Source organism: Oncorhynchus clarkii, chromosome 25 (assembly GCF_045791955.1).
Source record: "Oncorhynchus clarkii lewisi isolate Uvic-CL-2024 chromosome 25, UVic_Ocla_1.0, whole genome shotgun sequence".
Lineage (NCBI taxonomy): Eukaryota > Metazoa > Chordata > Actinopteri > Salmoniformes > Salmonidae > Oncorhynchus > Oncorhynchus clarkii.
Genome location: NC_092171.1, coordinates 34,983,041 through 35,127,219, shown reverse-complemented (window position 1 = coordinate 35,127,219; position 144,179 = coordinate 34,983,041). Strand labels below are relative to the sequence as shown.

The following is a 144,179-nucleotide window of genomic DNA, read 5'->3' as shown; positions in this document are numbered from 1 at the left end:
TATTTATCCCTGTATTTCCTGTCTCTCTGTGCCAGTGTATTTATCCCTGTGTTTCCTGTCTCTCTGTACCAGTGTATTTATCCCTGTGTTTCCTGTCTCTCTGTACAAGTGTATTTATCCCTGTGTTTCCTGTCTCTCTGTACAAGTGTATTTATCCCTGTGTTTCCTGTCTCTCTGTGCCAGTGTATTTATCCCCGTGTTTCCTGTCTCTCTGTACAAGTGTATTTATCCCTGTGTTTCCTGTCTCTCTGTGCCAGTGTATTTATCCCTGTGTTTCCTGTCTCTCTGTGCCAGTGTATTTATCCCTGTTTCCTGTCTCTCTGTACCAGTGTATTTATCCCTGTATTTCCTGTCTCTCTGTGCCAGTGTATTTATCCCTGTGTTTCCTGTCTCTCTGTACCAGTGTATTTATCCCTGTGTTTCCTGTCTCTCTGTGCCAGTGTATTTATCCCTGTGTTTCCTGTCTCTCTGTACCAGTGTATTTATCCCTGTGTTTCCTGTCTCTCTGTGCCAGTGTATTTATCCCTGTGTTTCCTGTCTCTCTGTATCAGTGTATTTATCCCTGTATTTCCTGTCTCTCTGTGCCAGTGTATTTATCCCTGTGTTTCCTGTCTCTCTGTACCAGTGTATTTATCCCTGTGTTTCCTGTCTCTCTGTACAAGTGTATTTATCCCTGTGTTTCCTGTCTCTCTGTGCCAGTGTATTTATCCCTGTTTCCTGTCTCTCTGTGCCAGTGTATTTATCCCTGTGTTTCCTGTCTCTCTGTACCAGTGTATTTATCCCTGTGTTTCCTGTCTCTCTGTGCCAGTTTGTCTTGTATGTCCAAGCCTACCAGTGGTTTCCCCATTTTCCTGCGTTGCCTTTTCTCTTTTTGATAGTCCTCCCGGTTCTGACCCTTGCTTGTTTTCTGGACTCCATGCCTGCCTGCTCTGACCTCGAGCGTGCCTGCCATTCTGCCTGCTCTGACCTCTAGCCTGCCTGCCATTCTGCCTGCTCTGACCTCTAGCCTGCCTGACCATTCTGCCTGCTCTGACCTCGAGCCTGCCTGCCCTTCGGTACCTCCTGAACTCTGAACTGGTTTTGACCTTTTGCCTGTCCACGACCATGCTCTTGCCTATTCCCTTTGGATTTATTAAACATCTTAAACTCCCACCATCTGCCTCCTGTGTCTACATCTGGGTCTCGCCTTGTGTCATGATACCTGCTCCTTTCCATGACACAACAATAGTTTTACCACATTATTTCTAGCCAGGGCATAGTTGTCTTTATTCCCTTTATGTTCACAATTTGTGTCTGCCTTGATTTCAATGTGACGCTCTTGTCCCTTTTGAAGGGATAATGAAATTGTAAACAAATTCAAAATGAGTTCAGTTGTTTCTCATGATCAAATATGACCTCTTCCTCCGCTCCACCTCACACATAATCTAACGTGCCTATACATTTGAGCTTACCTAACCAAAGCCTCGTCGCAAGATGCTCTTACACACACACACACAACTCTCACCACACACACAGGATATTTACCCCATGCAGTAAAGATACAAATTGGCTCCCGAGCACAACAAATCACATTGTGATTACTGCACTGGCCTAAACACTCATCATCTTGATACAGTTAACAGAGGGGATGAGGTAGGGAAAGGGGTGTGTGTGTGTGTATGTGTGTGTGTGTGTGTGTAGGGGTCTGTCTGCATGGTGGGACTGAGAGCTAAATAAAGAGGCTGGATCTTGGCAGGGGCTTACTGTAAAACCTGTGTTCTCCCAGTGTACAGCTCATCCAGAGAAACACACACACACACACACACTCTCACACAGTGCCAAGGGTTCTTTCTTTGGGTCTTTTTTTGTTGTTGACAGTACTTATGTTTATTTATATTTCTTCATTTCCAGTAGAAACACAAGGTTGGTAATTATCTGAACTTTAGATTTTTGCATCAAAATCAGTTGAAAATATAGGCCCTCAACATTTTTGCATCACAAATCAAACAAATTGTTTAGGCAATCACATGCCGTAAACATGCTATTATGCTTCATCTCAATCTGAACAATCACTGATAATGCACAGTTAGTGGTCTATAGTACACTATCACAGATGCCATAGTTCAGCAAGTTCACTGTCAATTTCTAGCTAAATTCCATGGCTTTGCATACCACCCTGCATCCCATTGCTGGCTTGCTTCTGAAGCTAAGCAGGGTCAGTCCTTGGTTTCTAGATGGGAGACCAAATGCTGCTGGAAGTGGTGCTGGAGGGCCAGTAGGAAGCATTATTCTCTCTGGTCTAAGGAGATCCTAATGCCCCATGGCAGTGATGGGGACATTGCCCTGCGAAGGGTACCACTGTCTTTTGGATGGGACGTTAAAATTATGTCCTGACTCTCTGTGGTCATTATCCCATGGGACTTATCGTAAGAGTAGGGGTGTTAACCCTGGTGTCATGGTTAAACTCACAATCTGGCCACCTAATCATCCCCCTCATATATCACACCTCACCTGGATGTGGTGAGTTTCCCCCTTACTATGTAAAGCACATTGAGTACCTCAGTTGATTAAGATCTTGTTATAGAAGAGCATTGTTTGAGCCAGTTTGCAACAGAAGCACGTGCCAGATGATCTAGGTACAGTATGGAATTCACAACTAAATATTTGCCAGTTAGCTATCTTATAACTATTAAGTTGTATTTTTTAATTTTTTAATTTTACCTTTATTTAACTAGGCAAGTCAGTTAAGAACAAATTCTTATTTTCAATGACGGCCTAGGAACAGTGGGTTAACTGCCTGTTCAGGGGCAGAACGACAGAAGTTAATTGTCTATAATGTGCTAAATGCTCTGCAGTTGTGCATTTGGTTTACTGATTTAGTAGCTAGTTAGCTATCTTGGTTAGCTTCTTCCAAAATCATTCATTTTTATTATTTTTTATTTAACCTTTATTTAACTAGGCAAGTCAGTTAAGAACAAATTCCTATTTACAATGACGGCCTACCAAAAGGCAAAATAGGACAAACACACATCACGACAAGAGAGACAACACAGCACTACATAAAGAGAGACCTAAGACAACAACATAGCAAGGTTAGCAACACAACATGACAACAACTCACTTGGTAACAGCAGAGAATCCCCTCCTGGACTAAGAGCCTTGTTGGTTTATATTTGTTCTGTGTGTGCAGAAAACTGTGAGTAGCATTTTGAGTCACTTGTATAGTTTAGGTCAGAAACTGTACAAAATATTCACAATGCACTCGTTAGCATTTAGTTAGCATTCTCTATGGGATTTGACATACATTTGTTAGCATTGCTAACCTTCAGATTGAGAGTATCAGTGGGGTTTAGTTCAGGTATTACCGAATATCCCGGTATGGCAGAAGGTCGGTATGAAGGTAAGATAACCTGGATACCGCCCAAGCCTAGTTGATACATTTTACGTTAGGGCAAATCAAGTTTGAAATTTTAAAGTGGAAATGATCAACTTTAGAAGCCTTTTTAAACCTTGAATACACTACAAGTTTGCATGTCCTGCTGATCAAATTGAGATCCTATATCTATACACAGTAGGTCTGGGAATTGCCAGGGACCTCACAATACAATAAATATTATTACAATGCTTAGGTGCCGATACAATATGTATTGCAATTCTCTTATGTTTATTGCGATTTGATACTTTGATTTTATTGCGATTTGATACTGTGATTTTATTGCGATTTGATACTGTGATTTTATTGCAATTTGATGTTACAAACATATTCCTCGCCATATTTCTGCTGCTACCTATTTAAAAAGAAGATGTAGAACAAGCTATGAAGGAAGAATACTGGAGTTTTGGTGCAGGCCCAGCCAACTAGTGCAAAAATAATAATGCAATATTGTCAAAATGATACGATATAATATATCTTCCAAAATAATATCCCGTTATGTACAGTGCCTTGCCAAAGTATTCACCCCCTTGGCCTTTTTCCTATTTTGTTGCATTACAACCTGTAATATATTTTTTTTTTGGGGGGGGGATTTCATGTAATGGACATACACAAAATAGTCCAAATTGGTGAAGTGAAATGGAAAAAATAACTTGTTTCTAAAAAATTAAATAAAAATGTAAAACTGAAAAGTGGTGGGTGCATATGTATTCACCTCCTTTGCTATGAAGGTCCTAAATAAGATATTGTGCAACCAATTACATTCAGAAGTCACATAATTAGTTAAATAAAGTCCACCTGTGTGCAATCCAAGTGTCACATGATTTGTCACATGATCTCAGTATATATACAGACCTGTTCTGTAAGGCCCCAGAGTCTGCAACACCACTAAGCAAGGGGCACCACCAAGCAAGCGGCACTATGAAGACCAAGGAGCTCTCCAAACAAGTCAGCGGCAAAGTTGTGGAGAAGTACAGATCAGGATTGGGTTATAAAAAATATCAGAAACTTTGAAAATCCCACAGAGCACCATTAAATTCATTATTAAAAAAATAGACAAACAACACACCTGTCAAGAGAGGGCTACCCACCAAACCCAACACCTTTCCTCACCCCGAAAACACCATCCCATCACAGTGAAGCATGGTGGTGGTAGCATCATCCTGTGGGGATGTTTGTTAATCGGCAGGGACTGGGAAACTGGTCAGAATTGAAGGAACGATGGATGGTGTTAAATACAGGGAAATTCTTGAGGGAAACATGTTTCAGTCTTCCAGAGATTTAAGACTGGGGCGGAGGTTCACCTTCCAGCAGGACAATGATCCTAAGCATACTGCTAAAGCAACACTTGAGTGGTTTAAGGGGAAACATTTAAATGTCTTGGAATGGCCTAGTCAATGCCCAGAACTCAATCCAATTGAGAATCTGTGGTATGACTTAAAGATTGCTGTACCAATCCAAATTGAAGGAGCTGGAGCAGTTTTGCCTTGAAGAATGAGCAACAATCCGAGTGGCAAGATGTGCCAAGCTTATAGAGACATACCCCAAGAGACTTGCAGCTGTAAGTGCTGCAAAAGGTGGCTCTACAAAGTATTGACTTTGGGGGGGTGAATAGTTATGCATGCTCAAGTTTTCTGTTTTTTGTCTTATTTCTTGCTTGTTTCACAATACAAAATATTATACATCTTCAAAGTGGTAGGCATGTTATGTAAATCAAATGATACAAACTCCCCAAAAATTCATTTTAATTCCAGGTTGTAAGGCAACCAAATAGAAAAATGCCAACGGGGGTGAATACTTTCACAAGCCATTGTAAGTGTATCAATTCCCCCCCCCCCCCCCCAATCACTACTACACAGGTTTAGTCGTATACACACACGCACACAGGAGCATAAACACTCACAAGCACACACAGACAGACACGGAAACACACACACGGGAGCATAAACACTCACAAGCACACACAGACAGACGCGGAAACACACACACACACACTTTCTACCAGGGTCACTCTCACCTTGCCCCTTGACTACTTAGACTAAGTGCTCAATTAAGCATGGCTTGTTTAACTGATTTCTCTCCCAGGTCTGCTTTGTTTCCGTGTATTCTGTATGTGTTCCTTCACTTTTCTATGACAACGGAATTCACTGAGATGGTCTCACTGTCTTTTCCCATGTACATTACCGGTACAATTTCTTCTGAATGGAATATATTATTTTAAAAAGCCACAAAGATGAACTACTTTCATTGAATAAGAATTTCACCTCTACTTCCCGATAGTCACATCACCCCAGCACTGTATGTCTGCAAATGTTCTAAAATCTGCACAAAGAAAATCAGTGCATTTTCCCACCAGTGGTGTTTCCAGCAAAGGACTTGTTGCAGATGAAAATCAGTGGAATTCCCCACCAGTGGTGTTTCCAGCAAAGGACTTGTTGCAGATGAAAATCAGTGGAATTCCCCACCAGTGGTGTTTCCAGCAAAGGACTTGTTGCAGATGAAAATCAGTGCATTTTCCCACCAGTGGTGTTTCCAGCAAAGGACTTGTTGCAGATGAAAATCAGTGCGTGATGAAAGTAGTTACCATGTACTGAATAAAAATCTAAAGTTCAATGTGTTTTCATCGCAAGCAAGAACAGGTTACACCTGAAGCATGAGGACTTGCAACGAGTGGTGAACTTCATCAACAACTATGCAGAGGATAATGCATTAGTTTTACCAGGACGCCGCCCAGGACACAGACACTCTGGTGGAAAGCTGCTAACATCTCATGTGACAAAAGTAGCAGTGTGGATGACAACAACACTTGATATGTAAAGCATAAACAACACATATTTTGATTATTTCATTTACCATCAACATGATTCGCACTACTTTTATTAATCTTACATTCTTTATAAAGTGTATTTTTACCTAGAGTTTTTCCTTATTTTAGGCTACTACTTTCACCATTTATGCTTGAAACCTTTGGTTGTTTACTACACTACCTTACTCACTCTGATTAGCACATAGACTCACATGAATCCTTAAAGAGATGGGTGGGACTAAGGCTTAAGACGGTGTGAATGATGCTGAATGGGTGTGAACAATGAAGTGTAAAAACTGAACTGAAACTTTTCAAGGGCCATTTCTCAAAAGTGGGGTTACCAGTTTATCAACAGGCAGCAATACTTTCCCATTGTCCCTCCAGTTGCAGTGTATGATATACAATTGTGACGCTCTGAGTCTGATACTGGTAATGTTTTGTACACGCAGTGTATGTTTTGTGTATATTAGTCTACTCAGTCTGTATACACCCTGTAGTACAGACCTGTGTTTTGTTTGCAAACACTTTTCTTGTGTGTGATTTAGCGCAGTGTTTTGCGTCATCCCTCTCTCTCTTATCTCCTCAGATAGGTGGTGCTCCCCAGACCAGTGTTGAGGCAGGGATGGACAATACTGTTCATCTGAGCTTGCCCCTCTCCTCTGCACTCAGTGATGTCCAGCCCCCATATACACTCATTGACTTGGTTAGTTCGGTAAATCATGCATAGAACTTCGAGCGACAAGGATTTGAAGTTGTGATTCAGCCCTTCGACTCCATACTAAATCTAGTTCCATCTTCTGTATTATTCTGTGCTGTCTATAGATTGTGCTGATGTCCCACTGTAAGAACTTGGAGATGTTCACTGGTTCTGAGGGAGGTGACCTGGCCACCAATGGTTCTGAGGGAGGTGACCTGGCCACCAATGGTTCTGAGGGAGGTGACCTGGCCACCAATGGTTCTGAGGGAGGTGACCTGGCCAAGACACGTTCCAGCATGTCTAAGACACGTTCCAGCATTACCGCTGTCTGAGCGTGTAATGCTCAGACAGCCAGAGCGTGGTCAAGAACCCCTCCACAGACATCTGCCACAAGAAACATCCTGTCCTCTCGCAGGAAACATCCTGTCCTCTCGCAGGATACATCCTGTCAGCTTGCAGGAGACATCCTGTCTTCTCGCAGGAGACATCCTGTCCTCTCACAGGAGATATCCTGTCCACTAGCAGGAGACATCCTGTCCTCTCGTAGGAGACATCCTGTCCGCTAGCAGGAGACATCCTGTCCTCTCGTAGGAGACATCCTGTCCGCTCGCAGGAGACATCCTGTCAGCTCGCAGGACCCATCCTTTGCGCTCTCAGGAGACATCCTTGGCGCTCTCGACTAGTCTGTGCTCTAGCGGCACTCATCCTCTGTGCTCTAGCGGCACTCATCCTCTGTGCTCTAGCGGGACCCATCCACCGCTCGCGGGACCCATCCACCGCTCGCGGGACCCATCCACCGCTCGCGGGACCCATCCACCGCTCGCGGGACCCATCCACCGCTCGCGGGACCCATCCACCGCTCGCGGGACCCATCCACCGCTCGCGGGACCCATCCACCGCTCGCGGGACCCATCCACTGCTCGCGGGACCCATCCACTGCTCGCGGGACCCATCCACTGCTCGCGGGACCCATCCACCGCTCGCGGGACCCATCCACTGCTCGCGGGACCCATCCTCTGTGCTCTAGCGGGACCCATCCTCTGTGCTCTAGCGGGACCCATCCACTGCTCGCGGGACCCATCCTCTGTGCTCTAGCGGGACCCATCCACTGCTCGCGGGACCCATCCACCGCTCGCGGGACCCATCCACTGCTCGCGGGACCCATCCACCGCTCGCGGGACCCATCCACCGCTCGCGGGACCCATCCACCGCTCGCGGGACCCATCCACCGCTCGCGGGACCCATCCACTGCTCGCGGGACCCATCCACCGCTCGCGGGACCCATCCACCGCTCGCGGGACCCATCCACCGCTCGCGGGACCCATCCACCGCTCGCGGGACCCATCCACTGCTCGCGGGACCCATCCTCTGTGCTCTCGGCTCAGTGTTTGCTTGCTCAATGATGTTTCATCTTGCTCAATAGAGCCATCTTGTGTGCAATGGACTTTAGAGGCTCATTTGACGCCGTAAACAGATCGCAGATACAAATAAAATGATGATATTGTGGATAATATGTTTATTTGTCAAAGGGCAGTCAAGCATCTCACCAGAATAATACCTTGGATATTTATTGGAAAAGAGCATCAAGCTCATCACCGTGCACTTTCACCACCCTGTGAAGTTCATCATAACTTATTTTAATCTGTACCTAATAAACTGCATGCTTGAATTGTAGTGCGAGGACCACACACCATATTATTGCGTGACTCTAAGTTTACTTCAATATGATCATTATATCAATATCTGCTCATAAAAGTGTTCCCACCGCCATTCCTCGCATAATTAATTTTACAGACACAAAAAACACCACACCATGTCAAACGAACAAATTATCTGTCGGCATTTACAAAATTCTACCGAAACTTCCTGTTTCCGTCACAGCTGTCTCATAAAAACTACGGATGAGAACGATAGAGAGAACATCCAAGTACACATTCACAAAATGACCCAAAACGTTGTCCCAACCACACTGGCTGCATTTCCCTCAACTCATTGTAATAATTGTTCCTTGGTAAATGAGACTAGCGATAGTCCAGGCACAGCCTCCCATGTCGAACAATCATAATTATCCTGCTGATTATGCTCCTAACATAACACCGCAATTATCCTTACTGCTCACAGCAACCTAACATGCATGATTGATGGCCTGTGTGTGCATGTGTTTGTGTCTGTGTGTGTGTCTGTGTGTGTGCGTTTACTGCTATCTTGAACTACTTTAGTGATCACAATAGAGAAGTTTCCTCCTACACACTGCGCGCTCCGCTCCCCCACTCAGTCAGTGACCTAGTTCCATTAATCATGTCATTAAGATAACGTCAGCGGCTGGTCTGAGGGTTGTACATCACAGCACTGACTAAATCTCCACTAGGCCACCCAACCACTCTCTCCTCACACAAACTGCTCATTAACAGGTAGCGTACAGTCCTCATTTATGTGAACATTAGATATCTATCAAATGGCACAATATCTCCTTTGAGACAGATATTAACAACCATTTTACTGCAAAAAATAAATAAATGCTGTAAATCATTTTCCCCCAATCAATAACATCAGTATGTCTCACAACCAAGATGGCATGAGTTGGTATTTCTACTTTAAAACATGAAGCATTTCAGCTTTGCCCATTTTAGCTGGATCTTACCTGTAAGACCACTATCAGATCTATTTCAGGAAGCATGGCTTCCATGTGTCCATGCTACATTTGTTCCCATTACACCTTAAGCCTGGTTGCAGTCAACTTTTTTCCCCATTCTAAAATCTAAATGAGGTAGTTTCTGTCAATTACGCTAGGTTACACACGACCAAATGGCCCCCTATTTGTTTGCGTAGTGTACTACTTTTGACCAGGGCCCATGGGACTCAAAAGTAGTGCGCTATATAGAGCTCCACAGTGGAGGTGTCATAATACCCATAAAACCTAGCGGTCAAACAGGGAAATGGTTCCAATAATTTTTTCCATTGTTCACTTAAAATAAGGGCTGTGTTTCGTGTAGTGTTTCCCTGGAGTGAAGTTTTGATAAATATGTAAATCTCTCTCGGACAAGGTGACTTTAATCATTATATTCGCCTCTATTTACTCTCAGATTCGAAAAATGCTAATTAGCATCAAAGTAGACATCATGCAAGACTAGAAATCCCTGCAAGCTCCTGCTCGTCATCTCTAGCTGACACCTTTGCTAACAGGTACTGTTAGCAAAGGTGTCAGTTCCAGAATTGTCATTTCAAAGACATTTTGTCAATTTATTCATTACAGAATTGAGCTAATATTAGATAGTTAATCCAGAGATTCTACCTTTGCCTCGATTCGCAGTCTTGTCCAGATCAGCTTTGCATTTGTAGTGCTAATAGCCACATTAGCAGCTAATTAGCATTTCATTTTTGGGGGGTAAATACAGGCGAATATATTGATAAAAGTCACCTTGTCCCAGACAGTTACCTGGTTATCAAAACATCACGCCAAGGTGAGCCTACTTGAAAAACAGCCCTTAATTGAAGTGTTTCTAAAATCCCCTATGGGAAAAATGAATGGTGGAAAAACGGAACCATTTCCCTGTTTGACCGCTAGTTTTTATGGGTATTATGACTCACACTGTGGTACTCTATAGGGAATAGGGTGCCATTTGGGATGCACCCAGAGTCAACAGAGTAACATGCTATAGAATGGCTGCTTCATAAAGGAAGAACATCAGAAGAATGAATTTACCCACAGAGAGTTAAATGACATAATTGTTATTCTACTTTGTAGTCTGGACAGCTATTTATCTGTAGATTGCAGTCACACAATGTGCTGTTGGTTAGACAACCCGTCCCAGAACTATGTTGATGGCTTGTCACACGCCGGTCATGCTTCATTTTTACCCAGCCACCCACAACCCTACTGACATCTGTCTGTCAAAGAAATGGTTTCAGAAATGTAAATATCTTCTCTTCCTCCCTGAGCCAAAACAACTCCCACTTGACTGTGTGTGACCATTCTGAAGGATGTACCTCTCCTCTCTGTCTGAGACACATAGTCTAGCAAAGGGAGCTGGGGGGTTCGGAGGGGGTTGATTTAGAGAAAGAGCCAAGCAGCACCCCTTCCATAATCAACATTACTTCAAACATGAGGTCATCTAAACATCTGTCTACAGCATGTCTGCCGGGAGTTCAATCAAAGCACCCGCAAAAACGTGTACAATTGTTTCTGGAAATAAATATTAGGCCTAATTCAGCTCTGATTGTAGCAGCCAATCCAATAGCGGGACGGGTCCCGTCTGGAACTGGAAGGAAAGAGAAGGCTCATTTGTAACGACCATCTCTCTCTCTCTGTCAGTTGAACGATCCTCAGACTTCCACCACTCACTCTGTTTATTATAGTTATTTAATATTTTATTTTTTTACTTCTCTTCTTTATTTAAGCTAAGTGGGATTTATTTGTTCAAATGCCACCTCGTCTTAGGTTTAAAACCAATTAAAATGAACCTTGTTTTAAATGAGGTTCTGACAGTCTACTACACAGACTTCGTCGGGGACGTTTCTAATCATACTTAGGGCGTCTGTCTAGTTTCGACGCACTCCATTTGCTAGGGAAGGATTGGTTTCAACTAACGGAAAAAAACAAAGGTTATGAAGTTCCATTGTCAGGTTGGAAGGAAAAGGAAATACTCAATACTAGAATAACAAAATGGCCGACATATGAGTAGTTATACAATATTCACTTCTGGGGGCACCTTGGGGGCAACATAGCTACTTCTGTTATAACATCAATTTTTGAAATGTAACATCAGTATTTCTCATCATACATTTGCATTACTTCACATCAGACAAAAGTCAATGTAATTTTGCAGTTTGCACATCCACAAAATGATCCCGAACAGTTACACAAACATATAGCTATGCTATAGACATTAACTTGGTGTCAATTTTGCAAGCCAAAGTATCAGCTTGAAGAATGAGCAGAACGTTGTAGTGTATCCTCCTCTCTTGTGAAAAGTGAAAGAGTAGGTTATTACTGCCCCTGTGTGGTGAATTGAAACCATGCCACTTCTAGGTACCAGAACTTTGGCGACAATAAGTATTTTTTAAACCTCCTACTTTGGGTTGGATATGTCAATGTGTAGTTCATACATCTATGAGCAGAATTACCTCATATTAGCCACAAAATCCCTAGTTTGAAACAACTGTTTTTCTGGAAGCTGTGATGCAGGGCTCTCTAACCCTGTTCCTGAAGCTTTCTAACCCTGTTCCTGTAGCTTTCTAACCCTATTCCTGTTGCTCTCTAACCCTGTTCCTGTAGCTCTCTAACCCTGTTCCTGTAGCTCTCTAACCCTGTTCCTGTAGCTTTCTAACCCTGTTCCTGTAGCTTTTCCCTCCAACCCCATTTGTAACTAATCTTATTCAGTTTATCAACCAGTTAATTATTACAATCAGCCGTGCTTATATTAGGGTTGGAGTGAAAACCTACAGGGAGGTAGATCTCCAGGAACAAGGTTGGAGAGAGCTGATCAACAGTATAGGTGAAACACAATAATCAACAGCATAGGTGAAACCCTACACCCCCCCCCCCCCCCCCACCTCTGAAGAAATAAGATTTCAACATATAACATCAATCTTCATCGTTGAACAGAAATTACGGAATAGAACAAAAACTATATTTCATTGTTTTCTTTGGCGTCACTGTACAAGAACGATCACATTCACATAATACAGTGCCTTGCAAAAGTATTCATCCCCCTTGGCATTTTCCTATTTTGTTGCATTACAACCTGTAATTTAAATTACAGGTTGTAATGTAAATTACATTTTTATTGGGATTTCATGTAATAGACATATACAACATAGTCCAAATTGGTGAAGTGAAATTAAAACAATAACTTGTTTCAAAAAATTATAAAAAATAAAAAACGGAAACTACCTTTCAGAAGTCACATAATTAGTTAAATAAAGTCCACCTGTGTGCAATCCAAGTGTCACATGATCTGTCACATGATCTCAGTATATATACACACTGTTCTGAAAGGCCCCAGAGTCTGCAACACCACTAAGCAAGGGGTACATCAAGCAAGCGACACCATGAAGACCAAGGAGTTCTCCAAACAGGTCACAGACAAAGTTGTGGAGAAGTACAGATCAGGGTTGGGTGATAAAAACATATCAGAAACTTTGAACATCCCACGGAGCCCCATTAAATCCATTATTAAAAAATGTAAAGAAAGGGAGGTCCGTGGCGCGACGCACAATTGGCATCTCATCGCACACTAGCAACTCCTGTGACGGGCCGGGCACAGTGCACGCTAACCAGGTCGCCAGGTGCACAGTGTTTCCTCCAACACATTGGTGCGGCTGGCTTCCGGGTTGGATGCGCGCTGTGTTAAGAAGCAGTGCGGCTTGGTTGGTTGTGTTTCGGAGGACGCATGGCTTTCGACCTTCGTCTCTCCCGAGCCCGTACGGGAGTTGTAGCGATGAGACAAGATAGTAACTACTAACAATTGGATACCCGAAATTGGGGAGAAAAGGGGGTAATAAATAAATTGAAAGAATATGGCACCATAACAAACCTGCCAAGAGAGGGCCACCCACCAAAACTCAGAGGCAACAAAGAGACCAAAGATAACTCTGAAGGAGCTGCAAAGCTACACAGTGGAGATTGGAGTATCTGTCCGTAGTACCACTTTAAGCCGCACACTCCACAGAGTTGGGCTTTATGGAAGAGTGGCCTGAAAAAAAGCCATTGCTTAAAGTGTTTGTCAAAAGGCATGTGGGAGACTCCACAAAATATGGAAGACGGTACTCTGGTGAGATGAGACTAAAATTTTGCTTTTGGCCATCAAGATAAAAGCTATGTCTGGCGCAAACCCAACACTTCTCATCACCCCGAGAATACCATGTTTTTCATCGGCAGGGGCTGGGAAACAAGTCAGAATTGAAGGGATGATGGATGGTGCTAAATACAGGGAAATTCTTGAGGGAAACCTGTTTCAGTCTTCCAGAGATTTGAGACTGGGACGGAGGTTCACCTTCCAGCAGGACAATGATCCTAAGCATACTGCTAAAGCAACACTTGAGTGGTTTATGGGGAAACATTTAAATGTCTTGGAATGACCTAGTCAAAGCCCAGACCTCAATCCAATTGAGAATCTGTGGTATGAGATACAGATTGATGTACACCAGCGGAACTCATCTGACTTGAAGAAGCTGGGGAAAAAATTCCAGCGGCAAGATGTGCCAAGCTTATAGAGACATACCCCAAGAGACTTGCAGCTGTAATTGCTGCAAAAGGTGGCTCTACAAAGTATTGACTTTGGGGTGGTGCACGCTCAAGTTCTGTTTTTTTGTCTTATTTCTTGCTTGTTTCTTCAAAGTGGTAGGTAGGCATGTTGTGTAAATCAAATGATACAACCCCCCCCCCCCCCCAAAAAAGGAAAAGGAAAAAATAGGAAAGCAAAATAGGAACAAATGCCAAGGGGGATAAATACTTTCGCAAGCCACTGTACACAGTGAAAACAGCCTACCGCATATAAACACAGAGGACAATGCCACATTCATTCATAACCATCCGGTGCCTTTTATTGCAATTATAAATGCTAATTCACTATTGTCTACTGACATGAGTTTTTAATATATTATTTGATTGATTTTATGAAATACATGTACACACAGTAGCCTACATACAAATGTGTCAGGGATTACACAATAAAGCCAATGATTTATTTCCATTGTGGTCCCTTAAAGTGCATGGTGCAATTGGCGATAGTTTCACTCTATCCTATTTTGAATAGAGGCACAGTTTGGAGAACAACCAATCAGAATAAACCCCAGTGCTGTCAAGCACACAGGAAAACCTGGAGGAATCTAAGTTCTACATGATACAGTGAATCAATGAATGAATAGAAACTAACCACATTAACCATATAATCCTAAAAGGGGCTGATCTCTGTCTGGGCGTTGACCTCAGCCTCCAAAGGTCAATATAACCAAAGCTTGTCCAGACAGAACAGACAGCCAAGAGTACCAAAGTCCAAAGCCAAGGCAGATTTACTTAATGTATAGTATACACCACACACACACACCTCCTCTGGCTCTGTGATCGGGATGGGTCGCACATTAATTAACACCGGTCTCTGCTCCAACCTCGTTAACAGGAAAGTCAGGACGCTAACAACACCCCCAGGATGCACACACACACACCGTGGTCACACACACTAACACACACACCGTGGTCACACACACTAACACAAACACCGTGGTCACACACACTAATAAACACACACTCTGTGGTCACACACACTAATAAACACACACTCTGTGGTCACACACACACACACACACATTGTGGTCACACACACTCTCCGTGGTGGACACACACACACACACACACCGGGGTCACACACACCGTGGTCACACACACTCACCGTGGTCACACATACTCTGTGGTCACACACACACTCAGTGGTCACACACACTCAGTGGTCACACACACCCTGGTCACACATACTCTGTGGTCACACACACACACACACACACACACATGCACACAAACACACTGTGGTCACACATACACACTGCAGTTAGGAAGGCCTAAGGAAGGTGAGAAGGGAAATACCGAGTCATTCTACTCAAGGTGCAACAGTGCATCCTCCTAGAGTCCAGATCCTGGCTCACTAAGTCATCTAGCTACCTGGAAGGAAGGAGGCCAGGCAGGACCGGGTCCCTAAGGCAGCGTTTTCCAAAATCAGACCTGGGGACCCCAAGGGGTGCACATTTCGTTTTTTGCACTAGACAGCTGATTTGAATAATCGACTCATCATCATCAAGCTTTGATTATTTGAATCAGCTGTGTAATGCCAGGGCAACAAAATCAAATGTGTCACCCTTGGGGTCACCAGAACAGAAAACGCTTCCCTAAGGTTGTTTTTTTCCTAATTTTTTTGCAATTCGATCTTAGTCACATTGGAGGGCATAGCAGGATTTCTTATAAGCTTCCGGGTTAGAGTCCCGCTCCTCGAAAGCGGCAGCTCTAGCCTTTAGCTCAGTGTAGATGTTGCCTGTAATCCATGGCTTCTGGTTGGGGTATGTACATACGGTCACTGTGGGGACGACGTCATCGATGCACTTATTGATGAAGCCAATGACTGATGTGGTGTACTCCTCAATGCCATCGGGAGAATTCCGGAACATATTCCAGACTGTGCTAGCAAAACAGTCCTGTAGCTTAGCATCTGCTTCCTCTGACCACTTTTTTATTGACCGAGTCACTGGTCCTTCCTGCTTTAATTTTTGCTTGTAAGCAGGAATCAGGAGGATAGAATTATGGTCAGATTTGCCAAATGGAGGGCGAGGGAGAAATTTTTACGCGTCTCTGTGTGTGGAGTAAAGGTGGTCTACAGTTTTTCTCCCTCTGGTTGCACATTTAACATGCTTAAGTTTCCCTGCATTAAAGTCCCCGGCCACTAGGAGTGCCGCCTCTGGATGAGCGTTTACCTGTTTGCTTATGGCGAAATACAGCTCATTGAGTGCGGTCTTAATGCTAGCATTGGTCTGCGGTGGTATGTAGACAGCTATGAAAAATACAGATGAAAACTAACTAGGTTGGTGGACCAGTAAATAAAACACCCTTCTTGAAATTCTTGCTCTCCTGCGCCTGACTCCACACCCATCTATCCTAGCGAGATATTGACAGAATCACGCACCAAAAAATCATGGAGTCAGCAGGAGCCGACGTGCCCTCCCCGTCCATGGAGGAGCTTGTCCTCCAGCATACCGCCGTTTTACACTGTCTGGGGATGGCTATGGATCAAGTGATGGCGAGAATGGAGAGATGGGAGAGGAGCGGCCTCCCTACCCCGTCTTCAGCCACTCTGCAGCCTGCACCACCACCTTCTCCGGGCAGCATTCAGACCCATCGGGATTCGGCTCCCGCTCCCGAGGGAGTACGATGGGACGGCTGCCGGGTGCAAGGGGTTCCTGCTCCAGCTGGAGCTTTACCTGGCGACCAGTCACCCGACTCCCTCGGGAGGGGAGAGTGTCAACGTCCTCGTCTCCTGCCTTTCAGGCAAAGCCCTGGAGTGGGCCAACGCGGTCTGGGAGGGTCCAGGCTCGGCGAGGGACCATTACCCAGTTCACGGGTGAACGTCTGTTTCATCTGAGGCAGGAGACGAGGAGCGCACAGGACTTCACGCTGGAGTTTCGGACCCTGGCCACCGGCGCGGGGTGGAATGACAGGGCCCTGATGGACCACTATAGGTGCAGCCTACGGGAGGACATCCGCAGGGAGCTAGCTTGTCGAGACACCACCCTCGCTCTGGACCAACTGATAGACATGTCCATCAGGCTGGACAACTTCCGGTGCGTTTGCAGTGGTCGGTGGAGGCGGGCAGAGCTTTTGGTCGTCTGAAGGTTTTGTTTACTGATGCTCCTGTATTGGCTCATCCGGAACCCTCTTTGGCATTCCTAGTGGAGGTGGACGCGTCCGAGGAAGGTGTTGGAGCCGTGCTATCAGTGCTCGGGCACACCACTGAAGCTTCGCCCCTGCGCTTTCTTTTTGAGGAAGTTCAGTCCGGCGGAGCGAAACTATGATGTGGGAGACCTGGAGTTGCTGGTTGTGGTAAAGGCTCTGAAGGTGTGGAGACATTCTCATCTGGACTGACCACCGTAATCTGGAGTACATCCGGGCGGCGAGGAGACTGAATCCTCGCCAGGCAAGGTGGGCGATGTTTTTCACCAGATTTAATTTCACCATCTCATATAGACCAGGTTCCCGTAAAGCTAAGGCCGACGCACTGTCCCGTCTCTATGATACCGAAGAGCGGTCCATCGATCCCACCCCCATACTTCCGGCCTCTTGTCTGGTGGCACCGGTGGTATGGGAGGTGGATGCAGACATCGAGTGGGCGTCACGGTTAGAACCTACTCGACCACAGTGTCCAGCTAGTCAGAGGTACGTCCCGCTTGGTGTTCGCGACAGATTGATCAGGTGGGCCAACACGCTACCCTCCTCTGGTCATCCGGGGATTGATAGGACGGTGCGGGGTCTTAGGGGGAAGTACTGGTGGCCCACCTTGGCCAAGGACGTGAGGGTATATGTCTCCTCCTTTTCGGTGTAAGGCTCCTAGACACCTGCCTAGAGGGAAGTTACAGACCCTCCCCGTTCCACAGTGGCCTTGGTCACACCTGTCGGTGGACTTCCTCACCGACCTTCCTCCATCACAAGGGTACACCACGATCCTGGTAGTTGTGGAGTCCTGCAGACTCCTCCCTTTGCCCGGTCTCCCTAAGGCCCTATAGACTGTGGAGGCCCTGTTTACACACGTCTTCCGGCACTACGGGGTGCCTGAGGACATAGTTTCTGATCGGGGTCCCCAGTTCACGTCCCGGGTTTGGAGGGCATTCATGGAGCATCTGGGGGTCTCGATCAGCCTGTCATCGGGTTTTCACCCCGAGAGTAATGGGCAGGTGGAGAGAGTTAACCAGGATGTGGGTAGTTTTCTGCGGTCGTATTGCCAGGACCGGCCAGGAGAGTGGGCGAGGTTCGTCCCATGGGCCGAGATGGCCCAAATTTCACTCCGCCACGAAACTGTCGCCATTCCAGTGCGTGTTGGGCTATCAGCCGGTCCTGGTACCGTGGCATCAGAGCCAGACCGAGGCTCCTGCGGTGGAGGAATGGGTGCAGCGCTCAAAGGAGACCTGGAGAGCCGTCCAGGAATCTCTGAAACGGGCCGTTGGGCGGCAGAAGGAGAGCGCTGACCGCCACCGCAGTGAGGCCCCCGTGTTCGCACCGGGGAACAGGGTCTGGCTCTCGACCCGAAACCTGCCCCTCCGCCTGCCCTGCCGGAAGCTGGACCCGCGGTTTATGGGGCCATTTAAAGTCCTGAGGAGAATAAATAAGGTGTGTTATAGTTTACAGTTCCCCCTTACTATCGAATTAACCCCTCGTTTCATGTGTCTCTCCTCAGGCCGGTGGTAGCTGGTCCACTGCAGGACGTTGAGGTTTGGGAGGTCCCTCCGCCCCCCCCCCCCCTGGACATCGAGGGGTTCCAGGCGTACACAGTACGTTCCATCCTGAACTCTAGGCGTCGGGAGGGGGGCTTGCAGTACCTCGTGGATTGGGAGGGGTACGGTCCGAGAGGTGTTGAGTTCCACAGCCTCCGGATCGCCCTGCGCCTCGCCCCCTGGGTCGTCCTCGAGGCCGGCATCGGCGTGCTGCGGGAGCCGCGATTCAGGGGGGGGGGGGGGGGGGGGGTACTGTCACGACTTCCACTGAGGGTGGCTCCTCTCCCTGTTCGGGCGGCGCTCGAAGGTCGTCGTCGCCGGCCTACTAGCTGCCACAGATCCCTTTTCTTTTTTGTTTGGTTTTGCCTGTCTTGTGTTCACCTGTGTCTTGTTTAGGCTAATCAGTGGGGTATTTGATCTCGCCCTACCCGCTAGGTATTGTGCGGGATTGTTTGTGTTACTGTCGTTGACTTGGGTTGCGTTTTTCCCTGTTAAGCAGGTTTATTTCACTGAACTTTTATTCCCGCACGTTAGTTTAGTCAGAGAAGTGTGTTCCTCCATTTTCGACTAGACTGTCTTCCTGTTTTCTAGTGGCTGCTTTTGTGGTCAGGTACCTGTTTTTTTTGGTGGGCCAGTAAATAAAACGCTCTTCTTGAAATTCTTGCTCTCCTGCGCCTGACTCCACACCCACCTCTCCTAGGAAGATATTGACACTTCCCTACAGAAAAGACACTAACCTTCACACATCTAGATGGAGGGCAGACATAGCAGGAGTTCAATCTGTAGAACCCAGTTCCTACATTATCTCTTGGACCCTTAAGGATGACTAATCAGAGCAGGATTACTGAATACATTATTTACCTTCAGAGATGAATGTATCAAACCAGTTGCTGTGATAAAAGTTTTGTTGTTGTGCACTCTCCTCAAACGACAGCATGGTATTTTTTCACTGTAATAGCTACTATAAATTGCACATTGCAGTTAGATTAACAAGAATGTAATATTTCTGCCCACATAAGACATGTCTATGTCCTGGGAAATTGTCTTGTTACTTACATTGTCATGCTAATCACATTAGTGAAAGTTAACTCAACTGTCCCGCGGGGGGGGGGGGGGGGGGGGGGGGGGGTCACCGATCCCGTAGAGGATTTATAGTGAGCAAGACAAAGGAGATGAGCGTGGACTACAGGAAAAGGAGGGCCCTCATTCACATCGACGGGGTTGTAGTGGAGCAGGTCGAGGGTTTCAAGTTCCTTGGTGTCCAGATCACCAACAAACTATCATGGTCCAAACACACCAAGAAAGTCATGAAGAGGGCACGACAATGCCTTTTCCCCCTCAGGACACTGAAAAGATTTGGCATGGGTCCCCAGATCCTCAAAAAGTTCTACAGCTGCACCACCGAGAGCATCCTGACTGGTTGCATCACCGCCTGGTATGGCAACTGCTCGACATTCGACCATAAGGCGCTACAGAGGGTAGTGCGTACAGCCCAGTGCTTCACTTGGGCCAAGCTTCCTGCAATCCAGGACCTATATACTACACAATGTCAGAGGAAGGCCCCAAAAATTGTCTAAGACTTCAGTCACCCAAGTCTTGCACTGTTCTCTCGGCTACCGCACAGAAGTGGTACGGGAGCACCAGGTCTAAGTCCAAAGTCTCTGTAACAGCTTCTACCCCCAAGCCATAAGACTGCAGAACAATTGATCAAATTGCCACCTGGAGTATTTACATACCCCCCCTTTACACCGCACATTGACTCGGTATATAGCCTCTTTTTTGTTATTTTATTGTGTAACTTTTTATTTTAAAAATGACTTTAGTTTATTTAGTAAATATTTTCTTAACTCTATTTCTTGAACTGCACTGTTGGTTAAGGGCTTGTAAGTAAGGATTTCACCTGTTGTATTCGGCGCACGTGACAAATAAAATGTGATTTTATTTACCCATATTAGACAATCTTTGATAAACAAAATAATTTTAAAAGTTTGTCTTACCCGCTGATCCTCCGGCAATGAGCTGGTGAGTAATAAACCTTGCTTTTTGGGTGAAGTCATTTTCTTATTTCTCACAAGGCTACCTGAAAAATCAAGCACACATGTAACGTTATCAACATAAGTTTACCGCGAAGTAGGCTACCTTACATATAAACGCGATAAAATATCACCGGAGACAAGCATAACAGCTATGTCTTACGGAGTTGTAGACCTACAGTTGCTGCTCCGGCTGCTTGCGACTCAGCTGACTTTCTGTAAAGGAAATGAAATACCTTTTTGACCGTTTTGACGAAGGTAAGGTTACTACTGCGGTGGTGCGCTCCTTGAGGCAACTCATTATAAAATATTATGAACTCAAGTTTAAGTTATATGGTAAATAAATATGCCATGATATTTGTTAGAATTGGTGTTAAAATGTGGGCCTATTTCAACTGGCGCTAGTAGAGTAGGTTAGGCCTAAAGGCTAGTCATGCTGTCAAATGGATCAAGTTTAGATTATTTATTTATTTCTGATTATGTTTATTAGAGTCCTGCATGTCTATGGGGGCAGATACATACCTGATGTCGCCTCCTCTTGTTTCCATTGTTAGAGTGGTCACTTTTTTTCTACTGTATTATTGACTGTATGTATGTTTATTCCATGTGTAACTCTGTGTTGTATGTGTCAAACTGCTTTGCTTTATCTTGGGCAGGTCACAGTTGTAAATGAGAACTTGTTCTCAACTAGTCTACCTGGTTAAATAAAGGTGAAATAATATTTTTTTTTTAAACAAGCTTGTCAACATAATAGAAAATATGTGGGTCTACTATCCCTAGCTAGCTATATATATAAACAGCGGGCAGCAGGTCCCCCTGTTACATTAAGTTGTTGGCACAAAACCACCCTATGTGTGGCTAAAAAGGACAACAGGGGTAGGTATGTATCAGGAAAGGGAAATATGACAATAAACATTTTGATGAGAATTACAAACTCTTTATCAAAAGTAGCCTAGCCTTCTCCTTCGCAGCTGCAGAAATGATCATTTCTAAACTTTACTGCGCTGCTCTAGGCACTCACGTCTTGACTACAATTTATGTTTTTCCTGATACTGGAATAAATAACTACAATTACTGAAATGCTGGGAAAGTATCATCAACAACATTGCTTTAGCCTAATTAGCTACAATGATAGGCCTATCCTATGTAGACTATGGTCAGATTGTGAATTAAACCCTGCCATCCTGGGGGGTCTCAAATTTTTTTTCGGGGCCCATTAATAAAGATGTTACTTCAACTGTAAAAATGAATTAACTTTTATTGTGTCACGAACAGAACCAGTCATGATATTGTCATCTGATTGTCAAACAAATCACTTCAAACAATAGGCTACATGTTCCTCCACTCCAAAATAATTCCAGCCTCCAAACTGGATGTATACTCCCGCCTAACAACATTCAGCACATGCAATTTACTGGGCCTGCGTTAATGCATGTGTCTGGCTGACAAATTGACCTTGCTACAGACATCTATATTGGTCCACTAATACAGGACTAGTAAAGGACTAGTGCACCACATTTGTAAAAACTGTTTAACTAAATGTATTTCTACGTGAGTGTTTACCAGCATTTGTAACTTGAGTCTGATAATTATCTGTACCAAACAGTTAATACTTGTGGAATACACAAATTGCTGCTTGATAAATGTTTCATTTGATCTTTTAGTAGAAGCTCTTATGCAGAGCAATTTACAGTAGTGAGTGCAGACATTTTCATACCGGTCCCCCGTGGGAATTGAACCCACAGCCATAACGTTTCAGGTGACATGCTCTACCAACTGAGCCACATCATCACATCACACCATTGCAAATCACTTGATGTGTCATTGTACTCAATTTCTGTATTGTGCATAGTTTTATCTCCATGGTGATAGAAAGTCCACAGGTACAAACCTAGATGCCCAGCCTCTGTACAATGCAGTAAGTGGTTTGTAAGGATGGTAAATTAATACTACACAAAAAGTGTTTACCATGTTATTTGTGCAAGAAAAATATTGAATTTGATATGGATGTTTTGGGTCTTTTCCCATAAACGTACACCTTTTGATGTAAATGTTTGAGGACAGGGTTAGTTCTTTCTGGATTCCATTTCAGTGACATCATATAGAAAGACACAGGTCAACAACTCCTACAATTCCAACTACTGAATCCTGTAAGACACTGTTCTTAATTATACAACTCAATGTTTTGCCAAAGTGGAGATGTTGACATTTTTTTACATATCCTGCCTGCAGATGTTTATATAGGACCAGAAAAGACCCAGTGCACTAATTTTGGGCAAACATCTATTATTATTATTTTTATTTAATTATTATTTTTCAGGGGGTGCTGCAGCACCTTTACTTCCCGAGGTTATTGTTCTCATGGGCACACAAATCCAGAATAGTGTAGGTCTATGCCATTGCTAAATCAATCTAATGCTTCTAACCAAATTGGATGCGCATTGGTGTCTAGCTGTAGGCTAGTTGTCTAGTGATATTGTCAACCATCATCAGCTGATTCAGGAAAGAAAACAAATATTGATAGAAAATAATCAAGCTATATAAATGGTTCTACCACTTCTGGTCACTGAGAACACCAGTACCCACGGTGCACCTGAAAAACAACTCAATGAGCGCTCTAAACAGCTGACTGACTTAAGCAAACAATGATAAATCTAATGCATTGGAATAAAGGCAATTTTTTAAATCAAGGATACATGGCAAACAAACGGTGAAACACATGGCAAACACATGGACAACTACAAAGGAGAATCTGTGTACAGGAGCTCAGCTGAGACCGAAGTTCAACGGTTCCACATAGAAATAAATGTTTAAACCATGACAGAGGTGGGGGTGTTCGTTTCATTTGTAAGCTTTTATTTTCATATTTACCACTGTAAAACATATTTACCATAACATTTTAAACAAATAGAGAATTGGTTAAATTAGCATTATTTTGAGACCCTCCCCAAAATAATATTTTTGGACTTTTGTTTAGAGGAGCTAATATCTCAATCAGAAGAGCTGAGCCCCCACTGGCTCCCTGTAATTTGCACCTTGCCTATGGCTGAGACTTTCATATTTTTGGTCAAATAGCAGCCTGCTGTCAGAGTGCCTGCACTCGCAAACTGCATTTACAAAATTAATGCTATGTAGCTTAATCTAGAGATTACTACAGAGCAGGGATGGGGAATAAATTCCCAAACGTTTTACTTATTATTATTTTTTTTATGAACTCAGTCTTGGTCCCAATTTACTGTTGAGATTTAGAATAGGAGAATACACAAGGTGCAATTTCGAAATTTGGTTGTGCAGTTTTCTGTTGTTATATGGGTGACTGACACTCACTCATTTAGCCCATGTCAGCTAAACATTTTTAGATTGGTAAATTAGTATAGCAAGCTTTCTAAACTTGTAGTAGCCTAATCATTGTCATATAACTGACCAGGGCCCCCATTGATTTTGTTAGTTGCTTTCTCTCAGATATCATACTACCAAAAGACTAGGGCTCTGACTGCATGTGTGGGTATGGATGTGGGTACACAGACCCGCAAGCCACTGAGCCCACCCCCATCAACGTTGCCCATCCCTGCTTTAGAGGTTAACAAACAATGCAACATACTTTTAAAACACCAGTGTGGGACCTGAAGTCCACATTTTAAAAGAGAATGTCTGTCTATGGCAACGTTAGAGTTTCCATGGAAACGGCGGGCTACCTTCACAGGGCTCATAGTCACAGACTATATTATGGCCCCAGGCTACTGTGTTTTTGTTCTAGTGCTCTCGCTCAACCTCTTACCAACTTTCTGCTCCCAAGTAGGCTTACACTTGTTGACCTACTGAGTTTTCCAAAAATCACCAGCTCACCTATTTCCTGCTTTTTTAAATAGGCATGCTGTTAAACAGATAAATAAGTGATGCCCCTTGGTGAATTTATGTTGTGCTGTAATTTGCGAGTTGGAGAGCTTCAAAAACTTAATTTGAATTCACATCAAGCTAAAGCTGTTATTTAACATCTCAGAAGGCTAAAATAGAGATAAACATAAGCAATGTTAAGGAATGGAACGTCAAACAAGCCAAGCTACCCCTCTCTTCAACATTTTTCCTGACGAGCCACTGTGGGGCCTAGGGCAGGGGTCGGCAACCCTGGTCATGTTTTTGGTTTAACTGACCTGGAAGACCAGGTGTGTTGAATTTAGGCAATCACTGAACTGATCAATTAGCTCGGTTGGTCAGGTGTGGTGCCTAGTTGGAAGAAAATCCTGCAGGACCTGTGGCACTCCAGGAATAGGGTCGTCTCACCCTGAGGTAGTGTAACCAGGCTCAGAGAAGAGACTGTGTCTGTGTAGTGGTGTGATATTAGGAAAGACATGGACAAGGGACTGACCAGCGTCTGCCCTGCCCTAGGGGCTATGATGAACAACAAGTTAGCAGAGTTTCCAATAATGAGTATTTTTGGTCATAATAGAGTAACTACAACAACAGTTGTTGAGTAATCATTAAAAAAAGGAAATATTTATAGCAAAACTGTTGGCAGGAAAATATCATTACCACTTTGATCTGTTTAGATGAAGCAACATCACACTGGTACATTTGCCAAAGTCTGGGGATAGTTTGTGTGTAAAAATATAACGAGAGAAAGGAACAGGCATTTTGTAAGAGCTTTAGTATTCACCAGAATGTTGAGCGTAAATGTTTATAGGTGAAAGCCATGCCAAATACTCTTCTGTATATAATGCACTTTTTTTTATTTCATTTTAAACACAACACTTCATAACAGCTAAGCACATCGTCTCTAATCTGTTTCATTGAGTTTAACATCCCTATTTCCCAATTCATACAGCATTCATACAGCTTTCATACAGCATTCATACAGCATTCATACAGCTTTCATACAGCTTTCATACAGCATTCATACAGCTTTCATACAGCATTCTTACAGCTTTCATACAGCATTCATACAGCTTTCATACAGCATTCATACAGCATCCATACAGCATCCATACAGCGTAAAACTGTCAAGTTCAATTATTCAGCTACTTGAGACAAACAAAGTCAAGGCCATTTTGAACGTTTCAGTTCAACATTTAACAGATCTGCCAAACAATTTTCAGCATACAAAAAAGCAACAAAATATCATGCAATTAAATAAATAACATTTAAATGACCAAGACAGTGGTTTCATCCAAAACAATTCAAGTCACTAATAACATTTGAATAGCTCTAATCATACCAGTCCACTCTTATGTGGCTGGACCTCTCCATTTAAATCAGTCCTACCTGGCTGAATTAACAGTACCTTCCACTGTTTTGTCAAAAAGGCTGGAGGTCAATTCCATTTCAATTCAGTCAATTCTAGAAGTAAACTGAAATTCCCATTTCAAATTCTCTAATTGAAAGGCAATGTGGAAAACTGGATTTGGAATTAACATGGGAATTTCAGTATAACTGAATTGAAATGGAATTGATCCCAACCCTGGTTGTCAAGGCAGGTAGTAAGTGGAGGAGTAGGAACATGCCACCAAATGAGTTGATACATCTCAGACTAAGCCTCATACAGCGGACAGACACATTGTATTCCATCTCTATTCTTCTCTATCAGCTTAAAAAAATATTGTTACTCTGTACTTCACAATAAAAGTATGTGGTCAAAATTGTTATAAAACATTGCCTCGTCAGAATGTTACCATCATCAGTACCATAAGTACCATAAGTCATAGCGCCTTGCCTCCCACGGGGCACAGACATCAGTTCAACGTCTAGTTTTGATTGACATTTGGTTGAGTTGTCAACTACCGTGAATTCAACATGATATTGACAAAAACATTCAACCATGTCATTCGATTTAGTTTAAAAGTTGGTGACTTTTTCCAAATCCAATTCGTTTTCCATGGCAATTCAATGTCATCACGTAGATTTTTGGGGGTTAAAATGCAGTGGAAACATTGATTCAACCAGTTTTTACCCAGTGGGCTGTTCCTCCTCAGGCCCTGGCCTGCTGTGATCTATAAGTCAGACATTTTGTGCAATTGCTTGATGAAAAAATCAAGTACAATTTGACGTCAGAGTATAAGTCTAAGTATTTTGTACTAGTTTAATGCAGTGTCTTCCGTCAGATAGCGCCATTCTAACGCGACGGCGTCTCCAGAAGCCAGTCAGGAGAAGGTAGTGAGCAACAACTAGCGCTCTGTAGTCGAATAGATTCCCTCAGAAACCAGTTAACGCCACTTCAAGCCTCCATCGTTTAAGGAATAGGTAATTCTTCCTAGCTCCATATAAGGTACCAAAGAGCCAGAATAAATTCATAGTCTTTCCTTGATTAACAGCTTTTTTCCCTTTAAAAAAGACAGAGGGTATGTGAAATGGCACCCTATTCTTCATGGGCTCTAGTCAAAAGTAGTGCACTATAAAGGGAAAAGGGAACGATTTGGGATGCAGAGTATCTGGAAGAGACGAGTGGCAGGGAAGAGTTGAGGCTGTGTGGATAACGGCCAGACAGCCAAGGTCAAGAAGTAGGGTGTGTTTTGGTCCTATTTAAAGGCTCAATTGTTTTTCAAATAGTCCTTCAAATAGCATATTTTTCCTAAATTAAGCACGGACTAAAACTCAAACATTTGAAGAGCGGCATCTTCACATAAAGTGAACCACAAATGATTATATCTTGCATCTCCCATTTCTTCACGGTAAATGTTTTTTTCTTTCAGAAATGAAACGTCCTGTGTATATGGAACAGAATCCACTTCAGGCTAGAGGGGATGAGGATAACATAGAAGAACCACAGCCAATGTCAGTGACGTAACATATGTAGAGCAATGTCCTCTTTACCACAACAGCCTGTAGTAGTTTCTCAGTCCTGGGTCATGTCCAGTAGGGAACACCGTACCAAAAATGTTTTGAAATGGAAAACAAACATTTATTATTTGACCAGGTCCAGGTATAGAGTCTCAATGTTTTAGTCTGTTTTCTTCTTTAAGGAGCCTACTGGACACAACCGTCTTGTCCCGAAGATAAACTGGAGCAAGGGTGTTGATTGTTGCTGCTGTTATTGTTGTTTGACATATTCACAGTAGAGTGGGACCCTTGGTGGTGTAAGTCATGGAGGGGAAGTGTCTGCTGTCTAAGTTCCACATCTTTGCAGCCCCTGTCCCGGTCCCGCGGGGCCCCAGAGGGGAGACGGGTCCTGGGGACTTGTGCTGGGCTATAGGGGGGCCAGGGAGGCTGGGCGTCCAGTAGTTAATGTAGCTGGCCATCAACAGAGTCAACTCCAAGATCTGGGAGGAGGGAGAGAGGAAGGGGCGGGAGGAGAGGAGGATGAAGGAGAGGAGAAGAGGGAGAGGAGAGTGGAGGGGACGGGGAGAAGAGAGGAGGATGAAGGTGAGAGAGGACACAGAGTAGGGAGGGGGAAATGGTTTTACCATTTGATATCATTGTATTTCATTAGCTCCTAGGGAGCCGGAGGCCCATTTGCTCACATTTAGAAGTTCAGTTTAAAGCCAATGAGAAAACCATAGAAATGACTTGATAGTGATCTGCCTGACATGAATACAGAGGGACCTTATTAGCACGTCCACCAGTAGTAATGTGACTCTATGCTTCGGCCGGGATTCAATCCAACACAGATTAACGACTGGCGGCTCAAGCCAAAACCATCTTTTAAAGTCAATTTCAGTGCACAGGTAACTTATCTGCTTTTTAAAAAAAATCCCTCCCTTAGGTTCCTCGGAGGCTGAACACATAAAATAGAGAATCAACCTGCTTTCTAAATCAGCCCAAGGAAGAGGGTAACCTTCATAAATATATATATATATATACATATATACACACAGTGCATTCAGAAACTACTGAGACCCCTTGACTACTTCCATATGTTGTTACATTACAGCCTTATTCTGAAATTGATTAAATAGTTTTTTTCCCTCATCAATCTACGCACAATACCCGATAATGACAAAGCAAAAACAGGTTTAGATTTTTTTCTGAAAATGTATAAAAAATTAAAAACTGAAATGAGGTTAACCTTCCTATATGCTCTCAGAGCGACACTGAACTGACAGGTGGACAGAGCCACATAGCAGGAGCTCACCCTTAACTCGTCACCCTGGTTCCCTGATCTGTACAGTAAAATCCTACATCAACACCACCACCCACCCTTTTCTTTTCAGTCTTTGGAAAATCCAGCCAAACTAACTGTGTGACCTTAACTTAATCCGAGCGCTGACTGAAAGTTGGCAGAGCTGTTGTGGTCCGTGGTGATTATTATCCACTAATAGTTTTCACTGACCATTTGCACTTGGCCAGAGGTAAAGACCACCTACTTTAAACATTTCTATGGCCTTACCTTGGGTTTAGCCACAGAGAAGACTATACTTTACCTTGGGTTTAGCCATAGAGAAGACAATACTTTACCTTGGGTTTAGCCATAGAGAAGACAATACTTTACCTTGGGTTTAGCCATAGAGAAGACAATACTTTACCTTGGGTTTAGCCACAGAGAAGACTATACTTTACTTTGGGTTTAGCCATAGAGAAGACAATACTTTACCTTGGGTTTAGCCATAGAGAAGACAATACTATACCTTGGGTTTAGCCACAGAGAAGACAATACTATACCTTGGGTTTAGCCATAGAGAAGACTATACCTTGGGTTTGGGAATAGAGAAGACTATACCTTGGGTTTGGGCATAGAGAAGACTATACCTTGGGTTTGGGCATAGAGAAGACTATACCTTGGGTTTGGCAATAGAGAAGACTATACCTTGGGTTTGGGCATAGAGAAGACTATACCTTGGGTTTGGGCATAGAGAAGACTATACCTTGGGTTTGGGAATAGAGAAGACTATACCTTGGGTTTGGGCATAGAGAAGACTATACCTTGCGTTTGGGCATAGAGAAGACTATACCTTGGGTTTGGGCATAGAGAAGACTATACCTTGGGTTTGGGCATAGAGAAGACTATACCTTGGGTTTGGGCAATGCGAAGACCAGTTTTTCCACACTCTTCTTCCCTCCACCCTGTTCTTTGGTCTGGCTCACTACCACCATCAGGTCGTCACGGCAACCGCCAAAGGTGATCACTGATTGGTAGGAGTAGGTGACCAGAAGGTGCTGTAAAGGAAAGGATGATTTATTTCAGTAGTTTAAAAGACGTATGTGAATAGGACACTTTTCACATTACCGTGCCAACCTGAACCAAACTGTGCTGGCTTTGATCATTTCTGTTCACTTTTGGTTTGGTTCTGTTCAGTAGTGTCTGTATCATGTCTCTTCCTTTCTTAATAATATAAAACATTTCATTTGTTTTTGTTTTTTTTACACTCCAAAAACAAACTTGTACATACAAACAACAACTTACAGACAGACACAAACAAGGACTACGTCCCCTCTGCCCAGACCCGCATGCTCACAACCCCATCTCTAGTGCCTGGTCACACCTCCATCTCTAGTGCCTGGTCACACCTCCATCCCAAGTGCCTGGTCACACCTCCATCCCAAGTGCCTGGTCACAACTCCATCTCTAGTGCCTGGTCACACCTCCATCCCTAGTGCCTGGTCACACCTCCATCCCAAGTGCCTGGTCACACCCCCATCCCTAGTGCCTGGTCAAACCTCCATCCTTAGTGCCTGGTCACACCTCCATCCCAAGTGCCTGGTCACACCCTCATCCCTAGTGCCAGGTCACACCTCCATCCCTAGTGCCTGGTCACACCTCCATCCCTAGTGCCTGGTCACACCTCCATCCTTAGTGCCTGGTCACACCTCCATCCTTAGTGCCTGGTCACACCTCCATCCCAAGTGCCTGGTCACACCTCCATCCTTAGTGCCTGGTCACACCTCCATCCTTAGTGCCTGGTCACACCTCCATCCTTAGTGCCTGGTCACACCTCCATCCCTAGTGCCTGGTCACACCTCCATCCTTAGTGCCTGGTCACACCTCCATCCCAAGTGCCTGGTCACACCCTCATCCCTAGTGCCAGGTCACACCTCCATCCCTAGTGCCTGGTCACACCTCCATCTCTAGTGCCTGGTCACACCTCCATCCCTAGTGCCTGGCCACACCTCCATCCCTAGTGCCTGGTCACACCTCCATCCTTAGTGCCTGGTCAGACCTCCATCCCTAGTGCCTGGTCACACCTCCATCCCTAGTGCCTGGTCACACCTCCATCCCTAGTGCCTGGTCACACCTCCATCCCAAGTGCCTGGTCACACCTCCATCCCTAGTGCCTGGTCACACCTCCATCCCTAGTGCCTGGTCACACCTCCATCTCTAGTGCCTGGTCACACCTCCATCCCTAGTGCCTGGTCACACCTCCATCCCTAGTGACTGGTCACACCTCCATCTCTAGTGCCTGGTCACACCTCCATCCCTAGTGCCTGGTCACACCTCCATCCCTAGTGCCTGGCCACACCTCCATCCCTAGTCAGACCTCCATCCCTAGTGCCTGGTCACACCTCCATCCCAAGTGCCTGGTCACACCCCCATCCCTAGTGCCTGGTCAAACCTCCATCCTTAGTGCCTGGTCACACCTCCATCCCAAGTGCCTGGTCACACCCTCATCCCTAGTGCCTGGTCAAACCTCCATCCCTAGTGCCTGGTCACACCTCCATCTCTAGTGCCTGGTCACACCTCCATCCCTAGTGCCTGGCCACACCTCCATCCCTAGTGCCTGGTCACACCTCCATCCTTAGTGCCTGGTCACAACTCCATCCCAAGTGCCTGGTCACACCCTCATCCCTAGTGCCTGGTCACACCTCCATCCCTAGTGCCTGGTCACACCTCCATCTCTAGTGCCTGGTCACACCTCCATCCCTAGTGCCTGGCCACACCTCCGTCCCTAGTGCCTGGTCACACCTCCATCCCTAGTGCCTGGCCACACCTCCATCTCTAGTGCCTGGTCACACCTCCATCCCTAGTGCCTGGTCACACCATCCCTAGTGCCTGGCCACACCTCCATCTCTAGTGCCTGGTCACACCTCCATCCCTAGTGCCTGGTCACACCTCCATCCCTAGTGCCTGGTCACACCTCCATCCCTAGTGACTGGTCACACCTCCATCTCTAGTGCCTGGTCACACCTCCATCCCTAGTGCCTGGTCACACCTCCATCCCTAGTGCCTGGCCACACCTCCATCCCTAGTCAGACCTCCATCCCTAGTGCCTGGTCACACCTCCATCCCTAGTGCCTGGTCACACCTCCATCCCTAGTGCCTGGTCACACCTCCATCTCTAGTGCCTGGTCACACCTCCATCCCTAGTGCCTGGCCACACCTCCATCCCTAGTGCCTGGTCACACCTCCATCCCTAGTGCCTGGTCACACCTCCATCCCTAGTGCCTGGCCACACCTCCATCCCTAGTGCCTGGCCACACCTCCATCCCTAGTGCCTGGCCACACCTCCATCCCTAGTGCCTGGTCACACCTCTATCCCTAGTGCCTGGTCAGACCTCCATCCCTAGTGCCTGGTCACACCTCCATCCCTAGTGCCTGGTCACACCTCCATCCCTAGTGCCTGGTCACACCTCCATCCCTAGTGCCTGGTCACACCTCCATCCCTAGTGCCTGGTCACACCTCCATCTCTAGTGCCTGGTCACACCTCCATCCCTAGTGCCTGGTCACACCTCCATCCCTAGTGCCTGGTCACACCTCCATCTCTAGTGCCTGGTCACACCTCCATCCCTAGTGCCTGGTCACACCTCCATCCCTAGTGCCTGGCCACACCTCCATCCCTAGTCAGACCTCCATTCCTAGTGCCTGGTCACACCTCCATCCCTAGTGCCTGGTCAGACCTCCATCCCTAGTGCCTGGTCACACCTCCATCCCTAGTGCCTGGTCACACCTCCATCCCTAGTGCCTCCATCCCTAGTCACACCTCCATCCCTAGTGCCTGGCCACACCTCCATCCCTAGTACCTGGTCACACCTCCATCCCTAGTGCCTGGTCACACCTCCATCCCAAGTGCCTGGTCACACCCTCATCCCTAGTGCCAGGTCACACCTCCATCCCTAGTGCCTGGTCACACCTCCATCTCTAGTGCCTGGTCACACCTCCATCCCTAGTGCCTGGCCACACCTCCATCCCTAGTGCCTGGTCACACCTCCATCCTTAGTGCCTGGTCAGACCTCCATCCCTAGTGCCTGGTCACATCTCCATCCCTAGTGCCTGGTCACACCTCCATCCCTAGTGCCTGGTCACACCTCCATCCCTAGTGCCTGGTCACACCTCCATCTCTAGTGCCTGGTCACACCTCCATCCCTAGTGCCTGGTCACACCTCCATCCCTAGTGCCTGGCCACACCTCCATCCCTAGTCAGACCTCCATTCCTAGTGCCTGGTCACACCTCCATCCCTAGTGCCTGGTCAGACCTCCATCCCTAGTGCCTGGTCACACCTCCATCCCTAGTGCCTGGTCACACCTCCATCCCTAGTGCCTCCATCCCTAGTCACACCTCCATCCCTAGTGCCTGGCCACACCTCCATCCCTAGTACCTGGTCACACCTCCATCCCTAGTGCCTGGTCACACCTCCATCCCAAGTGCCTGGTCACACCCTCATCCCTAGTGCCAGGTCACACCTCCATCCCTAGTGCCTGGTCACACCTCCATCTCTAGTGCCTGGTCACACCTCCATCCCTAGTGCCTGGCCACACCTCCATCCCTAGTGCCTGGTCACACCTCCATCCTTAGTGCCTGGTCAGACCTCCATCCCTAGTGCCTGGTCACATCTCCATCCCTAGTGCCTGGTCACACCTCCATCCCTAGTGCCTGGTCACACCTCCATCCCTAGTGCCTGGTCACACCTCCATCTCTAGTGCCTGGTCACACCTCCATCCCTAGTGCCTGGTCACACCTCCATCCCTAGTGACTGGTCACACCTCCATCTCTAGTGCCTGGTCACACCTCCATCCCTAGTGCCTGGTCACAACTCCATCCCTAGTGCCTGGCCACACCTCCATCCCTAGTGCCTGGTCACACCTCCATCCCAAGTGCCTGGTCACACCCCCATCCCTAGTGCCTGGTCAAACCTCCATCCTTAGTGCCTGGTCACACCTCCATCCCAAGTGCCTGGTCACACCCTCATCCCTAGTGCCTGGTCAAACCTCCATCCCTAGTGCCTGGTCACACCTCCATCTCTAGTGCCTGGTCACACCTCCATCCCTAGTGCCTGGCCACACCTCCATCCCTAGTGCCTGGTCACACCTCCATCCTTAGTGCCTGGTCACACCTCCATCCCAAGTGCCTGGTCACACCCTCATCCCTAGTGCCTGGTCACACCTCCATCCCTAGTGCCTGGTCACACCTCCATCTCTAGTGCCTGGTCACACCTCCATCCCTAGTGCCTGGCCACACCTCCATCCCTAGTGCCTGGTCACACCTCCATCCTTAGTGCCTGGTCAGACCTCCATCCCTAGTGCCTGGTCACACCTCCATCCCTAGTGCCTGGTCACACCTCCATCCCTAGTGCCTGGTCACACCTCCATCCCTAGTGCCTGGTCACACCTCCATCCCTAGTGCCTGGTCACACCTCCATCTCTAGTGCCTGGTCACACCTCCATCCCTAGTGCCTGGTCACACCTCCATCCCTAGTGACTGGTCACACCTCCATCTCTAGTGCCTGGTCACACCTCCATCCCTAGTGCCTGGTCACACCTCCATCCCTAGTGCCTGGCCACACCTCCATCCCTAGTCAGACCTCCATCCCTAGTGCCTGGTCACACCTCCATCCCTAGTGCCTGGTCAGACCTCCATCCCTAGTGCCTGGTCACACCTCCATCCCTAGTGCCTGGTCACACCTCCATCCCTAGTGCCTCCATCCCTAGTCACACCTCCATCCCTAGTGCCTGGCCACACCTCCATCCCTAGTGCCTGGACACACCTCCATCCCTAGTGCCTGGTCACACCTCCATCCCTAGTGCCTGGTCACACCTCCATCCCTAGTGCCTGGCCACACCTCCATCCCTAGTGCCTGGTCACACCTCCATCCCTAGTGCCTGGCCACACCTCCATCTCTAGTGCCTGGTCACACCTCCATCCCTAGTGCCTGGTCACACCTCCATCCCTAGTGCCTGGCCACACCTCCATCTCTAGTGCCTGGTCACACCTCCATCCCTAGTGCCTGGTCACACCTCCATCCCTAGTGCCTGGCCACACCTCCATCCCTAGTGACTGGTCACACCTCCATCTCTAGTGCCTGGTCACACCTCCATCTCTAGTGCCTGGTCACACCTCCATCCCTAGTGCCTGGTCAAACCTCCATCCCTAGTGCCTGGTCACACCTCCATCCCTAGTGCCTGGTCACACCTCCATCCCTAGTGCCTGGTCACACCTCCATCCCTAGTGCCTGGTCACACCTCCATCCCTAGTGCCTGGCCACACCTCCATCCCTAGTCAGACCTCCATCCCTAGTGCCTGGTCACACCTCCATCCCTAGTGCCTGGTCACACCTCCATCCCTAGTGCCTGGTCACACCTCCATCCCTAGTGCCTGGTCACACCTCCATCCCTAGTGCCTGGTCACACCTCCATCCCTAGTGCCTGGTCACACCTCCATCTCTAGTGCCTGGTCACACCTCCATCCCTAGTGCCTGGTCACACCTCCATCCCTAGTGACTGGTCACACCTCCATCTCTAGTGCCTGGTCACACCTCCATCCCTAGTGCCTGGTCACACCTCCATCCCTAGTGCCTGGCCACACCTCCATCTCTAGTCAGACCTCCATTCCTAGTGCCTGGTCACACCTCCATCCCTAGTGCCTGGTCAGACCTCCATCCCTAGTGCCTGGTCACACCTCCATCCCTAGTGCCTGGTCACACCTCCATCCCTAGTGCCTCCATCCCTAGTCACACCTCCATCCCTAGTGCCTGGCCACACCTCCATCCCTAGTACCTGGTCACACCTCCATCCCTAGTGCCTGGTCACACCTCCATCCCTAGTGCCTGGTCACACCTCCATCCCTAGTGCCTGGTCACACCTCCATCCCTAGTGCCTGGCCACACCTCCATCCCTAGTGCCTGGCCACACCTCCATCCCTAGTGCCTGGCCACACCTCCATCCCTAGTGCCTGGTCACACCTCCATCCCTAGTGCCTGGTCACACCTCCATCCCTAGTGCCTGGCCACACCTCAATCCCTAGTGCCTGGTCACACCTCCATCCCTAGTGCCTGGTCACACCTCCATCCCTAGTGCCTGGCCACACCTCCATCCCTAGGTCCTGGTCACACCTCCATCCCTAGTGCCTGGCCACACCTCCATCTCTAGTGCCTGGTCACACCTCCATCCCTAGTGCCTGGTCACACCTCCATCCCTAGTGCCTGGTCACACCTCCATCCCTAGTGCCTGGTCACACCTCCATCCCTAGTGCCTGGTCACACCTCCATCTCTAGTGCCTGGTCACACCTCCATCCCTAGTGCCTGGCCACACCTCCATCCCTAGTGCCTGGTCACACCTCCATCCCTAGTGCCTGGTCAGACCTCCATCCCTAGTGCCTGGTCACACCTCCATCCCTAGTGCCTGGTCACACCTCCATCCCTAGTGCCTGGTCACACCTCCATCCCTAGTGCCTGGTCACACCTCCATCCCTAGTGCCTGGTCACACCTCCATCTCTAGTGCCTGGTCACACCTCCATCCCTAGTGCCTGGCCACACCTCCATCCCTAGTGCCTGGTCACACCTCCATCCCTAGTGCCTGGTCACACCTCCATCCCTAGTGCCTGGTCACACCTCCATCCCTAGTGCCTGGTCACACCTCCATCCCTAGTGCCTGGTCACACCTCCATCTCTAGTGCCTGGTCACACCTCCATCCCTAGTGCCTGGTCACACCTCCATCCCTAGTGACTGGTCACACCTCCATCTCTAGTGCCTGGTCACACCTCCATCCCTAGTGCCTGGCCACACCTCCATCCCTAGTGCCTGGCCACACCTCCATCCCTAGTCAGACCTCCATCCCTAGTGCCTGGTCACACCTCCATCCCTAGTGCCTGGTCAGACCTCCATCCCTAGTGCCTGGTCAAACCTCCATCCCTAGTGCCTGGTCACACCTCCATCCCTAGTGCCTCCATCCCTAGTCACACCTCCATCCCTAGTGCCTGGCCACACCTCCATCCCTAGTGCCTGGTGACACCTCCATCCCTAGTGCCTGGTCACACCTCCATCCCTAGTGCCTGGCCACACCTCCATCCCTAGTGCCTGGCCACACCTCCATCCCTAGTGCCTGGCCACACCTCCATCCCTAGTGCCTGGTCACACCTCCATCCCTAGTGCCTGGTCACACCTCCATCCTAGTGCCTGGCCACACCTCCATCCCTAGTGCCTGGTCACACCTCCATCCCTAGTGCCTGGTCACACCTCCATCCCTAGTGCCTGGCCACACCTCCATCTCTAGTGCCTGGTCACACCTCCATCCCTAGTGCCTGGTCACACCTCCATCCCTAGTGCCTGGTCACACCTCCATCCCTTGTGACTGGTCACACCTCCATCTCTAGTGCCTGGTCATACCTCCATCCCTAGTGCCTGGTCACACCTCCATCCCTAGTGCCTGGTCACACCTCCATCCCTAGTGACTGGTCACACCTCCATCTCTAGTGCCTGGTCACACCTCCATCCCTAGTGCCTGGCCACACCTCCATCCCTAGTGCCTGGCCACACCTCCATCCCTAGTCAGACCTCCATCCCTAGTGCCTGGTCACACCTCCATCCCTAGTGCCTGGTCACACCTCCATCCCTAGTGCCTGGTCACACCTCCATCTCTAGTGCCTGGTCACACCTCCATCCCTAGTGCCTGGCCACACCTCCATCCCTAGTGCCTGGTCACACCTCCATCCCTAGTGCCTGGCCACACCTCCATCCCTAGTGCCTGGTCACACCTCTATCCCTAGTGCCTGGTCAGACCTCTATCCCTAGTGCCTGGTCACACCTCCATCCCTAGTGCCTGGTCACACCTCCATCCCTAGTACCTGGTCACACCTCCATCCCTAGTGCCTGGTCACACCTCCATCCCTAGTGCCTGGTCACACCTCCATCTCTAGTGCCTGGTCACACCTCCATCCCTAGTGCATGGTCACACCTCCATCCCTAGTGACTGGTCACACCTCCATCTCTAGTGCCTGGTCACACCTCCATCCCTAGTGCCTGGTCACACCTCCATCCCTAGTGCCTGGCCACACCTCCATCCCTAGTCAGACCTCCATCCCTAGTGCCTGGTCACACCACCATCCCTAGTGCCTGGTCAGACCTCCATCCCTAGTGCCTGGTCACACCTCCATCCCTAGTGCCTGGTCACACCTCCATCCCTAGTGCCTCCATCCCTAGTCACACCTCCATCCCTAGTGCCTGGCCACACCTCCATCCCTAGTACCTGGTCACACCTCCATCCCTAGTGCCTGGTCACACCTCCATCCCTAGTGCCTGGTCACACCTCCATCCCTAGTGCCTGGTCACACCTCCATCCCTAGTGCCTGGCCACACCTCCATCCCTAGTGCCTGGCCACACCTCCATCCCTAGTGCTTGGCCACACCTCCATCCCTAGTGCCTGGTCACACCTCCATCCCTAGTGCCTGGTCACACCTCCATCCCTAGTGCCTGGCCACACCTCCATCCCTAGTCAGACCTCCATCCCTAGTGCCTGGTCACACCTCCATCCCTAGTGCCTCCATCCCTAGTCACACCTCCATCCCTAGTGCCTGGCCACACCTCCATCCCTAGTACCTGGTCACACCTCCATCCCTAGTGCCTGGTCACACCTCCATCCCTAGTGCCTGGTCACACCTCCATCCCTAGTGCCTGGTCACACCTCCATCTCTAGTGCCTGGTCACACCTCCATCCCTAGTGCCTGGTCACACCTCCATCCCTAGTGACTGGTCACACCTCCATCTCTAGTGCCTGGTCACACCTCCATCCCTAGTGCCTGGTCACACCTCCATCCCTAGTGCCTGGCCACACCTCCATCCCTAGTCAGACCTCCATCCCTAGTGCCTGGTCACACCTCCATCCCTAGTGCCTGGTCAGACCTCCATCCCTAGTGCCTGGTCACACCTCCATCCCTAGTGCCTCCATCCCTAGTCACACCTCCATCCCTAGTGCCTGGCCACACCTCCATCCCTAGTGCCTGGTGACACCTCCATCCCTAGTGCCTGGTCACACCTCCATCCCTAGTGCCTGGCCACACCTCCATCCCTAGTGCCTGGCCACACCTCCATCCCTAGTGCCTGGCCACACCTCCATCCCTAGTACCTGGTCACACCTCCATCCCTAGTGCCTGGTCACACCTCCATCCCTAGTGCCTGGTCACACCTCCATCCCTAGTGCCTGGTCACACCTCCATCTCTAGTGCCTGGTCACACCTCCATCCCTAGTGCCTGGTCACACCTCCATCCCTAGTGACTGGTCACACCTCCATCTCTAGTGCCTGGTCACACCTCCATCCCTAGTGCCTGGTCACACCTCCATCCCTAGTGCCTGGCCACACCTCCATCCCTAGTCAGACCTCCATCCCTAGTGCCTGGTCACACCTCCATCCCTAGTGCCTGGTCAGACCTCCATCCCTAGTGCCTGGTCACACCTCCATCCCTAGTGCCTGGTCACACCTCCATCCCTAGTGCCTCCATCCCTAGTCACACCTCCATCCCTAGTGCCTGGCCACACCTCCATCTCTAGTGCCTGGTCACACCTCCATCCCTAGTGCCTGGTCACACCTCCATCCCTAGTGCCTGGTCACACCTCCATCCCTTGTGACTGGTCACACCTCCATCTCTAGTGCCTGGTCACACCTCCATCCCTAGTGCCTGGTCACACCTCCATCCCTAGTGCCTGGTCACACCTCCATCCCTAGTGCCTGGTCACACCTCCATCTCTAGTGCCTGGTCACACCTCCATCCCTAGTGCCTGGTCACACCTCCATCCCTAGTGACTGGTCACACCTCCATCTCTAGTGCCTGGTCACACCTCCATCCCTAGTGCCTGGTCACACCTCCATCCCTAGTGCCTGGCCACACCTCCATCCCTAGTCAGACCTCCATCCCTAGTGCCTGGTCACACCTCCATCCCTAGTGCCTGGTCAGACCTCCATCCCTAGTGCCTGGTCAAACCTCCATCCCTAGTGCCTGGTCACACCTCCATCCCTAGTGCCTCCATCCCTAGTCACACCTCCATCCCTAGTGCCTGGCCACACCTCCATCCCTAGTGCCTGGTGACACCTCCATCCCTAGTGCCTGGTCACACCTCCATCCCTAGTGCCTGGCCACACCTCCATCCCTAGTGACTGGCCACACCTCCATCCCTAGTGCCTGGCCACACCTCCATCCCTAGTGCCTGGTCACACCTCCATCCCTAGTGCCTGGTCAAACCTCCATCCCTAGTGCCTGGCCACACCTCCATCCCTAGTGCCTGGTCGCACCTCCATCCCTAGTGCCTGGTCACACCTCCATCCCTAGTGCCTGGTCACACCTCCATCTCTAGTGCCTGGCCAAACCTCCATCCCTAGTGCCTGGCCACACCTCCATCCCTAGTGCCTGGTGACACCTCCATCCCTAGTGCCTGGTCACACCTCCATCCCTAGTGCCTGGCCACACCTCCATCCCTAGTGACTGGCCACACCTCCATCCCTAGTGCCTGGCCACACCTCCATCCCTAGTGCCTGGTCACACCTCCATCCCTAGTGCCTGGTCAAACCTCCATCCCTAGTGCCTGGCCACACCTCCATCCCTAGTGCCTGGTCGCACCTCCATCCCTAGTGCCTGGTCACACCTCCATCCCTAGTGCCTGGTCACACCTCCATCTCTAGTGCCTGGCCAAACCTCCATCCCTAGTGCCTGGTCACACCTCCATCCCTAGTGCCTGGTCACACCTCCATCTCTAGTGCCTGGCAACACCTCCATCCCTAGTGCCTGGCCACACCTCCATCCCTAGTGCCTGGCCACACCTCCATCCTTAGTGCCTGGCCACACCTCCATCCCTAGTGCCTGGTCACACCTCCATCCCTAGTGCCTGGTCACACCTCCATCCCTAGTGCCTCCATCCCTAGTCACACCTCCATCCCTAGTGCCTGGCCACACCTCCATCCCTAGTGCCTGGCCACACCTCCATCCCTAGTCAGACCTCCATCCCTAGTGCCTGGTCACACCTCCATCCCTAGTGCCTCCATCCCTAGTCACACCTCCATCCCTAGTGCCTGGCCACACCTCCATCCCTAGTACCTGGTCACACCTCCATCCCTAGTGCCTGGTCACACCTCCATCCCTAGTGCCTGGTCACACCTCCATCCCTAGTGCCTGGTCACACCTCCATCTCTAGTGCCTGGTCACACCTCCATCCCTAGTGCCTGGTCACACCTCCATCCCTAGTGACTGGTCACACCTCCATCTCTAGTGCCTGGTCACACCTCCATCCCTAGTGCCTGGTCACACCTCTATCCCTAGTGCCTGGCCACACCTCCATCCCTAGTCAGACCTCCATCCCTAGTGCCTGGTCACACCTCCATCCCTAGTGCCTGGTCAGACCTCCATCCCTAGTGCCTGGTCACACCTCCATCCCTAGTGCCTCCATCCCTAGTCACACCTCCATCCCTAGTGCCTGGCCACACCTCCATCCCTAGTGCCTGGTGACACCTCCATCCCTAGTGCCTGGTCACACCTCCATCCCTAGTGCCTGGCCACACCTCCATCCCTAGTGCCTGGCCACACCTCCATCCCTAGTGCCTGGCCACACCTCCATCCCTAGTACCTGGTCACACCTCCATCCCTAGTGCCTGGTCACACCTCCATCCCTAGTGCCTGGTCACACCTCCATCTCTAGTGCCTGGTCACACCTCCATCCCTAGTGCCTGGTCACACCTCCATCCCTAGTGACTGGTCACACCTCCATCTCTAGTGCCTGGTCACACCTCCATCCCTAGTGCCTGGTCACACCTCCATCCCTAGTGCCTGGCCACACCTCCATCCCTAGTCAGACCTCCATCCCTAGTGCCTGGTCACACCTCCATCCCTAGTGCCTGGACAGACCTCCATCCCTAGTGCCTGGTCACACCTCCATCCCTAGTGCCTGGTCACACCTCCATCCCTAGTGCCTCCATCCCTAGTCACACCTCCATCCCTAGTGCCTGGCCACACCTCCATCCCTAGTGCCTGGTGCCACCTCCATCCCTAGTGCCTGGCCACACCTCCATCCCTAGTGCCTGGCCACACCTCCATCCCTAGTGCCTGGCCACACCTCCATCCCTAGTGCCTGGTCACACCTCCATCCCTAGTGCCTGGTCACACCTCCATCCCTAGTGCCTGGCCACACCTCCATCTCTAGTGCCTGGTCACCTCCATCCCTAGTGCCTGGTCACACCTCCATCCCTAGTGCCTGGTCACACCTCCATCCCTAGTGCCTGGTCACACCTCCATCTCTAGTGCCTGGTCACACCTCCATCCCTAGTGCCTGGTCACACCTCCATCCCTAGTGCCTGGTCACACCTCCATCCCTAGTGCCTGGTCACACCTCCATCTCTAGTGCCTGGTCACACCTCCATCCCTAGTGCCTGGTCACACCTCCATCCCTAGTGACTGGTCACACCTCCATCTCTAGTGCCTGGTCACACCTCCATCCCTAGTGCCTGGCCACACCTCCATCCCTAGTGCCTCCATCCCTAGTCACACCTCCATCCCTAGTGCCTGGCCACACCTCCATCCCTAGTGCCTGGTCACACCTCCATCCCTAGTGCCTGGTCAGACCTCCATCCCTAGTGCCTGGTCACACCTCCATCCCTAGTGCCTGGTCACACCTCCATCCCTAGTGCCTCCATCCCTAGTCACACCTCCATCCCTAGTGCCTGGCCACACCTCCATCCCTAGTGCCTGGTGACACCTCCATCCCTAGTGCCTGGTCACACCTCCATCCCTAGTGCCTGGCCACACCTCCATCCCTAGTGCCTGGCCACACCTCCATCCCTAGTGCCTGGCCACACCTCCATCCCTAGTGCCTGGTCACACCTCCATCCCTAGTGCCTGGTCACACCTCCATCCCTTGTGCCTGGCCACACCTCCATCCCTAGTGCCTGGTCACACCTCCATCCCTAGTGCCTGGTCACACCTCCATCCCTAGTGCCTGGCCACACCTCCATCTCTAGTGCCTGGTCACACCTCCATCCCTAGTGCCTGGTCACACCTCCATCCCTAGTGCCTGGTCACACCTCCATCCCTAGTGCCTGGTCACACCTCCATCTCTAGTGCCTGGTCACACCTCCATCCCTAGTGCCTGGTCACACCTCCATCCCTAGTGCCTGGTCACACCTCCATCCCTAGTGCCTGGTCACACCTCCATCCCTAGTGCCTGGTCACACCTCCATCCCTAGTGCCTGGTCACACCTCCATCCCTAGTGCCTGGTCCACCTCCATCTAGTGCCTGGTCACACCTCCATCTCTAGTGCCTGGTCACACCTCCATCCCTAGTGCCTGGTCACACCTCCATCCCTAGTGCCTGGCCACACCTCCATCCCTAGTCAGACCTCCATCCCTAGTGCCTGGTCACACCTCCATCCCTAGTGCCTGGTCAGACCTCCATCCCTAGTGCCTGGTCAAACCTCCATCCCTAGTGCCTGGTCACACCTCCATCCCTAGTGCCCTGGCCACACCTCCATCCCTAGTGCCTGGTGACACCTCCATCCCTAGTGCCTCCATCCCTAGTCACACCTCCATCCCTAGTGCTCCATCCCTAGTGCCTGGTGACACCTCCATCCCTAGTGCCTGGTCACACCTCCATCCCTAGTGCCTGGCCACACCTCCATCCCTAGTGCCTGGTCACACCTCCATCCCTAGTGCCTGGTCACACCTCCATCCCTAGTGCCTGGTCACACCTCCATCCCTAGTGCCTGGCCAAACCTCCATCCCTAGTGCCTGGCCACACCTCCATCCCTAGTGCCTCCATCCCTAGTGCCTGGTCCACACCTCCAGTGCCTGGTCTAGTGCCTGGTCCACACCTCCATCCCTAGTGCCTGGTCGCACCTCCATCCCTAGTGCCTGGTCACACCTCCATCCCTAGTGCCTGGTCACACCTCCATCCATCTAGTGCCTGGTCACACCTCCATCCCTAGTGCCTGGTCCACACCTCCATCCCTAGTGCCTGGTCACACCTCCATCCCTAGTGCCTGGTCACACCTCCATCTCTAGTGCCTGGCCAAACCTCCATCTCTAGTGCCTGGCCAAACCTCCATCCCTAGTGCCTGGTCACACCTCCATCCCTAGTGCCTGGTCACACCTCCATCCCTAGTGCCTGGTCACACCTCCATCCCTAGTGCCTGGTCACACCTCCATCCCTAGTGCCTCCATCCCTAGTCACACCTCCATCCCTAGTGCCTGGCCACACCTCCATCCCTAGTGCCTGGTCACACCTCCATCCCTAGTGCCTGGTCACACCTCCATCCCTAGTGCCTGGTCACACCTCCATCCCTAGTGCCTGGTCACACCTCCATCCCTAGTGCCTGGTCACACCTCCATCCCTAGTGCCTGGTCACACCTCCATCCCTAGTGCCTGGTCACACCTCCATCCCTAGTGCCTGGTCACACCTCCATCCCTAGTGCCTGGTCACACCTCCATCCCTAGTGCCTGGCCACACCTCCACACCTCCATCCCTAGTGCCTGGTCACACCTCCATCCCTAGTGCCTGGTCACACCTCCATCTCTAGTGCCTGGCCAAACCTCCATCCCTAGTGCCTGGTCACACCTCCATCCCTAGTGCCTGGTCACACCTCCATCCCTAGTGCCTGGTCACACCTCCATCCCTAGTGCCTGGTCACACCTCCATCCCTAGTGCCTCCATCCCTAGCCACACCTCCATCCCTAGTGCCTGGCCACACCTCCATCCCTAGTGCCTGGTCACACCTCCATCCCTAGTGCCTGGTCACACCTCCATCCCTAGTGCCTGGCCACACCTCCATCCCTAGTGCCTGGTCGCACCTCCATCCCTAGTGCCTGGTCACACCTCCATCCCTAGTGCCTGGTCACACCTCCATCTCTAGTGCCTGGCCAAACCTCCATCCCTAGTGCCTGGTCACACCTCCATCCCTAGTGCCTGGTCACACCTCCATCCCTAGTGCCTGGTCACACCTCCATCCCTAGTGCCTGGTCACACCTCCATCCCTAGTGCCTCCATCCCTAGTCACACCTCCATCCCTAGTGCCTGGCCACACCTCCATCCCTAGTGCCTGGTCACACCTCCATCCCTAGTGCCTGGCCACACCTCCATCCCTAGTGCCTGGCCACACCTCCATCCCTAGTGCCTGGCCACACCTCCATCCCTAGTCCCTGGTCACACCTCCATCCCTAGTGCCTGGTCACACGTCCATCCCTAGTGCCTGGCCACACCTCCATCCCTAGTGCCTGGTCGCACCTCCATCCCTAGTGCCTGGTCACACCTCCATCCCTAGTGCCTGGTCACACCTCCATCTCTAGTGCCTGGCCAAACCTCCATCCCTAGTGCCTGGCCACACCTCCATCCCTAGTGCCTGGTCGCACCTCCATCCCTAGTGCCTGGTCACACCTCCATCCCTAGTGCCTGGTCACACCTCCATCTCTAGTGCCTGGCAACACCTCCATCCCTAGTGCCTGGTCACACCTCCATCCCTAGTGCCTGGCCACACCTCCATCCCTAGTGCCTGGCCACACCTCCATCCCTAGTGCCTGGCCACACCTCCATCCCTAGTCCCTGGTCACACCTCCATCCCTAGTGCCTGGTCACACGTCCATCCCTAGTGCCTGGCCACACCTCCATCCCTAGTGCCTGGTCACACCTCCATCCCTAGTGCCTGGTCACACCTCCATCCCTAGTGCCTGGTCACACCTCCATCTCTAGTGCCTGGCCAAACCTCCATCCCTAGTGCCTGGCCACACCTCCATCCCTAGTGCCTGGTCGCACCTCCATCCCTAGTGCCTGGTCACACCTCCATCCCTAGTGCCTGGTCACACCTCCATCTCTAGTGCCTGGCAACACCTCCATCCCTAGTGCCTGGTCACACCTCCATCCCTAGTGCCTGGCCACACCTCCATCCCTAGTGCCTGGTCGCACCTCCATCCCTAGTGCCTGGTCACACCTCCATCCCTAGTGCCTGGTCACACCTCCATCTCTAGTGCCTGGCCAAACCTCCATCCCTAGTGCCTGGCCACACCTCCATCCCTAGTGCCTGGTCGCACCTCCATCTCTAGTGCCTGGCAACACCTCCATCCCTAGTGCCTGGCCACACCTCCATCTCTAGTGCCTGGCCAAACCTCCATCCCTAGTGCCTGGTCACACCTCCATCCCTAGTGCCTGGTCACACCTCCATCTCTAGTGCCTGGCCAAACCTCCATCCCTAGTGCCTGGTCACACCTCCATCCCTAGTGCCTGGTCACACCTCCATCTCTAGTGCCTGGCAACACCTCCATCCCTAGTGCCTGGCCACACCTCCATCCCTAGTGCCTGGCCACACCTCCATCCTTAGTGCCTGGCCACACCTCCATCCCTAGTGCCTGGTCACACCTCCATCCCTAGTGCCTGGTCACACCTCCATCCCTAGTGCCTGGTCACACCTCCATCCCTAGTGCCTCCATCCCTAGTCACACCTCCATCCCTAGTGCCTGGTCACACCTCCATCCCTAGTGCCTGGTCACACCTCCATCCCTAGTGCCTGGTCACACCTCCATCTCTAGTGCCTGGCAACACCTCCATCCCTATAGTGCCTGGCCACACCTCCATCCCTAGTGCCTGGCCACACCTCCATCCTTAGTGCCTGGCCACACCTCCATCCCTAGTGCCTGGTCACACCTCCATCCCTAGTGCCTGGTCACACCTCCATCCCTAGTGCCTGGCCACACCTCCATCCCTAGTGCCTGGTCACACCTCCATCCCTAGTGCCTGGTCACACCTCCATCCCTAGTGCCTGGTCACACCTCCATCCCTAGTGCCTGGCCACACCTCCATCCCTAGTGCCTGGTCACACCTCCATCCCTAGTGCCTGGCAACACCTCCATCCCTAGTGCCTGGTCACACCTCCATCCCTAGTGCCTGGTCACACCTCCATCCCTAGTGCCTGGCCACACCTCCATCCCTAGTGCCTGGTCACACCTCCATCCCTAGTGCCTGGTCACACCTCCATCCCTAGTGCCTGGTCACACCTCCATCTCTAGTGCCTGGCCAAACCTCCATCCCTAGTGCCTGGTCACACCTCCATCCCTAGTGCCTGGTCACACCTCCATCTCTAGTGCCTGGCAACACCTCCATCCCTAGTGCCTGGCCACACCTCCATCCCTAGTGCCTGGCCACACCTCCATCCTTAGTGCCTGGCCACACCTCCATCCCTAGTGCCTGGTCACACCTCCATCCCTAGTGCCTGGTCACACCTCCATCCCTAGTGCCTGGTCACACCTCCATCCCTAGTGCCTGGCCACACCTCCATCCCTAGTGCCTGGTCACACCTCCATCCCTAGTGCCTGGTCACACCTCCATCCCTAGTGCCTGGTCACACCTCCATCCCTAGTGCCTGGTCACACCTCCATCTCTAGTGCCTGGCAACACCTCCATCCCTAGTGCCTGGTCACACCTCCATCCCTAGTGCCTGGTCACACCTCCATCTCTAGTGCCTGGTCACACCTCCATCCCTAGTGCCTGGCCACACCTCCATCTCTAGTGCCTGGTCACACCTCCATCCCTAGTGCCTGGTCACACCTCCATCCCTAGTGCCTGGTCACACCTCCATCCCTAGTGCCTGGTCACACCTCCATCCCTAGTGCCTCCATCCCTAGTCACACCTCCATCCCTAGTGCCTGGCCACACCTCCATCCCTAGTGCCTGGTCACACCTCCATCCCTAGTGCCTGGTCACACCTCCATCCCTAGTGCCTGGTCACACCTCCATCCCTAGTGCCTGGTCACACCTCCATCTCTAGTGCCTGGCAACACCTCCATCCCTAGTGCCTGGCCACACCTCCATCTCTAGTGCCTGGCCACACCTCCATCTCTAGTGCCTGGCCACACCTCCATCCTTAGTGCCTGGCCACACCTCCATCCCTAGTGCCTGGTCACACCTCCATCCCTAGTGCCTGGCCACACCTCCATCCCTAGTGCCTGGTCACACCTCCATCCCTAGTGCCTGGTCACACCTCCATCCCTAGTGCCTGGTCACACCTCCATCTCTAGTGCCTGGTCACACCTCCATCCCTAGTGCCTGGCCACACCTCCATCTCTAGTGCCTGGTCACACCTCCATCCCTAGTGCCTGGCCACACCTCCATCCCTAGTGCCTGGCCACACCTCCATCCCTAGTGCCTGGTCACACCTCCATCCCTAGTGCCTGGCCACACCTCCATCCCTAGTGACTGGTCACACCTCCATCTCTAGTGCCTGGTCACACCTCCATCCCTAGTGCCTGGTCACACCTCCATCCCTAGTGCCTGGTCACACCTCCATCCCTAGTGCCTGGTCACACCTCCATCCCTAGTGCCTCCATCCCTAGTCACACCTCCATCCCTAGTGCCTGGCCACACCTCCATCCCTATTGCCTGGTGACACCTCCATCCCTAGTGCCTGGTCACACCTCCATCCCTAGTGCCTGGCCACACCTCCATCCCTAGTGCCTGGCCACACCTCCATCCCTAGTGCCTGGCCACACCTCCATCCCTAGTGCCTGGTCACACCTCCATCCCTAGTGCCTGGTCACACCTCCATCCCTAGTGCCTGGTCACACCTCCATCTCTAGTGCCTGGCCAAACCTCCATCCCTAGTGCCTGGTCACACCTCCATCCCTAGTGCCTGGTCACACCTCCATCTCTAGTGCCTGGCAACACCTCCATCCCTAGTGCCTGGCCACACCTCCATCCCTAGTGCCTGGCCACACCTCCATCCCTAGTGCCTGGCCACACCTCCATCCTTAGTGCCTGGCCACACCTCCATCCCTAGTGCCTGGTCACACCTCCATCCCTAGTGCCTGGTCACACCTCCATCCCTAGTGCCTGGTCACACCTCCATCCCTAGTGCCTGGCCACACCTCCATCCCTAGTGCCTGGTCACACCTCCATCCCTAGTGCCTGGTCACACCTCCATCCCTAGTGCCTGGTCACACCTCCATCCCTAGTGCCTGGTCACACCTCCATCTCTAGTGCCTGGCAACACCTCCATCCCTAGTGCCTGGCCACACCTCCATCTCTAGTGCCTGGCCACACCTCCATCCTTAGTGCCTGGCCACACCTCCATCCCTAGTGCCTGGTCACACCTCCATCCCTAGTGCCTGGTCACACCTCCATCCCTAGTGCCTGGCCACACCTCCATCCCTAGTGCCTGGTCACACCTCCATCCCTAGTGCCTGGTCACACCTCCATCCCTAGTGCCTGGTCACACCTCCATCTCTAGTGCCTGGTCACACCTCCATCCCTAGTGCCTGGCCACACCTCCATCTCTAGTGCCTGGTCACACCTCCATCCCTAGTGCCTGGCCACACCTCCATCCCTAGTGCCTGGCCACACCTCCATCCCTAGTGCCTGGTCACACCTCCATCCCTAGTGCCTGGCCACACCTCCATCCCTAGTGACTGGTCACACCTCCATCTCTAGTGCCTGGTCACACCTCCATCCCTAGTGCCTGGTCACACCTCCATCCCTAGTGCCTGGCCACACCTCCATCCCTAGTCAGACCTCCATCCCTAGTGCCTGGTCACACCTCCATCCCTAGTGCCTGGTCAGACCTCCATCCCTAGTGCCTGGTCACACCTCCATCCCTAGTGCCTGGTCACACCTCCATCCCTAGTGCCTCCATCCCTAGTCACACCTCCATCCCTAGTGCCTGGCCACACCTCCATCCCTAGTGCCTGGTGACACCTCCATCCCTAGTGCCTGGTCACACCTCCATCCCTAGTGCCTGGCCACACCTCCATCCCTATTGCCTGGCCACACCTCCATCCCTAGTGCCTGGCCACACCTCCATCCCTAGTGCCTGGTCACACCTCCATCCCTAGTGCCTGGTCACACCTCCATCCCTAGTGCCTGGCCACACCTCCATCCCTAGTGCCTGGTCGCACCTCCATCCCTAGTGCCTGGTCACACCTCCATCCCTAGTGCCTGGTCACACCTCCATCTCTAGTGCCTGGCCAAACCTCCATCCCTAGTGCCTGGTCACACCTCCATCCCTAGTGCCTGGTCACACCTCCATCTCTAGTGCCTGGCAACACCTCCATCCCTAGTGCCTGGCCACACCTCCATCCCTAGTGCCTGGCCACACCTCCATCCTTAGTGCCTGGCCACACCTCCATCCCTAGTGCCTGGTCACACCTCCATCCCTAGTGCCTGGTCAGACCTCCATCCCTAGTGCCTGGTCACACCTCCATCCCTAGTGCCTCCATCCCTAGTCACACCTCCATCCCTAGTGCCTGGCCACACCTCCATCCCTAGTGCCTGGTCACACCTCCATCCCTAGTGCCTGGCCACACCTCCATCCCTAGTGCCTGGTCACACCTCCATCCCTAGTGCCTGGTCACACCTCCATCCCTAGTGCCTGGCCACACCTCCATCCCTAGTGCCTGGTCACACCTCCATCCCTAGTGCCTGGTCACACCTCCATCCCTAGTGCCTGGTCACACCTCCATCTCTAGTGCCTGGCCAAACCTCCATCCCTAGTGCCTGGTCACACCTCCATCCCTAGTGCCTGGTCACACCTCCATCTCTAGTGCCTGGCAACACCTCCATCCCTAGTGCCTGGTCACACCTCCATCCCTAGTGCCTGGCAACACCTCCATCCCTAGTGCCTGGTCACACCTCCATCCCTAGTGCCTGGCCACACCTCCATCCCTAGTGCCTGGTCACACCTCCATCCCTAGTGCCTGGTCACACCTCCATCCCTAGTGCCTGGTCACACCTCCATCTCTAGTGCCTGGCCACACCTCCATCCCTAGTGCCTGGTCACACCTCCATCCCTAGTGCCTGGTCACACCTCCATCTCTAGTGCCTGGCAACACCTCCATCCCTAGTGCCTGGCCACACCTCCATCCCTAGTGCCTGGCCACACCTCCATCCTTAGTGCCTGGCCACACCTCCATCCCTAGTGCCTGGTCACACCTCCATCCCTAGTGCCTGGTCACACCTCCATCCCTAGTGCCTGGTCACACCTCCATCCCTAGTGCCTGGCCACACCTCCATCCCTAGTGCCTGGTCACACCTCCATCCCTAGTGCCTGGTCACACCTCCATCCCTAGTGCCTGGTCACACCTCCATCCCTAGTGCCTGGTCACACCTCCATCTCTAGTGCCTGGCAACACCTCCATCCCTAGTGCCTGGTCACACCTCCATCCCTAGTGCCTGGTCACACCTCCATCTCTAGTGCCTGGTCACACCTCCATCCCTAGTGCCTGGCCACACCTCCATCTCTAGTGCCTGGTCACACCTCCATCCCTAGTGCCTGGTCACACCTCCATCCCTAGTGCCTGGTCACACCTCCATCCCTAGTGCCTGGTCACACCTCCATCCCTAGTGCCTCCATCCCTAGTCACACCTCCATCCCTAGTGCCTGGCCACACCTCCATCCCTAGTGCCTGGTCACACCTCCATCCCTAGTGCCTGGTCACACCTCCATCCCTAGTGCCTGGTCACACCTCCATCCCTAGTGCCTGGTCACACCTCCATCTCTAGTGCACACCTCCATCCCTAGTGCCTGGCCACACACCTCCATCCCTAGTGCCTGGCCACACCTCCATCCCTAGTGCCTGGTCACACCTCCATCCCTAGTGCCTGGCCACACCTCCATCACACCTCCATCCCTAGTGCCTGGCCACACCTCCATCCCTAGTGCCTGGCCACACCTCCATCCCTAGTGCCTGGCACACACCTCCATCCCTAGTGCCTGGTCCACACCTCCATCCCTAGTGCCTGGCCACACCTCCATCCCTAGTGCCTGGTCACACCTCCATCCCTAGTGCCTGGTCACACCTCCATCCCTAGTGCCTGGTCACACCTCCATCCCTAGTGCTAGTGCCTGGTGCACACCTCCATCCCTATTGCCTGGTGACACCTCCATCCCTAGTGCCTGGTCACACCTCCATCCCTAGTGCCTGGCCATCCCTAGTGCCTGGCCACACCTCCATCCCTAGTGCCTGGCCACACCTCCATCCCTAGTGCCTGGCCACACCTCCATCCCTAGTGCCTGGTCACACCTCCATCTCTAGTGCCTGGCCATCCCTAGTGCCTGGTCACACCTCCATCCCTAGTGCCTGGCCACACCTCCATCCCTAGTGCCTGGTCACACCTCCATCCCTAGTGCCTGGTCACACCTCCATCCCTAGTGCCTGGTCACACCTCCATCCCTAGTGCCTGGCCACACCTCCATCCCTAGTGCCTGGTCACACCTCCATCCCTAGTGCCTGGTCACACCTCCATCCCTAGTGCCTGGTCACACCTCCATCCCTAGTGCCTGGTCACACCTCCATCTCTAGTGCCTGGCAACACCTCCATCCCTAGTGCCTGGCCACACCTCCATCTCTAGTGCCTGGCCACACCTCCATCCTTAGTGCCTGGCCACACCTCCATCCCTAGTGCCTGGTCACACCTCCATCCCTAGTGCCTGGTCACACCTCCATCCCTAGTGCCTGGCCACACCTCCATCCCTAGTGCCTGGTCACACCTCCATCCCTAGTGCCTGGTCACACCTCCATCCCTAGTGCCTGGTCACACCTCCATCTCTAGTGCCTGGTCACACCTCCATCCCTAGTGCCTGGCCACACCTCCATCTCTAGTGCCTGGTCACACCTCCATCCCTAGTGCCTGGCCACACCTCCATCCCTAGTGCCTGGCCACACCTCCATCCCTAGTGCCTGGTCACACCTCCATCCCTAGTGCCTGGCCACACCTCCATCCCTAGTGACTGGTCACACCTCCATCTCTAGTGCCTGGTCACACCTCCATCCCTAGTGCCTGGTCACACCTCCATCCCTAGTGCCTGGCCACACCTCCATCCCTAGTCAGACCTCCATCCCTAGTGCCTGGTCACACCTCCATCCCTAGTGCCTGGTCAGACCTCCATCCCTAGTGCCTGGTCACACCTCCATCCCTAGTGCCTGGTCACACCTCCATCCCTAGTGCCTCCATCCCTAGTCACACCTCCATCCCTAGTGCCTGGCCACACCTCCATCCCTAGTGCCTGGTGACACCTCCATCCCTAGTGCCTGGTCACACCTCCATCCCTAGTGCCTGGCCACACCTCCATCCCTATTGCCTGGCCACACCTCCATCCCTAGTGCCTGGCCACACCTCCATCCCTAGTGCCTGGTCACACCTCCATCCCTAGTGCCTGGTCACACCTCCATCCCTAGTGCCTGGCCACACCTCCATCCCTAGTGCCTGGTCGCACCTCCATCCCTAGTGCCTGGTCACACCTCCATCCCTAGTGCCTGGTCACACCTCCATCTCTAGTGCCTGGCCAAACCTCCATCCCTAGAGCCTGGTCACACCTCCATCCCTAGTGCCTGGTCACACCTCCATCTCTAGTGCCTGGCAACACCTCCATCCCTAGTGCCTGGCCACACCTCCATCCCTAGTGCCTGGCCACACCTCCATCCGTAGTGCCTGGCCACACCTCCATCCCTAGTGCCTGGTCACACCTCCATCCCTAGTGCCTGGTCACACCTCCATCCCTAGTGCCTGGTCACACCTCCATCCCTAGTGCCTCCATCCCTAGTCACACCTCCATCCCTAGTGCCTGGCCACACCTCCATCCCTAGTGCCTGGTCACACCTCCATCCCTAGTGCCTGGTCACACCTCCATCCCTAGTGCCTGGCCACACCTCCATCCCTAGTGCCTGGCCACACCTCCATCCCTAGTGCCTGGCCACACATCCATCCCTAGTGCCTGGTCACACCTCCATCCCTAGTGCCTGGTCACACCTCCATCCCTAGTGCCTGGCCACACCTCCATCCCTAGTGCCTGGTCACACCTCCATCCCCAGTGCCTGGTCACACCTCCATCCCTAGTGCCTGGTCACACCTCCATCTCTAGTGCCTGGCCACACCTCCATCCCTAGTGCCTGGTCACACCTCCATCCCTAGTGCCTGGTCACACCTCCATCCCTAGTGCCTGGCAACACCTCCATCCCTAGTGCCTGGCCACACCTCCATCCCTAGTGCCTGGCCACACCTCCATCCTTAGTGCCTGGTCACACCTCCATCCCTAGTGCCTGGCCACACCTCCATCCCTAGTGCCTGGTCACACCTCCATCCCTAGTGCCTGGCCACACCTCCATCCCTAGTGCCTGGTCACACCTCCATCCCTAGTGCCTGGTCACACCTCCATCCCTAGTGCCTGGCCACACCTCCATCCCTAGTGCCTGGTCACACCTCCATCCCTAGTGCCTGGTCACACCTCCATCCCTAGTGCCTGGTCACACCTCCATCTCTAGTGCCTGGCCAAACCTCCATCCCTAGTGCCTGGTCACACCTCCATCCCTAGTGCCTGGTCACACCTCCATCTCTAGTGCCTGGCAACACCTCCATCCCTAGTGCCTGGCCACACCTCCATCCCTAGTGCCTGGCCACACCTCCATCCTTAGTGCCTGGCCACACCTCCATCCCTAGTGCCTGGTCACACCTCCATCCCTAGTGCCTGGTCACACCTCCATCCCTAGTGCCTGGCCACACCTCCATCCCTAGTGCCTGGTCACACCTCCATCCCTAGTGCCTGGTCACACCTCCATCCCTAGTGCCTGGTCACACCTCCATCTCTAGTGCCTGGTCACACCTCCATCCCTAGTGCCTGGCCACACCTCCATCTCTAGTGCCTGGTCACACCTCCATCCCTAGTGCCTGGCCACACCTCCATCCCTAGTGCCTGGCCACACCTCCATCCCTAGTGCCTGGTCACACCTCCATCCCTAGTGCCTGGCCACACCTCCATCCCTAGTGACTGGTCACACCTCCATCTCTAGTGCCTGGTCACACCTCCATCCCTAGTGCCTGGTCACACCTCCATCCCTAGTGCCTGGCCACACCTCCATCCCTAGTGACTGGTCACACCTCCATCTCTAGTGCCTGGTCACACCTCCATCCCTAGTGCCTGGTCACACCTCCATCCCTAGTGCCTGGCCACACCTCCATCCCTAGTCAGACCTCCATCCCTAGTGCCTGGTCACACCTCCATCCCTAGTGCCTGGTCAGACCTCCATCCCTAGTGCCTGGTCACACCTCCATCCCTAGTGCCTGGTCACACCTCCATCCCTAGTGCCTCCATCCCTAGTCACACCTCCATCCCTAGTGCCTGGCCACACCTCCATCCCTAGTGCCTGGTGACACCTCCATCCCTAGTGCCTGGTCACACCTCCATCCCTAGTGCCTGGCCACACCTCCATCCCTAGTGCCTGGCCACACCTCCATCCCTAGTGCCTGGCCACACCTCCATCCCTAGTGCCTGGTCACACCTCCATCCCTAGTGCCTGGTCACACCTCCATCCCTAGTGCCTGGCCACACCTCCATCCCTAGTGCCTGGTCGCACCTCCATCCCTAGTGCCTGGTCACACCTCCATCCCTAGTGCCTGGTCACACCTCCATCTCTAGTGCCTGGCCAAACCTCCATCCCTAGTGCCTGGTCACACCTCCATCTCTAGTGCCTGGCAACACCTCCATCCCTAGTGCCTGGCCACACCTCCATCCCTAGTGCCTGGCCACACCTCCATCCTTAGTGCCTGGCCACACCTCCATCCCTAGTGCCTGGTCACACCTCCATCCCTAGTGCCTGGTCACACCTCCATCCCTAGTGCCTGGTCACACCTCCATCCCTAGTGCCTCCATCCCTAGTCACACCTCCATCCCTAGTGCCTGGCCACACCTCCATCCCTAGTGCCTGGTCACACCTCCATCCCTAGTGCCTGGTCACACCTCCATCCCTAGTGCCTGGTCACACCTCCATCCCTAGTGCCTGGCCACACCTCCATCCCTAGTGCCTGGCCACACATCCATCCCTAGTGCCTGGTCACACCTCCATCCCTAGTGCCTGGTCACACCTCCATCCCTAGTGCCTGGCCACACCTCCATCCCTAGTGCCTGGTCACACCTCCATCCCTAGTGCCTGGTCACACCTCCATCCCTAGTGCCTGGTCACACCTCCATCTCTAGTGCCTGGCCACACCTCCATCCCTAGTGCCTGGTCACACCTCCATCCCTAGTGCCTGGTCACACCTCCATCTCTAGTGCCTGGCAACACCTCCATCCCTAGTGCCTGGCCACACCTCCATCCCTAGTGCCTGGCCACACCTCCATCCTTAGTGCCTGGCCACACCTCCATCCCTAGTGCCTGGTCACACCTCCATCCCTAATGCCTGGTCACACCTCCATCCCTAGTGCCTGGCCACACCTCCATCCCTAGTGCCTGGTCACACCTCCATCCCTAGTGCCTCCATCCCTAGTCACACCTCCATCCCTAGTGCCTGGTCACACCTCCATCCCTAGTGCCTCCATCCCTAGTCAGACCTCCATCCCTAGTGCCTGGTCACACCTCCATCCCTAGTGCCTGGCCACACCTCCATCCCTAGTGCCTGGTCACACCTCCATCCCTAGTGCCTGCATTACTGTTTGCCACTTGGCCTTAAATTGTACCAATTGGTTTTTCTCGGTCGCCCATTCTATTTCAATAATAAATCATTAGATTTTTCCATTGTGTTAATGATGGCGGATTGATTGACTTCCATGTTTTTTATATATGTTTTTTCAAGATGAGTGATGAGAAGAGAATCATCCAGCCCATTGTGTATCTCACTACACCCCTATATGCCATGTTTTGAAATATGCAGACAGATTAAAAGTGTGTTGACATTGTAATACTTCTGACAGCCAACTTTCTAGCTCCACCCACAACGTCTGGACTTCGTAGCATTCCCAGAAAGCATGGCTTGTTGAGTCATTATTAGTTTTACACTTGAGACATGACTCTGTCGTTGTGCTGTCGAATTTGTGAATTTTGTCTCTTGTATAATACATTCTATATGTCATCTCTCTTCCTGATACAGGCCACAAGATCCTTGTTTCGGAAATTGGTTTCGTGTTATTGTTTTCTCAAGAGGCAAATTCAGCAAGAAGCAATGTAGCAGCACAACATTATTTCTGCTGCTTTACTTCAAAAGACTTGGAGGAATAAGGGTAAGATAATTATAGTGTTTTAGGTCTAACTTTGTTTATATCTCAGTCAACGTTTGGATCTCTCTGGGTAGACCCAGACATGGGTTCAAATACTATTTGGAATCTTTCAAATACATTAAGTGTTTGTTCTAGCCTGCCATGAGTGTCAGATGGGCGGGATTAGCACTTTTTTATATATTTTTTTGTTTCCTTTAACCCAGGCAAGGTCAATCAAGTCCCACTTAAGTATTTGAACTGATTTCAAATAGTATATGAACCCGGGTATGAGTGTCAAATCAGAGGTTGGCGTTGACCAGTTTCTGTTTCCCGGTGGGGATCTGGTGTTTCAAACATTGTAGCAGAAAATCATTCCACACCAGTAGTTCAACAAGTCTCTGTGTCCTGGCCACAGCCACACCGGCAAAGACTTAATATAAATCCCAAACCTTAAGTCTGAGTGCTCAGAATCAAATACTTTTTTAACCTGAAAAATAGAACAAGAATAACAAAACGATAAAAGTCTGGTTGGATTCTGAGAGGTTGCTGCCTTGGCTTTGATTTTGTTTTCATAATTAGTAATGATATTGAAATATTCTATTCAGATATCTAGAGCTCACTTCTGATGGCAGTCCCTTGATCACTACTGAATCACTGAAATACGCCCTCTTCTGGACACATTTAGTACCAGTAATACCACATATTAGTTGGATTTTAGGCCAGCATGCTATGAAACCTTTGCATCATCACTTGAACTATGGTAAATGCGCTAAGGAAGCAGACGTACAAACAGCTACCTAAACAGACACTTACCATGGTATAGTCAAGCACACACAGTCCATCCTCATTGACAGCTAGCCAGACCTGGGACTGCTCTACAGACGACAGGGGTAAAGGCTGCAGACAGAGACAGGGTAGAGGTATGGACTTTTGTAGACACACAGATAATACTAGATACAGGTATATCTGCATTAACATAGGTTTCTATTGGAATGGGGCTCTGCTCTGAGTAAATACTGAAATAGCAGGCCTGTCAAAAGGAAAGAGGACCACAACATCTATTTTATTATAGAGATATCTTCCAAGTCGCTGGAGACACCGAACTCAGATTCAACTAAAGCTGTAAACATACACTCTATACTGGACACTTCTGGTAGAATACAGATTCAGCTAAAGCTGTAAACATACAGCACCACATACACTCTATACTGGACACTTCTGATAGAATACAGATTCAGCTAAAGCTGTAAACATACAGCACTACATACACTCTATACTGGACACTTCTGATAGAATACAGATTCAGGAAAGCTGGAATGTTTTTTCGGTCTTGTTCCATTCCCACTAACCTTAGCATGGAAGAGCTTGGCACCGAACAACGGCCACTTCCTAGCAACGGTCAGGTAGATTCTGACACACTCTGAGGCACTGCAGCCGCGCAGGACTGACCACTTAGTGGCCAGACGCTCCGATAGATCTCTGAGGGGAGATAGAGGATCAATTATTAATTTGTAAGTAGTTTATAACTCATTATTGAATAAATAACAGGAGAGCAAATTTAGCTCCCTTTTTGTCAAGTGGGTGTGGGTGTGGGTGGGTGTGTGTGTATGTGGGTGTGTGTGCATGGGTGGTTGTGTGTGTGTGCGTGGGTGGGTGGGTGGGTGGGGGAATGTGTGTGTGTGGGTGTGTTTCCATTATTACCTGAGCTGGTCAATGCTACAGTCTTGTTTGTAGTGCTTGGGGTAGAAGCGTCCCAGGGCCTGTAGGAGGATTTGTTGGGTTTTGGGCTGAGGAGAGCTGCAGCTAGCAGAGGAGGGGGCTGGACGGTCCAGATCCCCATGCTCCACCTGGGGAGGGAGTTTCATTTTAACTATTTGTTTTATTATACATTTTTCTATTTGTAGTTATTTTTGTCTGACAATTTTAAAAACACACGTGTGGAAAAACTAAATAATAGAAAATTACACAACAAGGTGAAAGACCATTGTGGTCACAAACAAACCTTAACATGCAGGTATATCATCTGCTGTTCACACAGCATAACCCAAGACACACACACCTGTACCCCTCATACTGTCCCCGTCAGTCCCCTCCATCCCTCCAGCACCATGTACTACCGTAACCATAATGCCCCTCTCCTCTCCAAAACCACTGCCCACCTGTGCCATGAGAGCAGCCACCTCCAGAGCCAGCTCCTTGTTGACAGGGAAGTGTCCCTGGTGGACCTCGTCATTCACCTGGTAGGTCAGCAGGAGGCGCTCACGCTCTGTCTCTCCTTTAGCCTGGGCCCGGAAACACAACCTACACAACAGACGTCACACTGGTCAACGCATGATGTCATCAGCTGGTCTTCATCTCTATGGATGGAGTCAACTAAAACAAGGTCAATCCTACCTGCTCTTGTACATCAGACGGACGATGCGTGTGCCCTCGTATTTCCCAGGATGCAGTTCTTTCAGGGCCTGTTCCCACTTGGAGATGACATCACAGATCTGTTGGCAGGGGTGAGAGGTCAGTCAGTTAACAGGCAGACCCTGGTCCCTCGTACATTATTCCCTAATTATTCACTAACACGTGAGGTTGTGTGTGCTGCAATCCATGGCCAGCTACAGTCATGAGCGAGTGTTGGTCCACACGTACTTTGACGCTGGGCTGCAGGCAGTGCTCCAGGTCTCTCGCTGAGGGGTCGTCAGTGAAGAGAGCGAAGCCTGACAGGTGTGGTTTCCTCATGCCCACCCTCTGGGTCAGGGTGCTCAGGAACTCGTCTACTGTGGTGGAGCCATCGAAGCCTACCACCTAAAGGACAGGTAGGACGGGATGGGGGTCACTGAGACATGGCATGAATGACAAGTGTGTGTGAATGTGTGTGACTCTGTGGTTGTGTGTGTGTTTGTGTGCATGCGGATGTGTGATTGTGTGGGTGTGTGTGTTTGTGTGCATGCGGATGTGTGATTGTGTGGGTATGTGTGTGTGTGTTTGTGTGCATGCGGATGTGTGATTGTGTGGGTGTGTGGGTGGAGGAACTATTGAACCCCACCACCTAGGAGACAGGACTGGACAGGAGGGCTCACTGAAAAAGTATTACTGAAATGTGTCTGTGTTACCTGGTAGGTGTGTGTCTGTGTTAATTGGTAGGTTAGTGTGTGTGGGTTACCTGGTAGATTAGTGTGTCTGTGTTACCTGGTAGGTTAGTGTGTCTGTGTTACCTGGTAGGTGAGTGCCTGTGTTACCTGGTAGGTTAGTGTGTCTGTGTTACCTGGTAGGTGAGTGTGTGTGGGTTACCTGGTAGGTGTGTCTGTGTTGCCTGGTAGGTGTGTCTGTGTTACTTGGTAAGTTAGTGTGTCTGTGTTACCTGGTAGGTTAGTGTGTCTGTGTTACCTGGTAGGTGAGTGTCTGTGTTACCTGGTAGGTGAGTTTGCTGGGTTACCGGGTAGGTGTGTCTGTGTTACCTGGTAGGTGAGTGTGTCTGTGTTACCTGGTAGGTGTGTCTGTGTTACCTGGTAGGTTAGTGTGTCTGTGTTTCTTCATAGGTAAGTGTGTCTGTGTTATCTTGTAGGTGTATGTCTGTGTTACCTGGTAGGTGAGTGTGTGTGGGTTACCTGGTAGGTGTGTGTCTGTGTTACCTGGTAGGTTAGTGTGTCTGTATTACCTGGTAGGTGAGTGTGTGTGGGTTACCTGGTAGGTGTGTGTCTGTGTTACCTGGTAGGTGAGTGTGTGTGGGTTATCTGGTAGGTGTGTGTCTGTGTTACCTGGTAGGTGAGTGTGTGTGGGTTACCTGGTAGGTGTGTGTCTGTGTTACCTGGTAGGTGATGTTCATAAAGTGGACAGGGATGCTGAAGGGTAGTGAGTGGTGGTAAGGGTTCCTCAGCAGGATAGACAGGACCTCCATACGTGATGGTTTTGCCTCTCTCTCTCCATTCTGCAGGGTACGCTCTACAGACCTCTGACAGTACACAGCATACTTCCCCACCTCACTCCTACACACATGGAGACAGAGAGATGCAGAGAGACAGAGTGTGTGAGAGAGATACAGAGAGAGAGAGAGTGAGAGACAGCCGGACAGACAGACAGAGAGAGAAAGAGAGAGGGGGGGGGGGGGGGGGTCATCATTGTGAAGGTTTGATGTTTTCTGCTGAGGAAAGTAAGGATGGTGTGTGTGTACCTGGGGTCTGCATGACGCTGCAGATACTGTCTGAGGTACCACAGGAAGTGTTGCTGAGGCAGAAAGAGAGCCACACACACAGCCAACAGCTGCCAGCACTGAGGAGAGGACAGACAGACAGACAGACAGACAGACAGACAGACAGACAGACAGACAGACAGACAGACAGGCAGATCACTACAATGTAAACAATACCTGAGAAAAAAACTAACTATGACAGGTAACACAACATCCCTAGATACAGTGATACGTGGGAGGAATAAACAATAACGCTGAACCTCCCTCTTTGCTTCTGAAAGACCAGCTGTTATTGTAGTCATATTACTCATACCTATTGAATCCTCTCAGATCTCCACAAGTGCTTAGGGGGTAACGACTTGGGGGTAGGGACTAGGTGGTAGGGACTAGGAGGTAGGGACTAGGAGGTAGGGACTAGGGGGTAGGGACTAGGAAGTAGGGACTAGGGGGTAGGGACTAGGAGGTAGGGACTAGGGGGTAGGGACTAGGAAGTAGGGACTAGGGGGTAATTTCAGCTTCAGGGCCAGGCTTATACGGACATGAGTGAGGGAGGAGTTGAGGTGTGTAACGTACCTGAGTGAGGGAGGAGTTGAGGTGTGTAACGTACCTGAGTGAGGGAGGTGTTGAGGTGTGTAACGTACCTGAGTGAGGGAGGAGTTGAGGTGTGTAATGTAGCTGAGTGAGGGAGGAGTTGAGGTGTGTAATGTAGCTGAGTGAGGGAGGAGTTGAGGTGTGTAACGTACCTGAGTGAGGGAGGAGTTGAGGTGTGTAACGTACCTGAGTGAGGGAGGAGTTGAGGTGTGTAACGTACCTGAGTGAGGGAGGAGTTGAGGTGTGTAACGTACCTGAGTGAGGGAGGGTGTTGAGGTGTGTAACGTACCTGAGTGAGGGAGGAGTTGAGGTGTGTAACGTACCTGAGTGAGGGAGGAGTTGAGGTGTGTAATGTACCTGAGTGAGGGAGGAGTTGAGGTGTGTAACGTACCTGAGTGAGGGAGGAGTTGAGGTGTGTAACGTACCTGAGTGAGGGAGGAGTTGAGGTGTGTAACGTACCTGAGTGAGGGAGGAGTTGAGGTGTGTAATGTAGCTGAGTGAGGGAGGAGTTGAGGTGTGTAACGTACCTGAGTGAGGGAGGAGTTGAGGTGTGTAACGTACCTGAGTGAGGGAGGAGTTGAGGTGTGTAACGTACCTGAGTGAGGGAGGAATTGAGTTGTGTAACGTACCTGAGTGAGGGAGGGTGTTGAGGTGTGTAACGTACCTGAGTGAGGGAGGAGTTGTGTGGTGTGTAACGTACCTGAGTGAGGGAGGAGTTGTGTGGTGTGTAACGTACCTGAGTCAGGGAGGAGTTGAGGTGTGTAATGTACCTGAGTGAGGGAGGAGTTGAGGTGTGTAACGTACCTGAGTGAGGGAGGAGTTGAGGTGTGTAACGTACCTGAGTGAGGGAGGAGTTGAGGTGTGTAACGTACCTGAGTGAGGGAGGAGTTGAGGTGTGTAATGTAGCTGAGTGAGGGAGGAGTTGAGGTGTGTAACGTACCTGAGTGAGGGAGGAGTTGAGGTGTGTAACGTACCTGAGTGAGGGAGGAGTTGAGGTGTGTAACGTACCTGAGTGAGGGAGGAGTTGAGGTGTGTAACGTACCTGAGTGAGGGAGGAATTGAGTTGTGTAACGTACCTGAGTGAGGGAGGAATTGAGTTGTGTAACGTACCTGAGTGAGGGAGGGTGTTGAGGTGTGTAACGTACCTGAGTGAGGGAGGAGTTGAGGTGTGTAACGTACCTGAGTGAGGGAGGAGTTGAGGTGTGTAATGTAGCTGAGTGAGGGAGGACTTGAGGTGTGTAACATACCTGAGTGAGGGAAGAGTTGAGGTGTGTAACGTACCTGAGTGAGGGAGGAGTTGTGTGGTGTGTAACGTACCTGAGTGAGGGAGGAGTTGTGTGGTGTGTAACGTACCTGAGTCAGGGAGGAGTTGGGGTGTGTAACGTACCTGAGTGAGGGAGGAGGTGAGGTGTGTAAGGTACCTGAGTGAGGGAGGAGTTGTGTGGTGTGTAACGTACCTGAGTGAGGGAGGAGTTGTCTGGTGTGTAACGTACCTGAGTGAGGGAGGAGTTGTGTGGTGTGTAACGTACCTGAGTGAGGGAGGAGTTGAGGTGTGTAACGTACCTGAGTGAGGGAGGAGTTGTGTGGTGTGCGGCGGTTGGTCTGTTTAATCAGCTGACAGTACATCTCGTTCTGGAGCTCTGGGTGCGTCAGACACACCTGCAATGCATTCTGGGCCAGGGACATGTGGTAGTCAATGGAGGGAGACTCCACCAGTACGTTGATGAACAGCTGACAGGACTGAAGAAAGGAAGGATGAAAGAGGGAAGGTTTTACCTTTTATTTATTGTTTTATATTTTTATTTCACCTTTATTTAACCAGGTAGGCTAGTTGAGAACAAGTTCTCATTTACAACTGCGACCTGGCCAAGATAAAGCATAGCAGTATGAACAGACAACACAGAGTTACACATGGAGTGAACAATTAACAAGTCAATAACACAGTAGAAAAAAAGAGAGTCTATATACATTGTGTGCAAAAGGCATGAGGAGGTAGGCGAATAATTACAATTTAGCAGATTAACACTGGAGTGATAAATGATCAGATGGTCATGTACAGGTAGAGATACTGGTGTGCAAAAGAGCAGAAAAGTAAATAAATATAAACAGTATGGGGATGAGGTAGGTAAATTGGGTGGACTATTTACCTATAGACTATGTACAGCTGCAGCGATCGGTTAGCTGCTCAGATAGCAGATGTTTGAAGTTGGTGAGGGAGATAAAAGTCTCCAACTTCAGCGATTTTTGCAATTCGTTCCAGTCACAGGCAGCAGAGAACTGGAACGAAAGGCGGCCAAATGAGGTGTTGGCTTTAGGGATGATCAATGAGATACACCTGCTGGAGCGCGTGCTACGGGTGGGTGTTGCCATCGTGACCAGTGAACTAAGATAAGGCGGAGCTTTACCTAGCATGGACTTGTAGATGACCTGGAGCCAGTGGGTCTGGCGACGAATATGTAGCGAGGGCCAGCCGACTAGAGCGTACAGGTCGCAGTGGTGGGTGGTGTAAGGTGCTTTAGTAACAAAACGGATGGCACTGTGATAAACTGCATCCAGTTTGCTGAGTAGAGTATTGGAAGCTATTTTGTAGATGACATCGCCGAAGTCGAGGATCGGTAGGATAGTCAGTTTTACTAGGGTAAGTTTGGCGGCGTGAGTGAAGGAGGCTTTGTTGCGGAATAGAAAGCCGACTCTAGATTTGATTTTAGATTGGAGATGTTTGATATGAGGCTGGAAGGAGAGTTTACAGTCTAGCCAGACACGTAGGTACTTATAGATGTCCACATATTCTAGGTCGGAACCATCCAGGGTGGTGATGCTAGTCAGGCGTGCGGGTGCAGGCAGCGAACGGTTGAAATTAATTTGGTTTTACTAGTGTTTAAGAGCAGTTGGAGGCCACGGAAGGAGTGTTGTATGGCGTTGAAGCTCGTTTGGAGGTTAGATAGCACAGTGTCCAAGGAAGGGCCGGAAGTATACAGAATGGTGTCGTCTGCATAGAGGTGGATCAGGGAATCGCCCGCAGCAAGAGCAACATCATTGATATATACAGAGAAAAGAGTCGGCCCGAGAATTGAACCCTGTGGCACCCCCATAGAGACTGCCAGAGGACCGGACAACATGCTCTCCGATTTGACACACTGAACTCTGTCTGCAAAGTAGTTGGTGAACCAGGCAAGGCAGTCATTAGAAAAACCGAGGCTACTGAGTCTGCCGATAAGAATATGGTGATTGACAGAGTCGAAAGCCTTGGCCAGGTCGATGAAGACGGCTGCACAGTACTGTCTTTTATCGATGGCGGTTATGATATCGTTTAGTACCTTGAGCGTGGCTGAGGTGCACCCGTGACCGGCTCGGAAACCAGATTGCACAGCAGAAAAGGTACGGTGGGATTCGAGATGGTCAGTGACCTGTTTGTTGACTTGGCTTTCAAAGACCTTAGATAGGCAGGGCAGGATGGATATAGGTCTGTAACAGTTTGGGTCCAGGGTGTCTCCCCCTTTGAAGAGGGGGATGACTGCGGCAGCTTTCCAATCCTTGGGGATCTCAGACGATATGAAAGAGAGTTTGAACAGGCTGGTAATAGGGGTTGCGACAATGGCGGCGGATAGTTTCAGAAATAGAGGGTCCAGATTGTCAAGCCCAGCTGACTTGTACGGGTCCAGGTTTTGCAGCTTTTTCAGAACATCTGCTACCTGCAATGATCGTGATATATGTTGAGAAACAATAGAAGCAGCATGTTCATGGGGATCAGTTCAAGCAAGGGGCTGATCACTAGTCTTGATCACATGATCACTAGTCTTGATCACATGATCACTAGTCTTGATCACATGATCACTAGTCTTGATCACATGATCACTAGTCTTGATCACATAATCACTAGTATTGATCACATAATCACTAGTCCTGATCACATAATCACTAGTCCTGATCACATAATCACTAGTCTTGATCACACAATCACTAGTCTTGATCACATGATCACTAGTCTTGATCACATGATCACTAGTCTTGATCACATGATCACTGGTCTTGATCACATACAGAGTAATCACTGTAATCACTTGATCATATAATCACTAGTCTTGATCACATAATCACTAGTCTAGTCTTGATCACATAATCACTAGTCTAGTCTTGATCACATAATCACTAGTCTAGTCTTGATCACATAATCACTAGTCTTGATCACATGATCACTAGTCTTGATCACATGACCACTAGTCTTGATCACATGACCACTAGTCTTGATCACATAATCACTAGTCTTGATCACATAATCATTAGTCTTGATCACATAATCACTAGTCTAGTCTTGATCACATGATCACTAGTCTAGTCTTGATCACATAATCACTAGTCTTGGTCACATAATCACTAATCTAGTCTTGATCACATAATCACTCGTCTTGATCACATAATCACTCGTCTTGATCACATGATCACTAGTCTTGATCCCATAATCACTAGTCTTGATCACTTTTGGGTGTGAGAAAAGCGCTTTAATTAAATATAATGAGTTGTTATTTCGGATGTATTTGATGTATTTGAAGGTTGATTTGTAGATCAGTGGCTCTGTGCAGTCAGAGTGCAATGTAGTCAATCAATCTTTAACGAGCTCAATGTAGTCAATCAATCTTTAACAAGCTCAATGTAGTCAATCAATCTTTAACGAGCTCAATGTAGTCAATCCATCTTTAACGAGCTCAATGTAGTCAATCAATCTTTAACGAGCTCAATGTAGTCAATCAATCTTTAACGAGCTCAATGTAGTCAATCAATCTTTAACGAGCTCAATGTAGTCAATCAATCTTTAACGAGCTCAATGTAGTCAATCAATCTTTAACGAGCTCAATGTAGTCAATCCATCTTTAACGAGCTCAATGTAGTCAATCCATCTTTAACGAGCTCAATGTAGTCAATCAATCTTTAACGAGCTCAATGTAGTCAATCAATCTTTAACGAGCTCAATGTAGTCAATCAATCTTTAACGAGCTCAATGTAGTCAATCAATCTTTAACGAGCTCAATGTAGTCAATCAATCTTTAACGAGCTCAATGTAGTCAATCAATCTTTAACGAGCTCAATGTAGTCAATCAATCTTTAACGAGCTCAATGTAGTCAATCAATCTTTAACGAGCTCAAGCCATGTCAGTGTTATACCTGTTTACAACCAGAAGGTGGAGGCCAACATACATAGAGATAGAGTTCCAAGTTGTATTAGTCGTATTTACGGGATACACATGGCATAAACCGTCCAACTAAATGTTTACTTACATGTTTGTTCTTGACAATACAACAACCATGAGGTATAATAAAAGGTAAGATTATTAACATAAAGTAAATTATGTTCGTATTGTAGACCACCCCTCAAACAGAGCTATAGTAATGAAAGTCCGGACTTGGCCATTCTGCCGCCCTCCTCATATAACCCCGCAAAACTAGAATAGTCCCCGTATGCAAAATGACGTTGAAAATACATATTTTACCCGAATGTTGAAATTAAGTTAATTTTCAGTTCTGAATGAAGGTCCAAAAATACATCATTTATAGACGTCGATGTTTGAACTAAATCAAGACCGGTCCAGACCGAACAAAATCTTTACCTAAAATATATGTCTATGATTGGTTAAGATTTACATCTGTGGACGTGGAAATCAAGGCTTACAACTTACATCTGGCAAATGTTTAACAACCATACCTGGTGCAAAAAGACTCCTTTATTATTAAGACACTATTCACAGTAGTCTTAATTCACATTCTTTTCAAACCCGTACGCATGTCCAAAATAACTAGTAACATTGGGTTTACTTGATAGCTACCTACACAAATAGCTAGCTAGAACAAAGTGTTAATAAGATATTAATTTAAAAAGATTAAAAGCAATACAGGACCAAAAAAGACGTCCAAATGACGTCGCCGTCGGCCTGTGCTTACTGGGGTGGAGCCTACAGTGTCAGCCACAGTGGAATGCAGCCGTTGTTGTGGAATTGTCAGATTACTTGTTAGATATTACTGCATTGTCGGAACTAGAAGCACAAGCATTTCCCATCCCTGTCTGTCACACTCCCCATCCCATCCCTGTCTGTCTCACTCCCCATCCCATCCCTGTCTTTGTCTCACTCCATGTCCCCGTCCCTGTCTGTCTCACTCCATGTCCCCGTCCCTGTCTGTCTCACTCCCCATCCCATCCCTGTCTGTCTCACTCCCCATCCCATCCCTGTCTTTGTCTCACTCCCTATCCCCGTCCCTGTCTGTCTCACTACCCATCCCATCCCTGTCTGTCTCACCCCCTGTCCTATCCCTGTCTGTCTCACTCCCTGTCCCCGTCCCTGTCTGTCTCACTCTCCATCCCATCCCTGTCTGTCTCACTCGCTGTCCCTGTCTGTCTCACTCCCAATCTCATCCCTGTCTGTCTCAATCCCTGTCCCTGTCTGTCTCACTCCCAATCCCATCCCTGTCTGTCTCACTCCCAATCCCATCCTTGTCTGTCTCACTCCCTGTCCCATCCCTGTCTGTCTCACTCCCTGTCCCATCCCTGTCTGTCTCACTCCCTGTCCCATCCCTGTCTGTCTCACTCCCTGTCCCATCCCTGTCTGTCTCACTCCCTGTCCCATCCCTGTCTGTCTCACTCCCTGTCCAATCCCTGTCTGTCTCACTCCCTATCCCATCCCTGTCTGTCTCACTCCCTGTCCCATCCCTGTCTGTCTCACTCCCTATCCCATCCCTGTCTGTCTCACTCCCCATCCCTATCCCTGTCTGTCTCACTCCCTGTCCAATCCCTGTCTGTCTCACTCCCCATCTCATCCCTGTCCCATCCCTGTCTGTCCCATCCCTGTCTGTCTCACTCCCCATCTCATCCCTCTCTGTCTCACTCCCTATCCCTGTCACATTCCCCATCCCATCCCGTCTGTCTCACTCCCTGTCTCACTCCCTGTCCCATCCCTGTCTGTCTCACTCCCTGTCCCATCCCTGTCTGTCTCACTCCCCATCTCATCCCTGTCTGTCTCACTCCCTGTCCCTGTCACACTCCCCATCCCATCCCTGTCTGTCTCACTCCCTGTCCCTGACCCACTCCGTGTCCCCTCCCTGTCCCACTCCCCATCCCTGTCCCATTCCCTATCCCTGTCACACTCTTTATCCCTGTCCCACTCCCTGTCCGTATCCCTGTCCCACTCCCCATCCCTGTCCCACTCCCCATCCCTGTCCCTGTCACACTTCTTATCCCTGTCCCACTCCCTGTCCCACTCCCCATCCCTGTCCCACTCCCTGTCCCACTCCCCATCCCTGTCCCATTCCCTATCCCTGTCACACTCTTTATCCCTGTCCCACTCCCTGTCCCACTCCCTATCCCTGTCCCACTCCCTATCCCTGTCCCACTCCCTGTCCATGTCCCACTCCCTTCCTCTGTCCCACTCCCTATCCCTGTCCCACTCCCTGTCCATGTCCCACTCCCTGTCCGTATCCCTGTCCCACTCCCTGTCCATGTCCCACTCCCTTCCTCTGTCCCACTCCCTATCCCTGTCCCACTCCCTGTCCATGTCCCACTCCCTTCCTCTGTCCCACTCCCTATCCCTGTCCCACTCCCTGTCCATGTCCCACTCCCTATCCCTGTCCCACTCCCTGTCCATGTCCCACTCCCTATCCCTGTCCCACTCCCTATCCCTGTCCCACTCCCTGTCCATGTCCCACTCCCTATCCCTGTCCCACGCCCTGTCCATGTCCCACTCCCTATCCCTGTCCCACTCCCTATCCCTGTCCCACTCCCTATCCCTGTCCCACTCCCTATCCCTGTCCCACTCCCTGTCCATGTCCCACTCCCTTCCTCTGTCCCACTCCCTATCCCTGTCCCACTCCCTGTCCATGTCCCACTCCCTTCCTCTGTCCCACTCCCTATCCCTGTCCCACTCCCTTCCTCTGTCCCACTCCCTATCCCTGTCCCACTCCCTATCCATGTCCCACTCCCTATCCCTGTCCCACTCCCTATCCCTGTCCCACTCCCTGTCCATGTCACACTCCCTTCCTCTGTCCCACTCCCTATCCCTGTCCCACTCCCTATCCCTGTCCCACTCCCTATCCCTGTCACACTCCCTATCCCACTCCCTATCCCTGTCCCACTCCCTATCCCTGTCCCACTCCCTGTCCATGTCCCACTCCCTTCCTCTGTCCCACTCCCTATCCCTGTCCCACTCCCTGTCCATGTCCCACTCCCTATCCCTGTCCCACTCCCTATCCCTGTCCCACCCCCTATCCCTGTCCCACTCCCTGTCCCTGTCACACTCCCTATCCCTGTCCATGTCCCACTCCCTTCCTCTGTCCCACTCCCTATCCCTGTCCCACTCCCTGCCCATGTCCCACTCCCTTCCTCTGTCCCACTCCCTATCCCTGTCACACTCCCTATCCCACTCCCTATTCCTGTCCCACTCCCTATCCCTGTCCCACTCCCTGTCCATGTCCCACTCCCTATCCCTGTCCCACTCCCTGTCCCTGTCACACTCCCTATCCCTGTCCATGTACCACTCCCTTCCTCTGTCCCACTCCCTATCCCTGTCCCACTCCCTGTCCCACTCCCTGTCCATGTCCCACTCCCTTCCTCTGTCCCACTCCCTATCCCTGTCCCACTCCCTGTCCCACTCCCTGCCCATGTCCCACTCCCTATCCCTGTCCATGTCCCACTCCCTTCCTCTGTCCCACTCCCTATCCCTGTCCCACTCCCTGTCCCACTCCCTTCCCATGTCCCACTCCCTTCCTCTGTCCCACTCCCTATCCCTGTCACACTCCCTATCCCACTTCCTATCCCTGTCCCACTCCCTTTCTCTGTCCCACTCCCTGTCCATGTCCCACTCCCTATCCCACTCCCTATCCCTGTCCCACTCCCTATCCCTGTCCCACTCCCTGTCCCACTCCCTATCCCACTCCCTATCCCTGTCACACTCCCTATCCCTGTCCATGTCCCACTCCCTTCCTCTGTCCCACTCCCTATCCCTGTCCCACTCCCTGTCCCACTCCCTGCCCATGTCCCACTCCCTATCCCTGTCCATGTCCCACTCCCTTCCTCTGTCCCACTCCCTATCCCTGTCCCACTCCCTGTCCCACTCCCTGCCCATGTCCCACTCCCTAACCCTGTCCCTCTCCCTGTCCCACTCCCTGCCCATGTCCCACTCCCTTCCCCTGTCTTCCACACTTCTAATGAGCCTCCGAGGCTTTGATCTGTGAGTGGCGGTAGGGTGGAGGGGCATGGAGCACATCCAAGAGGAGAGGGGGGTGATGGACAGAGAAGGGGAAGCCCCTAACAGACAGACAGACAGACAGGCTGGGGGTCTCCGTCAGATCAGCAGACAGGAGAAGAGAAAGACACAGGGATTTGAAAGAAATACAAAGGAAGAGTAAGTAATGAAGGGACCGACCTTGAAGAGTTTGAGGGCTTCAGTCTGCAGAGCTTCAGAGGGTAGAGTGGTGAGAGGGGAGCGCAGGCCATCTTTACAGAAACATAGAGACTCACTCCTCCACAACGCAGAGTCTGAGAGAAGACAGACAGACAGACAGACAGACAGACAGACAGACAGACAGACAGACAGACAGACAGACAGGCATACAGACAGGCATACAGACAGGCATACAGACAGACAGACAGACAGACAGACAGAGGGCATACAGACAGACAGACAGGCAGACAGACAGACAGACAGACAGACAGACAGACAGACAGACAGACAGACAGACAGACAGACACACAGACAGACACACAGACAGACACACACACACAGATTGACCAGAAACAGACTTACTTGAGCACAGTCATTAACACTAACTGCAGATTGCAGACTGGATCAAGAGATTTCAGTAGTCTGTCCTGGTAATGTAACATGAAAGAGCTACTGACTGAATCTGAAACCTTATGTGATACAGTATAGCACCAGTCTGTTAACCACTAGTCTATCTTCAAGGCATTGCTAGACATTAACCTTCTCAAGTAGTGTACTTGTCTGTGGTGTTGACAGACAGACTGAGTTGAATGATTAGATGACTTACCTGGATCTCCCTCTACGTCTAAGAGGTTCCCGACCAGCTGCTCGTACTCTGTGCCCACCTTGAAGCTGGCACTGCTGCCTGCCGCGACTGTCAGGTGGTACAGCCAGGTGTCCTGTACAGAAAGGATGGAGGAGATAATGGAAACAGGTAAGTCTGTGGGTTGTAACTTACAATTATGGGAAATTATGGGTGTTTGAATAAGTGTATTTTTAGAGTGCTGTACATTCACTTGGTGCCTATGAGCAGGTAGGTGGGGTGGGGTGGGGAGGTTATGGGTAGTTTAGTTTTAGAGTACTGTACCTTCTCTTGCTTAGTACCTATGAGCAAGTAGGTGAAGGGGTGTATGGGTAGTGTAGTTTAGGGGTGCTTAACCTTCTCTTGCAGTGAGGGGGTATATGGGTAGTGTAGTTTAGGGGTGCTGTACCTTGTCTTGCAGTGAGGGGGTATATGGGAAGTGTAGTTTAGGGGTGCTGTACCTTGTCTTGCAGTGAGGGGGTATATGGGTAGTGTAGTTTAGGGGTGCTGTACCTTCTCTTGCTTGGTCCCTATGAGCAGGTAGGTGGGGCTCTGCTCTCTGGGGTGAACCACTAGGGTACAGTGAGATGACAAGAAGCCACGCCCACCGGCCTCGTAGTCCTCGTCAGAGTCACATGACCTGTCCACCTCCTCCACCACCGCCTCACGCATCCGCAGCTGGCCTAGGGGGAGCTGAGAGGTGACAAACGCATACAGTATACACACACACACACACACAGTTAGAGTGTGTGTATATAATATAATGATATTCAGTTATACTACAGATATAGACTGTCAACAGTAATGACACTGACATAATGAGGGTAAATTTAGGAGGAATTTTAACCTTGTCATCCTGGTTCCTGTAATAATAGAAGACCTTGCTGACCAGAGAGCACCATACCAGCTTAGAGTGGCCATGCTTCACCTGGAGGAGAGAGACAGAGTGTGAGAGAAAGAGAAGAGAGAGAGGGAGAGCGAGAGACAGAGAAGAGAGAGAGTGAGAGAGAGTGCGTGAAAGAGATAGAGAGAGACAGAGGAGAATGTGTGAGGTTTATAGATTCAATACCACTCAGACTGTATATATTATTTCTAATTTGAACAGCAGGCTGCAGTAGAGAGTGGATGTGTGTGGACTACTGGCTTCATCTCATGACTCATAATCCTAGCTGTACATCTCTTCATCAGGGTCGAAGGTCAAATATGCAGAGAGAGAGGTAGTGAACCAACTCCATCACTCCAGAGTTCTGAGATGCATAACGTTATAGTGTAGAGATCAAAGCCTCTTTACAGATAGTTGAACTGTCAGTCAGTCATCACACACCTCTGTGATCTAGGGGTCTCCTAGCCCCAGTCTTAAACATACTGACAGACACACTTCTGTGATCTAGGGGTCTCCTAGCCCCAGTCTCAACCATACGGACAGACACACCTCTGTGATCTAGGGGTCTCCTAGCCCCAGTCTCAACCATACTGACAGACACACTTCTGTGATCTAGGGGTCTCCTAGCCCCAGTCTCAACCATACTGACAGACACACCTCTGTGATCTAGGAGTCTCCTAGCCCCAGTCTCAACCATACTGACAGACACACCTCTGTGATCTAGGGGTCTCCTAGCCCCAGTCTCAACCATACTGACAGACACACCTCTGCGATCAAGGGGTCTCCTAGCCCCAGTCTCAACCATACTGACAGACACACCTCTGTAGAGAAGGGGTGGCTATCACTCAAACATCATCATCCCCTGATCAATAAGGGGTCCTAACTCTAGCCGTGTCACATTGTGAATTAGCTGTCCAGGAATCTGCCTGAAGTGAAAGCCTTCCGCCAATCTGTAAACGTCTCTTTTTCTTACAGTGGGAAGAATGGCTAGTTTAAAATTGACGGTGTCCTAATATGAAACATATTGTTGATATAATAGATATTGGGTGAGAATAGCTGTATTTTTGTACTGCCTTTGTAATAAGAGTTGTCCTTCCATCAAAAAGGCAAGTTAAAAGCTTCCATTAAATAGGCAAGTTAAAAGTTTCCATTAAATAGGCAAGTTAAAAGTTTCCATTAAATAGGCAAGTTAAAAGTTTCCATTAAATAGGCAAGTTAAAAGTTTCCATTAAATAGGCAAGTTAAAAGCTTCCATTAAATAGGCAAGTTAAAAGTTTCCATTAAATAGGCAAGTTAAAAGTTTCCATTAAATAGGCAAGTTAAAAGTTTCCATTAAATAGGCAAGTTAAAAGTTTCCATTAAATAGGCAAGTTAAAAGTTTCCATTAAATAGGCAAGTTAAAAGTTTCCATTAAATAGGCAAGTTAAAAGTTTCCATTAAATAGGCAAGTTAAAAGTTTCCATTAAATAGGCAAGTTAAAAGTTTCCATTAAATAGGCAAGTTAAAAGTTTCCATTAAATAGGCAAGTTAAAAGCTTCCATTAAAAAGGCAAGTTAAAAGTTAAAACTGTGTTTGGGTTTGGCCGGCTGGGATTTCCTTGTCCCATCTCAATCATTATGTGATCAAGATAAGCACTTCTGTACCTCGTCTTGCTAAGGCCAATCACCCTAAACATGTTGTCTGTTTCTCATCTCCATAACACTCATCTCTTAGGCCCAGTCCAGTGACCCCTGACCTTAGTGAGCCAGCCCCTCACGGTGGGTTTGGCGGTGGTGGTCTCCATGGCGATGGGGCTGCTGGCTTGGACTTTGAAGATGTTCTGTAGAACTCTGATCCACTCCTCCAAGATGTTGGGAGAGTCAGCCGTCAGGAAGAATGTCTTCTTCTCTGTTATCAACTGATTAGAGCAGGAGAAGATTAGAGCAGGAGAAGATTAGAGCAGGAGAATATTAGAACAGGAGAATATTAGAACAGGAGAAGATTAGAACAGGAGAAGATTAGAACAGGAGAATATTAGAACAGGAGAATATTAGAACAGGAGAAGATTAGAACAGGAGAAGATTAGAACAGGAGAAGATTAGAGCAGGAGAAGATTAGAACAGGAGAAGATTAGAGCAGGAGAAGATTAGAACAGGAGAAGATTAGAACAGGAGAAGATTAGAGCAGGAGAAGATTAGAACAGGAGAATATTAGAACAGGAGAAGATTAGAACAGGAGAAGATTAGAACAGGAGAAGATTAGAACAGGAGAATATTAGAACAGGAGAATATTAGAGCAGGAGAAGATTAGAGCAGGAGAAGATTAGAACAGGAGAAGATTAGAACAGGAGAATATTAGAACAGGAGAATATTAGAACAGGAGAAGATTAGAACAGGAGAAGATTAGAACAGGAGAATATTAGAACAGGAGAAGATTAGAGCAGGAGAATATTAGAACAGGAGAAGATTAGAGCAGGAGAAGATTAGAACAGGAGAAGATTAGAACAGTAGAAGATTAGAGCAGGAGAAGATTAGAACAGGAGAAGATTAGAACAGGAGAAGATTAGAGCAGGAGAAGATTAGAACAGGAGAATATTAGAACAGGAGAATATTAGAACAGGAGAAGATTAGAACAGGAGAAGATTAGAACAGTAGAATTTTAGAGCAGGAGAAGATTAGAACAGGAGAAGATTAGAACAGGAGAATATTAGAACAGGAGAAGATTAGAACAGGAGAATATTAGAACAGGAGAAGATTAGAACAGGAGAAGATTAGAACAGGAGAATATTAGAACAGGGAAGATTAGAACAGGAGAAGATTAGAGCAGGAGAAGATTAGAACAGGAGAAGATTAGAACAGGAGAATATTAGAACAGGAGAAGATTAGAACAGGAGAAGAGAAATGCAGGGTGAATACATGCCTGTAAAGACAGGCAGGTAGGGACAGACACATGCACATACGCAAGAACACACACACACTCTGAGTGGGCAGTGATAGCATCCCCAGGTTAGTAGAGATGAGTATCAGCTGCAGAAGACAACATTCCATACCTGACGATCTCTCTTTTTTACCCAGTTTGGTGCTAGGGATGGGAGGGCAGGATGTGTGTGCATGTGTGTGTGCGCGTGTGTGTGTACTGGTAATCCCAGAACCCACAACCAAATGTTGCGTGCGCTAACAAACTACCTAACTCAATTGACTTCTGGGGGTGAAAGTGGCTGAACTAGCAGTAACAGTAGATTAAACCCCTCTTCCCCAGTGGAGGCTACTGAGGGGAGGAAGGTTCATAATAATGGCCGGAATGGAGTCGTTATCAAGCACATAGAAACCACATGTTTGATGTGTTTGACTCCATTCCAGCCACTATTATGAGCCGTCCTCCCCTCAGCAGCCTCCACTGGTCATCACTGTCACTCACCTGGAAGGTCTGTGCTCCTTCTCCACGGGCGATACGACAGGAAGAGTTCAGCTCCATCTGACCCTGAGGCTTCCGTATCACATCGCTCTGAAAGACCAGGACAAAGACCATAGGAAGGAGAATAAACCATGGCTCTCCAACCGTGTTCCTGGAGAAATACCCTCCTGTGCGTTTTCCAACCAACCCCAGTTGTACTGATTCAGCCATAGACTTAGATAGACATTGCATTACTGTATCGGTCCCATGATGGCATCTGTGAGAGCACGGGCAGCGCCATTGAGCCCATCTCCATTTTGAAGTAGTCCATTTTCTTCTTCTACTACTTCTATGAGTTGGTAAACAAACTGAAAGGGTGCATACTGCCACCTGGTGTGTGTTTTCTGAACAGGTATAAAGCCCAGGGTGGTAATTTCCTGCCACTGTAATAATTCTGTCAGAGAAGACAGTGATCAAGAAGACAGTGACGACTCGTGGAGACTCACCGGAGACTTGTAGTAGAAGATCTCTCCGTTCCTCAGGATGAACCAGCGTCTCTTCCAGGCTTTAACCTGACTGCCCATCTTCAGCAGGTAGCCTGACTTCTCCAGCATCTCCTGTACATGGGGACACACACAGCACATGACTTACTTACCATTTTCACTGTCGTGCCAACCTCAACCATACTTTGCGGGCTTGGATAGTTTATTTTCACGTTGTCCTTTACAGCTGCTCAGTACAGCTGAATAGTCCTAGTGAATCTACAGTGAAGTAGAAGGGATCCTTGTATCTTATATTCTATTGTGGCTAGTGCATGGTACTGTACTGCACCATATCGCACTGTAAATGGTCTCTCACAGGCTCTCGCAGGCTCTCGCAGGAGTATGAAGATGTTCTCTGGACTTTGTGTTCTGGCTCAGAGTAGTCAGATTCCAGGGAGTAGGCGTCAGGAGGAATGGCGTAGTCACTTTCAGAGCTAATGGATGACATGGACACACCTGGTGGGATCAAAGGTCAGAAGTCCAAACAGGAACAGGTCATTCAGGTCTTATTTGCGCGTACCTTGTGTTATATGTTATATTGTACTTTTTAAAATGAGCAAAAAAAATGAATTGAAGTAAAGTAAACCCTCTCACCCCTCTTGACGGCACGGGGGCTCCCGGGGGTGCTGCCCTTCCTTTCTGGGCCCAGGGTGGAGGTCCTGAGGCTGGCCAGAGAGCCACTGTCATCCTCCGAACCAGAGTCATCATCATGCAGGGGCACACTGCTGATCTGAGTGGCTTTCTGGAGACAGACAGATGACACGTTTAGATATTCCTCAGCACATACCACAGTCCATAGGGAGTGGATATGTTATTGTCAGTTGGACACAGTTAGAGCTGCTGTAGAGTACGGTACTTACCCCTTTCAGTGTGGTATACACGGGTACAGTGATGTTCTTGTAAATCAGGTGAGTGAATGGTCCTGCGGCAGGGTACTGTGGTCTTCCTGCAGAAAACACGAGATGTTTCGGATGCAGCGAGATTTATAATTATAGTCTGTCTTACTGTGTGTAGGTCCTATCCTTTCATCACAGCAGATTAAAAAGCAGGGTTCTGCTCTAACACATCTCTTTAAAGAGCTCCTTAAAGCTTCCCAGATCACACCTGCACAGGTGTTACTTAGCCCCCTCAGATAGGAAGACATCAAAAGGAGTACTGACAGGCCCCATAATGGTCCACCACAGACACAGAGGGATTGATTCCTCGTAAGGAAACAAGGAACTGCAATTGAGATTCCTCCAGACAGTCCAATCCAACATCAGCATGGTAGGCAACTCACCTGGACCAGGACTTCTGGCTCCTGTGGTCGTCTCCGATACTGTCATCCCTGACTTGGCCACAGCATAGATACGGCTCTCCTGTAGAGCACGTAGATCATTGTGTAAGCATGAGTGTGTGTATGTGTGTTTTATAACATTACTTTGACTGCTCACAACAACAGGAACACACACATACACAGATATGAGACTACGGCAAAGAGCACTCCACCAGCTCTCTCTCTCTCTCTCTCTCTCTCTGTCTTACCCAGGAGGGGAAGCGGTGTAGAGGCGGGGTGGGGGGTTTCAGAACCTCCGGATCCAGCAGTTCCAGACCCTCAGCCAACCCAACAAACGACACTCCTTCCTGGGGAGGACCCTCTGCCCCCTCTACCACTCCCTCCATACTGTCAGGCAGCCCGTCATCTATATCTGTCTCCACCAGGTAGTGACTGCAGGTGGAGGGAGACGCAAGGCTCTGCAGGGTGCAAAGATGAAAGAAAAGAAGCATTTACTTCAATTGCATCTACATCAACTGAGTGCAGACGGGTACCGTTTTATCGTTGTTATGTGACCGACTGTTGACTTGAAGCACACTCTCACTGTTTCTACACCACAGGATAGAGGTGAGCATGCTCACCCCTTTACCTGGGTGCTGGAAGCAGTCATGATGTCTATGGGGACGTTGAGGTGGTGCAGCCGGTCCACACCTCCAGGTTGGGGCTGACTGGGGACGTTGAGGTGGTGCAGCCGGTCCACACCTCCAGGTTGGGGCTGACTGGGGACGTTGAGATGGTGCAGCCGGTCCACACCTCCAGGCTGGGGCTGACTGGGGACGTTGAGGTGGTGTTGCCGGTCCACACCTCCAGGCTGGGGCTGACTGGGGACGTTGAGGTGGTGCAGCCGGTCCACACCTCCAGGCTGGGGCTGACTGGGGACGTTGAGGTGGTGTTGCCGGTCCACACCTCCAGGCTGGGGCTGACTGGGGACGTTGAGGTGGTGTTGCCGGTCCACACCTCCAGGCTGGGGCTGACTGGGGACGTTGAGGTGGTGCAGCCGGTCCACACCTCCAGGCTGGGGCTGACTGGGGACGTTGAGGTGGTGTTGCCGGTCCACACCTCCTGGCTGGGGCTGACTGTAGTGTTTCTTCAGCAGCTGGATGCTGTCTCGTGGGGTCAGAGGGGTCCGCACCTGTTAGTTCACAAACAAAGATAGATTACATTATTGATTGACATTTGATTGATTGGCTGATTGATTGATGAGGTTCAAGTTCAACTAAGTTTACTGACTGATAACATCACGCTCCAGAGCAGCCATCACACATTGGCACAGTCAAACAGTAAAAATAATTGTACGGCTTGTGTACAAATACAAGGAATGGAGAGAGAGTACCATAATTACAGGTGTAGAGGGCCACATTAATATATATATAAACTCAGCAAAAAAATAATCGTCCCTTTTTCAGGACCCTGTCTTTCAAAGATAATTTGTAAAAATCCAAATAACTTCACAGATCTTCATTGTAAAGGGTTTAAACACTGTTTCCCATGCTTGTTCAATGAACCATAAACAATTAATGAACAAGTACCTGTGGAACGGTCGTTAAGACACTAACAGCTTACCGACGTTAGGCAATTAAGGTCACAGTTATGAAAACTGAGGACACTAAAGAGGCCTTTATACTGACTCTGAAAAACACCAAAAGAAAGATGCCCAGGGTCCCTGCTCATCTGCATGAACGTGCCTTAGGCATGCTGCAAGGAGGCATGAGGACTGCAGATTGCAATGTCCGTACTGTGAGACGCCTAAGACAGCGCTACAGGGAGTCATAAGCCATAAGACTGCTGAACAATTAATAAAATCAACACCGGACAATTTACATTGACCCCCACCCTGTACACTGCTGCTACTCGCTGTTTATTGCCTATGCATAGTCACTCCACCCCCACCTACATGTAAAAATTACCTCTAGCCTGTACCCCCACTGGTGTTTTGCGGGTACCATTTAATGAAGCTGCCAGTTGAGGACTTGTCTGTTTCTCAAACTAGACACTCTAATGTACTTGTCCTCTTGCTCAGTTGTGCACTGTGGCCTCACACTCCTCTTTCTATTCTGGTTAGAACCAGTTTGCGCTGTTCTGTGAAGGGACTAGTACACAGCATTGTACGAGATCTTCAGTTTCTTGGCAATGTCTCACATGGAATAGCCTTCATTTCTCAGAACAAGAATAGACTGACGAGTTTCAGAAGTTCTTTGTTTCTGGACATTTTGAGCCTCTAATCAAACCCACAAATGCTGATGCTCCAGATACTCAACTAGTCTAAAGATGGCCAGTTTTATTGCTTCTATAATCAGAACAACAGTTTTCAGCTGTGCTAACATAATTGCAAAAGGGTTTTCTAATGATCAATTAGCCTTTTAAAATGATACACTTGGATTAGCTAACACAACGTGCCATTGGAACACAGGAGTGATGATTGCTGATAATGGGCCTCTGTATGCCTACGTAGATATTCCATTAAAAATCAGCCGTTTCCAGCTACAATAGTCATTTACAACATTAACAATGTCTACACTGTATTTCTGATCAATTTTATGTTATTTTAATGGACAAAAAATTTCCTTTTCTTTCAAAAACAAGGACATTTCTAAGTGACCCCACGGTAGTGTATATATACATAAATACATATACATAGAACACACCTTGGGTAGGGTCATGCTGGTCCCAGTATGGGAGGGTAGTGCCAGGGGCTGGGTGTGGGTCTGGAAGGGGTGGGAGTTAGATGGAGAGCGGCAGAGGAGAGGGTTTTTTGGGGTGGAGGTGGAGGTAGGGATATCAGGGGTCCTGGGACCCCCGTGTGTTGTTTCACAGGCAGAGGAAGATGAGGAGGAGGAAGAGGAAGATGAGGAAGAGTGGAGACGTTGGGAGCGGAACCTGCTGTTGAGCTCGTCCGAGGAGTGATCTCTGGGAGTAGCGCTACCTAGTGGTTGGTCCTGGCCTCCAGTGATTAGAACAGGACTACCAGGTCCAGCTCCAGCTCCAGCCTCCCTGCCCTTGCTGCCCAGAGAGGGAGTGTCTGGCAGGGTTACTGTCACAGTGCCGTGGCCTGTTGTGTGTCCTCTGTCTCCTCTGGGTTTACAGGGCTGCTCTGCTCTGTCCCCTGGACCTGTCTGTCTCCCCCAGCCGGTCTCCTCCTGGACAGTTGGGGTCCCAGGACAGCATGAGGGGTACAGAGGGCTGGAGGGTACCTGGTGGGTGTCTGTGGAAGGAGAGGTGGGGGGGAGGGGAGATGAAGGCTTCTCCAGGAGAGCTATTGGACAAGAGGGGAAAAAATATAGTCAATGTAGAGACACAACAGCAACCTTTGACAATATAACAACTTGTACTGTAGAACATAGGCCCACACTTGACTACTAATCATCTATCACTAAAGTGATAAGGCTCTGATCTTATCAAAGTAACATAGACTGTGGTGTGCCTCAGGGCTCTATGCTGGGCCCCTCTTCATCATCTACATACTACCACCCGTACAGATCCCATGCCACTTCAACCAGACCATTTGCATGACTTTAGGTGGATAACACTTGAAAACTGTGATGACAGTTGTTAATGCTGTGACAACAGTTGGCTGGTTGTTAAAATTGAGTTTGGTTCTCTCAGAGGGTGAGGTGCTGGGTAGATGAACTAAAGTTCCTGTGGTAGAAGGAGGATCAGGATCACCTTGCAGTTTGTCCTCCAGCATCATAATCTGTTTGGCCTGCTTCAGGTTGGACATTTTCAGCTGCTGGTTCTCAATCTCCATCTGAAATACAGCGCAGAAAGAAGATGACAATTAGTGACAGTTTGGGGTTAACTGTTCTTTTTGTCTTTAACAACTAATCATAAGCTTTGGGGTTGAGTTGAGCTAATGTAAAGAAGAGGGGGGGAGAGAGAGGGGGGGAAAAGAGAGAGAGACAGAGAGAGGGGGAGGGAGAGAGAGAGAGACAGAGAGAGAGAGAGACAGAGAGAGAGGTTGGTCCCTATAGGATGTATATGTCACAGTAGATAGCGTATCCGAGCTACGCTTACCTCTCGTAGCTTAAACGTAACCCAGTCTTTGATTTTAGCAGCCTTCTCCTCAATGATTTTAGCCTCCTGGGCTCTGACTAAGATCTAGAGGCCAAGAAAACACGGTTTGTGATTAGTGACTCATCGTAACCTACAGTACATATTATGAACATGAATGGACATAATAAGGAAAGGGGGATACCTAGTCAGTTGTACAACTGAATGCATTCAACTGCAATGTGTCTTCCATGTTTCTTATCTATGGTTGCATCCTAAATTGTACCATATTCCCTATACAGTGCACTACTTTTGACCAAGGTCCATAGGGCTCTGGTCAAAAGTAGTGCACTATATAGGGGATAGGATACCATTTGGGTCTCACGCTATAGCTTCCATACCTGTTTTTCCAGCTGCACCTCTAATCTCTTCATCACTGCATCTTTCTCCTGCACCTGATTGGTCAGGTCCTGGTACCTTCTGAACACTGAGTTCTCTGATTCACTGGGTTGTACGTTTGCATATTTCAGCTTCTCTTCCATGACATGGATCTGTAATACATCATCAACTATGCTCACACTCACACGTTCACACTCACATGTTCACACTCACACGTTCACACTCGCATGCTCACACTCACACGTTCACACTCGCATGTTCACACTCACACATTCACACTCACATGTTCAAACTCACACGTTCACACTCACATGTTCACACTCGCACATTCACACTCGCAAGTTCACACTCATAAGATAGATGGGAATAAATGGACTCTGGAACCATCAGTAGAGCAGGAGACTGAGAGAGAGAGGGGGAGGGGGAGGGGGAGAGAGAGAGAGAGACACAGAGAGACACAGAGAGAGAGAGACAGAGAGATAGAGAGAGGGGGAGGGGGAGAGAGAGAGAGAGAGACACAGAGAGACACAGAGAGACAGAGAGAGAGAGAGAGACAGAGAGAGAGAGACAGAGAGAGACACAGAGAGAGAGAGAGAGAGAGAGAGAGAGAGAGAGAAAGCTACTGAAGCCTACAGAAGCTGTGATTGTAAAATGTGGTTGGCAGACTGTTACTGTACTGTACCTGTTTCTTAGCCCTCTCAGCCCGTTGGTCAGACTCTGTCACCCTCAGCTCCAACTCCTGCATCTAGGGGACAAAGGGGTTGCCATGGTTACTTATTCCTACGGGTCAGCTGTCTCGGTATGGGGTTGAAGGGGGTCACGGGAAAATCCAGTGTGTGTGTGTCTGCAATGTAGGCTAGCACACAGACTCCTCTGTTAGATATATAGACTACCATGGTGGACAGACATGTCTCAGACATATTTATGGTCTGTAACACACACAGTACACGCACGCACGCACACGCACACACACACACACACAAGCACACGCACACACACACACACACACTCACACACACACACACACACACACACACACACACACACACACACACACACACACACACACACACACACACACACACACACACACACACTCTCACTAATCCCCCACAACAATAGTTCTTAAGCGTCGTTCCCCTCACAGGAAATTTGAAAGGTGAGTGGCGAGTGACTGTGGGTGGTAGGGGAGGGAGTAGAGGGGGTAGGGGAGGGGGGAGAGGGGGTAGGGGAGGGGGGAGAGGGGTATAGGAGGGGGGAGAGGGGGTAGGGGAGGGGGGGAGGGGGTAAAGGAGGGAGGAGAGGGGGTAGGGGAGGGAGGAGAGGGGGTAGAGGAGGGGGTGGGGGAGGGAGGAGAGGGGGTAGGGGCGGGGGGAGAGGGGGTAGAGGAGGGGGGAGAGGGGGTAGGGGAGGGAGGAGAGGGGGTAGGGGAGGGGGGAGAGGGGTTAAAGGAGGGGGGAACTTTGGTTTGTCAACCTTCTGAGTCCAATTCCACAAAACCCATTCAACTCAGACATTCCTCCTCACAGCATGTAGTCAAACTGAATAATTAATCATTGAACATTATCAGGCAAGATCATCAGAGGGGTTCCAGGAAAACCATCTGAAACTAAGTTGATCCTATAGTGGAGTAGGGCCAGACATCGCCCTATACTGTGCTGGTGTGTGTTACAGACCATAAATATACCTGAGACATGTCTGTCCACCATGGTCGTCTATAGATCTAAGAGAGGAGTCTGTATGCTAGCCTACATTACTATGTAGACTTTGATTTCTGACGTTTGAAAAGGTCCCGAGAACATGGATATATGCCTTTCTTGGCAAAAAAAAAGAAAACAATTGCCCGGCCCTGAGTGCGAGGATGTTCATGATGTTCGGAGCCGAAGCATACTGCTTAGACCACTGCCCTACCGCAGATCACAATGCCTCCGCAAGCTGTGAAAATGCTTGATGATACTCGATGCCATTTATTTATTATTTTGTTTCAAGCCTTCTTGAATGTCTAAACTATTAACCTTTGACTTATTTATGTTTTAACCCTGTAACTATGCAGAATTAATCCTGTAACTATGCAGAATTAATCCTGTAACTAAACAGAATTAATCCTGTAACTATGCAGAATTAACCCTGTAACTATGCAGAATTAACCCTGTAACTACGGTAACTACGCAGAATGAACCTTGTAACTACGCAGAATTAGCCCTGTAACTATGGTAACTACACAGAATTAACCCTGTAACTATGCATAATTAGCCCTGCAACTACGCAGAATTAACCCTGTAACTACGCAGAATTAACCCTGTAACTATGCAGAATTAACCCTGTAACTATGCAGAATTAACCCTGTAACTATGCAGAATTAACCCTGTAACTACGCAGAATTAACCCTGTAAATAGTGAGAATTAACCCTGTAAATAGTGAGAATTAACCATGTAACTAAGCAGAATTAATAATATGTTGATTTTTGAAGGGAAACTATGAGATCTTGTTGCAGTCCAGCAAGCCTACAGTACATTGCAGGATGGGTCTTGCCTGAACCTGTGCATTGCAGCATCTCTGAGTAGAGTTGTTGAGTCTGTCTAAGATTTAATTAAAATAGTAATAGTGATGGGGGAGGCTCAAAAGCTCCTCTGAAAAGGAAGGCATTGGAAAATCTCTCTTAGACACACACACACACACACAAACACACACACACACACACACGGAGAGGAGAGGAGAGGAGAGGAGAGGAGAGGAGAGGAGAGGAGAGGAGAGGAGAGGAGAGGAGAGGAGAGGAGAGGAGAGGAGAGGAGAGGAGAGGAGAGGAGAGAGGCATTTCAACCCTCTTCTTTTCTTCTTAGTTTCTTTGTTTCTGTCTTCATTGTTCAGAAGCATTCTACTTCTATTGCTCATAAACTCCAAAGGGCACAGAACAGATTCCTGGAATTCACTCACACCCATTGGTCACTCAGGGTCCATCCATTTTACCAGGGCTCATAGGGCTCTGATCAAAAGTAGTGCACTATGTAGGGAATATGATGCCATGTAGGACACTGCCTCAGTCACTCACACCTAGAATAACACTGATTAAAGCTAGGGTAGAGATGGAGAACTCAGGGAAGGAGGTTGTTAGTGGTGGTTAGTGGTTGAATGACTCCTCACCTCAAGGTCAAAAGACTTTAGAATGAGTCCAAAGAAAGGTATAACCAAGCCAAGTGGGAGAGGAGTCAGAGGAGTCAGGGGAGTCAGAGGAGTCAGAGGAGTCAGGGGAGTCAGAGGAGTCAGAGGAGTCAGGGGAGTCAGAGGAGTCAGAGGAGTCAGAGGAGTCTGAGGAGTCAGGGGAGTCAGAGGAGTCAGGGGAGTCAGAGGAGTCAGAGGAGTAAACAGAAGTCTTCACCACGTTACTTTAATCTTTAACTGTAGAAACGGTTCCTAAGCTTTTTTAGCAAGCCAAGATGACAACTAAGGGCCGTAGGCGGTACTTATAAAATGTAATTTCCATTGAAGTAGCTCGCACATCCAAGTTAGAAAGCAGAGGAGGTCAAAGGTTAGAGTTCAGAGGTTATGGGACTGAGACTTGAGCTGTATAAGTTCCTCGAAGGCTGACGGCTGACACAGTACTGTGTGTGTGTCTGTTTATGTGTCTTTGTCTGTGTGTGTGTGTGTCCCTAAGTTTGTGTCCCTAAGTGTGTGTGTGTGTGCATGCGTGCATGTGTGTCTGTAGGGCTTTGTGCCTGTCTCCAGCCCCCCTAGTTACCACGGGGATCAACAGGTGCTGGCTATGTCATGTATCCAGAAGCTGTTCACTCTGACTGACTTCAGAATCTGCTTACGGCTGTCATATTTCACCAAGCTACTCAATTGTAAGAACATAGTCTAAGATTAATATATTCCTGTAAAATGCTCAGTTTTTAAGTTAATAAGATAAAAATGGTATACCTTTCCCTTTTAAAATTGAGTCTTGTGTTTAGAAGGTTAAGCAGAGAGGAGTCCTAATGCTGTAAGTCTGTGATGACACTTCTCTCCTTTCTACATTGAGGAATCCAGAAGGGCTGATAGTGTCCAGAGAGGGAGGAGGACCGACAGGGAGATAGTGACAGACAGGATAACAGACTGGACGAGAGACAGACATCTCATCCAATAACAGCTGAGCTCAGTGATAGACACCAGTGCTGTTAACACCTGTTAAGATATGAACTGTGAGAACTGTTACAGCTCCATGGATTGATGTTGAACTGAAACACTGTATGGTTCAAAGAAATGCTGAAAATGAGGTGGCAAACAAGTCAGGCTGCTCAGCTGATTGGTTGATTGGCTAACACACTGTAAATGGTGACATTTTGCAACTAAAAAAACAACAGAAAAAGTCTTTGGAGAACCTTAAATGATATCATGGGCAGAAAAGCCAATTCAACTCCATAATTAATTGAAGTTGATGGGTCATTTAAAAAATAAACTTTTAATATTGCCAATAACTTCAATTACTATTTCACTAGTAAAGTGGAAATGACAACATTAACCAGTAAACCATCATATTTGTGAAAAAAATATCTAATAATGAAGAAAGGGGATTGTTGTTTATAATTTGGCCAAGTTAGTGTGGAAGAGGTGGAAAAACTATTGTTATCCATCACTAATGATGAACCACCAGATATAGACAACCTAGATGGGAAACTATTGTTATCCATCACTAATGATAAACCACCAGATATAGACAACCTAGATGGGAAACTATTGTTATCCATCAATAATGATAAACCACCAGATATAGACAACCTAGATGGGAAACTATTGTTATCCATCACTAATGATGAACCACCAGATATAGACAACCTAGATGGGAAACTATTGTTATCCATCACTAATGATAAACCACCAGATATAGACAACCTAGATGGGACACTATTGTTATCCATCAATAATGATAAACCACCAGATATAGACAACCTAGATGGGAAACTATTGTTATCCATCAATAATGATAAACCACCAGATATAGACAACCTAGATGGGAAACTATTGTTATCCACAAGTTCATCTGACTCTGGTAAAGTAGATAAAATCCTGACGTTTCCCTTTAACTGCTTCACTTCTAGCTGCCATGAGAAATATTACTGTGATGAAAAATTAAATAATTAATTAAATAACATTCAGCTCAGACACCCATACATACCCCACAAGACATGCCACATGGGGTCTCTTCACAGTCCCCAAGTCCAGAACTAATTCATGGCAACAAACAGTTTTATACAGAGCCATAATCACATGGAACTTCCTACCATCTCCTGTTACTCAAACAGGAAAATTACCTTTAAAAAAAGATTAAACAACTCTCATGAAACAGCGAGGACTGTGAGGAGAAACACAGACACATTAACACACAGACATACCATCAAACAGACACACCATAAAACAGACACACTAACACACAGACACTCTAACACACAGACACACTAACACACAGACACACTAACACACAGACACACTAACACACAGACACACTAACACACAGACACACTAACACACAGACACACCATAAAACAGACACACTAACACACAGACACACTAACACACAGACACACTAACACACAGACACACTAACACACAGACACACTAGCACACAGACACACTAACACACAGACATACCATCAAATAGACACACCATAAAACACACACTAACACACAGACATACCATCAAACAGACACACCATAAAACAGACACACTAACACACAGACACTCTAACACACAGACACACTAACACACAGACACACTAGCACACAGACACACTAACACACAGACACACCATAAAACAGACACACTAACACACAGACACACTAACACACAGACACACTAACACACAGACACACTAACACACAGACACACCATAAAACAGACACACTAACACACAGACACACCATCAAACAGACACACCATAAAACAGACACACTAACACACAGACACTCTAACAAACAGACACACTAACAGACACACTAACACACAGACACACTAACACACAGACACACCATAAAACAGACACACTAACACACAGACACTCTAACAAACAGACACTCTAACACACAGACACACTAACACACAGACACTCTAACAAACAGACACTCTAACACACAGACACTCTAACACCCAGACACACTAACACACAGACACACCATAAAACAGACACACTAACACACAGACACACCATCAAACAGACACACTAACACACAGACACACTAACACACAGACACACTAACACACATACACACCATCAAACAGACACACTAACACACAGACACACTAACACACAGACACACTAACACACAGACACACCATCAAACAGACACACTAACACACAGACACACCATCAAACAGACACACCATAAAACAGACACACTAACACACAGACACTCTAACAAACAGACACACTAACACACAGACACACTAACACACAGACACACCATAAAACAGACACACTAACACACAGACACTCTAACAAACAGACACTCTAACACACAGACACACTAAGACACAGACACTCTAACAAACAGACACACTAACAGACACACTAACACACAGACACACTAACAGACACACTAACACACAGACACTCTAACAAACAGACACACTAACACACAGACACACTAACACACAGACACACTAACACACAGACACACCATAAAACAGACACACTAACACACAGACACTCTAACAAACAGACACTCTAACACACAGACACACTAACAAACAGACACTCGAACACACAGACACACTAACACACAGACACTCTAACACACAGACACTCTAACACACAGACACTCTAACAAACAGACACACTAACAGACACACTAACACACAGACACACTAACACACAGACACTCTAACAGACACACTAACACACAGACACACTAACACACAGACACTCTAACAGACACACTAACACACAGACACACTAACACACAGACACTCTAACAAACAGACACTCTAACACACAGACACACTAACACAGAGACACTCTAACAGACACACTAACACACAGACACACTAACCCACAGACACACTAACACACAGACACTCTAACACACTGTACTGTCCTTGCCGATCAGTGTTTTGTTACTTGTCATGTTTTGTGTTTTTGTGTGTGACCCAGGAAGAGTACCTGATACTTCTGCAAAAGCTAATAGGGATCTAAATAAAGAAATAACGAAATAAACATACTAATATCTGACAACTCTGAGTTGTTAAACCTGAAAATGCAGCTAGCAATAATACACAGGCAGCTAAGCATCCTCCCATGACTTTGTACCTGCATTCTACACCTTTGTGCAGAGCCTAAAAAATCTGCTGCTGGTCAGCAGGGTAGCCATACTGCTGTACTGTCTTATGGTAATTAGAGAGGGGGTGGGAGAGAAAGAGAGAGAGATATAGTCCTTTCTCTCTAATCTTCCAATCTAACAGCTTATTTCACAGCTTCCAGCGTCCCTTGCCCTGTCCTCATTCTATGGTTGAAGGCTCAACATGCTTCCTTAAAATATTATGCAGTGCACTCAAAGACAGAAGCCTTTTGCCATCTATTGACGGCACTCTAGGTGACCTCATTGACAAGAGTTAATCTCATTATGTCCTCAGGGTCAGGTTTAAGGAAGATATTAATCTCAATATGTCCTCAGGGTCAGGCTTAAGGAAGATATTAATCTCATTATGTCCTCAGGGTCAGGCTTAAAGAAGATATTAATCTCATTATGTCCTCAGGGTCAGGCTTAAAGAAGATATTAATCTCATTATGTCCTCAGGGTCAGGCTTAAGGAAGATATTAATCTCATTATGTCCTCAGGGTCAGGCTTAAAGAAGATATTAATCTCAATATGTCCTCAGGGTCAGGTTTAAGGAAGATATTAATCTCATTATGTCCTCAGGGTCAGGCTTAAAGAAGATATTAATCTCATTATGTCCTCAGGGTCAGGCTTTAATTAAGAAGATATTAATCTCAATATGTCCTCAGGGTCAGGCTTAAGGAAGATATTAATCTCATTATGTCCTCAGGGTCAGGCTTAAAGAAGATATTAATCTCATTATGTCCTCAGGGTCAGGCTTAAAGAAGATATTAATCTCATTATGTCCTCAGGGTCAGGCTTAAGGAAGATATTAATCTCAATATGTCCTCAGGGTCAGGTTTAAGGAAGATATTAATCTCATTATGTCCTCAGGGTCAGGCTTAAAGAAGATATTAATCTCAATATGTCCTCAGGGTCAGGTTTAAGGAAGATATTAATCTCATTATGTCCTCAGGGTCAGGCTTAAAGAAGATATTAATCTCATTATGTCCTCAGGGTCAGGCTTTAATTAAGAAGATATTAATCTCATTATGTACTCAGGGTCAGGCTTAAAGAAGATATTAATCTCATTATGTCCTCAGGGTCAGGCTTAAAGAAGATATTAATCTCATTATGTACTCAGGGTCAGGCTTTAGGAAAGATATTAATCTCAATATGTCCTCAGGGTCAGGTTTAAGGAAGATATTAATCTCATTATGTCCTCAGGGTCAGGCTTAAAGAAGATATTAATCTCATTATGTCCTCAGGGTCAGGCTTAAGGAAGATATTAATCTCATTATGTCCTCAGGGTCAGGCTTAAAGAAGATATTAATCTCATTATGTCCTCAGGGTCAGGCTTTAGGAGGATATTAATCTCATTATGTCCTCAGGGTCAGGTTTAAAGAAGATATTAATCTCATTATGTCCTCAGGGTCAGGCTTAAAGAAGATATTAATCTCATTATGTCCTCAGGGTCAGACTTTAAGAAGATATTAATCTCATTATGTCCTCAGGGTCAGGCTTTAATTAAGAAGATATTAATCTCATTATGTCCTCAGGGTCAGGCTTAAAGAAGATATTAATCTCATTATGTCCTCAGGGTCAGGCTTAAAGAAGATATTAATCTCAATATGTCCTCAGGGTCAGGTTTAAGGAAGATATTAATCTCATTATGTCCTCAGGGTCAGGCTTAAAGAAGATATTAATCTCATTATGTCCTCAGGGTCAGGCTTAAGGAAGATATTAATCTCATTATGTCCTCAGGGTCAGGCTTAAAGAAGATATTAATCTCATTATGTCCTCAGGGTCAGGCTTTAGGAGGATATTAATCTCATTATGTCCTCAGGGTCAGGTTTAAAGAAGATATTAATCTCATTATGTCCTCAGGGTCAGGCTTAAAGAAGATATTAATCTCATTATGTCCTCAGGGTCAGACTTTAAGAAGATATTAATCTCATTATGTCCTCAGGGTCAGGCTTTAATTAAGAAGATATTAATCTCATTATGTCCTCAGGGTCAGGCTTAGAGAAGATATTAATCTCATTATGTCCTCAGGGTCAGGCTTAAAGAAGATATTAATCTCAATATGTCCTCAGGGTCAGGCTTTAGGAGGATATTAATCTCATTATGTACTCAGGGTCAGGTTTAAGGAAGATATTAATCTCATTATGTCCTCAGGGTCAGGCTTTAATTAAGAAGACATTAATCTCATTATGTCCTCAGGCTCAGGCTTAGAGAAGATATTAATCTCATTATGTCCTCAGGGTCAGGCTTTAGGAGGATATTAATCTCAATATGTCCTCAGGGTCAGGCTTAAAGAAGATATTAATCTCAATATGTCCTCAGGGTCAGGCTTTAGGAGGATATTAATCTCATTATGTACTCAGGGTCAGGTTTAAGGAAGATATTAATCTCATTATGTCCTCAGGGTCAGGCTTTAGGAGGATATTAATCTCATTATGTACTCAGGGTCAGGTTTAAGGAAGATATTAATCTCATTATGTCCTCAGGGTCAGACTTTAAGAAGATATTAATCTCATTATGTCCTCAGGGTCAGACTTAAAGAATATATTCATCTCATTATGTCCTCAGGGTCAGACTTAAAGAAGATATTAATCTCATTATGTCCTCAGGGTCAGACTTTAAGAAGATATTAATCTCATTATGTCCTCAGGGTCAGACTTTAAGAAGATATTAATCTCATTATGTCCTCAGGGTCAGACTTAAAGAAGATATTAATCTCATTATGTCCTCAGGGTCAGACTTTAAGAAGATATTAATCTCATTATGTCCTCAGGGTCAGACTTTAAGAAGATATTAATCTCATTATGTCCTCAGGGTCAGGCTTTAGGAAGATATTAATCTCATTATGTACTCAGGGTCAGGCTTTAGGAAGATATTAATCTCATTATGAATACTTGACCACATATCAAGTAGTAACTAGCTAACCATCACTAATATAGAAAAACAGCTATTTTACTAAGCGCACGCACGCACGCGCGCACGCACACACACACACACACACACACACACACACACACACACACACACACACACACACAGGGGGAGACTGTTGAGTGCTAGTCAGTCATGTTATTGCTGTTTGGAAAGATTGCGTCACACCCATGCCATACACACACACACACACACACACACGTTATTGCTGTTTGGAAAATGGTTTCACGCTCCTCATCGCTCCCTTGCCAAGTTAGGAGTGTTTTAGTCACTGACCCACTTTGGGCTGGAAAACCACTTGAAATGGTTGTCTGTCTCTGTGACACAGCTTTAGTGTGTAGAGAAGTGTGTGTGATAGGTTGAAAAGAGACAGAGAAGAAGACCCTCCACAGGCCACTGAGCTACAGGGAAATGTCCTGGTGTTATCAGAAGTCATATAGTCTTCTGTAGTTCAGTTAGTAGAGCATGGTCCTCTGTAGCTCAGCTAGTAGAACATGGTCCTCTATAGTTCAGTTAGTAGAACATGGTCCTTTCTAGTTCAGGTGGTAGAACATGGTCCTCTGTGGCTCAGTTAGTAGAACATGGTCCTCTGTGGCTCAGTTATTAGAACATGGTCCTCTGTGGCTCAGTTAGTAGAACATGGTCCTCTGTAGTTCAGCTAGTAGAACATGGTCCTCTGTAGTTCAGTTAGTAGAACATGGTCCTCTGTAGTTCAGCTAGTAGAACATGGTCCTCTGTGGCTCAGCTAGTATAACATGGTCCTCTGTAGCTCAGTTAGTAGAACATGGTCCTCTGTAGCTCAGCTAGTAGAACATGGTCCTCTGTAGCTCAGCTAGTAGAACATGGTCCTCTGTAGCTCAGTTAGTGGAGCATGGTGCTTACAACGCCAGGGTATTGGGTTTGATTCCCGGGACCACCCATACATAAAATGCATGCATGCATGATTTTAAGTCGCTATGGATAAAAGTGTATGCTAAATGGCATATATTATATCTATATTATAAACGGGGTGGTTCAGGCACTGAATGCTGATTGGCTAACACACCACGGGTATGACAAAACATGTATTTTTACTGCTCTAATTACGTTGGTAACCAGTTTATAATATCAATAAGGCTCCTCAGGGGTTTGTGGTATATGGCCAATATACCACGGCTAAGGGCTGTTTCCAGGAACTCCACGTTGCGTCGTACATAAAAACATCCCTTAGCTGTGGTATATTGGCCAAATACCACACCTCCTCGTGCCTTATTGCTTAATTATACCATGACAGTGCTCCGTACCAAAGCAATGCAAAGATACTTGGTTTTATTATGAGCAGTGAAAACTCAATATATACAATTGAAATCAAAAGTTTACAAACACTTAGATTAGCGTCATTAATACTTGTTTTTCAACCACTCCACAAATGTATTGTTAACAAACTATAGTTTTGGCAAATCGGTTAGGACATCTACTTTATGCATGACACAAGTCATTTTTCAAACAATTGTTTACAGACAGATTATTTCACTTATTTCACTTGTATCACTATTCCAGTGGGTCAGAAGTTTACATACACTAAATTGACTGTGCTTTTAAACAGCTTGGAGAAATACAGAAAATGATACCATGGCTTTAGAAGCTTCTGATAGGCTAATTGACATCATTTGAGTCAATTGGAGGTGTACCTGTGGATGTATTTCAAGGCCTACCTTCAAACTCAATGCCTCTTTGCTTGACATCCTGGGAAAATCAAAAGAAATCAGCCAACACCTCAGAAAAAAACTTGTAGACCTCCACAAGTCTGGTTCATCCTTGGGAGCAATTTCCAAACACCTGAAGGTACCACGTTCGTCTGTACAAACAATAGTACACAAGTATAAACAACATGGAACCACACAGCCGTCATACCGCTCAGGAAGGAGACGCATTCTGTCTCCTAGAGATGAACTTACTGTGGTGCAAAAAGTGCAAATCAATCCCAGAACAACAGCGAAGGACCTTGTGAAGATGCTGGAGGAAACAGGTACAAAAGTATCTATATCCACAGTAAAACGAGTCCTATATGGACATAACCTGAAAGGCCGCTCAGCAAGGAAGAACCCACTGCTACAAAACCGCCATTAAAAAAAGCCAGACTACGGTTTGCAACTGCACATGGGGACAAAGATCGTACTTTTTGGAGAAATGTCCTCTGGTCTGATGAAACAAACATAGAACTGTTTGACCATAATGACCATTGTTATATTTGGAGGAAAAAGGGGGAGGCTTACAAGCCGAAGAACACCATCCCATCCGTGAAGCACGGGGGTGGCAGCATCATGTTGTGGGGGTGCTTTGCTGCAGAAGGGACTGGTGCACTTCACAAAATAGATGAGGTAGGAATATTGCGTGGATATATTGAAGCAAAATCTCAAGACATCAGTCAGGAAGTTAAAGCTTGGTCGCAAATGGGTCTTCCAAATGGACAATGACCCCAAGCATACTTCCATAGTTGTTGCAAAATGGCTTAAGGACAACAAAGTCAAGGTATTGGAGCGGCCATCACAAAGCCCTGACCTCAATCCTATGGATATTTGTGGACAGAACTGAAAAGGCGTGTGCGAGCAAGGAGGCCTACAAACCTGACTCAGTTACACCAGGTCTGTCTGGAGGAATGGGCCAAAATTCACTCAACTTACTGTGGGAAGCTTGTGGAAGGCTACGCGATACGTTTGACCCAAGTTAAACAATTTATGGGAATGTGATGAAATAAATAACAGCTGAAAGAAATCATTCTCTCTACTATTATTCTGACATTTCACATTCTTGAAATAAAGTGGTGATCCTAACTGACCTAAGACAGGGAACTTGTACTAGGATTAAATGTCAGGAATTGTGAAAAACTGAGTTTAAATGTATTTGGCTAAGGTGTATGTAAACTTCCGAATTCAACTGTATATGTAGCAGCTAGCCAGAAGCAGTCCCTGAACAAAGTGAGTTTCATTTGGTTGACATTTGGTTGCTTACTAACAACGTTACTCTGAACATTATTAGAATGTTTTGGAACAAACATGACACTCTGACAACGCCAACAGAAAGCTTTAATGTCATGTTACAATTCATCATTCTAAGAAATATCCCTCGTAAATGTTGCTATGCTGTTCCTGGAATTATTTTATAAGGTTCTCTCTCAGAACACATAGCGTAGAGAAACTGGACAAATCTAGCTTAGAGAAAGACTATTTCCACACACACACACACACACACACACACACACACACACACACACACACACACACACACACACACACACACACACACACACACACACACACACACACACCTGTATTTTCACTCAGGCACTCATTCACACGAGTCAGTAGTTTCTCTGCTTTAGTGCAGGGCTGTCTGCCAAGGACCAGACAGTTAACCATTTGTTGCAACACAGAGGTCAGTGCAGCATGACTGACAGAGTCTATAAGCAGAACAGGGGAAACAACAAAAGGGAGGAGAAGAGGGATAGGAGGAGGGAGGTTTTAGGAGTCCATTCACAGGTAGTCTTTTATGTCAGTGGAATAAGCCAAAGAAAATGATGTTCCTAAACCGACCTACTGTTCCCAAACCAGCCTACTGTTCCTAAACCAGCCTACTGTTCTACTAAACCAGAATACTGTTCCTAAACCAGCCTACTGTTCTACTAAACCAGCCTACTGTTCCTAAACCAGCCTACTGTTCCTAAACCAGCCTACTGTTCTACTAAACCAGACTACTGTTCAACTAAACCAGCCTACTGTTTCTAAACCAGCCTACTGTTCTACTAAACCAGACTACTGTTCCTAAACCACTCTACTGTTCCTAAACCAGCCTACTGTTTCTAAACAAGCCTACTGTTCCTAAACCAGCCTACTGTTCTATTAAACCAGCCTACTGTTCTACTAAACCAGCCTACTGTTCCTAAACCAGCCTACTGTTTCTAAACCAGCCTACTGTTCTACTAAACCAGACTACTGTTCCTAAACCAGCCTACTGTTCCTAAACCACTCTACTGTTCCTAAACCAGCCTACTGTTTCTAAACCTGCCTACTGTTCCTAAACCAGCCTACTGTTCTATTAAACCAGCCTACTGTTCTACTAAACCAGCCTACTGTTCCTAAACCAGCCTACTGTTTCTAAACCAGCCTACTGTTCCTAAACCAGCCTACTGTTCTATTAAACCAGCCTACTGTTCTACTAAACCAGCCTACTGTTCCTAAACCAGCCTACTGTTCTATTAAACCAGCCTACTGTTCTATTAAACCAGCCTACTGTTCCTAAACCAGCCTACTGTTCCTAAACCAGCCTACTGTTCTATTAAACCAGCCTACTGTTCTACTAAACCAGCCTACTGTTCCTAAACCAGCCTACTGTTCTATTAAACCAGCCTAATGTTCTTTTAAACCAGCCTACTCTTCCTAAACCAGCCGACTGTTCTACTAGATCAGCACAGAGAATTGTCACCATAGCATAACCAGTTCCCACACCGTGTGGGTCTGTTGGATGTAAAACGGTGAATAACGCAATACAGTTCATTCATGCACACCAAATCAATGTAGGTCAAAACACACAGTGGCAAGGCTGCTCCGTGTGTGGAAAACTTATTCCCAAATCTTTATGATTTGTGATGCTAAAATAGATTTGCACTACAGTTCTTACCTTCCCCTTGCACCAGTGGTTTCTTAATCCTGGTCCTGGGAACCTAAAGAGGTTCACATTTTTGTTTTTGCCCTAGCACTACACACCTGATTCCACTAGTCACTGGTTTGATCATTTTTATTTATTTAATTTCTCCTTTATTTAACCAGGTTGGCAAGTTGAGAACAAGTTCTCATTTACAATTGCGACCTGGCCAAGATAAAACAAAGCAGTTTGAAACATACAACAACACAGAGTTATACATGGAGTAAAACAAACATACTAATAATAATAATAATAAACATACAGTAGAAAAATAAGTCTAAATACAATGTGAGCAAATTCGGTGAGATAAGGGAGGTAATGGCAAAAAAAAGGCCATGGTGGCTAAGTAAATACAATATAGCAAGTAAAACACTGGAATGGTAGATTTGCAGTGGAAGAATGTGCAAAGTAGAGATAGAAATAATGGGGTGCAAAGGAGAAAAATAAATAAATAAATACAGTAGGGGAAGAGGTAGTTGTTTGGGCTAAATTATAGATGGGCTAATAATAATGACTTGATTAGTGTGTGTAGTGCTAGGTAAAAAATGAAATACGTGTTTCTTTGTGTCCCCAGGACCAGATGAAGAAACACTGCCTTAGACAGTACAAAGTAGCATTGGCACATGACGTTGATGCCCACAACTTCAAGTCAACATTCAAAAAATGTTGCGTGAAGGTTGTGTGTTTGCTGGGACTTTTCCCTTAGATAGTACTACTTTACCCATGATGCCCCCTTCTCTCCCTCACCTTCTCGGCCAGCAGCTCTCGGATCTTCCCCGCCTGCAGACGAAACCTGAGCAGCTGCATCTCCAGGGCAACACAACGCTTCTGCCAATCCACGCTACCCGCTCCTACTACGGAGCCTGCACCCGCCCTGCCACTCTCCAAGACGTCTGCCATGTTGACCGCACCGCTGCCCGACAGATGGACCCTGTCGCCTGGTAACCGACTGACCCGGACCTGCAGAGCAACACACACACACACAGTCAGAGCCAGAGCAAGGCCGCGGGAACGGAGCAGCAAAAAGTTACAATACGTGTCAGTTTTTGTGAAAACAAGTGAAACCAAGTAAAAACCCTTTGAAGATCTTAGAGGGGAAATAGTGTTTAATAGTGCCCCACTTCACTTCTCATAACTCAGTGGAACAATGTGAGAAAAACAAACACTCACCACTCAGAGAGGACTTCATGATGACACAGTTAAATACATGTTTCCTCTCTCACTACACACACAGCAGGCCAGGCTCTGTTTTTTAACCAAATAATTCCTAACCCAGTCCATGTGCCCCAGCCCCAGTATCAGTCGCCCATCAAGATCTCCCTAGTTTTGGATTATGTGTTGCCGAGCCATAGCCAAGCCATGCAATGCCTGGATCCCACTCCCATCCCCAACCCCAGCCCCCAACACAGCTTTCCCCAGCCCAGCCAGGCAATCCCTTCTTAATTACAGGGCAGAAGTGAAACAGGATCCAAGCCAGCACAATAGTGTCTTTCTGCATGACAGTCCCATCACGGATGTGGAGGCTGGAGGGGGGCTGTGTTTGTGAGTTATAGCTTAGCTAGCTAAACAAAGACAGGGGAAAAGAATGTGTGAGAGTGAGTGAATGGATAGAGCTCTGAATGTGGGGCGCTCAACTTATTTTTACCTGAGAGAAAGGGATCAGAGATTGACTAGTTGTCATTTTCTCAGACTAGATGGATATTCTCACATGTTTTATTCACAAAGGCTCAAATGTGAAATCAATGGAGACAGTTGACTACAGTAACTAAGAGTATGTATAGCTCATCTATTACAATTGTTGTAGTGGTGTCTAAAGACAGACGGACTAGACAGACAAGACAGTCAGTCAGTCATACAGCCTGCCAGCTAGACAAACAGCCAGACAGTCAGTCAGACAGCCAAAAAGTCAGCCAGCCATCCAGCTAGCCAGACAGACAAACAGCCAACCAGTCAGTCAACTAACCAGCTAGCCAGCCAGACAAACAACTAGCCAGACAACCAGCCAGCTAGACAAACAGACAGACAGCCATCCAGTCAGCCAATCAGCGAGCCAGTCAGACAAACTGCCAGCCACCTATCCAGACAAACAGCCCAACTATCCAGCTAGCCAACCAGACAAACAGCTAGCCACACAAACAGCCAACCAGTCAGCCAGCCAGACAAACAGACAGACAGACAGCCATCCAGTCAGCCAATCAGCGAGCCAGTCAGACAAACTGCCAGGCACCTATCCAGTCAAACAGCCCAACTATCCAGCTAGCTGACCAGACAAACAGCTAGCCACACAAACAGCCAACCAGTCAGCCAGCCAGACAAACAGCCAGCTAGACAAACAGACAGACAGCCATCCAGTCAGCCAATCAGCGAGCCAGTCAGACAAACTGCCAGCCACCTATCCAGACAAACAGCCCAACTATCCAGCTAGCCAACCAGACAAACAGCTAGCCACACAAACAGCCAACCAGTCAGCCAGCCAGACAAACAGCCAGCCCGTCAGCCAGCTAGACAAACAGCCAGCAAGCCAGTAAACCAGTCAACCAGACAGCCAGACCAACTACCAGCCAGCCAAAGATATAGCCATGGTCCTCCACTGTCAGCAGCAGTACAGCAGATGGTCAAAGCTCAAAGACCCAGCAGCTATAACTGAGCTATGTCTCTCTGTAGTCTCTACAATTAGCCTGCTCATAAATACAGGGCTAGCACCAGCTAGCAGGCTAATTACAGAAGCCATACATCCAGAGGTTCTTCTGGCCGACCACAAGGCCCAGACCCTGGCTCCATTCTCTATCTGGAGTTTGAAGTTTAGGAGAACCAGCCAGGCAGAGGCAAACCGGGGGTGTGAGGGAGGAGAAGTCAGCCCAAAGCAGACAGCCATGCTCGGCCCCGCCAGGCTAGCCTTGCGCAGCCCTGCTACTGTATACTCAGATAGCTAAGGCCAAACCAGGCCAACCCTTCTATGGTAGCTAGCTTAGATCAGCTGCTATGGTAGGTCCTACTAGTCTATTCAGTCTGACCAGTCCAAAGCAGCCCATCTATGGTAAGCCCAGCTCAGGTCAGCCCAGCCCAGGTCAGCCCAGCCCAGCCCAGGTCAGCCCAGCCCATGTCAGCCCAGGTCAACCCAGGTTAGCCCAGCCCAGGTCAGCCCAGCCCAGGTCAGCCCAGGTCAGCCCAGCCTAGCCCAGGTCAGCCCAGCCCAGCCCAGGTCAGCCCAGGTCAGCCCAGCCCAGGTCAGGTCAGCCCAGGTCAGTCCAGCCCAGGTCAGCCCAGGTCAGCCCAGCCCAGGTCAGCCCAGCCCAGGTCAGCCCAGGTCAGCCCAGGTCAGGTCAGCCCAGGTCAGGTCAGCCCGGGTCAGGTCAGGTCAGCCCAGGTCAGGTCAGGGTAGCTAAGACACTTGGGTGCAAACAAAGTATTTTCTGGCAAAACACATTAAGCACGTCCATGCTAATGCTCCCCAGAACAATTCCTTTAGTTCCTTCAGCACCACAGGCTTGTTTAAAATAGGGTCAAGGGTCAGTCCCCTTCTCCTCTGGCTTTAGGGAGCCTGGGCTTGTGGGTCTTCCTTCAAAAATCTGCTCCCTTCTCCTCCAGCAGGAATAGCTTGAAACACTGTAGGCCAGAGAAAACACAAGCAGCTGGCTGGATCCAAGATATATACCTAATATACATATGGACTACACTGACTCATTACTCTGAATACCACTGGTTCATTACTCTGAATACCACTGGCTCATTACTCTGAATACCACTGGCTCATTACTCTGAATACCACTGGCTCCAGGAAATGGCTATTGACTGAAATGTGTGGCAATCATCTCAGATACCTGAGATACCTACAAAGGTTTACATGTGTTATGGAGTCTACCTCACTGGCTAAAGATTTCAGACAATGTGGCTTCTAAGTGTTGAAACCCTCTTCAGTGCACCCACACTCACTCACACACACACACACCGAACGGTTCCGTATTTCACTGAAATAATAAACGTTTTGTTTTCGAAATGATAGTTTCAGGATTTGACCATATTAATGACCAAAGGCTCGTATTTGTGTGTTATTATGTTATAATTAAGTCTGATTTGATAGAGCAGTCTGACTGAGCAGCAGCAGGCCCGTAATCATTCATTCAAACAGCACTTTAGTGCGTTTTGCCAGCAGCTCTTTGCAAGCACAGCGCTGTTTATGACTTCAAGCCTATCAGCCTAATGGCTGGTGTTTCCAATGTGAAATGGCTAGCTAGTTACCTTGGTGTGCGCTAATACCGTTTCAAATGTCACTCGCTCTGAGACTTGGAGTAGTTATTCCCCTAGCGCTGCAAGGGCCGCGGCTTATGTGGAGTGATGGGTAACGATGCTTCAAATGTGACTGTTGTCGATGCGTTCCTGGTTCGAGCCCAGGTAGGGGCGAGGAGAGGAATGGAAGCTATACTGTTACACTGGCAATACTATAGTGCCTATAAGAACATCCAATAGTCAAAGGTATATGAAATACAAATGGTATGGAGGGAAATAGTCCTATAAATACTATATTTAATACAACCTAAAACCTCTTACCTTGGAATATTGAAGTCTCATGTTAAAAGGAACCACCAACTTTCATATGTTCTCATGTTCTGAGCAAGGAACTTAAACGTTAGCTTTTTTCATAGCACATATTTTACATGGCACACATTTTTACATGGCACATACTGCCATATTGCATATTGGCACATATTACTTTCTTCTCCAACACTTTGTTTTTGTATTATTTAAACCAAATTGAACATGTTTCATTATTTATTTGAGGCTAAATTGATGTTATTGACGTATTATATTAAGTTAAAATAAGTGTTCATTCAGTATTGTTGTAATTGTCATTATTACAAATAAATAAATCGGCCGATTAATCGGTATCGGCTTTTTTGGTCCTCCAATAATCGGCATTGGTGTTGAAAAATCATAATCGGTCGACCTCTAACACACACACACAGTGCTGGTGTGATTAAGCGATTAGGTGATTGGACCATCCAATCATCCCAGTAGACATTTCAGATGACCAATTGTCTAAATCTGGGTCAACATGTGTGTGCATGTTTGAGAGAGAGAGAGAGAGAGAGAGAGAGAGAGTGTGTGTGTTAGAGAGAGAGAGAGTGTGTGTGTTAGAGAGAGAGAGAGTGTGTGTGTGTGTGCATGCAGGCATGTGTGTGTGTGCGTGCATATGTTAGAGAGTGTGTGTGTGTGTGTGTGCGTGCGTGTGTGAAATAGAGAAAAAGCCAGAGAGAGAGTTGTGCATATAGATGAGTTCCAGAACAGGTTACATTAGATGGATATAAGCAGCCTGTCTGTCCTGTGTGGTTCACATAGCTATCTAGAATTGTTCATAAAATAAACACTAAGTTCTAGAGATTTAAAGACCAACCTTACTCTACATGTCTACAGAGAATTATGTAAATGTGGATAAGTCAATGTGGTACACCTACAATGCTATTGAATCACAGACTATACTGTGAAACAATAACTGTAATTACTTTTTCTCATGTTAGCAAGTACATGCCGCTATAGAGCACGTACAACTTCTCACAATGACAAGTACAATGTAACTAACTACCTGTACATAAATAGTGTCACGCCCTGACCATAGAGAGCCCTTGTTTCTCTATGGTGTAGTAGGTCAGGGTGTGACTAGGGGTTATTCTAGTTTATTATTCCTATGTTGTGTTCTAGTTTATATTTTCTATGTTGGTGTTTTGTATGATTCCCAATTAGAGGCAGCTGGTAATCGTTGCCTCTAATTGGGGATCATATTTATGTAGCTATTTTTCCCACCTGTGTTTGTGGGATATTGTTTTGTGTTTGTGCAGGTGCACCACGTAGTCATGTTTAGTTGTTTGTTTATTTGTATATTTTTGTTTTGCTGAAGTTTCACTTGGAAATAAATGTGTGGAACTCAACATCCGCTGCGCCTTGGTCCCGTTCTTACGACAACCGTGACAAATACCTGGTGTAACATAATTACATCAGTTATTTATTTGTATTAACTGTGGAGTAACACACTTGTCATGCAAAAGATTGTCCAAACACCTACTATGTCTGTAGTTATAAATATATATGAATACACATTAAGCAGGCCAAGGGTCTATAACAGCTGTAGCCAGGGTAGGACCACCTATCTCCCTCTCCTGTCTCCTCCTCTTGTCCCCTCTTCTCTCCTCTCCTCCCATCCTCTCCTCCACCTTTCCTTTCCTCTCTCCTCTCCCCCTCTCTTCTCCTCCCATCTTCTCTCATCCTCTCCTCTCTACCTCTAGTGGAAGCTGAGTGTGCAGACAGGGTAGTCTAATGACAGGCTCTCTGTAAACTGACCACACTAATTATCAGTCTCTGCCGTAAATACAGACCAGGACATTCCTCAGTGCTGAGGTGTAAACATCCTATCCCATCACTACACACACACACACACACACACACACACACACACACACACACACACACACACACACACACACACACACACACACACACACACACACACACACACACACACACACACACACAGACCTGTCTCGCCTCAACAATGCAACAGGAGATGAGAGAGCAGCACTGTGCTGTGGGAAACGTGTGTTACCCTCTAGTACAAATCTAATCCACATCTCCGCCAGATGGTAAAGAGGTTCTTCAGCTTTCCCCATAGGAGCACTCTTTTTGGTTCCAGGTAGAACCCTTTTTGGTTCCAGGTACATGTAACCCAAAAAGGTTCTACCTGAAACAAAAAGGGTTTTTCAAATATTTCTCCTATGGGGACAGTCGAAGAACCCTTTTAGGTTCTAGATAGCACCTTTTTATCCTAACAGTGTAGGAGCATATGCATCTATCAAAAGCTCAACATCAAAGGGCTACCCAGACCCCTCTTTTACGCTGCTGCTACTCTCTGTTTATAATCTATACACAGTCACTTTAACTCTACCTTCATGTACATATTACCTCAATTACCTCAACTAACCTGTTCCCCCGCACTGTACCGGTACCCCCTGTATATAGCCTTGCTTGTTATTTTACTGCTGAAGTTTAATTATTTGTTACTTTTATTTTCTATTTTTTACATATCTATTTTTTACTTAACACTTATTTTTTCTTAAAACTTGTTAAAGTATTGTTGGTTAAGGGCTTGTAAGCATTTCACTGTAAGGTTTACACCTGTTGAGTTCTGTGCATGTGACAAATACAGTTAGATTTTGTTTGATATTTTCAAAACTCCAATAAACAGACTGCATAATTCTGAATTGGCCTATAACTACAAATCTGCAATGTTTTGGATTCTGTCTGTAGGGGCTGTAGAATACATATTTAGAGTTCGGCACGGGTATTCAGAACTAGCTTGGAAAGAATAAGAGGTCAGACAGGCAGGTAGCCTAGTGGTCAGAGCGTTGGGCCAGTAACCGCAAGATTGAATCCCTGAGCTGACAAGGTAAAAATCTGTTGTTCTGAACAAGGCAGTTAACCCACTGTTCCTAGGCCGTTATTGTAAATAATTGTATTATTTTTTATTCTAATTCTTAACTGACTTGCCTAGTTAAATAAAGGTTAAATAAAAAATTTAAAAATAATATATCATCATGGTTTGGTTTATGACCCATGTCATAACTAAAACCCTATGATATACAACTCACATCAAATAGATGCTACCGTATTAGGCTGTCATTGTACATTTGTTCTCAACTGACATACCTAGTTAAATATAGGTTACATTTAAAAATGTTTTTAAAAATGCACCACGTTCCAATTCAGCTGGCTGCAACAGCTGAATTCCCAACACTCAACAGAGTGCCCTTAGATAACACCTGGACTGTGTATCCATTTGTATCAGCATTATAATGGATGTGATACAGCCAGGCAGCTGGGGCGAGTTGCACGCCCCCCCTCAAAAAAGTTGAAAGGTTTATCTCTTTGAGGTCATCTGATCCAATGACATTTCTGTTTCAGATAACAGTTTGCAACACATCTTCTTTATTTCTTATTCTGGCTTAGCAAGACAAGGTCTACATTTCACCCGCATTGCTGGTCACGCCACCGTGAAAAAACGTCGACAGCAAATAAGCAATGTGGCTTCAATCCTAAACTCATCCAGCTCCAATCCTAGACTCGTGTTGCACTTCTCTTCCAACGATTTCTAAACGAATAGCACACTAACTAGCCAATGTCCCTGTGATGACACAAATCAAAGCAGAGGACTACGAGCCTAGGCTACAATCTGAAAAAGAAAAACACGTATGAGTTCCTGGTTATAGCGGAACTATTTCAAATACCTCTTACCTTGTGATTTTGTAGTCTCTCTCTCTCGCTCTTTCCTCGCGTAGTAAAGTGGCCCGGTAAATCACATCACGGCTCTCGGCTGCTATTCTCATTAACTTTCTGACTGTAGCCTGTTCCTACTATTCCTCTTCTGTCAACGTTTCATGCTGTAGTATCGTCCTGTATAACTCAGGTTCCCCGTGTCTCTCGTGCTCGTAGAGAGAGGTCAGGAGACAGTGCCTCCTTGACGTGGATCCCCATTCCCTAGGTTTATCCCTAATTCCTATTAAAGGGCCAAATGCAGGATCACATTTCGCCGGGATTCAAACCCGCTTGTGTCGGAACTATGGTAGGAACTGCACAGGATATTGCATCAGAGCTATGTGTTACATTTCTTATTACTATTGTATAAACAGAATGTGAAGACTAAACGTTGAATTATGAAATAAATCAGACTATTGTTTTTCTTTGTACTTGTTTTATAAATATTCCCTGTCCTGTGTGTTTCCAGAATCTCTAGAAATAAGAAAGTATTTTTTCTTGAGTGTCCAATTCTAGTTCTATCCTTAATTCTGTTTATTCAGAAGCAATGGGCTTTCTACCACAAATTTTACGAGACTGAAAAGTTGTTACAGCGTGGTGTGAGAGTTTGCAACTATTAATGAATCATTAGCCAGGCTGTAAAAGTTTCGTGAGGGGATAATTAGGCTGGTTTCAGACTGGGGTTTCTGCCTTCTAAACACTACTACATTCCACCTCAGCGTCAGATACACACAGTAGCCTACTATACATTGACTCTACTAGCTTCAGTAGATGTTATCATCATATTTAACCTTTATTTAACTAGGCAAGTCAGTTAAGAACAAATTCTTATTTACAACGATGGCCTACCCCAGCCAAACACAGACGGCGTTGGGCCAATTGTGCGCCGCCCTATGGGACTCCCAATCACAGCCGGATGTGATACAGCCTGGATTCAAACCAGGGACTCTAGTGACACCTCTTGCACTGAGATGCAGTGCCTTAGACAGCTGTACCACTCGGGAGATAGTTACCCAACATAAACAGTTTGAGATATGTCTGATTTGAGATATTCCCGTCCTGTCAGTGACCAGGCTAGAGCCCTGGTAGAACTCCAGATATCTGGAACATGTTATTGTGCCTGTAAATAATTGACCGTTTTGGTTACAGAGTGGAATAAACAAATGCCTGAAGCTGTGCTATTGTAAAACTAAAACAAGATGGCGCACACACACACACACCAACACACACACACACACCAACACACACACACACACCAACACACACACACACCGAAACAAACACACACACCGACACACACACACCAACACACACACAAACACCGAAACAAACACACACACACACACACACCAACACACACACACACACACCAACACACACACACACACACACACACACACACACACCAACACACACACACACACACACACACCAACACACACACACACACACACACCAACACACACACACACACACACACACCGACACACACACACACCGAAACAAACACACATACCGACACACACACACCAACACACACACACACACCGAAACAAACACACACACCGACACACACACACCAACACACACACACACACCGAAACAAACACACACACCGACACACACACACCGACACACACACAAACCTACACACATGCCAACACACACCGACCCGCACGCCGACACACACACACACCGAAACAAACACACCGACACACACACACACCTACACACATGCCAACACACACCGACCCGCACGCCGACACACACACACACACCGAAACAAACACACCGACACACACACACACCTACACACATGCCAACACACACCGACCCGCACGCCGACACACACACACACCGACACACACCGACACACCGACACGCACAAAGACACACACACACACACCGACACACCGACCCGCACGCCAACACACACACACACCGACACACTGACACACACACACAGGCCCTGATCGATCGTCAAAGCAGTGTAAATTAAGAGAACATAACATTACATGGTCACTAAAACACACACAAAAAATATACAGTACCAGTCAAAAGTTTGGACACATTGTAGAATAATAGTGAAGACATCAAAACTATGAAATAACACATATAGAATCATGTAGTAACCAAAAAAAGTGTTAAACAAATCAAAATGTATTTTAGATTTTAGATTCTTTAAAGTAGTCACCCTTTGCCTTGATGACAGCTTGGTACAGTCTTGGAATTCTCTTAACCAGCTTCATGAGGTAGTCACCTGGAATTAACAGGTGTGCCTTGTTAAAAGTTCATTTGTGGAATTTCTTTCCTTCTTAATGCGTTTGAGCCAATCAGTTGTGTTGTGACAAGTGTTATACAGAAGATAGCCATATTTGGTAAAATACCAAGTCCATATTATGACAAGAACAGCGCAGATTTTTTTTTTTTAACCTTTATCTAACTAGGCAAGTCAGTTAAGAACAAATTATTATTTTCAATGACGGCCTAGGAACAGTGGGTTCCAGGGGCAGAACGACAGATTTGTACCTTGTCGGCTCAGGGATTTGAACTTGCAACCTTGGACTAGTAACCTCGGTTAGTGGACTAGTAACCTCGGTTACTAGTCCACTGCTCTAACCACTAGGCTACCCTGCCGCCCCAGCAGATAAGCGAAGAGAAATGACAGTCTATCATTACTTGAATTTTCAAGAACTTTGAAAGTTTCTTCAAGTGCAGTCGCAAAAACCATCAAGCGCTATGATGAAACTGGCTCTCATGAGGACCGCCACAGGAAAGGAAGACCCAGAGTTACCTCTGCGGTAGAGGTTACCTTCATTAGAGTTACCAGCCTCAGAAATTGCAGCCCAAATAAATGCTTCACAGAGTTCAAGTAACAGACACATCTCAACATCAAATGTTCAGAGGAGACTGCGTGAATCAGGCCTTCATGGTTGAATTGCTGCAAAGAAACCACTACTAAAGGACACCAATAAGAAGAAGAGACTTGCTTGAGCCAGACAAGCAATGGACATCAGACCAGTGGAAATCTGTCCTTTGGTCTGATGAGTCCAAATTTGAGATTTTTGGTTCCAACCGACTTGTCTTCGTGAGACGCAGAGTAGGTGAATGGATGATCTCTGCATGTGTGGTTACCACCATGCAGCATGGAGGAGGAGGTGTGATGGTTTGGGGGTGCTTTGCCAATGACACTGTCAGTGATTTATTTATAATTCAAGGCACACTTAACCAGCATGGCTACAATGTAGAAAATAGTACAAATTAAATTGTTTAACTTGGGTCAAACATTTCGGGTAGCCTTCCACAATAAGTGGAAGTAGCCTTCCACAGGTTTGTTTTGGGTAGCCTTCAACAGGTTTGTTTTGGGTAGCCTTCCACAGGTTTGTTTTGGGTAGCCTTCCACAGGTTTGTTTTGGGTAGCCTTCGACAGGTTTGTTTTGGGTAGCCTTCCACAGGTTTGTTTTGGGTAGCCTTCCACAGGTTTGTTTTGGGTAGCCTTCCACAGGTTTGTAGGCATCCTTGCTCGCACATCCTTTTTCAGTTCTGCCCACAAATGTTCTATAGGATTGAGGGCAGGGCTTTGTGCTAGCCACTCCAATACCTTGACTTTGTTGTCCTTAAGCCATTTTGCCACCACAACTTTGGAAGTATGTTTGGGGTCATTGTCAATTTGGATGACCCATTTGCGACCAAGCTTTAACTTCCTGACTGATGTCTTGAGCTGTTGCTTCAATATATCCACATAATTGTCCTCTCTCATGATGCCATCTCTTTTGTGAAGTGCACCAGTCCCTCCTGCCGCAAAGCACCCCCACAACATGATGCTGCCACCCCCGTGCTTCACGGATGGGATGGTGTTCTTCGGCTTGTAAGCCTCCCACTTTTTCCTCCGAATATAACAATGGTCATTATGGCCAAGCAGTTCTATTTTTGTTTCATCAGACCAAAAAGTACGATCTTTGTCCCCATGTGTAGTTGCAAACCGTAGTCTGGCTTTTATATGGCGGTTTTGGAGCAGTGGATTCTTCCTTGCTGAGCGGCCTTTCAGGTTATGTCTATATAGGTACTTTTGTACCTGTTTCCTCCAGCATCTTCACAAGGTCCTTTGCTGTTGTTCTGTGATTGATTTGCACTTTTCGCACCACAGTACGTTCATCTCTAAGAGACAGAAGGTGTCTCCTTCCTGAGCGGTATGACGGCTGCGTGGTCCCATGGTGTTTATACTTGCGTACTATTGTTTGTACAGACGAACGTGGTACCTTCAGGCGTTTGGAAATTGCTCCCAAGTATGAACCAGACTTGTGGAGGAATATAATTTTTTTTCTGAGGTGTTGGCTGATTTCTTTTGATTTTCCCATGATGTCAAGCGAAGAGGCACTGAATTTGAAGGTAAACCTTGAAATACGTCCACATGTACACCTCCAATTGACTCAAATGATGTCAATTAGCCTATCAGAAGCTCCTAAAGCCTGGAGAAAAAAATTCTGGAAATGTCCAAGCTGTTTAAAGGCACAGTCAACTTAGAATGGAATTGTGATACAGTGGATTATAAGTGAAATAATCTGTCTGTAAACAATTGTTGGACAAATTACTTGTGTCATTGTTGAAGGAATTTAATTCCTCTGTTTTAATACCCAATTAATATTAAACACTCTGTCAATTCATAAGAATTTGTAAGACCCTTATTTTATAGGAATGGATAGAGTCCGGTCTCAACAGTCAAGTAACAGCCTTTATTCAAGAGAGTACTGAGTGCATACACATTTTACCACAGGTTATAAACTGAAAATGACGTCAGCGTTTTCTAAATGTTCCGTCTCTTCTTGACACTGGTTGAAAGGCCCTATAGCTCTCAAGCCTTCCCTCCTCGCCTAGAGCCAAGGTCAGTCAGTGTAGATAAGCATTCTAGACAGTCTGGAGATATCATTCATTCATTTGTACCAAGGAACAGACCGTCATTGTTCTAACTTTTGCCCACGTTCACACACACATTATTTTCAGTACTGGGATCAAGAATGAAAACTCATACATATACAGTAACATTTAGTATTCTGATTAGTACATGTACAGTAACATAATAGTATTCGGATTAGTCAGTCCTGATTGAAATGTATACATAATTAGTCATCATTGATAAAAAAATTCCCTTAACTTCTTGACCATACTTGAGACGCAGACGTCTCAAGTATGCCCCTGGAAATGCAAATGCGCTACGCTAAATGCTAAATGTACTCGTTACAACTCAATCTTTGATCAAAATTCACAAGCAGGGTATTGAATTAAAGCTACACTCGTTGTGAACCTAGCCAGCAAGTCAGATTTTTAAAATGCTTTTCGGCGAAAGCATCAGAAGCTATTATCTGATAGCATGCACCCCCCAAAATGCCAGCTCGACACGTAAACAACAGATTTTGCGATAGCCGGCGCTACCCAAAACGCAGAAATAAAATATAAAACATTCATTACCTTAGACGAGCTTCTTTCTTGGCACTCCTATATGCCCCATAAACATCACTATTGGGTCTTTTTTTCGTTTAAATCGGTCCATATATACCCAAAATAGCTTTGTATGGAAGCTGTGTCATTCAGAAAAAATCAACGTTTTTAAACGCTGCGTAATTTTTTTAAATTAAAAAAGTCGACGATAAACTTTCACAAAACACTTCGAAATCCTTTTGTAATCCAACTTTAGGTATTAGTAAACGTTTATAATCTATCAAAATGATTACAGGGCGATGTCTCTTCAATAGGTCCTCACTTCAAAAACAATGCCATCTGATCTCTCCCTCAACTGCATCCGGGTGAAGACTGGGAAAATGGAGGTCAGATAGATGTATTTTCCAACAATTAATTCAATTGAAAATTAGTACAATGGCGCCATCGTGCGGAATTTGTATGAATTGCAGGCAGATTCCCATTAAATTCTGTTCTCTTTTAACAACTGGTGGAAGTGACTTATGGAAATTATTTTTTGCTTTCAGAGAGCAGTTTTTCTTGCGTTTTTCAATGAAACACACGATCTGTTATAGTCACAGCCATGATTTAACCAGTTTTATAAACTTCAGAGTGTTTTCTATCCACACATACTAATCATATGCATATACTATATTCCTGGCATGAGTAGCAGGACGCTGAAAAGTTGCGCGATTTTTAACAGAATTTTCGAAAAAGGAAGGGGTAGAAGTAAGAGGTTTTAACAGTCATGCATAAAGTAGATGTCCTAACCGACTTGCCAAAACTATAGTTTGTTAACAAGGAATTTGTGGAGTGGTTGAAAAACAAGTTTTAATGACTCCAACCTAAGTGTATGTAAACTTACGACTTCAACTGTATGTATTTAATATCCACATCTCATGATTCAATATTGCCCATTTGTAACAGGGTCTAAAGTGAGTGGTTACATTTTCATAATCTACTGCTCTTTCCACCAGCCTGGTGAACTCCGGTGAACTCTGGCCATCTTTGGTCATCTCTGGTCATTTCTGGTGAACTCTGGTGAACTCTGGTGAACTCTGGTCATCTCTGGTGAACTCTGGTGAACTCTGGTCATCTCTGGTCATCTCTGGTGAACTCTGGTGATCTCTGGTCATCTCTGGTCATCTCTGGTGAACTCTGGTGAACTCTGGTCATCTCTGGTCATCTCTGGTGAACTCTGGTGATCTCTGGTCATCTCTGGTCATCTCTGGTGAACTCTGGTGAACTCTGGTGAACTCTGGTCATCTCTGGTGAACTCTGGTGAACTCTGGTGATCTCTGGTGATCTCATGTTGTCTCTGGTCATCTCTGGTGATCTCTGGTGATCTCATCTCATCTCTGGTGAACTCTGGTGATCTCTGGTGATCTCTGGTGAACTCTGGTCATTTCTGGTGATCTCTGCTGATCTCTGGTGTACTCTGGTGAACTCCGGTCATCTCTGGTGAACTCTGATGAACTCTGATGAACTCTGGTGATCTCTGGTGATCTCATGTTGTCTCTGGTCATCTCTGGTGATCTCTGGTGATCTCATGTCATCTCTGGTGAACTCTGGGGATCTCTGGTGATCTCTGTTGAACTCTGGTGAACTCTGGTCATGCAGACAGTGTGAGTGTGATCTTTAAATCACTGGGCTGTGTATCTACTGTATGTCACATAAACACTCATTTCAAGAGAGGCTTAAATTTAATTGGATGTTTGTGTATATGTGTGTGTGTGTGTGTGTGTGTTTGTTTGTGTATGTGCTTGTTTGTGTGACTACAGTATGTGACTCGTACTGCGTTCTTGATGATTGCAGTATAAAGAAAGATGCTTATATTGTGGATTCTCTATGTGAGGAGGACTGACCATGCAGCCAACACGTTTACACTCTGGTGGTCTGCGCTGACCTGTGTGTGTGTGTGTGTGTGTGTGTGTTACGTCCTGACCTTAGTTTCTTTTTTATGTCTCTGTTTTAGTTTGGTCAGGGCGTGAGTTGGGGTGGGCATTCTATGTTGTGTATTCTAGGTTTTGTATTTCTGTGTTTGGCCTGGTATGGTTCCCAATCAGAGGCAGCTGTCAATCGTTGTCTCTGATTGAGAACCATACTTAGGCAGCCTGTTTTTCCACTATGATTTGGGGGGTAGTTGTTTTCTGTGTCTGTATTTTACCATACAGAACTGTTTCGGTTTTCATTTATTTCTCTTGTTCTTGTGTATTCAGTGTTCGGTTATATTTCATTAAAATATGGACACTTACCACGCTGCGCATTGGTCCGATCTTTCCTACTCCTCCGCAGAAGAGGAGGAAAACCGTGTCTGTGTCTGTGTGTGTGTGTGTGTGTGTGTGTGTGTGTGTGTTTACCTCAACCATCCAAGCTGATCCAGGGACCACTGGCCACAATTGTTGAGTAGTGTTTTCTATCCTGCCTGACTCTGTGAAAGTAGCCACGTTCACAGCATGCTGTCATCAAGCCACAGACAGACAGACAGACATAATCTGTGAAACTTTCCACGTCCACAGCATGCTGTCATCAAGCCGCAGACAGACAGACAGACAGACAGACAGACAGACAGACAGACAGACAGATAGAATATGTGAAAATAACCACGTTCACAGCATGCTGTCATCAAGCCACAGACAGACAGACAGACAGACACTGAGGCTGTTACAGAACAAGACGTCTACAGTATCAGTCTTGAAGGAACTCAGTTGGTTTAAGTGTGGCGCTAGCAATGACAAGAATGTGGGTTTAATTCACATGCAGTCACATACATACAATAAACAATTTTTTATCCATTTACAAGTCACTTTATAATTCTAGAATGAAATTGTAAAAAGAAGGAAGCTAATCCTACATATTGTAGTGGGGTATTCTTCTTATTCTCCCTCTGGTGCACCAACCCGAATCATGGTGTTGTTTGCTGACTGACAAAACAGATTGAAGGAGGTGAATGAAAACATACGATTGCAGCCACTAGGAGATCTCAATCACTCATGGTGTTTCCCTCAGTCAAAACAGACGGCGTGTTTGTGTGTGTGTGTCAAGCAGCGCAGCAGCACTGCAGACAGACGAGATCTGTCCTTACACAAGACACTGTGTGTTTACATTGGGAAATACCACAGGGAAATCAACCGAAAGAAAAGAATGGCAGAGGGTAACAGACAAAGAGAAAAGGGGGGAGAAAGAATGGGGTAGATGGGTAGAGGGGGAAGTGAGAGACAGAAAGAAAGAGGGAGATAGAGGGATAGAGAGTAAGAGAGAGAGAGAGTGTGTGTGTTAGTGTGGGGGGGGGTTGATTGGTGGGTGGGTTGGGTGAGTGTCTGGGTGTGTGAGCGGGTGGTTGTGTGAGCGGGTTGGTGTGTGGGTGTGTTGGTTGGTGGGTGTGTGTGGGTGGGTGGGTGTCTGGGTGGGTGTCTGGGTGTGTGAGTGGGTGTGTGTGTGTGAGAGTGTACCTTTGTAAACGGAACAAGTCGAGAAAGTGAGGATAGATGAGTAGGGTGGTTGCAAGCAGCATATGTGGCCATGAGACATGATACTCTGATGGCCTTTAAAAGTGGTTGAACAACAGAAAGTATGAGATAGACAACCAACCATTACAGTACAGTATGAAGTCACTCCATCCAGCCTCTCCTCTCCTCAGGCTGATGCTAGCTGTAACCCTGGCTGTTGCACTACTGATCAGGTGTCAGGACTCAGAGCAATATGGAGACTGTTGATGTCACTGTTAATGTCCGGTTGTTTTTGTTTTGTTTAATTCTCTTTGTTGGTTTTTGTCGATGTTGTTATGTTTTTTTTTCACTCACTTTGGCAATGTAAACACGTTTTCCATGCCAATGAAGCCACTTTGAATTGATTTGACAGGGATAAAGAGAGAAAGAGAAGGAGAGAAAGAGTGAGAGAGAGAGAGAGAGAAACAGAGAGAGAGATCTAGAGAGAGACAGAGATGGAGAGATAGAGGAGAGAGAGAGTGAGAGAGAGAGAGAGAGAAACAGAGAGAGAGATCTAGAGAGAGACAGAGATGGAGAGATAGAGAAGGAGAGAGAGAGTGAGAGAGAGAGAGAGAGAAACAGAGAGAGAGATCTAGAGAGAGACAGAGATGGAGAGATAGAGAAGGAGAGAGAGAGTGCTGCAGAGACAGATGATAAGATCCTGTGGGCCAACAGATAGTGGTATCCCTGTTGGATAGCTGCTGCTTGAGACATGATCTGATAGATACAGAGGCTAGATGGAGGTCACAGATAACCTCAGCAAATGGCTGTGTGTGTGACACCAAACTGTCTTTTGTTGTTATCAGAGGAAGGAAGGTCCTTCATGTCTTCTCTACTTCCATGGGACAGGGAACCTGAGAGCCAGGTCCAGCTTGTAAAAAACAACACTCACACACTCCCTCGCTCTCCCCCCCTAGAGTTCTAAGGTTGAAGGGTTGTAGGGTTGAAGGGTCATAGGGTTGAAGGGTCATAGGGTTGAAGGGTTGTAGGGTTGAAGGGTTGAAGGGTTGAACGGTTGTAGGGTTGAAGGTTTGTAGGGTTGATGGGTTGTAGGGCTGAAGGGTTCTAGAGTTGATGGGTTGAACAGTTGTAGGTTTGAAGATTTGAAAGGTTGAAGGCTTGAAGGGTTGAAGGGTTGTAAAATTGTAGGGTTGTAGGGTTGAAGGGTTATAGGGTTGAAGAGTTGTAGGGTTGTAGGTTTGAACGGTTGTAGGGTTGAAGGATTGAAAGGTTGAAGGCTTGAAGGGTTGTAGGTTTGAACGGTTGTAGGGTTGTACAATTGAAAGGTTGAAGGGTTGTAGGGTTGAAGGGTTGTAGGTTTGTAGGGTTGAAGGGTTGTAGGGTTGAAGGGTTGAAGGGTTGTAGGCTTCAAGGGATGTAGAGTTGAAGGGTTGTGGAGTTGGTTGAAGGGTTGTAGGGTTCAAAGGTTGAAAAGTTGAAGGGTTTAGGTTTGAAAGGTTGTAGGATTGAAGGGTTCTAGGGTGGTATGGTTGTAGGGATGAAGGGTTGTAGAATTGAAGGGGTTGTAGGGTTGAAGGTTTGTAGTATTGAAGGGTTGTAGGTTTGAAGGGTTGTAGGGTTGTAGGTTGAAGGATTTCAGGGTTGAAGGGTTGTAGGGATGAAGGGTTGTAGTATTGGAGGGTTGTAGGGTTGAAGGGTTGTAGGGTTGACGGGTTGTAGTATTGGAGGGTTGTAGGGTTGAAGGGTTGTAGGTTTGAAGGGTTGAAGGGTTGTAGGGTTAAAAAGTTGAAGAGTTTAAGGGTTGTAGGGTTGAACGGGTGCAGGCTTGAAGTGTTCGAGGGTTGAAGGCTTATAGGGTTGAAGGGTTGAAGGGTTGTAGGGCGGAAGGAGCTGGATGGGGACCCTATTTATTTTATGTAAATAAAATTATAACCACCAAACCAAAAACCTGATAATGAATTTATGTGATTTCTATAAGTACAGAAATTGTTAACTGGGAATGAGTATTCAACTAGTCAGTGACAACTGAGTGAATTTTGGAAATTGTGAAAGGAACTATATGACATTATTACAGAATTATAGACACTATGTCCTGGGGTTTCCTATGATCTATGTAGAAGAACCACTTACAGTATTACAGACACTATGTCCTGGGTTTTCCTATGATGTCACGACTTCCACCGAAGTCGGTTCCTCTCCTTGTTCGGGCGGCATTCGGCGGTTGGCGTCACCGGTCTTCTAGCCCTTGTTTTCCTGCACACTTGGTTTTCATTTCCCTCATGAATTGGTGTGTATTTAACCCTCTGTTCCCCCCATGCCTTGTGTTGACTTGTTTGTTGTAAGTGCTTGTGCACATGTTGACTGGTGCGCGTCGGGTTATGTACCCATATTTTGTTATTCTTTATGCCGTTGGTTTTGCAATTAAACTGCTCCAGCTATTACCTAGTTCTGCTCTCCGGGGGAGTGGGCGGCGTTCATTCCCTGGGCAGAAATGGCCCAGAGATGGCCCAGACACTTTGTCCTGGGTTTTCATATGATCTATGTAGAATAACCCCTTAGAGTATTATAGACACTATGTCCTGGGATTTCCTATGATCTATGTAGAATTTCCCCTTACAGTATTATCCTCTCTTGGGTAGGGGGCAGTATTTTCACGTCCGGATGAATAGCGTGCCCAAAGTAAACTGCCTGTTACTCAGGCCCAGAAGTTAGAATATATATTTCTGACTTTCGTGTCGCACCTGCCTGGTTGAAATATGTTTTTTATGGTTTGGTATGCGGGGCGCTGTCCTCAGATAATCGCATGGTGTGCTTTCGCCGTAAAGCCTTTTTGAAATCTGACACAGCGGCTGGATTAACAAGAAGTTAAACTTAATTTTAATGTATTACACTTGTGATTTTATGAAAGTTAAATATTTATAATTCTGTGGTTTGAGTTTTGCGCCCTGCAATTTCACCGGATGTTGGCGAGGTGGGACAATACCGTCCCACCTGCCCATATTATAGAGACTATGTCCTGGGATTTCCTATGATCTATGTAGAATAAATCCCCTTACAGTATTATATACACTATGTCCTGGGATTTCCTATTATCTATGTAGAAGAACCCTTATAGTTGTCATGACATTGGCCTGGGGGTAGGTTTATGACAGTCATAAATACCTCTTTCCCCCTTTTTCCTCTCTCTACCCCACTGATGTTACATTTGAAAAACCTTTAGTTAACATAGAGATTCTGGGAACATCAGAAGGTGGCGGGAAATGAACTATATTCTGGTAATCTTAACAATTGAACAAATGCGGTGGTACTTAATGAATATAATGTCAGTTCGGTTGTCATCTGAGACATTCTCATCAATGATAAGATGACATAAACTCTACAGTGGAAAGTCTACACATCAGAGTTATCGGATTCACATGGAATTGTTGTTCAATTTAAATGTTTGAATATGAAATTATTTGTGATGGGATGAAATGTGATTTTAGCTTCTAAAATGTGAGATGTGGGTTTTCATAAGATAGGGCTGCTCAATCAGTGGCCCGCCCTGTGAAGGGACATGAGCTATTAAACTTTTCAAACACGCCCTCCTCTCCCTTCCTATATAAGCCCTTGATGACAATATAACCTCCTGTTCCGATAATGTGAGGACGACGGTCCAATGTCAGAATGGTTCAGATAATAACTACAGAACGAAGCCAACATCAGCGTGAGCTTGGTTGCGAATGGTATGAACTTTGAACTTTTATTCACTACAGAAGTAATACCTCCTAGCCGTTGAGTTAGCAACAGCCGCTGCAAACGAGGGTTACGAAGGAACAGACAGAGTATCCCATCTATCACACAACGACGCTACTACAGCTTATCCAATTGACCTCCAGAGACATTCTTCAAAGGACAAAGGACTTGGTTTGGCAACATGTCCTTCCATCTACCACCAACCTACTGAAGCGCAGCTCGGGGTAAATATTTATTGCATTTTCCTTTTCCAAATGGGCGGTAATTTAGAATGCATCCGATACTGTATTTACGATAGCACAGCTTCTCCCTGTGTCCCTCAGTCTTCATGCTCTTTCACTCAAACCCAGCCCTTTTCCTTTGTGTAACAAGCTGTCAGGTCTGTTCCGCCCGCTAGGGACGTTTTCCTTTATGACGTAATTTGTAATCAAGTTATGATTTAATTATGTGTATGTGTAATTCTGTGTCATTAGTTAGGTATTTAGCAAATAAATAATTAAACCCAACTTTGTATTGCTGATTCAACTTGTTAGCCAGGGTTCGTGCAGATAAAATAATTTACAACTTTCAGATGAGACTGAATTAAGATGACGATTGATATTGACTGCTATTGATGTAAAATATTACTAGGTCTTTAAGAGTTTTTTTGGAAGATAAATGCTCTATAAACATTATTTTGTGGTGCCCGACTCTCTAGTTAATTACATTTAGATGATTAGCTCAATCAGGTAATATTAATGACGGAGAAATTATTTTATAGAATAGCATGTCATATCACTTAATCCGGCATAGCCAAAGACACGACAACATACACACTAATGCAGACAGATTGATTGGTCAGGTAGCTGCCGCACGCACGCACGCACGCACGCACGCACGCACGCACGCACACGCACACGCACACGCACACGCACACGCACACACACACACACACACACACACACACACACACACACACACACACACACACACACACACACACACACACAACCACCACCAGGGGAACAAAAACATCCTCAAAGTATCACGTATACATCTGGAAGACAGCTGCCCAACCAACTGAAGGGTGTGTGCATGGATTGAAATGGGCCATAGCAGAGCCCGGGTGAAAGGAGAGAGGACTGGGCCCATACCACTGATCACCAGACCCCTGACTCCCCAGTAGCATCGTCAGTCATTGAGACCAGGAGGAAGGTAGAGAGGTCAGGGCATGTATACGGGTCAGGGGGAAGCATTCGATCATACATCTCTCTGGACCATAGAGATTCCACATTCCACACACCTGTGTAGGCTACAAAGAACTAGGATGGGGTTGACATGGGCAGGAGCGAGAATATTCCATTATGATTAGATTATTGTTCCATTCCCTTTTCTTTATTAGAATTGCGAATGATAGGGAGATAAAATGTAATATTATTTTGAACTGCAAGTACTGATTATTCTAAAGTGCATTTCACATTGGTCTCAATACACTTTAGATCTCTATACAAAAGGAGCCACATGCTTTGACTGAGAACACATTACTCTGTGTGCTTCGGGGCACAGTCATCATCTGTTTGTCAATGTAAAACCAGGCAGAGCGTTGCCACTCTTACAACACGGGGAGAATCTAAATTGCGTTTTCTTTATACCTTGCGTCCTCATGCCTCATGTCCTTATCTAAACTCATTGGATTAGAACATCAGAGGTCCCGCCCCTCTGAACTTCTCAATCAATGGGTTTTGAGAAGGAGGCAAGGAGAGAGGATGTGAGGAATCAAGGAAATGAGATTCTCCCCCAGTACCTATGACAGTTTAAATAAGTGAGGCTGTAGTACGGTCTCTGTCCAGCAGGGAACACTTGTGCTCCGTCTGTATCTTTCTCAGGAGCTTGAGAAGGGAACGTCCTCTAGGTCTCCATCCTAGGAAGAAACTACACACACACACACACACACACACACACACACACACTCACACACACACACACACACACACACACACACACACACACACACACACACACACACACACACACACACACACACACACACAGCCCAATACCTTGACAAACCCCAGTTCTCCTAATCAGCTCATTAGGATCAAATCAATAGCCCTGATGACAGGGCTCTTAAACCACACAGTCCTTAACCAAGACCTGAACAAAACGCCCTTCTTAAACCATGGTCTCACAGCAGATAGGCAGATAGGCTCGGTGTCAAGGGTCGGGGGGTGACCCTTGTGGGTGGGGAGGCCCTGCCTGAGAGAGGGTCATTTCCATACAGGATTTATCCCAGTGTTTAATTCCAAAGGCTTAGACCTTTCTCTTTCCATCTATGCGGGCCGCACCCGTGTCTCACTGGGCCATGGCTCCGGCGGAACAGCTCTCACTTGGGGCCAAAGCCAGGCCACCGGTACTTTTCAGCTGGCATTTAGCCTACATCATAACAATGGCTAACTGTGAACTTATCACCTTTTCACAAATACACTGTTTTGATTGTGCAGAGGTTGTTGATCCTGTACTTCACACGTCCTCACTGTCAGCGCTAGCTATAGAAACACCATATACTGTACTTAGTATAACATAAGGAATAATATAACATAAGGAACACTGGTGTTACTGTCAAAAAAACATTATTTTTTTCTCTTTCGTTTCATAGTATCCTCTTGATTGGTTTCAATCCAGTATCTTCTGTTTCTCACTCTTTATTTTAACACTGTATTTCATGGCCTGTGCCTCCTCCCTTGCTCATCCTCTTCCTCCCTTCTTCCTCTCAGAGGAAGAATACCTGAAAACAAGCCCCTGGGACCTAGACTGTCAACCAATCACTAACCCATATGGGTAGCTGAGAGGCCAAGCCCCTGGGACCTAGACTGTCAACCAATCACTAACCCGTATGGGTAGCTGAGAGGCCAAGCCCCTGGGACCTAGACTGTCAACCAATCACTAACCCATATGGGTAGCTGAGAGGCCAAGCCCCTGGGTCCTAGACTGTCAACCAATCACTAACCCGTATGGGTAGCTGAGAGGCCAAGCCCCTGGGACCTAGACTGTCAACCAATCACTAACCCGTATGGGTAGCTGAGAGGCCAAGCCCCTGGGACCTAGACTGTCAACCAATCACTAACCCGTATGGGTAGCTGAGAGGCCAAGCCCCTGGGACCTAGACTGTCAACCAATCACTAACCCGTATGGGTAGCTGAGAGGCCAAGCCCCTGGGACCTAGACTGTCAACCAATCACTAACCCGTATGGGTAGCTGAGAGGCCAAGCCCCTGGGACCTAGACTGTCAAATAATGCTGCTTCCACATGTTTCTCTCTGTGGTGAAATGCTGGATGTTTTATCAAGCTGAAATATTAGATCTGTAACTCTAAGTGTTCCTCATACTAACAAAGAGATGACATGGGTTGTGTTGGTAAGAGAGGTATCAATCACTGAGCTGTTGACAGTCTAATATTGCTATATATTAACCCAATATGTCTGGTCCTTGCTTTCCAAGATATCAATGAGGTACAATACAGATACAGTAGTCACGATACATCTTCACAGTAAGTCATTGAAACTCTGAGGTGGGGAAAGAAAGGGTGTCATGGTCAATGTGAGAGAGAAAATGCTGATCATTGAGTGAAAACGAGAGAGAGAAGCAGGGTTGAGGAGGACAAAAAAAGGACAGAAAGAAGGAAAGAAGGCTCATTTTGTGGAATGGTTTGTAACCTGGCGAGATGGGTTTGTGTTATGTGTGTGTGGAGAGAGGTGTGTTATGTGGAGAGAGGTGTGCTATGTGGAGAGAGGTGTGCTATGTGGAGAGAGGTGTGTTATGGGGAGAGAGGTGTGTTATGTGGAGAGAGGTGTGTTATGGGGAGAGAGGTGGGTTATGTGGAGAGAGGTGGGTTATGGGGAGAGAGGTGGGTTATGGGGAGAAAGGTGTGTTATGGGGAGAGAGGTGTGTGGTGTGTTATGGGGAGAGAGGTGGGTTATGGGGAGAGAGGTGTGTTATAGGGAGAGAGGTGTGTGGTGTGTTATGTGGAGAGAGGTGTGTTATGGGGAGAGAGGTGTGTTATGTGGAGAGAGGTGTGTTATGTGGAGAGGGGTGTGTTATGTGGAGAGAGATGTGTTATGTGGAGAGAGGTGTGTGTTGTGTTATGTGGAGAGAGGTGTGTTATGTGGAGAGAGGTGTGTGTTGTGTTATGTGGAGAGAGGTGTGTTATGTGGAGAGAGGTGTGTGGTGTGTTATGTGGAGACAGGTGTGTTATGGGGAGAGAGGTGTGTTATGTGGAGAGAGGTGTGTGGTGTGTAATGGGGAGAGAGGTGTGTGGTATGTTATGGGGAGAGAGGTGTGTGGTGTGTTATGGGGAGAGAGGTGTGTGGTGTGTTATGGGGAGAGAGGTGTGTTATGTGGAGAGAGGTGTGTTATGTCGATTGAGGTGTGTTATGGGGAGAGAGGTGTGTTATGTGGAGAGAGGTGTGTGGTGTGTTATGTGGAGAGAGGTGGGTTATGGGGAGAGAGGTGTGTTATGGGGAGATAGGTGTGTTATGTGGAGAGAGGTGTGTTATGTGGAGAGAGGTGTGTTATGTGGAGAGAGGTGTGTTATGTGGATTGAGGTGTGTTATGGGGAGGTGGGTTATGTGGAGAGAGGTGTGTTATGTGGAGAGAGATGTGTTATGTGGAGAGAGGTGTGTTATGGGGAGAGAGGTGTGTTATGTGGAGAGAGGTGTGTTATGGGGAGAGAGGTGTGTGGTGTGTAATGGGGAGAGAGGTGTGTGGTGTGTTATATGGAGAGAGGTGTGTTATGGGGAGAGAGGTGTGTTGTGGGGAGAGAGGTGTGTTATGTGGAGAGAGGTGTGTTATGTGGATTGAGGTGTGTTATGGGGAGAGAGGTGTGTTATGTGGAGAGAGATGTGTTATGGGGAGAGCGGTGTGTTATGTGGAGAGAGGTGTGTTATGGGGAGAGAGGTGTGTTATGTGGAGAGAGGTGTGTTATGTGGATAGAGGTGTGTAATGGGGAGAAGTGTGTAATGGGGAGAGAGGTGTGTGGTGTGTAATGGGGAGAGAGGTGTGTGGTGTGTTATGGGGAGAGAGTTATGTTATGGGGAGAGAGGTGTGTTATGGGGAGAGAGGTGTGGTGTGTTATGTGGAGAGACGTGTGTTATGGGGAGAGACGTGTGTTATGGGGAGAGAGGTGTGTTATGTGGAGAGAGGTGGGTTATGTGGAGAGAGGTGTGTGGTGTGTTATGGGGAGAGAGGTGTGTGGTGTGTTATGGGGAGAGAGGTGTGTTATGTGGAGAGAGGTGGGTTATGTGGAGAGAGGTGTGTAATGGGGAGAGAGGTGTGTAGTGTGTTATGGGGAGAGAGGTGTGTGGTGTGTTATGGGGAGAGAGGTGTGTGGTGTGTTATGGGGAGAGAGTTATGTTATGGGGAGAGAGGTGTGTTATGGGGAGAGAGGTGTGTGGTGTGTTATGTGGAGAGACGTGTGTTATGGGGAGAGACGTGTGTTATGGGGAGAGACGTGTGTTATGTGGAGAGAGGTGGGTTATGTGGAGAGAGGTGTGTGGTGTGTTATGGGGAGAGAGGTGTGTGGTGTGGTATGGGGAGAGAGGTGTGTGGTGTGTTATGGGGAGAGAGGTGTGTTTTGTGGAGAGAGGTGGGTTATGTGGAGAGAGGTGTGTGGTGTGTTATGGGGAGAGAGGTGGGTTATGTGGAGAGAGGTGTGTGGTGTGTTATGTGGAGAGAGGTGTGTTATGTGGAGAGAGGTGTGTTATGTGGAGAGAGATGTGTAATGGGGAGAGAGGTGTGTGGTGTGTTATGGGGAGAGAGGTGTGTGGTGTGTTATGGGGAGAGAGTTATGTTATGGGGAGAGAGGTGTGTTATGGGGAGAGAGGTGTGTGGTGTGTTATGTGGAGAGACGTGTGTTATGGGGAGAGACGTGTGTTATGGGGAGAGAGGTGTGTTATGTGGAGAGAGGTGTGTTATGTGGAGAGAGGTGTGTGGTGTGTTATGGGGAGAGAGGTGTGTGGTGTGTTATGGGGAGAGAGGTGTGTTATGTGGAGAGAGGTGGGTTATGTGGAGAGAGGTGTGTGGTGTGTTATGGGGAGATAGGTGTGTGGTGGGTTATGTGGAGAGAGGTGGGTTATGTGGAGAGAGGTGGGTTATGGGGAGAGAGGTGTGTGGTGTGTTATGTGGAGAGAGGTGGGTTATGGGGAGAGAGGTGTGTGGAGTGTTCTGTGGAGAGAGGTGGGTTATGGGGAGAGAGGTGTGTTATGGGGAGAGAGGTGTGTTATGGGGAGAGATGTGTGTTATGTGGAGAGAGGTGTGTGGTGTGTTATGTGGAGAGAGGTGGGTTATGGGGAGAGAGGTGTGTTATGGGGAGAGAGGTGTGTGGTGTGTTATGTGGAGAGAGGTGGGTTATGGGGAGAGAGGTGGGTTATGTGGAGAGAGGTGTGTTATGTGGAGAGAGGTGTGTTATGTGGAGAGAGTTATGTTATGGAGAGAGAGGTGTGTTATGGGGAGAGAGTTATGTTATTTGGAGAGAGTTATGTTATGGGGAGAGAGGTGTGTTATGGGGAGAGAGGTGTGTTATGGGGAGAGAGGTGTGTTATGGGGAGATAGTTATGTTATGGGGAGAGAGGTGTGTTATGTGGAGAGAGGTGTGTGGTGTGTTATGTGGAGAGAGGTGGGTTATGGGGAGAGAGGTGTGTTATGGGGAGAGAGGTGTGTGGTGTGTTATGTGGAGAGAGGTGGGTTCTGTGGAGAGAGGTGGGCTATGTGGAGAGAGGTGTGTAATGGGGAGAGAGGTGGGTTATGTGGAGAGAGGTGTGTTATGTGGAGAGAGGTGTGTGGTGTGTTATGGGGAGAGAGGTGTGTGGTGTGTTATGGGGAGAGAGGTGTGTTATGTGGAGAGAGGTGGGTAATGTGGAGAGAGGTGTGTGGTGTGTTATGGGGAGAGAGGTGTGTGGTGGGTTATGTGGAGAGAGGTGGGTTATGTGGAGAGAGGTGGGTTATGGGGAGAGAGGTGTGTGGTGTGTTATGTGGAGAGAGGTGGGTTATGGGGAGAGAGGTGTGTGGAGTGTTCTGTGGAGAGAGGTGGGTTATGGGGAGAGAGGTGTGTTATGGGGAGAGAGGTGTGTTATGGGGAGAGAGGTGTGTTATGTGGAGAGAGGTGTGTGGTGTGTTATGTGGAGAGAGGTGGGTTATGGGGAGAGAGGTGTGTTATGGGGAGAGAGGTGTGTGGTGTGTTATGTGGAGAGAGGTGGGTTATGGGGAGAGAGGTGGGTTATGTGGAGAGAGGTGTGTTATGTGGATAGAGGTGTGTTATGTGGAGAGAGTTATGTTATGGGGAGAGAGGTGTGTTATGGGGAGAGAGTTATGTTACGTGGAGAGAGTTATGTTATGGGGAGAGAGGTGTGTTATGGGGAGAGAGGTGTGCTATGTGGAGAGAGGTGTGTTATGGGGAGAGAGGTGTGTTATGGGGAGAGAGGTGTGTTATGGGGAGAGAGTTATGTTATGTGGAGAGAGTTATGTTATATGGAGAGAGGTGTGTTATGGGGAGAGAGGTGTGTTATGTGGAGAGAGGTGGGTTATGTGGAGAGAGGTGGGTTATGTGGAGAGAGGTGGGTTATGTGGAGAGAGGTGGGTTATGTGGAGAGAGGTGTGTAATGGGGAGAGAGGTGGGTTATGTGTAGAGAGGTGTGTGGTGTGTTATGGGGAGAGAGGTGTGTGGTGGGTTATGTGGAGAGAGGTGGGTTATGGGGAGAGAGGTGTGTGGTGTGTTATGTGTAGAGAGTTGGGTTATGGGGAGAGAGGTGTGTGGAGTGTTCTGTGGAGAGAGGTGTGTTATGGGGAGAGAGGTGTGTTATGTGGAGAGAGGTGTGTTATGGAGAGAGAGGTGTGTTATGTGGAGAGAGGTGTGTGGTGTGTTATGTGGAGAGAGGTGGGTTATGGGGAGAGAGGTGTGTTATGGGGAGAGAGGTGTGTGGTGTGTTATGTGGAGAGAGGTGGGTTATGGGGAGAGAGGTGGGTTATATGGAGAGAGGTGTGTTATGTGGAGAGAGGTGTGTTATGTGGAGAGAGTTATGTTATGGGGAGAGAGGTGTGTTATGGGGAGAGAGTTATGTTATGTGGAGAGAGTTATGTTATGGGGAGAGAGGTGTGTTATGTGGAGAGAGGTGTGCTATGTGGAGAGAGGTGTGTTATGGGGAGATAGGTGTGTTATGGGGAGAGAGGTGTGTTATGGGGAGAGAGTTATGTTATGTGGAGAGAGTTATGTTATGTGGAGAGAGGTGTGTTATGTGGAGAGAGGTGTGTTATGTGGAGAGAGGTGTGTTATGTGGAGAGAGGTGTGTTATGTGGATTGAGGTGTGTTATGGGGAGGTGGGTTATGTGGAGAGAGGTGTGTTATGTGGAGAGAGATGTGTTATGTGGAGAGAGGTGTGTTATGGGGAGAGAGGTGTGTTATGTGGAGAGAGGTGTGTTATGGGGAGAGAGGTGTGTGGTGTGTAATGGGGAGAGAGGTGTGTGGTGTGTTATATGGAGAGAGGTGTGTTATGGGGAGAGAGGTGTGTTGTGGGGAGAGAGGTGTGTTATGTGGAGAGAGGTGTGTTATGTGGATTGAGGTGTGTTATGGGGAGAGAGGTGTGTTATGTGGAGAGAGATGTGTTATGGGGAGAGAGGTGTGTTATGTGGAGAGAGGTGTGTTATGGGGAGAGAGGTGTGTTATGTGGAGAGAGGTGTGTTATGTGGATAGAGGTGTGTAATGGGGAGAAGTGTGTAATGGGGAGAGAGGTGTGTGGTGTGTAATGGGGAGAGAGGTGTGTGGTGTGTTATGGGGAGAGAGTTATGTTATTGGGAGAGAGGTGTGTTATGGGGAGAGAGGTGTGTGGTGTGTTATGGGGAGAGAGGTGTGTGGTGTGTTATGGGGAGAGAGGTGTGTTATGTGGAGAGAGGTGGGTTATGTGGAGAGAGGTGTGTAATGGGGAGAGAGGTGTGTAGTGTGTTATGGGGAGAGAGGTGTGTGGTGTGTTATGGTTAGAGAGGTGTGTGGTGTGTTATGGGGAGAGAGTTATGTTATGGGGAGAGAGATGTGTTATGGGGAGAGAGGTGTGTGGTGTGTTATGTGGAGAGACGTGTGTTATGGGGAGAGACGTGTGTTATGGGGAGAGACGTCTGTTATGTGGAGAGAGGTGGGTTATGTGGAGAGAGGTGTGTGGTGTGTTATGGGGAGAGAGGTGTGTGGTGTGGTATGGGGAGAGAGGTGTGTGGTGTGTTATGGGGAGAGAGGTGTGTTATGTGGAGAGAGGTGGGTTATGTGGAGAGAGGTGTGTGGTGTGTTATGGGGAGAGAGGTGGGTTATGTGGAGAGAGGTGTGTGGTGTGTTATGTGGAGAGAGGTGTGTTATGTGGAGAGAGGTGTGTTATGTGGAGAGAGATGTGTAATGGGGAGAGAGGTGTGTGGTGTGTTATGGGGAGAGAGGTGTGTGGTGTGTTATGGGGAGAGAGTTATGTTATGGGGAGAGAGGTGTGTTATGGGGAGAGAGGTGTGTGGTGTGTTATGTGGAGAGACGTGTGTTATGGGGAGAGACGTGTGTTATGGGGAGAGAGGTGTGTTATGTGGAGAGAGGTGTGTTATGTGGAGAGAGGTGTGTGGTGTGTTATGGGGAGAGAGGTGTGTGGTGTGTTATGGGGAGAGAGGTGTGTTATGTGGAGAGAGGTGGGTTATGTGGAGAGAGGTGTGTGGTGTGTTATGGGGAGAGAGGTGTGTGGTGGGTTATGTGGAGAGAGGTGGGTTATGTGGAGAGAGGTGGGTTATGGGGAGAGAGGTGTGTGGTGTGTTATGTGGAGAGAGGTGGGTTATGGGGAGAGAGGTGTGTTATGGGGAGAGAGGTGTGTTATGGGGAGAGAGGTGTGTTATGTGGAGAGAGGTGTGTGGTGTGTTATGTGGAGAGAGGTGGGTTATGGGGAGAGAGGTGTGTTATGGGGAGAGAGGTGTGTGGTGTGTTATGTGGAGAGAGGTGGGTTATGGGGAGAGAGGTGGGTTATGTGGAGAGAGGTGTGTTATGTGGAGAGAGGTGTGTTATGTGGAGAGAGTTATGTTATGGAGAGAGAGGTGTGTTATGGGGAGAGAGTTATGTTATTTGGAGAGAGTTATGTTATGGGGAGAGAGGTGTGTTATGGGGAGAGAGGTGTGTTATGGGGAGAGAGGTGTGTTATGGGGAGATAGTTATGTTATGGGGAGAGAGGTGTGTTATGTGGAGAGAGGTGTGTGGTGTGTTATGTGGAGAGAGGTGGGTTATGGGGAGAGAGGTGTGTTATGGGGAGAGAGGTGTGTGGTGTGTTATGTGGAGAGAGGTGGGTTCTGTGGAGAGAGGTGGGCTATGTGGAGAGAGGTGTGTAATGGGGAGAGAGGTGGGTTATGTGGAGAGAGGTGTGTTATGTGGAGAGAGGTGTGTTATGTGGAGAGAGGTGTGTGGTGTGTTATGGGGAGAGAGGTGTGTGGTGTGTTATGGGGAGAGAGGTGTGTTATGTGGAGAGAGGTGGGTTATGTGGAGAGAGGTGTGTGGTGTGTTATGGGGAGAGAGGTGTGTGGTGGGTTATGTGGAGAGAGGTGGGTTATGTGGAGAGAGGTGGGTTATGGGGAGAGAGGTGTGTGGTGTGTTATGTGGAGAGAGGTGGGTTATGGGGAGAGAGGTGTGTGGAGTGTTCTGTGGAGAGAGGCGGGTTATGGGGAGAGAGGTGTGTTATGGGGAGAGAGGTGTGTTATGGGGAGAGAGGTGTGTTATGGGGAGAGAGGTGTGTGGTGTGTTATGTGGAGAGAGGTGGGTTATGGGGAGAGAGGTGTGTTATGGGGAGAGAGGTGTGTGGTGTGTTATGTGGAGAGAGGTGGGTTATGGGGAGAGAGGTGGGTTATGTGGAGAGAGGTGTGTTATGTGGAGAGAGGTGTGTTATGTGGAGAGAGTTATGTTATGGGGAGAGAGGTGTGTTATGGGGAGAGAGGTGTGTTATGGGGAGAGAGGTGTGCTATGTGGAGAGAGGTGTGTTATGGGGAGAGAGGTGTGTTATGGGGAGAGAGGTGTGTTATGGGGAGAGAGTTATGTTATGTGGAGAGAGTTATGTTATGTGGAGAGAGGTGTGTTATGGGGAGAGAGGTGTGTTATGTGGAGAGAGGTGGGTTATGTGGAGAGAGGTGGGTTATGTGGAGAGAGGTGGTTTATGTGGAGAGAGGTGGGTTATGTGGAGAGAGGTGTGTAATGGGGAGAGAGTTGGGTTATGTGTAGAGAGGTGTGTGGTGTGTTATGGGGAGAGAGGTGTGTGGTGGGTTATGTGGAGAGAGGTGGGTTATGGGGAGAGAGGTGTGTGGTGTGTTATGTGGAGAGACGTGGGTTATGGGGAGAGAGGTGTGTGGAGTGTTCTGTGGAGAGAGGTGTGTTATGGGGAGAGAGGTGTGTTATGTGGAGAGAGGTGTGTTATGGAGAGAGAGGTGTGTTATGTGGAGAGAGGTGTGTGGTGTGTTATGTGGAGAGAGGTGGGTTATGGGGAGAGAGGTGTGTTATGGGGAGAGAGGTGTGTGGTGTGTTATGTGGAGAGAGGTGGGTTATGGGGAGAGAGGTGGGTTATATGGAGAGAGGTGTGTTATGTGGAGAGAGGTGTGTTATGTGGAGAGAGTTATGTTATGGGGAGAGAGGTGTGTTATGGGGAGAGAGTTATGTTATGTGGAGAGAGTTATGTTATGGGGAGAGAGGTGTGTTATGTGGAGAGAGGTGTGCTATGTGGAGAGAGGTGTGTTATGGGGAGATAGGTGTGTTATGGGGAGAGAGGTGTGTTATGGGGAGAGAGTTATGTTATGTGGAGAGAGTTATGTTATGTGGAGAGAGGTGTGTTATGTGGAGAGAGGTGTGTGGTGTGTTATGTGGAGAGAGGTGGGTTATGGGGAGAGAGGTGTGTTATGGGGAGAGAGGTGTGTGGTGTGTTATGTGGAGAGAGGTGGGTTATGGGGAGAGAGGTGGGTTATGTGGAGAGAGGTGTGTTATGTGGAGAGAGGTGTGTTATGTGGAGAGAGTTATGTTATGGGGAGAGAGGTGTGTTATGGGGAGAGAGTTATGTTATGTGGAGAGAGTTATGTTATGGGGAGAGAGGTGTGTTATGGGGAGAGAGGTGTGCTATGTGGAGAGAGGTGTGTTATGGGGAGAGAGGTGTGTTATGGGGAGAGAGGTGTGTTATGGGGAGAGAGTTATGTTATGTGGAGAGAGTTATGTTATGGGGAGAGAGGTGTGTTATGTGGAGAGAGGTGGGTTATGTGGAGAGAGGTGGGTTATGTGGAGAGAGGTGGTTTATGTGGAGAGAGGTGGGTTATGTGGAGAGAGGTGTGTAATGGGGAGAGAGGTGGGTTATGTGTAGAGAGGTGTGTGGTGTGTTATGGGGAGAGAGGTGTGTGGTGGGTTATGTGGAGAGAGGTGGGTTATGGGGAGAGAGGTGTGTGGTGTGTTATGTGGAGAGACGTGGGTTATGGGGAGAGAGGTGTGTGGAGTGTTCTGTGGAGAGAGGTGTGTTATGGGGAGAGAGGTGTGTTATGTGGAGAGAGGTGTGTTATGGAGAGAGAGGTGTGTTATGTGGAGAGAGGTGTGTGGTGTGTTATGTGGAGAGAGGTGGGTTATGGGGAGAGAGGTGTGTTATGGGGAGAGAGGTGTGTGGTGTGTTATGTGGAGAGAGGTGGGTTATGGGGAGAGAGGTGGGTTATATGGAGAGAGGTGTGTTATGTGGAGAGAGGTGTGTTATGTGGAGAGAGTTATGTTATGGGGAGAGAGGTGTGTTATGGGGAGAGAGTTATGTTATGTGGAGAGAGTTATGTTATGGGGAGAGAGGTGTGTTATGTGGAGAGAGGTGTGCTATGTGGAGAGAGGTGTGTTATGGGGAGATAGGTGTGTTATGGGGAGAGAGGTGTGTTATGGGGAGAGAGTTATGTTATGTGGAGAGAGTTATGTTATGTGGAGAGAGGTGTGTTATGTGGAGAGAGGTGTGTGGTGTGTTATGTGGAGAGAGGTGGGTTATGGGGAGAGAGGTGTGTTATGGGGAGAGAGGTGTGTGGTGTGTTATGTGGAGAGAGGTGGGTTATGGGGAGAGAGGTGGGTTATGTGGAGAGAGGTGTGTTATGTGGAGAGAGGTGTGTTATGTGGAGAGAGTTATGTTATGGGGAGAGAGGTGTGTTATGGGGAGAGAGTTATGTTATGTGGAGAGAGTTATGTTATGGGGAGAGAGGTGTGTTATGGGGAGAGAGGTGTGCTATGTGGAGAGAGGTGTGTTATGGGGAGAGAGGTGTGTTATGGGGAGAGAGTTATGTTATGTGGAGAGAGTTATGTTATGTGGAGAGAGGTGTGTTATGGGGAGAGAGGTGTGTTATGTGGAGAGAGGTGGGTTATGTGGAGAGAGGTGGGTTATGTGGAGAGAGGTGGGTTATGTGGAGAGAGGTGTGTAATGGGGAGAGAGGTGGGTTATGTGAAGAGAGGTGTGTGGTGTGTTATGGGGAGAGAGGTTTGTGGTGGGTTATGTGGAGAGAGGTGGGTTATGTGGAGAGAGGTGGGTTATGGGGAGAGAGGTGTGTGGTGTGTTATGTGGAGAGAGGTGGGTTATGGGGAGAGAGGTGTGTGGAGTGTTCTGTGGAGAGAGGTGTGTTATGGGGAGAGAGGTGTGTTATGTGGAGAGAGGTGTGTTATGGGGAGAGAGGTGTGTTATGTGGAGAGAGGTGTGTGGTGTGTTATGTGGAGAGAGGTGGGTTATGGGGAGAGAGGTGTGTTATGGGGAGAGAGGTGTGTGGTGTGTTATGTGGAGAGAGGTGGGTTATGGGGAGAGAGGTGGGTTATGTGGAGAGAGGTGGGTTATGTGGAGAGAGGTGTGTTATGTGGAGAGAGTTATGTTATGGGGAGAGAGGTGTGCTATGTGGAGAGAGGTGTGTTATGGGGAGAGAGGTGTGTTATGTGGAGAGAGGTGGGTTATGTGGAGAGAGGTGGGTTATGTGGAGAGAGGTGGGTTATGGGGAGTGAGATGTGTTATGGTGTCACGGTCGTCATACGGAGGAGACCAAGGCACAGCGTGGTAAGGGTACATTCTTCTTTATTGATTGAAAGAACACTGAACAAACTATACAAAACAACAAAACCCGCCGCTAATATGAGAAGTGCAGAACAGGCAACTAAACATAGAATAAGAACCCACAAACTATCCAAGGAATATAGCTACCTAAATATGGTCCCCAATCAGAGACAACGATAAACAGCTGCCTCTGATTGAGAACCAATTCAGGCAACCATAGACATATAAACACCTAGACATACAAAACCCTAGACATACAAAAACTAAACAAACCACCCTCGTCACACCCTGACCTGTGTGTGTGTAAGTACCTAAAAATCATACTGTAGTAACAGTAAAGATACCTTAACAGAAAAGGGTAAAAGTGAAAGTCACCCAGTAAAATACTACTTTAGTAAAAGTCTAAAAGTATTGGTTTTTAAATATACTTAAGTATCAAAAGTAAGTCTAATTGCAAAAATATACTTAAATATCAAAAGTAAAAGTATTTTTTACTTAAGTACAATACTGTGTGTGTTTGTGTGTGGGTGTATCCACTACAGAGTGTGCAGTGTGTTCACGTGTCAAGCATCTTGTAAGAGCATCTGTTTGAATCTGTAAGACAAGTCAAGTCAAGTCAAGTCAAGTCAAGTCAAGTCAAGTCAAGTGCTATTTGTCATATAAAAATAATAACAAAATTATTTTGTTTAAAAGGCGTCCCCAAACCATAGCCCTAACCTTAACCACGTGGAATTAATGCGTCAAAAATAGACATTCATCCCATAATACGTTTTTTTTTCCAGAGGGGGAAACTATGAGATCTTGTTGCCTCTGCAGGAGGCAGTTTCCATGAGTATATAAGGTTTAGAGACACCCTACTCCTCTCCTCCCTCCATCTCAAGACTCCTTTACATGTATCAACCAACAGATTTCTCAGAGCCCTGTCACTCACCGCACCCACAACCCAGGGGGCTGTGGAGGGGACAGAAGGGAGGGTGGAGAGGGGAGCAGCCTTCACAGACACCACTCTGCACCCCAGACATAAACATGGCTGACAAATGGGCCTCAGTATCAGGTGTCTCAGTAGAACATTTAGAAGTAACGAGACAATGAGACACAGAAAGCCCCTATTTACCCCTAACCCTTTACCATTAAAACCAGAGAAACCCTTATCTACCCCTAACCCTCTACCACTGAAACCAGAGAAACCCTTATCTACCCCTAACCCTCTACCACTGAAACCAGAGAAACCCTTATAGCCCCTATCTACCCCTAACCCTCTACCACTGAAACCAGAGAAGCCTATATCTACCCCTACCCTCTACCACTGAAACCAGAGAAACCCTTATCTACCCCTAACCCTTTACCATTAAAACCAGAGAAACCCTTATTTACCCCTAACCCTCTACCACTGAACCCAGAGAAGCCTCTATCTACCCCTAACCCTTTACCATTAAAACCAGAGAAACCCTTATCTACCCCTAACCCTCTACCATTAAAACCAGAGAAACCCTTATCTACCCCTAACCCTCTACCACTGAAACCAGAGAAGCCCCTATCTACCCCTAACCCTCTACCACTGAAACCAGAGAAGCCTATATCTACCCCTAACCCTTTACCATTAAAACCAGAGAAACCCTTATCTACCCCTAACCCTCTACCATTAAAACCAGAGAAACCCTTATCTACCCCTAACCCTTTACCATTAAAACCAGAGAAACCCTTATCTACCCCTAACCCTCTACCACTGAAACCAGAGAAACCCTTATCTACCCCTAACTCTCTACCACTGAAACCAGAGAAGCCTCTATTTACCCCTAACCCTTTACCATTAAAACCAGAGAAACCCTTATCTACCCCTAACCCTCTACCACTGAAACCAGAGAAGCCCCTATCTACCCCTAACCCTCTACCACTGAAACCAGAGAAGCCCCTATCTACCATTACAACCCAAATCTATGAGAAGAGTAAGCGTTGTGTGTGTGTGTGAGTGAGTGAGTGAGTGAGTGAGTGAGTGAGTGAGAGAGAGTGCATGTGTTGCTGATGTCATCTGTCTTCAATCAAGGCACTGTGCCGTGAGCTCACTCAACATGTACACACACACACACACACACACACAAACACACACACACACACACACACACACACAAAATATACATGTGTGTATGTGTGTTTTGTTCTTCTATCCTCGTCGGGACCTAACATTGATTTCCATTCAAAATCCTATTTTCACTAAACTTCCCTCTAACCCTTACCCAACCTAAACCCGTAACCCTAACCAAAACCCTAAACCTAAACCCGTAACCCTAACCAAAACCCTAAACCTACACCTTAACCTAACCGCAAACCCCTTACCCTTACTCTAACCCCAAACATCTGAGCTTAAATTAGCCTTTGTTCTCATGGGGTTGGGGGAAATACATCTTCCTTGTTTTACTATTCTTGTGGGATCTTCAGGGCATTTTAGTTCCCCACAAGGATAGAAGTACCAAATAGAAGGAATAGTAGTGAAGACATCAAAACTATGAAATAGCACATATGTTTTCATGTAGTAACCAGTTCTTCAAAATAGCCACCCTTTGCCTTGATGACAGCTTTGCACACTCTTCACATTCTCTCAACCAGCTTCATGACCTGGAATGCATTTCAATTAACAGGTGTGCCTTATTAAAAGTTAATTTCTGGAATTGATTTCCTTCTTAATGCGTTTGAGCCAATCCGTTGTGTTGTGACATGGTAGTGGTGGTATACAGAAGAGAGACCTATTTGGTAAAATACCAAGTCTATATTATGGCATGAACAGCTCAAATAAGCAAAGAGAAACGACAGTCCATCATTACTTTAAGACATGAAGGTCAGTCAATAGGAAACATTTCAAGAACTTTTAAAGTTTCTTCAAGTGCAGTCGCAAAAACCATCAAGCGCTACGATGAAACTGGCTCTCATGAGGACCGCCACAGGAATGGAAGACCCAGAGTTACCTCTGATGCAGAGGATAAGTTCATTAGAGTTACCAGCCTCAGAAATTGCAGCCCAAATAAATGCTTCACAGAGTTCAAGTAACAGACACATCTCAACATGAACTGTTCAGAGGAGACTATGTGAATCAGGCCTTCATGGTTGAATTGCTGCAAAGAAACCACTACTAAAGGACACCAATAATAAGAAGAGACTTGCTTGGGCCAAGAAACACGAGCAATGGACATCAGACCAGTGGAAATCTGCCCTTTGGTCTGATGAGTGCAAATTTGAGATTTTTGGTTCCAACCACCGTGTCTTTGTGAGACGCAGAGTAGGTGACTGGATGATCTCTGCATGTGTGTTCCCCACAGTGAAGCATGGAGGAGGAGGTGTGATGTGTGGGGGTGCTTTGCTGGTGACACGGTCAGTGATTTATTTAGAATTCAAGGAGCACATAACCAGCATGGCTACCACAGAATTCTGCAGCTGTACGCCATCACATCTGGTTTGGGCTTAGTGGGACTATCATTTGTTTTTCAACATGACAATGACTCAACACACCCCCAGGCTGTGTAAGGGCTATTTGACCAAGAAGGATAGTGATGGAGTGCTGCATCAGATAACCTGGCCTCCTCAATCACCCGATCTCAACCCAATTGAGATGATTAGGGATGAGTTGGACAGAAGAGTGAATGAAAGCAGCCAACAAGTGCTCAGCATATGTGGGAACTCCTTCAAGACTGTTGGAAAAGCATTCCAGGGGATGCTGGTTGAGAGAATGCCAAGAGTGTGCAAAGCTGTCATCAAGGCAAAGGGTGGCTACTTTGAAGAATCTAAAATCTAAAATATATTGGTTACTACATGATTCCACATGTTATTTCATAGTTTTGGTTTCTTCACTATTATTATACAATGTAGAACATAGTAAAATAAAGAAAAACCCTTGAATGAGGAGGTGTCCACACTTTTGACTGGTATTGTATGTTTGCTTTATTATCATTGTGGGGACCAAAACCCCTAAAGCTAACCCCTAAAGCTAACCATAACCCTAAACCTAACCCTAATTCCTGAGACTAAACCTAACCGCTAACCCTAATTCTAAACCTAACCCTAAACCTGACGCCTAAGCCTAAAATAGCCTTTTTACTTTTGGGGGCTGGCAAAATGTCCCCACTTGTACCTGCTTTAATGTAGTTTCTGTAAGGTCAATCAGAAAGGCTGCTCTGAATGCTCATTTAACTTCATCAAGAAAGCATAAAATAAATAACTTTGTTTCCTATTCTACGGGCATAGTAGCCAGGTTGATGCCAGCTGCCCGGCAACCTGTCATCAGCATCTGGCTCCCCGGAGCATTTCTCATAGATGAGGTCATGCCCCAAACTATTTAGTAATATTCCATATTGCATTCTGTCTCTGTTGTTCATTCAGTTAAGCCTGTACTCGATTTAACTACTGTTGTGAGGACTTCTGGTCCCAAGAATATTGAAGCCAAACACACACACACACTGACACACACACACGCTGACACACACACACACTGACATACAGAAGGTTTCACAGTTGTGAAACTAACCTATGAAGGACATGCTAGAGCCAGAGTTCACATTGAGACAGGAAGTTAAGGGTGAGAGGGAGCTGGGTCGGCCAGGATGAAGCATGAGGAGCCAATTGTCCATGTTATCCTGTTTCAGTCGGAGCGTCTGGTAAATGCACAATAGTCTTAACAGGAAACACATCACTAACATATGGTCGAGGCCCCTGAGTCCACGCTGATGTGTCTCTGGAAAGTTTGAAGTGGCCAAAGGCTAGAGTAGCACAAGTGGGTCTCTCACTGGGTAAAGCAAGAATACGATCATATAGCCAGTGTGTGTACAGCGGATGTGTGTGTTTGTGTGTGTTCTGTGGTCTCTCTCATTATGGGAGCCATATGGTCATTCACTGCCCCTCCCTCTCTGTAATAGATCCAATCACTGCCCCTCCCTCTCTGTACTCTATACAGTTACTAGCACAACAACTCTCAATACCAGCACATTGGTAAATATTTACAGTCTGGGCACAGAATAAAAAAAGAAGAGAAGAGAAGAAAGAAAGAGAAGAGAAAGAAAGAGAAGAGAAGAAAAGAGAGAGGGAGAAAGAGAAGAAAAGAGAGAGGGAGAGAGAAGAAAAGAGAGGTGGAGAAAGGGAAGAAAAGAGAGGAGGGGAGAAAGAGAAGAAAAGAGAGAGGGAGAGAGAAGAAAAGAGAGGTGGAGAAAGGGAAGAAAAGAGAGGGGGGAGAAAGAGAAGAAAAGAGAGGAGGGGAGATAGAAAAGAGAGTAGGGGAGAAAGAGAAGAAAAGAAAAGAAAGGAGGGGAGAAAGAGAAGAAAAGAAAAGAGAGGAGGGGAGAAAGAGAAGAAAAGAGAGGAGGGGAGAAAGAGAAGAAAAGAGAGGAGGGGAGAAAGAGAAGAAAAGAGAGGTGGAGAAAGGGAAGAAAAGAGAGGGGAGAGAAAGAGAAGAAAAGAGAGGGGGAGAGAAAGAGAAGAAAAGAGAGGGGAGAGAAAGAGAAGAAAAGAGAGGGGGAGAAATATAAGAAAAGAGAGGAGGGAGAAAGAGAAGAAAAGAGAGGAGGGGAGAAAGAGAAGAAGAAAGAGAGAAAAGAAAAGAAAGGAGGGGAGAAAGAGAAGAAAAGAGAGGAGGGGAGAAAGAGAAGAAAAGAAAAGAGAGGAGGGGAGAAAGAGAAGAAAAGAGAGGAGGGGAGAAAGAGAAGAAAAGAGAGGGGAGAGAAAGAGAAGAAAAGAGAGGGGGAGAGAAAGAGAAGAAAAGAGAGGGGAGAGAAAGAGAAGAAAAGAGAGAGGGAGAGAGAAGAAAAGAGAGGTGGAGAAAGGGAAGAAAAGAGAGGAGGGGAGAAAGAGAAGAAAAGAGAGAGGGAGAGAGAAGAAAAGAGAGGTGGAGAAAGGGAAGAAAAGAGAGGGGGGAGAAAGAGAAGAAAAGAGAGGAGGGGAGATAGAAAAGAGAGTAGGGGAGAAAGAGAAGAAAAGAAAAGAAAGGAGGGGAGAAAGAGAAGAAAAGAAAAGAGAGGAGGGGAGAAAGAGAAGAAAAGAAAAGAGAGGAGGGGAGAAAGAGAAGAAAAGAAAAGAGAGTAGGGGAGAAAGAGAAGAAAAGAAAAGAGAGGAGGGGAGAAAGAGAAGAAAAGAGAGGAGGGGAGAAAGAGAAGAAAAGAGAGGAGGGGAGAAAGAGAAGAAAAGAGAGGTGGAGAAAGGGAAGAAAAGAGAGGGGAGAGAAAGAGAAGAAAAGAGAGGGGGAGAGAAAGAGAAGAAAAGAGAGGGGAGAGAAAGAGAAGAAAAGAGAGGGGGAGAAATATAAGAAAAGAGAGGAGGGAGAAAGAGAAGAAAAGAGAGGAGGGGAGAAAGAGAAGAAGAAAGAGAGAAAAGAAAAGAAAGGAGGGGAGAAAGAGAAGAAAAGAGAGGAGGGGAGAAAGAGAAGAAAAGAAAAGAGAGGAGGGGAGAAAGAGAAGAAAAGAGAGGAGGGGAGAAAGAGAAGAAAAGAGAGGGGAGAGAAAGAGAAGAAAAGAGAGGGGGAGAGAAAGAGAAGAAAAGAGAGGGGAGAGAAAGAGAAAAAAAAGAGAGGGGGAGAAATATAAGAAAAGAGAGGAGGGAGAAAGAGAAGAAAAGAGAGGAGGGGAGAAAGAGAAGAAGAAAGAGAGAAAAGAAAGAGAACAAAAGAGAGGGGAGAGAAAGAGAAGAAAAGAGAAGGGGAGAAATATAAGAAAAGAGAGGAGGGAGAAAGAGAAGAAAATATAGGAGGGGAGAAAGAGAAGAAGAAAGAGAGAAAAGAAAGAGAAGAAAAGAGAGGTGAGAGAAAGAGAAGAAAAGAGAGGGGGAGAAAGAGAAGAAAAGAGAGAGGGAGAGAGAAGAAAAGAGAGGTGGAGAAAGGGAAGAAAAGAGAGGAGGGGAGAAAGAGAAGAAAAGAGAGAGGGAGAGAGAAGAAAAGAGAGGTGGAGAAAGGGAAGAAAAGAGAGGGGGGAGAAAGAGAAGAAAAGAGAGGGGAGATAGAAAAGAGAGTAGGGGAGAAAGAGAAGAAAAGAAAAGAAAGGAGGGGAGAAAGAGAAGAAAAGAAAAGAGAGGAGGGGAGAAAGAGAAGAAAAGAAAAGAGAGGAGGGGAGAAAGAGAAGAAAAGAAAAGAGAGTAGGGGAGAAAGAGAAGAAAAGAGAGGAGGGGAGAAAGAGAAGAAAAGAGAGGAGGGGAGAAAGAGAAGAAAAGAGAGGTGGAGAAAGGGAAGAAAAGAGAGGGGAGAGAAAGAGAAGAAAAGAGAGGGGGAGAGAAAGAGAAGAAAAGAGAGGGGAGAGAAAGAGAAGAAAAGAGAGGGGGAGAAATATAAGAAAAGAGAGGAGGGAGAAAGAGAAGAAAAGAGAGGAGGTTGAGAAAGAGAAGAAGAAAGAGAGAAAAGAAAAGAAAGGAGGGGAGAAAGAGAAGAAAAGAGAGGAGGGGAGAAAGAGAAGAAAAGAAAAGAGAGGAGGGGAGAAAGAGAAGAAAAGAGAGGAGGGGAGAAAGAGAAGAAAAGAGAGGGGAGAGAAAGAGAAGAAAAGAGAGGGGGAGAGAAAGAGAAGAAAAGAGAGGGGAGAGAAAGAGAAGAAAAGAGAGGGGGAGAAATATAAGAAAAGATAGGAGGGAGAAAGAGAAGAAAAGAGAGGAGGGGAGAAAGAGAAGAAGAAAGAGAGAAAAGAAAGAGAACAAAAGAGAGGGGAGAGAAAGAGAAGAAAAGAGAGGGGGAGAAATATAAGAAAAGAGAGGAGGGAGAAAGAGAAGAAAATATAGGAGGGGAGAAAGAGAAGAAGAAAGAGAGAAAAGAAAGAGAAGAAAAGAGAGGTGAGAGAAAGAGAAGAAAAGAGAGAGGGAGAGAAAGAGAAGAAAAGAGAGGAGGAGAGAAAGAGAAGAAAAGAGAGGAGGGGAGAAAGAAGAAAAGAGAGGGGGAGAAAGAGAAGAAAAGAGAGGAGGGGAGAAAGAGAAGAAAAGAGAGGAGGGGAGAAAGAGAAGAAAAGAGAGGGGGAGAAAGAGAAGAAAAGAGAGGGGGAGAAAGAGAAGAAAATAGGGGGAGAAAGAGAAGAGAAGAGAGGGGGAGAAAGAGAAGAAAAGAGAGGGGGAGAGAAAGAGAAGAAAAGAGAGGGGGAGAGAAAGAGAAGAAAAGAGAGGGGCAGAGAAAGAGAAGGAAAGAGAGGGGGAGAGAAAATAAGAAAAGAGAGGGGAGAAAGAGAAGAAAAGAGAGGTGGAGAAAGGGAAGAAAAGAGAGGAGGGGAGAAAGAGAAGAAAAGAGAGGAGGGAGAGAAGAAAAGAGAGGGGGAGAGAAGAAAAGAGAGGGGGAGAAAGAGAAGAAAAGAGAGGAGGGGAGAAAGAGAAGAAAAGAGAGGAGGGGAAAAAGAGAAGAAAAGAGAGGGGGGAGAAAGAGGAGAAAAGAGAGGGGGAGAGAAGAAAAGAAAAGAGAGGAGGGGAGATAGAGAAGAAAAGAGAGGAGGGGAGATAGAGAAGAAAAGAGAGTAGGGGAGAAAGAGAAGAAAAGAAAAGAGAGGAGGAAAGAAAGAGAAGAAAAGAAAAGAGAGGAGGGGAGAAAGAGAAGAAAAGAGGGGAGGGGAGAAAGAGAAGAAAAGAGAGGAGAGGAGAAAGAAGAAATTAAGGAGAGGAAAATAACAGATCAGTGCGCAGGTGGAATACATCTTCAGGTGTTAGCAGAGGGCCAGAAGGGAGAGACAATACACTGGGTCAGGTATTAGCAGAGGGACAGAAGGGAGAGACAATACACTGGTCAGGTATTAGCAGAGGGCCAGAAGGGAGAGACAAAACACTGGGTCAGGTATTAGCAGAGGGCCAGAAGGGAGAGACAATACACTGGGTCAGGTATTAGCAGAGGGCCAGAAGGGAGAGACAATACACTGGGTCAGGTAATAGCAGAGGGCCAGGAGGGAGAGACAATACACTGGGTCAGGTAATAGCAGAGGGACAGGAGGGAGAGACAATACACTGGTCAGGTATTAGCAGAGGGCCAGAAGGGAGAGACAAAACACTGGGTCAGGTATTAGCAGAGGGCCAGAAGGGAGAGACAATACACTGGGTCAGGTATTAGCAGAGGGCCAGAAGGGAGAGACAATACACTGGGTCAGGTAATAGCAGAGGGCCAGGAGGGAGAGACAATACACTGGGTCAGGTAATAGCAGAGGGCCAGGAGGGAGAGACAATACACTGGGTCAGGTCTTAGCAGAGGGCCAGAAGGGAGAGACAAAACACTGGGTCAGGTATTAGCAGAGGGCCAGAAGGGAGAGACAATACACTGGGTCAGGTAATAGCAGAGGGCCAGGAGGGAGAGACAATACACTGGGTCAGGTATTAGCAGAGGGCCAGGAGGGAGAGACAATACACTGGGTCAGGTAATAGCAGAGGGCCAGGAGGGAGAGACAATACACTGGGTCAGTTAGAGTACTGAGGTGGTAGAGAACTGAGGTGGTAGGATACTGGGGCGGTAGAGTACTGGGTCAGGTAGAGTACTGGGGTGGTAGAGAACTGAGGTGGTAGGATACTGGGGTGGTAGAGTACTGGGTCAGGTAGAGTACTGGGGTGGTAGAGTACTGGGGTGGTAGAGTACTGGGGTGCTAGAGTACTGGGGTGCTAGAGTACTGGGGTGGTAAAGTACTGAGGTGGTAGAGTACTGGGGGGGTAGAGAACTGAGGTGGTAGAGTACTGGGGTGGTAGGATACTGGGGTGGTAGAGTACTGAGGTGGTAGGATACTAGGGTGGTAGAGTACTGGGGTGGTAGGATACTATGGTGGTAGAGTACTAGGGTGGTAGAGTACTGGGGTGGTAGGAAACTAGGGTGGTAGAGTACTAGGGTGGTAGAGTACTGAGGTGGTAGAGTACTGGGGTGGTAGAGTACTCTGGGGGGGTAGAGTACTGAGGTGGTAGAGTACTGGGGTGGTACTTGCTCTGCTGTACCATGGCTGCATGGGGTTAGGTTATGACCCCTAAAATCCACAATACCTCAATGGGGCTACAGTACATTGGGTTAGGTTACAATCCCCAAAATTCACAACACCTCAATGGGTTTACAGTAACACAGAAGAGCTATAGTTGTCCTTGTCCCAGATACTGAAGCTCCCAACATCCTTACCCTAACCTCCCCATTCTTAGCCTCACCCTTATCCTCACCCTTACCCTAAACCATGCTACCACTATGTACCAAATAAGACATTTGGAGGAGAGCAATTTTTGTCAATTAGACAAAAACAATATGCATTGGATAGATATGTCTCCAGGCCCTTTAATAACTGAAGACAGAGAACAACAGCCCTCACCCTCTCTTTGTCACTCTCTCTCTCTCCCTCCCTTCATCACTCTCTCTCCCTCCCTTCATCACTCTCTCTCTCCCTCCCTTCATCACTCTCTTTCTCCCTCCCTTCGTCACTCTCTCTCTCGCTCCCTCCCTTCATCACTCTCTCTCTCTCTCCGTTCATCTCTCTCTCTCTCTCTCCCTTCGTCACTCTCTCTTTCTCTCCCTCTCTTCGTCACTCTCTCCCTCTCCCTCCCTTCATCACTCTCTCTCGCTCCCTCCCTTCATCACTCTCTCTCGCTCCCTCCCTTCATCACTCTCTCTCGCTCCCTCCCTTCATCACTCTCTCTCTCGCTCCCTCCCTCCCTCTCTCTCCCTTCATCACTCTCTCTCTCCGTCCCTCACTCCAATTCATTATAGTTTCATTTATTTCCTTACTTTCTCTCCTTTCCTCCTCTCTGCTGCGGTGAATGGAAGGTCAAGGCTTAATCTGAAAAACACAAGGAAAAAGATGAGAAGAGAGGAGGGGAAAGAGGAGGAGGAGTGCACCCCTCGAAGATTAAAGACTGTTCCATTGTGAGGCAGTACAATGGAAGCTGTAGCTGGGAGTGACTGGAGGGTGAGGGGGGGCTGACCTCCCTGCTGGCCAACTGAAAGCCCGTAGGGGGGGGGTGATTCATTGGGGGAAAGAGAGAGGGTGGTGGAAGCGGGTAATGCAGTACTGTACAGTACAGTACTGTTATGTCCGAGGAGACTCAGAAGACCATTTTTTGTATTATACTTTAACCTGCAATGAAAAATCAGTCCCCATTCTCCATCTCAAATATGTATTGTGTTGCAGTAGCACACAGTCAACAGTAGTTGGCAGTGCATGTTAACCTAGACGTAGGATACATGATCCTATTGGAGAGAAGGATGCTTTCCTGCACCAGCAAATTCACATACATAGCTGGACGTTTCCACAGCCCAAGTTCAACTAAACATGAATGACCTTCCCTCACTCAACCATGACTCGTCTCAATGTTTACCTTGTGGTTTTATCCTTAGACTCTTTTCAGTATTTACCGACAGTAGTGGTTTTCTAAATGTTCATGGCAGTAAGTACATTGCACCTTCAGCCCCTTTTCACCCTGTGTGACGGGCACACTCACAGACCAGCCCTACGGGCACACTCACAGACCAGCCCTACGGGCACACTCACAGACCAGCCCTACGGGCACACTCACAGACCAGCCCTACGGGCACACTCACAGACCAGCCCTACGGGCACACTCACAGACCAGCCCTACATGCACACTCACAGACCAGCCCTACGGGCACACTCACAGACCTGACCTACGGGCACACTCACAGACCAGCCCTACGGGCACACTCACAGACCAGTCCTACATGCACACTCACAGACCAGTCCTACATGCACACTCACAGACCAGTCCTACATGCACACTCACAGACCAGCCCTACATGCACACTCACAGACCAGCCCTACGGGCACACTCACAGACCAGCCCTACATGCACACTCACAGACCAGCCCTACATGCACACTCACAGACCAGCCCTACATGCACACTCACAGACCAGCCCTACATGCACACTCACAGACCAGGCCTACATGCACACTCACAGACCAGGCCTACATGCACACTCACAGACCAGCCCTATGGGCACACTCACAGACCAGCCCTACATGCACACTCACAGACCAGGCCTACATGCACACTCACAGACCAGCCCTACAGGCACACTCACAGAC

At 47.8% G+C, this 144,179-nt stretch overlaps 1 protein-coding gene across 1 annotated transcript; it reads right to left on the bottom strand.

Annotated features, from left to right (window-relative positions):
- Positions 1 to 25,627: 25,627 nt before the first annotated feature.
- LOC139383898 (pleckstrin homology domain-containing family H member 1-like) lies at positions 25,628 to 105,799 on the bottom strand. Its single transcript, XM_071128502.1, is given in 32 exon segments — positions 25,628 to 28,165; positions 29,853 to 29,999; positions 57,782 to 57,865; positions 58,318 to 58,447; positions 58,670 to 58,815; positions 59,128 to 59,269; positions 59,363 to 59,460; positions 59,609 to 59,764; positions 60,768 to 60,945; positions 61,131 to 61,228; positions 63,303 to 63,479; positions 71,144 to 71,256; positions 71,769 to 71,880; positions 72,297 to 72,476; positions 72,631 to 72,711; positions 74,402 to 74,563; positions 76,063 to 76,149; positions 76,545 to 76,655; positions 76,897 to 77,036; positions 77,175 to 77,322; positions 77,441 to 77,526; positions 77,860 to 77,938; positions 78,105 to 78,314; positions 78,485 to 79,027; positions 80,541 to 81,148; positions 81,559 to 81,640; positions 81,907 to 81,990; positions 82,284 to 82,433; positions 82,964 to 83,026; positions 97,952 to 98,164; positions 105,485 to 105,513; positions 105,516 to 105,799. Coding segments are annotated over 32 exon segments (4,908 nt in total). The 5' UTR covers positions 105,577 to 105,799; the 3' UTR covers positions 25,628 to 27,955.
- Between the last annotated feature and the right edge of the window lie 38,380 nt (positions 105,800 to 144,179).